The sequence below is a fragment of the Acipenser ruthenus genome, chromosome 6, assembly GCF_902713425.1.
Source record: "Acipenser ruthenus chromosome 6, fAciRut3.2 maternal haplotype, whole genome shotgun sequence".
NCBI classification, from domain to species: domain Eukaryota; kingdom Metazoa; phylum Chordata; class Actinopteri; order Acipenseriformes; family Acipenseridae; genus Acipenser; species Acipenser ruthenus.
The window spans coordinates 13,193,836-13,319,752 of record NC_081194.1 but is presented as its reverse complement, the minus strand read 5'-3'; the positions used below and the strand labels follow the sequence as shown (position 1 = coordinate 13,319,752).

Below are 125,917 nucleotides of genomic sequence, written 5' to 3'. Positions count from 1 at the left end.
ATGTCTGCCTTTGCTGCTGCTGCTTCATTTTTCAAACTTGTATGGTAAGACTTTTTCTTGGTCAACAAACACATTTCATGGACGAATGCAGTCACATTTTTAGAATATTAAATAGTTAAACCTGTAATTTTGGTTTTGTTACATGCCATGTTCGTTGTTATGTGACAGGAGGGACACTATTGTGTATCTAAGGAGGAATACCTATGAGTGAACCACTGCACGTAAACATGGTAATTGGTGGGATTACAAATGTGATCTACCAGCAAAGCTGCCAGCACCCTTTATGAAAATGGTTTGGATTTTTTTCTCGGTTATACTGTTACAAAAAAAATGGATGTACTGGTAACTTGAAAATGAATAGTACACTTAATAGAGATAGTATAAGCCAAAGAAAAAAGGACCATTAAACATTTGTTTATAAAATTATTTTTGCTTGGCAGGAGCTTGGGAAAGCTTTCCATCCTGCTTTATTGAATGGACCATAATGCAAATCCCGGCTCAGCTACTGACTCACTGTGTGTGACTCTGGTCACTTAACCTCGTAGTGCTCCGTCCTTTGGCTGAAACATAAAGCCGAGGTTCTATTGTAGGTGACTGTAGCAGCAGCAGTTGTTGATGCATAGTTCACCCCCCAGTCTCTGTAAGTTGCTTTGTATAAAAGTGTCTGCTAAATGACTAAATAATAATAGTTATATAGTCAGACCAGTATGTTTTGCCTCCTGTGTTGTAATCTTGCTAGGGGGATAACAGCATTGCTCTTGAAAGAGTGACATGCATTTTTTGTATCTTATGTTACTATCTGTTTATGAATGAATTGTAGGACAACTTTAACTTGGTAGTTTATCAGTGATATCCTACCAGGGACCACATCATCAGAAGCTGGAAGTAATATACATCGAAAGGATAATCATGGGGGGAAACCCAAAGGTAGAATTCAAAACTGAAAAAGCAAAATTAAAAATAAAGTACAAATCAAATGCACATTCCATTTCTTCATAGACTTATCCTGCACTTGACCCAGATTAGAGGTTTGGCCTACTACTGGTACTTGTCTGATATCATGTATTATAACCAGCATACCTCACAGTTGACTCCAAACAGTATTTTATAGCGAGGATTCACCATAGTTGTATGTGGAAAATGTAAAAATAATTCATGAGTGAGGGAAGACACAAAGAACAAATTCTCAATAAGTGAACCATTTGTGCAACATAGTTTTTAACTTTTCTTTTTCTTTTCTATTTTACTTAAGGTCTATAAATCATTAAATCTGATATGACTTACCCCTTGGAATGTGCTCTAGCGATGCTTTCTAGTTACGTGGTTAACAAAATAATGTAATAAATCTTTTGTGTTATGTAAATCTTCAATATGCAGTTTTGAAAGAAACACCTGTTGTCATGTACTTTTATTTTAAAACATTACATATGGTACTACACTTGGTTTGAAAGCCATGCTTTCAGTTAGTGTTGCATTTGCTTGGTCAATTCACCTCGATGGTGAAATTATCCCCACTCCTCATAGCTATTTTCCTGTTATTAACCAAGCAGCTGCATCTCTTATTGACTGACATGCTTTTAGTCAGCAACATATTTTAAATCAGAAGACTGTTGAGGTAAAATGACCAGGAAGTGCAAGTGTAACAGATGACCTTCGAATGAGGTATTGCTATAACAATGTATTTCAAAACTGCACATTTGAGACTAATTCAAATAATGGAAATGCAAAACCGGTACATTTGATGGAATTATTTTGTTAGCTACAGTTACTTTAAGTAATTGTATTTTGTTTCACAGATTAAACTGACGTTGCCGTGGGGAGCTCTGAATTTTAAGCTGCTATTGTGACATCACTGCTTCAAGCTGGCCATTGTTATATGAAAAATCAAGGCTCTTTGGAAAACACACACTATAATATAAAACATTTTACTTTTTTTCTTGTTGCAGTGCTTGTTTTTGTAAGCCAAATTCTGGCCTACCTTCCCGTGTGCAGTTTAATACCTACCAGTACTATCAAACTGCACAAAAAAAGAAAAAGGATAGCTTCCCCATGTCTTAAGTTTACCTACTACTTCAATTCAACAGTAAAGAGAAACCAAACTGTCCAAAGTACTGAAGATATGATACGTAGGTGGATTTACGTGAAATGTTTCTATAACGTTTAGAACTTGACAAGTCTTGACATATTTAGTATTGGCAATGGATAGGGAGTATTTCACTTCTACTGTACTGTAGGTCTGATTTACAGTAAATCCAGCCAATGTGGGTAGTGATGTAAAGCTTTTTTTCTGGTGACTGTTGGGTGAAGGGAAGATGTTAGGCCTGGTTTAATCAGATTTGTATGACCACAGTATACCTTGCCATGTAAAAGAAAAGAATATAAAGCTTGCAAGGTTCTCAGCCAGGAAATCTAATATCATTAATACAAGTGCCTAGAACATTCATTGATCAATCTAGAAGCCAATTACCAGTAAGTTCCCATCAACCTATAAGGTATATAAACCTACTTCGCAAACTCAGTTCTGCCATGCTTTCGAATGACTTCCTCCTCCCCAACCACCACCACCTCACTCCCAGCCTCGTCCAGAGATCACCGGGATGAGCACGTCGCAACCTCCTCCCCAACCACCACCACCTCACTCCCAGCCTCGTCCAGAGATCACCGGGATGAACACGTCGCATAGATTTATTATTTTATTGTATGTTTTTTAGCATGCGGCACTGGGATTCTCCGAAGGATGAAGCTGTGCTCCAACTGTTTTTACACTACTTATTTTCTTCAACCATTGTTTGAGTTTAATGTTTTTGGAAATCTGTAAGATTTTGTATTACAATAAAGGTGGTCATTTAATGCAAGATTGTCCTGACTAAAACTAAAGTTTCATGGTTATGGCTTGTTGAAAAAAAAACATGTTGAATTTTTGGAGTTTAAAATATAACATTTTGTCCTTCCTGTCCTTTCTTATTAAAATATGTTGTAATGGCAGGAATTATGAAATGCATCTTGATTATTATTTGTTTTCTTCTTTCATGTTTTTGAAACATCTGTGTTGAAATGGAGAAACCCAATTTCATTACGCCACTTTCGATCCTGAATAAGATTAGCTGGCAATGCCATTCAAGCATGCGATGTTACCAGAAGTCACTGAAAACTCTGGAGCCATATCTTGTTGTAGTTATGACTAGATTTGTCCAAAGAAAACAAAAAGAGAGATGAGCAAAGAGTCACTGGGTAACAAACTGATTCCTTTTAATGATAACGGTTTACTGTAATGTAAACAGCATGCACTCTTTTAACTGCTTGACATATTGATAAGAACAGTGATTGATGTGTTAAAAAAATGTTTGATTATTTGGTAACAACATATTTCTGCTTTTTTAGCACTGAGTGAAAGGTCAGCTTTGTATGCGCCTTCGCAGTTTCAGTTGAAACATCATAGAATCTCACAGAACCAGTATTAAAGTTTGAAAATGATTTGTCGCATCATTTCAATTATGTATTGCCATCAAATGTTATTATTTCCTGTCCATAATCTGTAACTGTTAGTAGCTAATTAACAGATTCTGTATGACCACTTATAATGCATCCCTAAACTAAAGTTTTGCCGAGATCTTTTTTACCATCTCATTTATATTTCTGTATGTATTCTGAATCAATTTAAATCCTTGAATCTGCTGAAAAGTTCAACACTATAAATACCCTGGACAACTAATACAAATAAGTAAGAATGCTGTTGCCTGTAACTCCGAAATGTTTTTTCTAAAATGGTGATACCATTTCAGAAATGTGAAACCAGTCTGCATTCACTATGCAGAAACACATTTTGTGAGGTAAAATGAAAACCACCCTGTTCACATTTGCAGTAAAAACAAATCTTTTTTATGAGGGGACAACTAATGCATATTTAGTGACTCAAGGGGCTTCATTGGACTTAAATAGCCAATAAATATTAGTATTTCATTTATAGAAAATGTATCATTTTTGGGGTTCCACTGCACTTTCTCTTTATAACTATTTACATATATTTGAAGACTATCTATTTGGGAATACCAAGCTGTATCTTAAGCAATAGCCTATAGCCAGATCTCATGCACATTTCAAATCCCAATGTGTTCCACCTAATAAAGTACCTGATAATTGTATCTCAAACCAAACCATGTCTGCTTTAAAGTCCAAAAAGTTATGTCAATACATTATTTTTATTGACCTTTGAATTAATTCATCAGGCAGTGTGCCAATCCAATTAAATTTGTTCACTTAATGTTAAATAATGGTTATAAAGCTTTAATGGAAAGCTGTAATACTTCAGTATCTGAATTTCAGATTTGCAGAATTACAATCTGATCAATCCCTTTCTTGACTATATATTGCACTGGATCTCATCCTAGCAGCTGAGTTAATAATATTGATATCAGCTTTAGACAAACTTACCTCTCAACTAGAGTGATTGGTCTTTATTTGAATAGTAAGATGCTTGTTTTTTGAATTGTGATTTTAGTGGTTCACATCCATATCTTGCCTCTCTATTCGATTTAGTCTGGTGACATGCCAAATCATTACAGTATCTCTTTTTATCAGGTAAAAATGAAGTGTACAGTATAATTCTTTCAGATGGTACCATACAGTATATTTTTTATAACAAAAAAAAAACCAAAAAAACTACCTAGGTTGCATTTACGACATATTTATATTTAATGGACATTTCTATTGCATTTGAACTGTAATTTGTTTATTTGTTTGACAACAGTGAAAATACAGTAGTTTACAGAACTCTGGAATTGAGTTAGAATAATAAAAAGGTACAAAAGCCTTAATGACTATGTAAATATTGGTTCCCACCTTGAATCCTAAAATTATGTTTACAATACACTTCACTACTGTACTTACTGTACTGGGAACTCACCTTGTCATTTAGCAGAAAATTAAAAGCATATGTGGCTGCTAGAGCGTTACTGGCAAGTAGGTTTTGTAATCAGAGAAGATGGCTCGATGAGAAGAAGAACACACGAGAAAACAAACTTGGCAACACATTATAATATGTGACAGTTCCTATAAATAAGTGTGGAATTTATCACAGATTAATATTTACATATGGTAATTAGAATGAAATACTTACTAATACTTAAATATGTGTACTGTAATACCACAATTTCCACTGCTCATTTTTAATGGCTGGTTTTACAGACAGCAATTAGTGCTTTGACTACCTAATATGAACTGTGAATGTGTCTTTTGGTGGCTGGGTATGAAATGAGTCTGGTGGTTTCTGCTTGGTTATCAGTAGACAGTCCACGACACCTTTTGGCAGAAATTGAAAATTGGCAACATTGCTTCTGAAGGCATGATCGTCATAAACTAAGATATCATGCTATGTCTGCTCTCTTCAGTCTCCAGCACACCACTCATCACATAATGTTATGAACTTAAAGTAAATTCCCAAAGGGCCTTTATAGCTTAATCTGTTAGATAAATTATGTAATCTACTGTATACTAATACCAGTATTTGCATATTTAGTTTCAGCAAAAACCTTGATCATTTGTCTTCATGACCAGTGGAAAAGGCTGGCTGAAATTATTCATCTCAAAACATGGATCTTCTTGACAAAGTGGATATCCGGCAGTAGTGATACAACTGTTCTTACAGTTCCAAGGTTGTTTCTTTTCACAGCTGTCTTCACCCCATTTCTGCTCAAAGTCCTGCTTAAGTCCTGGGAGAGCAGCTCTTTTTTCTGACATGGTATAACTATTCTGTAATGGAGTATCTAGGAAGTTTTGTGAAGCCGCAGCTTCATAAGGATAGTTTCCAGAACCATGTGCGTAGCCAAGGACGGGCTTGCTTGGGCATACATTCAGCGAGCTAATAATCCTACTCCAGTTGTCTCCGTATTCATAGTTAGAATCACAGGTTTTCATGCTTCCAGTTAAGTTCCCAGAACCGTAATTTCCAGCTGCATACTGCAGACATCTGCCATAGTATCTGCCAATGTCATCCATGTCAGATGAACCGTCCACCGTGGAAGGAGTTTTTCCAAAGTTGAAACCACTTGGGTAAGGAATGCAAAGACTGTCTGCAATCTCATTCTGGAAGTGGTCTCCTAAATGGGATGAAGTGGCAGGGGGAAATGCTTCTTGGCTTGGTATTATACCTGCAAAAGGCTGAATTGGAGAAGATATCGGAGGATTATTTATAAAGTATTTAGTGATATTCTGTAATTGTTTGAGGGGTACTTTAGTTGTCCCTTTTCATCAAAGCCTTCTTTTCTGGTGACATTAATAAAGTATACATTATTCTTTTTATTATTATTACAGATATTATTATTTAAATAAGAAAAGTGTGCAGAGCAGGATTAAAGGGGGCCCTCCACTGTTTAAATCACTGAGATGGACCCAAATGTCTATAGTTACAGGTCATTTCAATTCAGTTCAGTTCATACCTCTGAATCCTGGGTTCTTTTGAGACTTGGTGATTTTAATGAGATACTTGCACGTTTCCTGCAAACTGATTTTCTTGCTTCAGCTTCTAATTTTGATTCAGGCTTTGGATGATCATGCAGTCCTTTGGACTAAAACAACAAATAAGAAATATTAACCTCATTGTAAGGACGTTTTTAAAGCATGCATTTGTTTGATCAAAAAAGAGATGTTAGACAGATATAGCAACTTTGTAATTTGAGCTGAGTGTAGTCTGGCTTTTTAAAATTATCTTCACTCATCCAAAAGTGCCTATTACGCATTCTTATTAAAGGTATATTGAATTAATTATGTATGAAGTTGCCGTTTTCTACCCACTGAAAGTAACCCACGTGCATTGTACATATTCTTAAAATAACCATAACAGATAGGGCAAAATGTAATTCTGATAATGGTTGTTTTGTAGAATTGCTGTTTATATTTGTAGATAAAAGCTCTAAAATTAATAATTAACAATAAAGTTTAATTTACATAACAAATGTTTTTGAATAGTAGGTATTGGATTAGCCCTCTTGTTAACCATAAAAAAATCCTCTATCTAGAAAAAATAGGTTTCATGCATTTTTACTAGTAATACATAAGGGTGTTTTTGTTTCCAAAGACATATTGATTGGAGCTTGTTTAGTCACACAACCCACCTGAAAAAATATGTAAGATCCTTCATGTCTCCAAAAGTTGGTGACAGGATATCCCCCGTGACCTCTACAGCACAATAGAGTCAGAGGAGCGTGGCAATTTGGGCATCCTTTTTCTGAAACAATATATTCACCCTTATAAATATACACGCTCAAAGGAGAAAGCACAGGAATTTGACAATGTTCCAGCCCATTTCTGGCAAATAGAACAACATTATCAGCACAGGTTTCATTAATTTCACTGTGAGACACATATCCTAGCAATATATTTTTAAACATCCTGATTGTTTTCAGATTTTATATTATAAATTAGCCAGGGAATAAAATTGAACACTTTCACTTTGACATGAAAAAGAGTATCTGTCCTATGAACGTCATTAGTGTATCCAGATCATGCTACCTCCTGCAACAACGCTGTTTTTATTTTCTGTTCCAACAATAGCCATTCATTTCAATCAGAACATCAGTGGTGTTGCAGGAGGGAGCAAGATCTTGATACGCAAATAAAGTTCATAAGACAAATCGTCTTTGCTGAGTAATGTAAGCTAATATACTGTATATAGCAACAGACCTCTCCTGAGTCTCACAAGCATCTGTACTTACTTTGTTGCTTTTGCCTGGCCTTGTCACAGATGGCAGGCCTCAGGTGTATTTTACTCCCACCCATTGTTGTGCAGTCTTTGCTGCAGACTACCACACCAAGACAGGATTTCTTCAGAATGCGAGCATTGTGGTTGTTGGTGTTTCTCATGGCCCAGCCACTCAAATGTCTCTGTGCGTGTTTATCATTAGAGCTGTAAATGTGCTTCTCATAGGAATCTGTCCATTCCTGGAAGCTGTCTGCCTGCTTCACATCCTTTAGAGAAAAAAAGGGTATGTTGATGATATATCTGCCTTAAATGTTTTTTTTTGTTTTGTTTTTTAGCCCAAAGTGTAAAGTGATGTTATTTTTTAATAACATAAAAAACACAGAAAAAAGTGAATGTTGTCATGTTTATACAGTAGTTGCAGTAACTGATATAAAATAAAGCTGTTTGATAATTCATCTTGTTGAAAATGAAAATGAAAGAACTGTTTTGTAGCTTTTTTTTAGTTCTGTTTCGTTTAGTACTTTGTTAGCTGAATTACTGCAGTATGCAACCTTTTAAAACCAGTGACATTTCTGTCACATGAATTTATTTTTTATTTATTTCTTAGCAGACGCCCTTATCCAGGGCGACTTACAATTGTTACAAGATATCACATTATTTATTTACACACAATTACCCTTTTATACAGTTGGGTTTTTACTGGAGCAATCTAGGTAAAGTACCTTGCTCAAGGGTACAGCAGCAGTGTCCCCCACCTGGGATTGAACCCACAACCCGCGAGTCAAGAGTCCTGTGCCCTAACCACTACTCCACACTGCTGCCCTACAAATACAGAAAGGTATCTAAAATGTAACCCTCTCGTAACTTAGTGAGACTAGGTAGGTCAAATTGGCGTGACATTTATGAGCCCTTCACAGCAAGCTGAGCGTACACAATTTTCCAAAGCAAAACCTGTTGAACAGCACTTGTAAATGTTGACTTTTCATGTTCTTAGAATTACCTGTATTTGGAAACACTCCGATTACATGTCAGCAGTGTTCTCTTGCCCTTTTTACAAGTAATCATGACATTTTTTTTTTTTTTTAATACTTGGAAACTTGTCATAAAAAAGATGTAAACAGATCCTGAATCCTTTGCAGCGGTCGCTAATACTTAATGACTAGTCCTTGTTGCCTTCGACTCTGAACATGTAACTCTCTCTGTGGTCAATTATCAATCAAGAATGACTACTTTGTGGGAAACTAGTGCTTAGGTAAAAAAACAGCACTTTAAATGGGAGGCCCCAGCCAAAGCAGTTATAGTAGTGTGGATGAATTGTGTAACACTTTACATTTTAACTACACTGTAATTACTATGTTCTGACAGTGCACATTGTGGTTTAGCTACAATATATTTAACCAAATCCTTTATAGTTGCCCTGTATTTGCAGTAGAATGTAGTTACAATGCAACTGCAGTGTAATAACTGTGATAATAGCAATACTGCTGCCATTACCTAGAGATATGTAGAGACAATGATCATACAATTACGCTTCAGTTTCCAAACAATTAGTTCTTGATTTAATACTGAAAGGGCCCTGTATCTGAGTGCACTATTCACACAGCACTACCTAATGCAAATGTTTTTAATATATCTATTATTGTATATCAGTTTATTTTTCCATTTCTTCAGAGTATAACTACTTAGTAGGCAATAAAAAAGTCATAAGTGGCTAAACATATATGTGGAGGTAGAAAGCAGGAATGAGGGGCACGTGTGAAGTGGTTTTCCTCACACAGAGTAGGCCCCAGGCTATTTTCCAACCAGGATCCAAATGATGTAATTGTGGTATATACACTAGTTTGAACATTAAAGAACTGGTGTAATGCTTTGACAACCTTCTTATTAGCAAAGCATCTTCCACGTGCGCACATTATCATTTTGCTGTTACAGTTTTCAGGCTTTATTTTTGTTTGAATTTATCTAAAATCCATTCATTCTGACACAAACCTATTGCTAGATGAATATAAAAGGGATAATGAAGATAACCTGGTTATTACATCTTCATTTGTTTGTTTTATTTTGGGTTAAAATTCATTATTTAATCATTGTTATTTGCACACCATTGTTTGCTTTTGTGTTACAATAACCTCTACTTGAGACAGAAATAGGCACCACTAAAAAAATAAATCAGTATCTGTTTGAAATGTGGATTATAAAAATTCCTGAATAAAGGAGCAAATGTTTTTAGTCCTTCATTATGAAAACAGTATAAATCTTTTATTTTTTCTGACTTTTACCTTTTTTTTAAAACAAATAAGATTATAGTGTTGAAAAATGATTAATACATGAATTGATACTAGAAGAATCAACCTACCTGTGGAAGCTTGAGATCATTGATATCCCAGCTCATTCCATTCAGAGGTGTAAAATCACAACGTGGGGCAATCTCATCTACACCTTTTAACATTTTCAGATACAGTCCTGGAGCACAATACAGCACATTGGAAGATTACTGTATCTCAGTCAAGCGTATTTTACAAACTGCCCTGAGTAGGAAGTTTGAAATGTTAAAAGTGATAAAGATATTGATAACATCAGCCAGCAAAACCTGTTCCATCAGCTTACTAAACAGAACATGTTTATTATTTATTTTTCATTGCACAATACGGGTTGGGTAAAGATTAATAGTAAAAAACATGAAGTTGACTTTAGGACAATTTTCTTTTCTAGTTGTTATTGTATGTACTTATTACAAGCCAGATATGAACAAGCATCTAAGAGTTTTGTGTTGCTGTATTTATACAGTGGCTGACATTGATTACCAGGGACTAACCAGGTTTCATGAAATTTCTGGCACAGGTATTTGTTTATAATCATTTTCATTATATATTTTTTTCTAATTCATTCATGTGAGTAAAAATATGTATAACGGTATTGTTCCAGAAAAGACACATGTAACATAAAAATAAAACAGATAAAACAAATAAACGCATACACTGTATGAAAGTATTTATCAAGCAAGTGTAATTGATTAAATATAATATTTCAGGTACACAGTAGTTATCTGTATTTTGGTTTTGGATATATTTGCAGACATTTAATACACAAGGTTATGTATGTGAGCTTATGGCAATTTATCTTAACACTGACAAAATGTAGGATTTACAGTGTAGTATACGTGTGAATCATTTAACAAAGGGTACAAGTATTTAGCAGTTACTACATTTAACCTATCATGCCATCACACTTAACCTGCCATTTACATCTTGTATAAAACTAAACAAATACCTGTATCTCTGTTGCCCTTCTTGACTTTACTTCGAATATTTGAACAAAAAAAAAGACATACCTGAACAATTCTGAAATTAAATCAAATCTCATACCAGACAAAGAAACAATTACAAAATCTGCTAATAGGATAAATTACCTATAACAGTGCTGTTCAAAATGTCTTAAGCAAAAATGTATTTTCATTTGGACTTTAGGCATACTTATGCTTTCAGGAGAATGTAGAAAGACATGCCACAGACCCGTCTAAATTAAAAAAGAAATATTTTAAAAGAATCCGTCACTCCGGAAAGTTTAAAATAACATTTATTGAAGTACAGTATTGTATGTAAGTTCACAAACCTGTGGAAACATACCTCATTTATTTAGCCGTTTCTGGATATGTGTATATTTTTCCACAAATGGGACTGTATCCTTATTCTGCCCACTCTGTCTTGACTTCAGAAGACTCCACAAGTGTCTGCCACAGAAATGCTCACCTGGGCTTTTTCTTTTTTTTTTTCTTACCTTTAGAGGCAAAGCAGCCCAGTGCTCTGTCCAATCAGATTGTGAAGAGCACAGGTAATTGCACTCCAGGTGGGTAGTGACACACAAGCAATCAAGGTCATTTGCATCTTTTGTCAGAATATTGTAGAAAAAAAAAGAAGCCTGTGCCACTTACATGAATCTTTGTACCATGTTTTTCTTTAATGCAATGAGACGTTTTTAAATTCTGTTTCACTGCTGTTTTTCATGAAAGCAAAGCAATGCCGTGTCTCATAAGGGCAAGCTGTATACATTACAGCTACTGAAGATTAATCTTAATTGAACAAGTATGTTAGTAACATTCACCCCCCTTTACAACTGTCAATGTAGAATTAAAGCTATTAGTATGACAAAAAAGGTTGATGACCATGATAGATGTATATATTATAGAATTAAAAATGGCAACAAATTGTTTAATGAAAATTGGATTACGTGGTATTTAAGACCTAGATGTCATTAGGTAAGCAAATGAGGTGTAAGTATCATGATAAAGTATATTAAAATGACTGATTTACAGTATGTGGAATAACTTCTCAAGTTCCATGTAAAAATGTAATTGTGACTGATAGACATCTCCATATATACCCACAAGCTGATACATCTAAAAACATATGTTAAATAATGTTAATACAAAGGTTCATCATTTAATAAGCAGTTATCCAGATGTATGTGAAGTGTGACAAACAGGTGGATATGTTCATGCTAAAAACTGTTTCTCAAAAATGTATATATGTATACACTGTGTGGTCCAGTGGTTAAACAAAGGGCTTGTAACCAGGAGGTCCCCGGTTCAAATCCTGGCTCACTCACTGACTCACTGTGTGACTGAGCAAATCACTTAACTTCCTTGTGCTCCATCTTTTGGGTGAGACGTTGTTGTAAGTGAATCTGCAGCTGATGCATGGTTCACACACCCTAGTCTCTGTAAGTTGCCTTGGATAAAGGTGTCTGCTAAATAAACAAATAATAATGGGTGTACATTAAAAAACTATTGAACTCAGACCATAACTACATACTCAAAAAATGATCTCACACTAAAGGTTACACAGCCTAGAACTACAGATATACAAAACTAAGACAAATGAAATGCCACAAAACAAATGATTAATTTGTGTATAAGGTAACTTATTTCTAGTTTATAAAATGTGTAGTACATTTTTGTCATTCGCAAAAATAGTGAAGAGAAAACCTTTGCCTTTGTATACAGAGAGAACTTTATAAGAAACCTATGACATTGCTAGCCATCTTTTTATTATTGGATTACAATGCTACTGTATCTCTGATTGTGCTTGTGTCCCCCTAACCCCTTCCCAAAGTGTTCAACTGGGGACATCTTAGAAATAAAGATGTGCCCATGTCAGGATATGGATATTGTTCAGCTGGAAAAAGAGGTGAGTCTGTGTGTGTGGGAAGGGAGAGTGGAGTGGGGTGTTGCGAGATCAGATATTGTCCTGCTGGAACCAAAACCCCCTTATCATGCTGGGAATTGTGGACAGAACCGCTACTAGGTCCAGAGCATGTCAGTGCTCCCGTCACTGTAAAGAAGCAGACAGCATACACATGGCAGTAACCATCGAGTCACTGATTTGCTATTCATTTGACCACCTTTTATTTTTAAAGAAAAACTTCAATCCATGTCAATTTAAAGGGCTGAAAAGTTTTAACATGTTTTTTTTTTCTCATGTGTTAGGCGCTTTGACTGATATACTAAGACACTATTGTGGTTGCCCCTGCTGAATTTGATTATCTAAAAATGTGTGTCTGATCAACTCAACCGCACTGGCCATCCCCGGCAAAATATTTTACAAGAAGCAAAGCATAACAAGCTATTCATTTGAAAAACTAACTTTAGTTATAAAATAATGTGCAAATATAAAATAAACCCATATCCATATCCAACAGTGAACCTTCATGCCAGCAAGATTTCACTGCAATAAAATGTCATTCCTTAAGAGAAATGTATCATGTTTCGTACAACAACATGGAGCAAGAGCAAAGACAATAGCAATGGAAGGAAATGGATTCCTCTCAGCCTTAACTGCTGGTGGCTTTTGTAAGGCAGTTCAAAAACAATGTAGAAAAGAGCCATGCACAGATGCAGGCCACTGCACAGGGAAACTCTAGGAATCTTTTTAGTTTTTTTCTGATATGAACAAGATGAAAGTCTTGTCAGTGCTCTCATCAGTTTCCCATGCTTGCCTTCCTGATCTCACCTACAGAACTGATGACAGGTCTTAATTGGTCTCAGGTGCAGGTATTGGCCCACACTGAAAAATGAAGCATCTGTTCAAGTTCTCAAATATAATAAATTAGTAGAACCTTTGTGTGTTTCGGGGGGCTGGAGCTGGAGCTTGTGTCATCCCGCTAAAATAGCTGTCAGTCACCCTATTTAAACTATCCAGCTCCCTAATTCTTGTCTTGCTTTTCAGTTTCCTGCATCCTCCCTTCCTCCTCCACTTTGCTGCGTCATCTGTGCAACAGTCCCCTCGGGGGGCAAGTGAAGCTCACTTTCCAACCTTAGAGGCTGACGACGTCGCCCTCTGAGAGGAAGGTTCCTGCTGTTCAGAGGGGACCCCCGGCCAAAACTTTTCAACTACATTTAGTTTTCCATTCTCCTGCTAAAAGCTATTCATTTGCACCCGTGCCAGTCTCCCCTTTGGCGAGCAAAGCTTGCTCCCAACTTTTGAGCTAGTCATTGACTCAACTTATCGAAGGTGGAGGGGGGGATGACAGACCCCTGGCCCTCTTTATGTGTTTATTTATTTATTCTCTTTTCCAGCGTCAGGCCTTCCATGCAGCTTTGGAGCATCAGCCGAGTCTGACCTCTCTCAATTAGACGTCTCAGTAAGCCAGGCAGACCATAGTTCATCCTCTATCCTTCCTTAGTTTCCCCTTGGGTTGAAGATCCTTGCTTCCCAGCCTTGGAGGTCGATCGGTTCGGACTCACCTCAACTAGGGCGGTTCTCCTAGTAATAAAGGGAACCCCCTATTCTGTTACTAAAGTCACAAGCACTTAGTCTTTATTCTAGTAGTCCCTTTATGCGGGCCTGGCTCCTGCCTCATGAATTACTTTTAAATCAAAAGAACACCCATCACAAACAAGTTATTGATTTTAAACAAAATGAGCAACATGAAGCTATGTTCAAATCTTTTATTTACATCTACTTGTGCTTTACCAGGATACTGTCACCTAACAGATCCCAGTTGCAATTAATTGATCAATTCAGAAGATTATTAAGTATTTCTCATTGCTAATGCACAACCACATGTTGCTGTTTGCTATTGCAATTACATTTTAAACTATAGAACAGTGTGTTCAAGTTTTACAAATGTATTATTTCTTAATACCTAATAGAGCAATACTGGTATCGTTTGTAGTATAAATAAAGATTTCTTTGGTTCCAAGTTGGTAGGCTGGTTTGCGGAAAAATCCTTTAACACTAAGGTGTTCCACCTTGGAAAACTTTTAAACCCACTACATAAGTATGAACTGAATATATATATATATATATATATATATATATATATATATATATATATATATATATATATATATATATAGTAAAGAAAAGAATTCAGATACAAATACATTTAACAACGTAATAAAAACACAACATTTTAATACAGGTGGGCTGATCAAAGGCCCAGGCAAGTTTTTCTGAAGTCTCCATTAAATGATGCCTCTATATCTGTATATTCAGCCAGCTCTGAGAGCTTCTGGGAAATTTCAGTATTTTTTTTATTGGTAGAGAAGAGGGTCATAAGCAGATCAGAGAGGCTACCTTCATTTTAACTCATTTAACTTACTGTTGTATCCCATACTATGCCATGCCGCTGCAGTACCATTGAAGATCATTTAGTAAGAGTACAGTACTGGTGTTCTTCGCTTTGTTTCTACAAGCTGGAACAAATGGTGGTCATTTATCCATTCAACAAAATACAATTAAAACCTAGATCAATCTGGAGATGCCATTGTTTACTTTTACAAGCTATGGCTTTTGAAATGTTTGGCCTTGGTTTAAATTCAATTTTATATTGACCCCTATGTTTTAAAAAAAAATGTTTGAATGGAGACCTACAACATGGTGATGGGGAATGGGGGTTTTAAAAACCTTTTTTTTTACTTTTGTGGTTTGCTATTATGAAGATAAAAGAACATAGTATTCTGTTTAGCAAGAGAGACCAGTTCAACATATGGGTACTTCTGACACCTGGAGCTCACAAGCTTAACCACCATTTGATGCATTAATATCCACTGCCTTAACCTTTTATTGAAGGTTAAACATGTTCTTTTTGTTGTGAGTATTTTGTTTAAATTTTGATTTACTTTTATGTCAAACTTCAAGCTTACATAGTTTAGCAATAGCCAATCCAATGTGAAAAGCCTAAAGAATGTGGGGCGTTGATTGAAATAAAAAATAAAAAGCCAGAACAAAACTATGAAATTAAGCATGCATGCTTATGTGATGGCAGGGCCAGCTCTATACATAGCAAAGTGCAAAAAGGTGTTACCACTGATAAGAATCGTTATTCCCAGCTGTCATGGTTCAAATTTTAAGTGTAAACAAGGTATAAAGGTTTACCTGTTACCGGTAAGTGCTGTCTGTATAAATTAGCTGACTACATGAACATGAAGTACCTTGCATTCTAAAGCATATCTCCAATCTGTTACTGCAGGACTTGAAAATCACCATGTCTAAATAAGCAAACAGAACATCAAGTTCATACCTATAATTCATTTAATTTGAAATAAAATTAGACACCTTTTTTGTATTATTAAATTGTGAAAAAGGTATGGAAGCTGCACAAATGGTATTGAAATATCACTGTTGCATTAATGCCAATCTTCAGGTAAATGAGTGCTTAGACCAGGAGTCCAAGCAGGGGGGTTCACAGATAAGTTTCAGAGGCCACCAAACCACCAAAACACAGACTTATTAGACGTAAGTTGAATTGCAGCAGATATAGGTAATTTACAAACATGTCAGATTAAAGATGTATTTAAATAATACTGTAAACAGGTATTAGTAGTACCTAGTAATACACTGCAAATTAAAATGTGTATTATTATTAGATATTCTATAACATTTATTTTGCAATGAGAATCCTGCAATTGTGTCCGTCTTGGGGTCTGCAGTGGTGAAGTGGTGCAGTGGTCCCATGTCTTTGCCATTCCCTGCACCCCAACCCATTACTGTGCGTGTGCGTGTGGGAGACGTGTTGTGTTGGCTTGTTACAGTAAAGTACATTAAAGCTAGGTCCTGTTTATCTTAGCAGTACTTGGTACTGTAATCTCTTTTAAAGTAAAATGTACTTTAAAAAGGACAGTTATTGTATTTTAGCAAAAGCAAATCCAACCACAGCCTACAAGATCAGTCAAAATGAAAGAAAAAGTATCATAAGTAATATCAACAAAGACATGACAGAGAGGTGAGGAATACGGTCATGTTCTTAAGATTGTAGGACTGACTAGAGCCCAGGTTCATTCATGCAGGAAATGGTTCTGTTTTTGAAATAATACAAAATGTCTCCATATTAGTCATTCTTTCAAGGTAAACTTAGGATGTGATATGAAACAGGCGGTTCCACTAAAGTGTAAAGTGAAGATTGATCGATGAAAAACAAACTATTGGGTTACATGGAGGTTAGAAGCACCAATGAAAACATATGTGAACTTTTTTTGGTAATTCAAAACTTTTTATACTTTTATACTGTATATTATAAATATAACACAGGTAATATTTGGCATGGATACCAGCGTGAGGAAATAACTCTGTCAAGAGGTTTACTACTTTTCATTTTGTCTGTGGCATCTTACTGACATTTTTTTAAAACATGTTGAATCTCAAAGGTTTATAAAATGAAAACATTGAATACATTAAATATCCCTGCTAAGTTCAGTTTCAGAAACTATGAATGGGGATAGCAAACTGGTTCCAATAAGAAAGAGCTGGGTGTGCTTTTAGAAAGAAAATAACAAAACTAACAAAAGCTCTATACTTTCTATTTGTAAGTACAGTAGACTGTCGCTAATCCGATCCAGTTGAGACTGGACTGTGTTCTGATTAGCGCATCACCCAATGGACTCACCATTTTAACAAACAAGCAAAGTCCTTTGGATTCATAGTAAAAAAATATAGTAAGATTTGACACTGAATTGATATGACCACGGTCTTGCTAGTTGGTGTGGGTCTGGTTTTGATATGAAATTGCTCCACCTGCTGGCCAAACTCAACCACACGGCGCTGAGATCATTTTTCTTTCTACTGTCTCTTACTGATGTGGATCCCAGATTTCCCCCTTATCTGGTTAATTTCTTGGTTTCATGAATGTGGAAAGTGGAAATGATTGTCTATCATGAAGGTTCCCACTTCCCAATAGAAGTGGTAGAGGTATTTAAAAATGTACGTGTGTTTTAGGACCCACAACCACATTTTGCTCAAAGCAGGTCAATTATAAGACACACTTATAACAAACTATGTGTTGATTTGATCACAGGATAAGCCACAATTGTTTTCTTTTTTACATTTTACAGCACTCCTTAAAATAAGTATTGTATGTCTGTAACATACACCCCAAAACGTACGCTAAATATTGTAACTGCAATGCCACGTTTCATCACAGTTTAACTAGGGTTTTTCCAGATTTATGCACAAATGTGAAGTCTGGCATACATATATCCAGAATCTGATATTTTCAATAATTTAGGCTAAATAATGTTAAAAGTAAGTTTGATGACAACTGGATAAGGGTTCCCCAGATATATGGAGAAAATACGATGTGATATTGATTAAAGTGTTCTATCCATAAATAAGACAAATGGTGTACATATATGTTTGTGTGTGTGTGTGTGTTGCTGTGATTAATATTCTTGACACGAAAGTATAACAAACCGCGGTGTTCTGGCAATAAAAGCATGTAAGTTGTTTACACAATTCATTTATTGTTGGTAGCTGATACAATGCTTTTTCTGTTCATATAGTTTAAAAAAAAAAGTTGCCAAGTGTCACTTGTTCTTTGGAATCCCATACTTAAGAAAGACTATTGTTGTAATTAAATAAATGGTTTCTTTTATACAGAAACAACCACTTTTCCAGAAGTGCTACTACAGTGCTATAGTTCACACACATTATTCTTTATTGCCCATTTTATACAGTTGAAGTTATTTTATTCCCCTGAAAATGAGTCTTTACATTTTCTCCTGCTTCCTTTATGCTGTAATAGGAACTGTGATTTGAGTCACATACAGAACAAGTATGCCCCATATTTACACATAAAGTAGTTTTAGAGCTGTACTACCGAGTGGCGTCACTAGTGAATTTTACTGAGGGGTGCGGGAGATGTCATTTCTAATTATGTTTAAAATATGCAGCGATTAAAAGGACTCCCCCCCCGGTACATTTTACACATTACCCCCACACATTTCAGTTTGTCCTGCTGACAGCACTCTAAACTGACATTAGCCGTGCAGTATGATGTACTTCCAGTTATCTGTGAAAATTATACCTACAAAGTGTGTTTTAACAGCCTTGTCATTTTCTGCTAATGCTCTTTTCCTGTGTCTTCCAGGTCACAGTAAATGGAACATTTAATTCATGATGGGAACATGGCTGCAGGTCCTTCAACTATGTAATCATTTCCACATATTTTCATCCCCTTTTGTGATGTACTCACTGTACCGTGGTGTACTCTGGAAAGTGAAAAAGATGAGAGGCTTCATGTTATACAATGCACTGCTAGTAGTTTGGAATTGTGTGAGCAAAGTACAGAAAATCTGCTGATGCTAAATGATAAAGGAAAGTTTTTTTTTTTTTGTTGCTGGAACTGAAAATGGCTATATTATTTGAATTAGCAATTTTATGTTTTAAACTTAGATCCTTTCCTTTCCTGCAAACCTAATAGCACTTTCCATTAGAAATTATTTAAAGTAATTACTAAGTATCCAGTAACTACAGTGCAATGTAACTATTTTGCTAATTATTTTAGCATTATACAGTATACTCAAGCAAATAGGCAGATGTGCCTATATAATGGAAATTTGTTTATACACAATATTATCCCCAGTGATTTCTAGGTAGTTATCAAATATTGCTATTATAAGTAATAGTACTGTATAATTACCATATAATAATTCTTTCAAAACAGCTATATAGTGCAGCAGCAGCAGCTGGGGGCCAGGACTAGAGTAGTGTTGTCCTATACTGTCCATGAAATTTTGGATCTTGCCCAGACCTCCTTACATCTTGCTTGCTAAGCTATTGCTGCAGCGAAGTCACGTGGAGAAAGGATGCAATATACCCCCTAGATATCAAGCTCAGCATGACTGAACTGTCTGAACGATCTAACACTGTAAGAAAACAAAGTGTGTTAAAACTGCAGTTTATTTAAAGCTACAGGGGGGGTGGGGTTGCGTGGATGGGTGGTTGGGCTTAAACCCCTGCCTTCCTGCCCTTGTGCCGCAGTCCTAAAAAGTCCTAAGACCAATTGAATAGGAAAAAAGAGGATCTGTTTGCTTTTTATAGATTTTTTACCCTATGTGTACCAGAGGCAACCTACAGTCCCCATAGTCTCCCCTACCACCCCCCAAAAAAGGGTTGCCTTGCAATGCTTAAAAAGTGCCCTTTCTTCTCAATGAGCCCTTGTCCTTTCAACGTCCTCTCGCACGCTAGTGCTCTGCATGTTGTGGGGCCCCGGTAGTGTTGCTGAACTGACTGGGGATTTTGCGATTGTCCCAGAGCAGGCAGTGGCTACATGAACCCGCCCAGGTGAGCTTTTGGGATCTGTATGCACTTGCATGTTTTGATGACCCTATTACATCTGTGCAATCCCTGAGCTGCCTGAACATAATATTAATATTAATTCAACTGCAGTTCTATTTTAAATAACAGTCTGCAGGAGGAAGAAATAGTAATTAATTAGTTTATCATTTGAAAGTATTGCATTGTATCATGTTTTAAAGTGGCCTAACCAAGAGATATTAATTCAAAGCACATTTTAAAGGCGCTGTGTTCAGTGGCTTCATGCACATGTTCAGACTTGGACAAAAAAAAGCTGAAGACTATATTCCAGGGACATATAGTAACCCTACTAAACCAAAAGACAGATACTTGTAGGTGATTTTCAGGGTGCAGCTGCCAGAAAGTCTTATATTGCCCTGTGTGCTGTACAGCTGCATACTGCAGATATGTCAAATTAGGCTGCGCAACACCAGGTGGAACAAAGTCTATGTTTTATTATAAACTTTTATACCTTAGATATTAGTTTTCCATCCTTGTTTTTAGATTTCAGTTAGTTGCTATGGTGCAGAAATCAACACATGGGCAGCAGTGTGGAGTAGCGGTTAGGGCTCTGGAATCTTGACCGGAGGGTCGTGGGTTCAATCCCAGGTGGGGGGGACACTGCAGCTGTACCCTTGAGCAAGGTACTTTACCTGGGTTGCTCCAGTAAAGTGTATAAACTGTATAAATGGGTAATTGTATGTAAAAATAATGTGATATCTTGTAACAATTGTAAGTCGCCCTGGATAAGGGTGTCTGCTAAGAAATAAATAATTATAAATTAATTAATTACATAGTGATTAAATCAGTTAGGAGAAACCTAAGATGGGCTATTATCACATGAAATTTCATTGACTAAAAAATCTGCATGTAGGAACAAAAATTAAGCTATGGATGACAGTGTATTTTTCCAGTGTTGTTTTTATATCAAAGATGATTTGGAGCAGTTCTGTATTTACCTGTGGTATCACTTGTCCTCTACATTCACCACCTCCTGACCTGATCCCTTTTATACTGGAATACACAAACTACGGGCTCTATTTAAAGACTGTTTAAAGACTAACATTCTTAAACAAATGATAAGAAACTAATAAACCCTCTCTAAACTGCAAGCTTGATTTCATTTACCAAAATGTTTCCTAAAGTATGTTCTGTAGAATACTATAGGAAACTTAGAATGTTTGGACAGTACTATACTATATATATATATATATAAATCTGTTTTATATAAATCTGAATAGAACATTGTTTGATGTCTACTTGGTAAACATTGCTCTTTTGCATTGTATTGTTTAGGTTTATTGAGCAACATGAACACAAAAGTGAAAAGTACATCAACTGAATATCCCCTATTGTTTTAAAATATCTGTAATTGGTGCATATTTACATTAAGTGTGACATAAATTTATAACAGACATGCTAGACATTTCTTTATTTAGACCTGTTTTACTGTGACCATAGTAACAACTGAATGGAAATGGCTTAATATAACCTTCAGCCATACACAATGTAATAGTTATGCATTGAAACGATTCAAATACAATATTTTTTATTCTTTAAGAAAAATAATGAACTGTTTCATTTCTATGAATAACATATAGTTTATTCAAGTGCTCTTTCATGACATGATATGAATGCAGTGCACAACGCCATGTCCGAACATATGAATATATCTGTTTAAAATGATCCCACTGCTTGCTTGTTAAGACTGTTAATAAGTTTATCCACTGAAAAGGCAACACTGCGGATCACAATTCTATAGCAAATATTAGATTGCACAGGGCTGATATGTTATGGTTTTATGACATAAACAATTGAACAAATAGTCTATCAAAACTGTTTAACAATGGCTTTTAGACTTCTATATAGGCTTGGTAAGCACATTTTCATACATTAACATTCCACATACTGCTTTGGCCCCTGCAGTTCCATATTAAGGCATATGTGTACTATACACTGAAGTAATACACTTACAATTGAGTGTTACAATCACATGCAAGCTTCTATAGTACAAAGGATTTCTGTATTACAGTGCTCTACAAAAACACGTGGGCCACACAGGAATCAGCACCTAAATCTAAGTTGCAAGTAAGGCATTATATTTGCATTGAAATGTTTAGACTCTCGATCAGGATAAGTGTTTTTAATCAAGTTATTTGGATCAGTTATTTCAGTCTAGTGATTCTTTTTTTACCCTACCTCCAGCAAGATAATAAAGAAAAAGGGATTTGCAATTTGTACTGACAATGCTTCAAAATAATTTGTGAATTTTTTTTGTATAAAGATGGCTTGCTTTTTTTTGGTTGGAGGCTTACTTCAAATGGTGTAGATCTAACAATTTAGCCTGGTTTGGCATTGGGGAGTGGATAAAATTACTGCATTTTTATGGCTGACACTAGATATATGACTTTGGTATTTCTGTATAAGCATTAACTATTTTGTCTTATGTTCCTTCAATTACTGAACTGGTACTGAACATACGACAAAACCACAAGACAAATACAAAAATGCAACAATTAATTACGAAATGGCTCAAATAAAAGGGACTAACTGAAATTGGATTTTTATATAAATGATATTATATATATATCTATATATATATATATATATATATATATATATATATATATATATATATATATAACAAGTAGCTTTCGAGTTAAGGTGAGTGAAAGCAATAAATTCAAAAACATTACAAGAGCCAATCAAATCGTGTGTAAGTTGCCTAATGGCTTCTACATTCACAACTTTTTAAAAGTCAAAATACAGTAGCTGCATACATGTTTTGCCCTTTTTGGGGCTCATCAGTACAGCACAACTGTATTTTGACTTCAGAAAAGCTCAGGAGAGTAAGTAAAAACAAGTATATATATATATATACATACATACATATGCTTGTCTTTACTGACACTATAACTAGGATATAAACCTATAATTATATTTACATTACCCTGAATCATTTTTGTATTTGCCTTATTGCCAACCCTTTTTTAAATAATAATGTACATATAAATATTAGTCCTTTTACATGAAAATTCAACAGTTCTTTTTGTCGTAGTCATAAAAGTCAGTGTGTTCTTTGATACATTTGAGCTACATTCTTTGTAGTCTAAAAAAAAATTCTATATATTTTTAATGAACTTGTTTAGCAATCTATAAAAAAAACATTTATCACATTTCTAAAACCCACTAACTTATGAGCATTTGCTTTTCGATACTACAGATTTTAAATTTATAAAATTACCCTTCACCACATTAAGTCTGAAATGCAAAATGTTAGTACGTCAGGCCTTTTATAACTTTAATAACTGATTTGAGAGATGTCCTCTAAGAAATATGAACATGTGCCAATGTATAATTATTCAGATCATCCTATTCATATGTGGAATAACCCACAGTAATTTTATTTTCACAAAACAGGTTTTTAATAATATTTGTTCGAAATTTTTTGGTACATTTTATATAAAGGTAAAAACTAGACCAGGTAATTCACCATTCTTAAATAAAAGTTTGAAAACGTATCCATTATAAAACCAAGGATTTTGACCAAAACCTCAATGGCAACTGATGACAATTAATTTTAAACTAATATTGCAGATTGGTCCAGATACAGTAGCCGTGGTTCTGCAATTGAGAAGCAGTGGATGTCAAAATGCTAAATTATTACTGTGACACACCACTCACCATTCATACAACTGTGGCTGTCCTTGTGCTACAGAAACATCACATTGCCACTGGAGTTTGTTTGGCTATGGCAGAGACACATGTGTGTTGCAGACTGAGCGAGGAGCAGGGGGCAATAGTTTGACAACTACTACCGGTTTTAAAGTTATTCTATATTCAAAATGCACATTTGTTGTTAGGTTTCCCTCATTTACATACTGAAATGTACTGTAAGACTGAACACGTTGAATGAGTTTGAGATAAGAGATTATAAAATGCCCATGCTAGGAAAAAATACATCAACACACTAAAAACAGGCTACATAAAAAGGAGTTGGGGGGGGGGGGGGGGGGGGGGGGGTGTGCTAAGGCAAATGTACAAGTCTAGTTCATCCCGTTATAAAAATAAATAGGTACCTTTATTTTACCTTTAATCTGGCTCCCTTAACGTTAATCAGCATTAATTCAATATGAATAATAGAGCAGGGTTCTTTATGGTTAAGATTACTTTGTTCATTTGATAATATATTATGTATATTTCGGGATCATTTAGAATCTACTTTTTTATATAAACCCAAAATCCATAAGGGATTTCTTAATGTGCTAACATTTCAGATTTTGAGATTAGTCATGGACATGAGTCAATCCTTTCTTAGTTTTCTTTGTGTCACATTATCCACTGAAGAAACACCGTTAGCATGCCCGTTTAGAGAAGCTGCAGATCCATTCTGACACTCTTTTCTTCGTGAAACACCACGTTTCTTGTATGTCTGAAGAGTTAGAAAAATAACAAAGAAATACAGATGGATTACACTAGTGAGAGTGGTAATAACTTGGCATCAATTAATCAAGGTTTACATTATTAAATAGGCTTTTTTTGTTCACAGTACAATACGTTCAAAAGACAAAATACACCAATACTCACATGCACTGTTAGAGGTGTTTGTATATGCTTTGCACAAAAGACCTCAATTTGAATTCTAAAACCATTTAGTAAATTCATTAACGTCAATCCATTTACCGATAAAATTCTGGCGATTAAAAGGAGTTGAATAAATCGCTGACTGAGAGACAAAACATCATAACCAACAGCAATTACAAAATCATGAATCAGACATCGAAATGATTTCCTTTTAAAAAAATATCCTTACCTGAATATAGAAGTTAGAGAAGAGAACAATCAGAACTATCAGGTAACAGATCTGGAAATACAGCCAACCCATTGGGAATCCACATGGCCTAAAGACAGCACAGGTAGTCTGGAACATTGTTAATACAAACTGGATCTGAAAAAGACAAAGAATACAACTAAATATGCATCAGATTTGAAACCAGTATCTCAAACTATCTGGAAATTAAGAAGTCAGATAATCTCTGCCAAGCCATATATTTTTTATTGGATAATAGTTCAACATATAAAATTTAAATTCACATGCGAATTAAATACTTTTTTGTATTCATATTTATAATTTAAATAATAAAAATAAAGTTTGACTAACTTACCAGCTGCCCTTGGGTTATGTATTTCTTCCACCACAGGTAAGGTCGTACTGCAGGAATGGCTGAGAGTCCATAGTAGGAGTACATCAAGACATGAATAAAGCTATTAAAACTGGCCCCGAAATAGGCTGCAGAAATATAAAAACACCATTCAAATCAACCAATGTCTCAAACAAGCTTGCTACATTAACGTTAGCTTTTCCTACTGTGAAATTGTGGTATGTAGTATTAATAAAAGAAAGTTTATTCCAGTATTATCTAAAAAGTAAACACCATTTACTGCAAAGAAAGAAAGGACACAATTTAAACAACTATGATGTTTCCTACACTAAATTTGACAATATATAAAAAATGGTAATTGTGTAACAATCACATATTTTAGATGTGACTGACAGTAGCGTTTAACTAGTTGTGGCAAGCTGGCTGTAGGGGTGACGTCAGACCCGTAAGAAACACAGCACTGCGTGGTGATATGCTGAATGAATGGGAATCCACAGCAGACTGGGGTATGAATGAAAGCACTGATGCACTGATTTATTAAATGAACAAAATAAAAGGTTTGAACACAAAAACAGACAAACAAAACGAAGAAACGCCAAACAGGGCACGAACACTAAACACACAACAAGTATATCTTGCTGGTTGAAAGACAGCACGTATAGCAATTGTTATTTTTAACTTTAATTATTTCTCTCCCTCTCTCTCTCTCTCTCTCCCGTTCCTTCTCCCTGAACACCAAACCCCGAGTGAGTGAAACGTGCCTCTTATGCAGCTGTACGGAGATTCGATTGCTAATCAATCATTCAATTGGAATCTCGGTACACCTGTACGTGAACTAATCTGTGCACTCCCCGTGCTCACATATTAATACACATTTAATCTGCATGTGAAGTGATTGTGCAATCCGTGTGCTCCACAGCCCCATTATATCCCATGCACCAATATATATACACCAACATTAATGCACCACACGCAACATACAACACAAAATATGCACACCAGCAGGGCACACTGCCACACTAGTATATTACATATTTTACAAATATATGACCCTGAAAGCAAACCTCAACACATAGTGAAACATATAGAGGCAGTTTAGTTGAGTTTTTTAAATTCACTTACAGTGTCCACATGGCACCCAGTTCATGACAAACCACCAGATGTTAGGCATGGTTGCATGATGATAGACGTGCAAAAATGTAATCTGGTGATTATTCTTTCTTAAAATGAAGAAAAAGGTATCCATGAACTCAATGAGCTTTGAGAAGTAATACCACCAGAGGACACGTACAATCTAAAAAACAAAACAAAAACAAAACTCAAAATGAATACTACGAAATGCCAGTGAACACTTTGAATTATCAGTCCACAACCTGCAAGGATAAAACACATTGGATTACACAATACTAGCTTTTGTTTAACTATATGTTCAATATTCAATAGTTAGGTTTGTGCTTTTAAGGATATGAAAGAGCTGCCATCTACTTATTTAGGGAATTCATTTTTACTCAGAAGAGTCATATAAATTAGATAGGTGTGCAGCCTCAGCAAACAGAATGACCTTCACTCTATATTACACTCCTTCAGAAAATCTGTACTGCAACTACAATCAGATGCCAATGTAATGCAGGCCGACTTGTAAAACAATCCTAAACCAAATACAATGCATGCATCTGGATGCATTTCCCTTATAAAAATTTGCCACAGTAAACTTGCATGATAATTTTGCATGCACTATGTAAGGGATAAACAACGATTAGTGCTGATTCAGTAAAAATAATTAACTTACTTCACTTATTTTGTTACTGTGGATTTGTTAATCAACAATATATCTGCCCTGCACTCCCCTTTGTTTAACATCAACAGGCAAGTAAAAATGTGATAAATATGCATATAAACCTTTTTTTTCTCATTATACACTTTAGCAATAGAAATGGACATTGTTCACAGGTCTGTGCAGCAAATGAGCATCCAGAGACTCTTCTTTATGCTGGTTGTTTTTGGTAGAGAGACCTGAGGCTGGAGATTGTCGTTGTTGGTCAATGTAGTTGATTTGTAGCTTTTCAGATGCCTTGGCGTCTTCAAAGGCTGGCCATAAAAGGCAGAGGGGTTGTCTATAAAGTCTAAAATGTTTCTGTAAATAGATTTATTTTCTGTTAATTTCTCTTACCTTCATGTCTGCTTCCCCGCCACTGTGGGTGTCCTGGCAGAAGAAATTGTACCCTCCCTGCCATGCTCCTGTAACTAACTGCAAACAAAAACATAACAACAGGTCACAAACACAACGTGTTTTTTTTGTTTTTTTCTAGTGCCCAGTCATTTTACCCCGATTTGCATGTATGACTCACCATGCATACCACACCTTTACCAGGTGAGCCACACTAAAAACTATATCCAATTAAAATTCTCAATAATTACTCAACAACTGTACATATTTAGTCACTTTCCTAATTTTTCATTCTCAAGGAAAGGTGATCTTAAATGATTTAAACTATCTTATTAAACTGGTGTAATATGAGTAATCTGATGTTTCTTAAGGTTGGGTGTCCAACAACCATTCCAAGCTGTAGGACAGGGCCCTTCAACTAGTTCTTTAAGGGGGCCAGATTGGAAAAAAGTTAGGAGTAGGCGGGCCAGAAGTATTTTACTCGCACCATATGAATAGTACTTTAACAATAGAACAGCGTGAACATTTAACTGACTATCATTACAAACATTTTAAAATGTATGTGACACATTAATAGTGTTATACTATAATATATACAATTATTTACTATAATATACAATCTGAGAGCGAGAACTGCAACAATGTGGTTATAAGTAAGGTAACGATGTGCCCGCAAAAAACTTTCACCACACAATATGTGAGTGAGCCACTTAAACAAATAAACTTGAGTCTTTGTTTCTATTCCATCTCTGACACAAAAACTGAAACTTGAATAAGTTAAAAACAAACAGATTAGTCCCATGGAAAGGGATGTAATCGTGTTTCTACCTTTTAGTTAATTTCCCAAATAATGTCATTTGATGTTTCTGACCAAACTGTTAATCTCCTTTGTATGATATACTTTTTAATGAATCTCGAAAAACAATCGATGAGTGCAAGATTGCACAAGAGTTGCACAAGCACGAGATCAGCGCCTCTACTTTTCAGCTTCTAACTGCTAACTGTATTTCCAAAAGCACCGTGTTTGGTTTCAAAATGCCTTTTCATATTGTATTCCTTAACTACTGACACACATTCATTGCACAATAAACACATTGCCTTTGCGTTTGGTACAGTTGGTAAAATAAATAAATATTTATTGGTCCACTCATTGTTGAATCTACAATTTTAACTATCATTTTCTATTTTTAATAGCTAGAGTAGAGAGCCATGTTTATATCACTTAAAAAAAAAAAGACAGAAAATTTTTTTTTCAATAGCAACACGAGAAAAAAACTAAAATCGGCCCCAGAGTACGCAAAGCGGAGCTGAATGGAACTGGCCTGCGTGAGTGGTGCTGAGTGGCTTAGTGACTGGAGAGGCAGGGAGTGTGATGCGCGCACTGCTTTGCCGGATACAAAAATAAAACGCGCCTTAATCACAAATTGATTTACGATGTTAATGTTTTAGTTTTTTTCTTTTCCATATTTATTTTAGTTATATTTTATTATTTTTGCTGACTGTCGGCGTGCCTCTTGGTTGTCCCTTGCGAGCCGCTCGTGGCCCGCAGCCCTGCTGTAGGAAGCTGTTTGTCTTTCCATTTCCACAGACTTTGTGCCTCACGCTAATATATATTATTATTATTTATTTACATTATTACATTATTATTTAATACAGTATTACCACTAAATCATTTTTCACTTCATTCATAACCTGAATGTCAGTTCAAGAAAAATAAACCAATTTAAACCTACCATGCAAAACATTTAAGGTCCTTATTAAAATTGGTACTGTGTTTATTTGGCCAATCAATCATTTTAAAGAGATCCTTCAAGCAAAATAAGTTGTGCTATGCAGTTTAATCGCATCAAATTATTAAAGACTACATTTTCACAAAAAATACTGAATTTTTGATAAAAGCAGGCTTAGCAGCATTAATATGTCAGAATGTTATAAATGTTCTGCTTGTCTTGTTTCTCTAACAGTAAAACCCAGGTGACATTCATAGTGCCTGAAAGTTTTGCGTGTGTGGCATGTTCCAGTGAGGCATTATTAATCCATGATGAAAGGTCCAAGTTCTCTTAACACACTGCCGACTTGCAAAAAGCTCTCAAAGCATTACTGTTAGGGTCAGCTTTTTAAACCAAAGTGATAATAAATATAGTTCTAACTCTAATTCAATTCTTGTAGAAATTCCAGATAGAGACCATTTTTGTGTGTTGATGTGGTAACGTTTTAGTTTAGGGTATTTAAAGCACCATTATATTAAGATTTTTTTTATTTTTCCCTCTGGCCCCAATAGGGTATAATTATTTTTGGTATTCGTCCATTGTATGCAACACCCAGCCAGTGATTATCCATTATTTTCATTGTGATATTTTTCAGTCTATAAACTGGCTAAACACTGCTGATAAATGCATTTACAAACATATTCTAATTAAGAGGTAGTTATACAGTATATTGATATTTCTAAAACTGTGCTAGGCGTTGCTAATACATGAACAGATCCTTAGTGTTCATTGGGAAATATAATTTAGTTTTTCTTTATTGCTTTGGTTCTTGCACAATCCCAGGTGAGCTTGACAAATGGCCCCCTGGATTACTTTTTGTTTTGTTTTGAAAACCTACATATACTGAGCATCAAAAGAAACATATCGCTTATATTTGAGCATCAAAAGAAACTTTTCACTTATATTTGAATAAAATTCACTAGATGTGATGACAAACTCTGTTTTAGAGCAGGTGCAGTGACTTTTTATTGTGCTGATAAATAATTGACGAAGATCATGAAGATACTGCAAAATGATCTGTCGATCTTGGGCAGGTGTTGTGACTCTTGGTTTCCCAGTTCGTGGCCTGCCATTGAAAGAGTGTGTCTGGTTATACCGTCTTGCCAGGTTTGAAATTGCTGGCTGTGAGCACCCAAGATGGCGAGCCACAGTACGCTGCCCTAGTCCAGCCTCCAACATGCCGATTGGACGAAGGCGCTGCTCTCTTGACAGACGTGGCATATTGGTTATTTTCTGTGATTTTCTTTACTGCTTTTATTCAAGCTTTCAATTCAACAGCTAAAATCACCCCATATCCAGTGTCCAATCAACTGTCTCACTAATTAGGTGATTAAGTGCCTATGCTTCAGTCATAGTCACTCAAGCATGTCATGGTCAAGGATGAGTGATCGAGTGATTAAAAAGAAACCAAAAACATTTTGTCAATGTCCATCATTTATATACCTTTTTTTTTTTTTTTTTTAAATAAATGTGTTATAATAGTGATAAGTTTATTTTGATGCTCGGTAGATTTATATAATATTTGCATACAAGAAGGAAGATAATTGCAAATGTAATACTGAACAAAGAGGGAGACGGGAATTACAGACAAATCAATGTAATAGAAAAATACGGATCTATAAGTGTGCCAGTGCAGCCAATCTGAAAATGAATCCAATTGATTCCAAGGCATTTTAAATGAAGCTTGGTTTTGGGGCATTATACATTATAATTATACAGTACAGTGCATGTATTTCTATAGCTTTAAGAGTGTGGGCAGATCCTGACTGTCTATATATAATATTTATTGAGTTTACGTCTATTTATATGCTTTTAAAAAAACATGTAGGGTGTGTATTTATAATTTAAAAGGAATGCAATGACTCAAGTTGGACAGAATCAAGTTGTTTCTTGGCTTCACTTGTATATTTAAAGGAATCCGCCATTTTTACAAGCTTATTTTTAGAGCTGCAGTAGTTTGGTGGCTATATCAAAACATGTTGGAATGAATAAGTAAATTCTCTCTGAAATTTTTGTAAAATGTTATTTTAAAATATACCAAAGTACGCTCTGTAAAAAAATACTTTATGCATATACTGTATGCTTGTGTCAATTTATATAATATGTCTTCTTCATGTAGAGCTTTCTATTTTAAACACTTACAAAACACCAACCCACAAATCAGTAGATCTTGCATGTGTGAATTTCAACAAAATGTAGTAACAAACTTAAAATAAGAAATTGACATAAAAGCTTTCAGGTTTCTGTGAGTGTAAAAGGAAATGCAACAGACAAGGAAAACATTAAAGACCACATAACCAAACCCTACTACTGTACTTGCTGGGGAGAGTAAGGCAGTAGATACATTGCGTTGGTTTGTTTTTGTATGTTGGACAGTATAATGTTCTCTTTTTCACATTCCAAAGCTTAACAGCTGCACTGTACTGTACTGTCATATTATTAATAAGGGGCTACATTTACTCACCCACACCTGCTTTTAGTCAGCACTGGATACAGTAACACCATACAGTAGTCTAGTCTTGTGTCTGAATGAGATTCCGATGTACAAAAGGTTAGTCAGCACCTAACTATGCCATTTTCAATGCTGGTACTCTTGTGTGGATGCTGTCCTATCACAATGATCTAAATACAGCAATGGGGGCCCTATTCACAAACCTTTAAAGAATGTGTTTCCAAAATCTGTTTTTATTCATAAAATACATCTTCATATTTATTAAACTGTTTTACACTGAGGTTGGAGTCTTTATTTAATAAAAAAAAAATAGAGAGAGAGACTTTAAAACATTCTTTGAATGTCATTTGCATTATTTAAATCCAAGTTTGCAGTTAATGAAAACTGTCTTAGGGTTTATTAATTTATTAAGATTTTTCAGTGCACTATTCAACCAAAAAGAAACTGTGAATCTTGTGAATTGATGCCTTAAAGTTTTGTTAATAGAGATGATAGTATATTTTTCCATCTATTTACTTTTCTTCTTGTATTTCGAGCTAAGCGATTGCTTTGGTTTGGTTTGAAGTATTTAAATATATTCTAGCCTATCGCTGCTGGTGCCATTGCTTAGGATGATTCAGTAATGCTGTAATGTGTGACTGTATTAGGGAAAGAGTCTATTAGAGTTTCTGAAGCAACTGTCATTTGTCATTGTATGAAGCACCAAAGGCCTAATTTTCCATGGCCCCCTTTTAATCTGTGTTGAAAATGCTCCATATTTTACGGTACTTGTTTTAAGAACGTCATATGAAAATGAAATGTCATTTAAGAGGATAATGAAACTATATAACGTTCATTTTTGACCTTACTAAATCAAACAAACCATGTCTTATCAGTACAGCATAACACCCTTGTTTTAGCTGATTGCAGGATAGGCACTATATATAAGTCTATTGTTCCACACAAACACATTTGCTGAAAGGCTCAGGAAGAATATTAACCGGGAAGTGGGAGCAGAATGAACTAGTGCTGTAATGGAAAGCATGATTCCAATGGATATTGTTTCAAGATCCAACACCTCAAGTTCCAACTCATTGCATCTTTTTAAACATTAAAAAAAAAAAAATCTACAAGGCATAAAAAAAAAACTATTTCTTACCACTTATGAGCATAACAGCTTTATTTAATGTCATTCTTCTACAGATTGTTTAGTTCTCCAGACTTTATTTTCACCTTGAATCAGGTAAACCCTGTTTATCCTGCCTAAATACTGTAGATCACTCCCTGTGCAACGGCAATAACGACCTCACCAGAAACAGGAAACTCTCTTTGCTGCGCATGGAGACTTTAAGTGGAGCCAGGTGGGATGCTAATACCTGCTGTGCCAGGAGTGGGTCTACAGTGTTGTGACAAAATAATGGGTTTCACCCACTTCAAAATGAAAGTCTGGAAAACAAAGTTGACAGAAAAACACTCTGCTATTTGCAAGAAAGTTGCAATACCAATGATATTGTGAGAAGGGAAGTTGGTTATTACACTTTAATGTATGTGTGTAACCAGGGGTGAAATTCTCATCAAAAAAGGTGCAGGTACTCATATGCGCAGCGGGTGTAAACCTTAAAAAAAAATGGAGCCAATTTGAGTGCCAAGGAATCAATACTTCTACAATGTATAGATATCAGTATTTTTTTAATAGGAAATAAGCCTTAAAAAAATAACTGATATAATATAACCAATTCACCATAAGCAAAGAAGCTGAAAATACTGAAAGCTTTGTACCCTCTGCTTGTATCACTCAGTCATGTACTGCAATATAACACTTAAGTTAAACCTTAAATGACAAGCATTAAGAAATATTACAACATGCAGTAATTACTGTAGAAAGGGAGTTTTAAAAAAGAGGTGCTATTATAAAAATAAAAAAAAATCTGTGCTATGAAACTTGTTTTACAAAAAGGTCTTAGTCAAACAATGCACAAAAGGGGCTGAATTTTGTAATGTAACAGGCACCACTATTTAAAAAAAATGACATCCTTGACTTGGCCATTTTAATCTCCATAGTATTCTCTGAAATCATCCCCATACTTTCCAGCACGTTCAATGAAAAGCAGATCAAATAAGTCCCGGTACCCAGTAAAGGCATCAAAATAAGTCCGGTACTCAGTACCAGTGAGTACCGGCAGAATTGCAACCCTGTGTGTAACGTTTATTTTCACTGTACTGTACGGTTACTCATTTGTACTTGATTCTGAATCAGACTACTGGCATTACGTCCAGCCACGTGATCATTGTTGGGAAATTGCTAAACCAACCATTTCTGTTTAATGAATCACAGTATTTCACTTGATTATGTAAAAAAAAAGGCACAGCCAGTGTTTAAACAAAACATAATCAAATGAACCTTTAAACTATGAAGCACTTTAGAAGCTAAGTATGAACTGTTACTATAAATCCATAAAGAACATTGTTCTGTAAGACACATATCATGACTTCCTTATATGATCTGTTTTACCACAGTCGTTTTGTATTAACAAAATCAGGTCTGGAAGATAGATCCTGAATAGAAATATTATGTCACTGAGATAGAATGTTGTACACCTCCAAGGGTATACACAAATACAATGCTAACTTCTGAACTATCCCTAGTTCCTGCCAATATACTTAGAAAGTAGAGCAGTCAATTTTTCCATGACAACCACATAAATTATGTCCCAAAACAATGGCAGCTGAAAGGGGGTGGCAGTGAGATATTCTGCCCTACAGCAGGGTACTGAATAAATCATTGGCTTGGAAGCATGAAGAAAACCTCCTTGGTATTCAAATAAAATAACCTTCTGGTGTAAAATGGGACACGCTCTCCAGGGAACATCTGCAGCTCCTTTCTGCAGTAAGATTAATTCTCAAATACCCTTAAGGTGACTTTGGACTTTGTCCTCATGCTTACATTTACTGAATTATTCTTTTGCCCCCAAAAAACCCCAGCACGAAGTCATTATGGTGGAGCGAAGATTCCTGAATATTATTGCAATGAAACCTTTATTGATATAACTGCCCCTGCCTCCATGTACATCACCCTTCGCGAACGACTGAAAAAACAAAGACACAAAAGTCATAACATTTGCCCATTCTTCACTGACAACTGGCTCAAGTCGTGGGTTTACATCTGAGGTGAAGTCTCCAGTAGAACCACGTTCCAGTCTTGCATAAACACCTGACAATCAAGCACCTACTATCAGCCCCTAGAAACTGCATCAAATCTGCTGTATTCAACATTGAGACTGAAACGGTCCTTTAACAAGAAGTCACAGTCTTTATATCACAGAGTATATGTAAGAGATTTGCATGAGAGAGGTCTCTGTCACATAAGTAGCTGCCCATTCACACAACAAGTTATATGAGAGAACAACTAGTAGGTATTTTCAATTGTTTTATGCTACACCTGACAAGCCATTGACAAAAAGAATCAAAATATTCCAGCATGTTTTGCACTATTACCAGAGTTTAAAGGTATCAAGGTACAGCAAGATAAACTGAACCCAGAACACAGCCAGGTAAGACACTGCTGTAAAAAAATTAAAATATATATATTTTATAAGGTATATTTTAATAATGTAGGATTTCAGTACATTATTACTAAGCAAGAAGTTATTTCGAGTTAAAGAAAAAAACAACTGTACATATATACACATCCACTACAATTTAAAGCTACATTACAGGGCTCTAGTCACAAAACTGTTTATTGGAATGCTTTTTAAGTTTATATATGTAATTGTTGATTTAAATAAAAGACATTTCATAAACTGCAAGCTTTATTTAACTAATAAAAATGGGATTCATTTTTAACAGTTTAACAGTTTTACATTTAAAATAAGTTATTGTATAAGTTAGTCTTTCTGTATCCTGTGTTATCAGAAAACACAATAGTAGTAGTCTAGGCCAGTGGTGGGCAAACTTTTTATATGCCGCCCCTCTTTTTTAGCATACAATTTGTCGCTCCACCGTACTGAATTTATTTTTTTTTTTTTACACAACTGCCCCTTCAGTCATAGTCGTGTCCCCTTACTGACTCTCCGCACCCCCCACTTTGCGCACCACTGGTCTAGCCTGTCCACATTATCTAAAGGTAGTGTTTGATGTAGGGCCTGGAGTAAACAGATTCTTGCTCTGACTAGTCCCAGCATTTCATTTGAATTATAAAACTGCTATCCTTCTAAAAGGATTACACCAGTGAACAATTACTAAATGCCAACACTGTATAAATCATCATTATGCATCTCAACTGTTGGTTTTTTATTCCTTTTAAAACCTACTAGATAAATAGCGGCACAGTAATTCAATTTTAATCCAAGGGTAGGCACAGCAAGTGCTGCATATGATACACTGACACATTAAACTTCAGTTCTGTGCTTACCGTGTAAGCCACTTACATTGAAAGACTTCCTGTTGGCTTCAATTGCCTAACTGAGTTTCAACTGCCTTAACATTGTTCCAGTGCTTCTCTGGTGAACTATTAGATCTTTCCATTGTTCTTGATTACTCGTCCCAAGGGCGTATAAAATAGCATTAAATGTCTGCGAAAGTTAGTCAGTGTGTAATTATATGCCCTGGAGCTTTGTAAAGCCGCACAGTGATCCCATAAAAAGAAAGGCTCTGTTGAATTAGCGTTACAGGCTGTTGTGAAGGGGCACTGGAAACACTGTATTTGGTCTTGAAATTGCTGCTTCCTTGCTATGCTGCCCTGTGTCATCTGTCTAACTCTGTAGATAGCGGCAGGAACAAGAGATGAATTCAGAGAGGGTCTGTCTTATATTTGCCTACCAACCTGTCAAGAAATTTTTACAACTAACCTACTGATTTATACCCAGTTTTTAGTCTACTATTCAGTATTTTCCCAGTACTATTTTCTGGGAAATACACAATATTTTAATTAAAATGCTTTTATTTTGACTCCGACATTGTACTAAGCAGCCCTACACTGTATCCTAGGATACAGCAGGTACGTTTAGATGTCAGAGGATCAAATAACATTCAAATGTTGCATGTGATTGGTCACATGCAACTGTACCTTTACATTTAAAGGACAGCTGCATCCCTGTACTAACCACTATTTTCTTTAATCTGAGGTTGCAACCTGTGTCACCTGATCTGGGAGCTTTAAGGAACAAATGTCTGTGAGTGACCTAGTCTCCCTGTGAAATAAAAGCCACGTTGATTTAAATGTGAGTAACATATATCAAATAAGCTACAAAATAGTTTACAAATGATTTTAATAAAACACTGCAGTTCCCAAATGGTTCAACTTGTATTGGCATTATAATAACGTAAAATATAATTTACTAAAGCACATTGTTCAACAACTTTAACATCTGAAAGTTGTAACGTTACAAAAAAAAAAACAACCAAAAAAACCAAAAACAATTGTGCACCAATTTTTTTTTTTTAAACTCAGTATTTCCACAACTCAGTAAAGTGATCTCAGTAAATGATCTCAAGAATAAGTTTTACAGACATAGCAACAGAGCACCAAATCTATATATTAAAGGCGTGGGCTCCCAAGTGGCGCATCCAGTAAAGATGCTCCTGGCCTTGCAACACGTGCGTGCGTCTGGGCGGATATAGGATTCGGATTCGGGTCTCTGAATCCTAAATATTCAGCCGAATCTGAACCCTGCTCAAAAAGTAGGTATTCGGACCGAATTAGAAATCGAATCCTGGATTCAGTGCATCCCTAAAAGTTACAGCCTTCCCCTTAGGCAAAAAAAATAGCATGGTTTTCTTATAGACTGACAAGTTTTGACACCCTCTCAAGAATGCATGTGGTGTTATGCATATCAGTACTGTGTAGAATACATAGGCTTGAATATGGAGATTAGTCAGCCTCGTGAGACTTTTGCACCTCATCTGTCACTCAGCTGTTGTTTATTAATATTGTTACATGACAGTATTTCACATCCCTTCCAGTCATATATTCAGCTCAATGCATTTTTCTGCCGTACTACCTTACTTACTGTAATTTAAAGAGTATCAGATTTACAGTGAATCAATATAGGAATCTGTATACAGCAAAAGGCAAAAAAAAACTTCACCAAAATACCATACCTTAACACAAACCAACTGTTCCACCTGCTTTTACTGATCAATGTAAAAAAAATGTAACACAGCAATATTATAAAGAGCTTGCTTGTGACTTATCTAACCTTGAACAGCTGAGAGTAACACAGCTGCTATCACTTGTCTCTCAAAACAGCTGAATCCTAAAACATCTTTTCACGCAGCCTTCATTTAAAAAAAAAGAATGATTTTGAACCACAGAATGCCAGGTAGGCCCTGAAAGGGTTAATACAGGTTTGACTGTAGTGTGCAGTTCTGAAATGCCAATAAGTCACAATCTCCAAATACACACAAAAGGTACAGTGAGGAGCCTGCCTACCTCATAGAACATGTAAAAGGATAGCAGGGTTAATCCGATGTTATAGACCACAAGCACACCCCTGCAAGAAAATGGCTCCTTATTTTTCATGTATTTTGGTCCTATCCAGACAACGAAGAGGTACAGAAGTGTAAGGACAACGGTAGGGGAAAAGTTGTCAAGAAGAAACCACCCTCTAACCCTGGTATCTGAAAGACAGAGAAATAAATTCAATCAAAGTATATTATACAGAGGAGAACATTTCACAAAAACAGTTCAAGACTACACTGTGTTAGAAAATGGTATGTCATGTTAGAAAGGCAAGCAAAAGTGTGTAAGAAAGCAATTTTTAAAAATATATAAAGAACAGTCCATTATTGAATAATCTGAAGTGCTTTTAACATGAACCAAATTTAACATGGTTACACATTTCCATCTATTCAGAAATCATAGTGATCTTGTATTCGTGTTCAACCATGCACTCTAAATATTGTAGCTAAGCAACAAGTCAATCGTGTGCACAACATGTGTTACTGGCACTCCTAGAGCTGTTATTAAACAGAATGGACAAAGACAAATGTCTCAATTAACATATCTGCATATGAAAAATACTAACTAAACACAATGATACAGGCCACTGTTAAAAGGCCTGTACGTTAAATCATTATTGATGCAATTATACCCTTGTAATTCGCTGCAACCCATCTATTATTCTATACATTTATAAACAATGAAAACAACTGTTTGATGAAAGCAAGTTTTTAAAACTTGCTGGGTAAATATAGATCATAGTTAGGTATAACAAATACAACAATAATGTATGTATTTGAAAATTACACAATTAATTCAGAATTAATACATTACATAATAGAAAAACAAAACAATAAGTATCAGAATTTAAAAAAAAATTGACAACAGCAATAAATACTTAGATGTACGAACAAGAATATATCCCAAACATGAAACATGGGTTTGTGCTACACTATTACTAGGTTACTCATTATTGTCTACAGAAGTGTAGGCTAATTGATGAACTCCATGTTAGTTTAAGACTGCAGTACTAGCAGTGTTTGCGCTACACTGCGCCATTGCGCCAATGCCCCCCCTGAAATAAAAAATGTCCCGCTGAATTTCTCTTAACGCGCCCGTGTGTCCCCCTCCCCAGACGCAATACCAATAACAAGTATTATAAATCACATATGAGAAATCAGCCAATCACAGAGCAGCATTTCCAAACATTCCTATACCTCTTATCTTCTGTATGTCATCCCGTGAATAGAATTTTCGGTATTTCAAAAATAAAACGCTCTAAATAAAAACATAGCAAAATGGAAAATCCTGTTATTAACTTAGACCTTTGATTTAAAGTGGACAGTAGCTTTTCCGAAGAAAATATGACAGAAATTGCAGAAATAGAAAATCAACTATTCAAATGAACCATATATGGAGCAAAATAATAGTCGTTTTCCCAACACTAAAACCTGAGGAGATTAGATTACTAGATAGAGTGGCAACCAAAAAAAACCACAAAATATCAACAAATATGGGCTGTTAAAATTTTAAAACATTTCTGTTTTGAGAAAGGCAAATCTGTAGACTTCGAAGTTCTGCTCAATGAAGAACTAGCAAAACTACTACTATTCAAATGTATTATATTTATGCTTAAAAATACTGTGAAATTCATCTGTTGTAAATGTATCTGTTTGCTATACCATATGTTTGGAGATATGGAGTGACAGATCAAGTGATTGGGACAAATGTGTGCTGCGTGCAGTTTAAATGTTACTATTATTATTATTATTATTATTATTATTATTATTATTATTATTATTATTATTATTATTATTATTATTTATTTCTTAGCAGACACCCTTATCCAGGGTGACTTACAATCGTAAGCAAATACATTTCAAGTGTTACAATACAAGTAATACAATATACTATAATAATACTATAATTACTACAAAGTGCAGTAAATTTGTGAAATGAAAAACACATCATTGATTAAAAAAAAAAAGTAGCCTGCGGTTTTTCAACACTTTTACTTTGATATGTTCTACAAAAACGTGCAAGATTGTAAATAAGACGAGTAATGTACATCAATATAATGCAATGTAAATGTATTTTTTTAGGTTATAGTGTTTTTTTTTTAATATTTTCAATTAGCATTTTTTTTTCTTTCTAATGTTACTTCACATATTAACCATGGAGAAATTGCTGAATTTGACTGCGTGGTAAGTTGTATTGTTTAAAACAAACAAACAAACAAACAAAAAAACCTTAATATTTTTTTATTTTATTTATTGTATTTCATTTTTTTATTGTTTTTTTTTTTTGTAATGTTATTTGGCTAAAGTTTTATAGTATTGAGATGATTAAGAACTTACCAGTCAAGACAATGGCATTTAAATACTACTGCATTAAACTGTATCAGGGGTTGTTGGTAATGTGGTTTCTTTACTGTTAATCATTAAGTGATGACAGGAGCAAAAAATGGAGTGGCCACAAAAATTGAGTAAGATTAACCCTACCTGGAAAACACACATTGCATCCCTCATTGACTGGAACCAGTCACAAGTCAGGCAGCAAACAATGTCACCTACATGCAAAAGTTCCAGGAAATGATCACATCCTTGTATTACTACATGAAGCATTCTGCTGTTCATGTGGCCAAACTGCAGGAAATGCAGGAAGTCTTAGATGCCACTCTTTTGAAAATCAAGACAGTACATGATGTTCGCTGGTTTTCATTCTATGCAGCTTTAGAAGCAGTGTATAGATGCTGGGAACCTCCTGCTGTGATGTTAGAGCAGTAGAAAGACCCAAAAGGCAATGGCATAAATATCGCATCATTTGAGTTTTTACCTGTGCTGTCCACGGCTCATGAATGTTATTCCCATTCTGACACAATTAAATATGATTTTCCAGAAGACGGATTTAGATTTGACAGTTGTGAATCCAGCTTTAGAAGCAGCCAGAAGTCAGTTAGACTGCTTACTGAGGGAAGATGGGCCCCACTAGCCCAAGTTTCTCAGAGAAGCAGGAAAATCCATGCAACAGTACAAAAGGGGTAAACATCTCTGACACTCCAATACAGAGAAAAAATGCAAGCACAGGCAAAACAAATTTTATTCAGAACATCCTGGAGCAGCTAGACAGATTCCCTAAATCTGCAACAGATCTACTTGCTGCCTTTGCAGTACTTGGTTTAGGGGCGGAGATGACAAGGTTGAGCTGCTAATACAGAAGTATGGGGAAGGTACAGTCACATGACATAATCAATGCACAGCACTATGTGCATGGCGAATAGTATACGTAGGCACACAGCAGAGCTGTACAGTTTTGTTAACGTGATTTTTTTTGTATGAAATACAAATAATAATTATTAAATAATTTATTTTTATTTCTAAAGAATATTGTAAAAATCGCTGTACTGGGCTAATTTCACGATTTCCGCGAAAGCAGACCATGAAATCGCAATTTATTAGTGGGGCTAATGGTGTCTACCAATCAAGAGGTACAGCTGTTTTAGTAATTTCATCAACTTCTTTCAGTAGGCTACTTCCCACTGTTGAATTAACTGTCATAGAACTTTGCGAAATTTCAAATTCTAGCACATTCTAAGCATGAGACAATTAGTAAACAATGTGACTTTTGACACAAATAAGCTACTTTGACCACTTTCCCAATAAAGCAAGCCCCACAACTTTACTTGTAAAGTTACCATCTAGTTTTATTTTAATGTTTTTACCAATAAAATTTCAAAAGACATTCTAACTGACTACATATACTAAAACATGACTTTGGTTTTATAGTTTTATGTTTTGTTCTTCAGAAACAAAAGGTCAATAAACTCTGTTGGCATGTTTAAAACAAACAAAAATAAGAAACGGTGGCTGGTTCTGAATCATCAAATATTGACCCCCTCACTGAAGAAAATGTCCCCCTAAAATTTTGGGAGGGGGCCACATTGACCCTCAATCTGTAAGTCCTGAAGCAAACACTGTACTAGTATTACCGTATTTAACAGTAACATCCTAGGACCATATATGGATTTAGATGAGAAACAGGGAATTTCATCACTAAGCCCTGAATTATATGTGAAGCATGGGCAGCAGTTGATAAAAACATTCCTAACTTAAGATCTCAATGGTGCTCTGTTAACAGCAGCAAGGCAGCCAAGTGAAGAATAGCATCTACCTCCATCTGTAGTTAGCCGGACAAGACCCTTTCTGTATTTTCCCCCCAATTATATTCTCACACTTGTGACAAGATGATAAGATTGCGAAATGAAAATAACTATCCCTAAGAGAAAGTGTTTTTTCAGTGCTATACAACATTCTGTGATTAAACGTGCCATGAATTTAAAGCATGTACTGACAACTTCTACTTTTACTACTATATAGATATGTGTCTGGGAGTTTTATATTATTATTTATATTAATTACATAATTTAAAACAAATGATTTTGATCATTAAACCACCAATCAGTCCACTAAAGTAATGAAATACCTGTGTGAGCACCTGACAACATTTAACACAATACAAGAACAGGTGCAACTACCACCTGTCATGAGAGCTTTAAAATCAGTTTCTGAACTCACCTCTTGGACCCATCCAAGAATCTATATAAGCATTGGTTGCTTGGTTTAATGCCTCCATTTTATACCTATAAAAACAAAAAACACAAAAAATAAACATTAGTTACAGCAAGCACTCATGTTACAGTTTTTATCATGCAGCATTGTCTTGGTTGGGATGGGCATCATTGTCTATTTACACAAAGTATAATGACAATTACAATTTCTTCAAGGCTGTCTGTGACGGGGTACACCCTGCCCCTGTGTGTATTGTATTATTTGTTGTATTATTATTTAAAATGTATGGTTTAATGTGTTAACTGTTTTATTGTTATTATTGTTTGGCAGCCTGGATGGGTTTAAAATGCCCAATCCAGATAAATTTGTGAGAATGCGTGGTCAACAGTGAGTGCTTACTGACAAACTGACAGTTGACCACGTGTATGATAAAACATGTGCCGAATGTGGTCGAGGGATAAACTAGGTAATTGATAGAAAGGTTAACCCCTCGGCCACAATATAAAAACCTGCAGCTTTGGCTGAAATTGGTTGAGCATGTTCAGAGGCGGAACGACAGACAGAAACTTAGTCGCGAGATAAAGAAACAAATAGAAAACAATTGCTACCCGTGCTGGTTTTATACCAGCATGATACATGCTTGTTTCGTGTGTTAGTCTGTCTGTTTTGGCCACTGTTTATTTTGTTCCTGTGTCTCTTCCTGATTAGAAACAGCTTGCCAGTGACATCATCCTTTCACACAGTCATTCCCCTAAATTCAAGTGACTCTGGGGTCTAGATCACATTGCATCCACCCCCAGTTGTGCACCGACAAGTAAGTTTGGCTCTGTGATGCGCTGACGGCTGTTTGGCAGGTTGTAGTTATATTGCCTAACAGTAATGCAAGTGGAATGTAGCAGACACCTTTTGCCAGCACTATTGGTAAATTGATGGTGTGATATTCTTATAATATTTCTGCACTGTGATGAAAACACTCTGCAAGTGTGTACTACAGTATCTGTAAGTGCTGTGTACTTTTTTTCTTTAAGCATTATTAACAGTATCTGTTTATAAGTACATTTTATATACTTTTTTCAGTCAGTTTCTCAGTAGGTGGTCTGTGATTAATGTTGCATGTGAAAAAGGGTCTGTCAACAAAAAAAGTTTGAGAACCCCTGCCTTAGTGTACACTCTGGAATTCATATAGGACTCTTGAACTAATGTGCATCGGTGTAATGGAATTGCCTCATTTGACACTGACGGCATCTCTCATCTTCCCACCATGCTACAATCCTAGCAGGACACAGTACTTGTTACAGTTGTTCTATTACCAAGTGCGTAGCTTTAAAATTATTTGCTCTTTTTGAGCTTACTTTGCTATATTTTTTGTTCAGTCAAGTCAGAAGCAGAACTTCAAAGGATGCACGCCTCGGTCTCTCATGCTCTTCTTTATAATTGAACTCAGATTTGAGTTCTGAATTATTATAAATCAGAAAACATGTCGAGATACTGTGAGGAACTATTAGGAATAATATAATTTTATCGAACTCATGAGTTTCCTTGGAAACAGATTTTTTTTTTTTTTTTACCCTTAGTTGGTGGCTTTAAGCACCAACCTATTACAGTATACGATACGTTTAAACACTCAGCAATATTAGGAAACATGGTTATAAAATTAGACAAAGTTTATATTAGAAATATATTGTAATGTTTTCTATGCTATGATATTGGACACATTTTATAAAGTAACATGGACTCCTGTGTAGTAGCTGTTTTTCAAGTAAAATGCATACATAATGTATTTGTACAATTTTAGACACCAGTATATTTCACAGACACTGTACAGATAGACTACTGTTTGTACATTTGAATGAGGCAGGCACATAAAGCAATTGAAATAATACACTATTATACTGTAGCAATTCTTATCATCTGGATAATAGGGTTGGAACAATAATCACGATAATTTCTTTGCAGCAATAATTTTACCCAATGAAGCAGCACTGAACTGTCTGTCTGCTGCATCAAACATGATCTGTGTGAGCTCTGTGTACATTGGGAAGTTATGTATTGATTTTAAACAATATGCTTTTAACTACGTCATGGTTTCATTGTGAGAATAAGTTGTACACTAACAAAGCATGACTGGTGTTCTAACATAAAAACACAAATATTGTTTGTAAAATAATAAATAGTAAATTCCACTAATTGAACTCAAATTCAATTCCCTCTCCACATCCATTTTTTTTTAAAAATCAAATCTAGTCAATTCTAATTCCAGCCATGTATACATTCAATTCCCTTACAGTTTTGTCATTCCAAATCCAATTCTACCTGTAGTCCATGAAATTTTATAATTTTGCATTAAAAGATAAGGGACGCTCACAATATACATTTTTTTATTGCCACTTGACAGCAATAATGATAATTTACATTTATTACAGTACAATGTGCATGTACACATCCAAGAAATACAAAAGAAAATAAACCAGACAAACGTTGTACTGTAGTATGTATTGCCTGAGTTACACATACAGCAATAAATATTACCATCACTTATCAATTCTGTTACACCTGATCATCATAAGCGCTTCAAATTTTGCATCACTTAGGTTGCACCGCTCAGGCCTGAAAACTCTGCCTGCCACACTAGAGAGTCTTTCTTCAGGTGCAGATGAAGCAGGTATGGCTAGATGCTTGCAGGCTAGTTGGGCTAAATGAGGGAACTCCATCTATTTTCCTTTCCAATAAGCCAGAAGATCAGAATCTTCTGGCAGACAGAGTTGGCTCTGGTAGTTTGGAGATTTCAGAAGAGGCATCTGTGGTGGAGATATTGCTGCAGATTTCAGTGGAGTGGTTGGTCATATATGAAGAGTTTGATGCGTGTCTTTGGTGGATGGGATGCATCCATATCAGCAACTCTTGGTAGCAGGGAGGTGACCTTGTTAGTCAGCAGTTCCTTCATGCTGTGCACTTCTTCATCCTTGCACCAGTCCAATTTGAAACAAATATCCAGACTTGCAGCCACCGTGAAACCCTGCCTCTCCTCAAACTTTGCAAGGCATGTCTCCAAGGATAACTGCATGGTCACCACCATCTTGTTGTTATAGGTTTCAGTGATGTGTGCTATTGAATGACTTAAAAATCGGACACGTGCGATGATATAGCTGGCAGCGATTACCTGGTGTCCCTGGACCTTCTCAGTGACCTCCAGTATTTCAGAGTTCCCCAATGACTTTCACTTAGTACGGTGTGAGCTTGCATGGAGCAGGAATCTCTGATAGGACCTCTGCATCTTCAGCTGGCTATTCCACCTTGTGGCATTTGAAATTTGCATTTTGTAGTGTCCCTCCAGTAACTGTTGCTTTGGTGGATTTATGGAAATTAAATACTATTCTGGACACCTTTGCCATCACCTGTCTTAGTGCCAGCCTCCTCCAGTGCATCACGAACAACCAGCTGTAGAGTGTGAGCAAATATGGTGAATGCCTTTACCATGTTGGCAGCATTGTCAGTCACTATGCCTGAAACTTTGTCAGCCATGTTGTAGACTTAATAGTCTCCTCATATGTGATGCCATAAAAGGACCTCATCTCTACTTAAACCACACATCTATGGTGAGGTAGATGTTCTGGACTTGCTGCATTTGACGCCTCAGTTGATCTTGAACACCGGAGATGCGTTGAGGAAGTAGCTTCTGGCTGAGGTGTTTCCTGCTGGGCACGGTGAAGCATGGTTCAGCTGTGCCAAGGATGTCGCGAAAGGCTGTGCTCTCAACAGATGAGATCATTAGCAATGAAGCTAACAAATGTTGTTGGTAAGTTTCACTTTGCGAGGATCTGTGGCCTCCCACTTCTTAGAGCCTGAAGTCTGGCCAGATTGATCAATAAACTCTCCAAGGATGTCAGGCTGCTTTCTCTGAAAATGCACAGAACAAAAAAAAAAAAAAAAAAACCACCACATTATGTATTGTTGTTCGATGTAACACATTGAACAACAAATCTAGCAAAATAAGCAGTATTCAATTACCAGGTGAAGCTCAGCATTTAATCATCACCTTACAATAATGAACCCTAGATTCAAGATGGAATATCTAATTCTCTGTATTTAATCCGACAAGATAGGGTAGGATATAAATGACAATACTAAATCATTCAGCAAGACCTGCTTAGTATACAGGCACCATAATGTATGATGCTTGCATCCTATGCAAAAAAATGTAATCAGGTAAGAGCTACCCATTGAAATACAGTAGTTTTAGTGAACCTCTATTAGTTCATCAATTATATAACCACAAATCTTTTACACAAATGTGCACTAAATATCTTCTACCTGCATCATAAAATTCACTAAGCATTACCTAAAAATTTAGACATGCAAGATATGGATTGTCACATAATATACTTACGTTGAGGTGCCTTATGAAGTTGGAAGTAGCTTTTTTTTCCAATCCAGGTCCAAAACCCAAGCAAGCCTTCAAGAACTCTCCAACACAGCCAACTACTCGCCAAAGCCTAGCACTCCCAGTCGCCCTCCTTGCCTTTCCAAACATGTACTCAACAAAGAGTGAGTGTAAGGCTGGGTCTTAAATAGAGCTGTAGGGCAGCTTAGCGCGGTCCAATTAATTGAGAACAGGAGTTAACATTCACATCACAATTGTCATACTAATAGACTCACTTGTAAATATGACAACAAGCAATTTATCAATAGAAGTGGCTTCTAGTGATCTCAGGCTCCTCTTCCTTCTGGAAACTTAAGCTGTAATCAGCTGATCAGTCATGACACCTGTTGTTGTGATTGTGTGAATTACATACAGGTGTGTTGACTACTGAACCAGGCTACACCGGGAATACTATTCCTCAGTTTTTTTTTAAAGCAATTCATTGCAATAGTTTTGTGCAAAAATGGGTGTTGTTCAGTGGAATTTAAATGGAATTGATAATTCCCATTCAATTCCAATTCCAAAGCTTTGAGATTTTTCTCAGTTCCAATTCATTACCAGTTCCACACTTGATCATACTTGAATTGGAATTGACCTCTGAATTTCAATTCAATTCGGAATTGACCCCAACCCTGATATGCACCGCATGGGGAGAAATAAGTGGGTGCTCTGAACCCTCGTATATATATCTGTTCCCATGGCACTGCTATTGTAAAAAAAAGGGTAGTTGCATAAATAGAAGAGGCCTATTTCTTTTGTTGCACAAATGTAACCTGATGTTTCACATCTATTCCACAGGACTGCCAACATTTTCTGAATGAGGATACAGTTGAGTTTGACTTCTGTCTTTTAATTAGATACCTCCCAAGAGCTGTTTGGTTAACATTACAAAACTCACTGGAACAATGTAAACTTTATCTGAAGATCATGTTGTTTTTTGTGTTTGTTATTTTACATAGCTCTAGGTGAGAAGTAGTAGCATTAGGGTATTGAATAATAACAGGAGTTAGCAACAACAACAAAAAAAGCCATGTAGAACAATTATATTATTGTTCTAACACCCATTAAAACAAGACTTTTGTATGAGTAGATCTTTTGTATTTGAAATAATACCCAACAGAGAAAAAAACTAGAAATGGGAGTTTTTTGGGACAAAAACAAAGGACCCCAGAGGCATCAGTGAAGGGAATGTCATATCTAGTCAAATGGTTTTAAAGATAAAGTAAAATGGAAGAAAAATATGTATCATTAATACTGTACATCTATAGTTCATTGCAGTGTGTCAGTGAAAAGCCAGAGGTTCAAACAATGTAGCAGTGAAGAGGTTAATTGTACTAGACAACACTGGCAGTCGAACATAACATAAAGAAGCAACAGAAGCAACACAGTTGTTTAGGCTATATTAAATGTGTGACATGGTTCTGTTTTTTTTTTTTTCTTTTTGCAATTACATTCAATTTACGTTTTTTTTTTAAAATCCTGCGTCAAAATGTTTATGTCAATGTTTTACAGTGAGCTAGCGTTTTTTGTTTTTTTTAATATTTGTGTTTTTATATTAGAAAACCATTCATGCTTTGCCAGTGTACACATTATTATCACAATGAAACCATGATGTAAAGTTAAAAGCATATTGTTTAAAATCAATACTTAACTTCCCAATGTTCGCAGTGCTCACACAGATCATGTTTTAAGCCTCACACAGGTCATGTTCAGTGTTGCTTACTGCTTAATGCATAGCCACTTCCTGCTTCATTGGGTCACGGGCAATAATTATGATTATCGATAATAATATTTTCAACACAATAAAATTATCGCTGCAAAATAAAAATATCGGGATTATCGATATTATCAATTATTCCAACCCTACATGTTAGGTTAGAGGTCAATGTCATTGTCTCTGTGTATTTATCATGGAGGGTTTATAGAACCTTGCAAATATAAAGTCACTAACTCAAACTGTTTCTAAAATAAGTGTCATGAAAGGGTTATTTTTTGTATGATACCCAAAGTCAAACTTGACCGACAGATTCACAGCATATAGCTGTGTACACTGTACAAAGCCAATTTCTCAAAGCGTTTGGTCTTTACCATTTGCAAAGCAAAAAAATCTAATTTGTCAACTTTAGGTCACAGGTCAAAGTGAAGGATTAACTCTCACTGTCAAGTTCAGCAGTGTGGTCACCAAAGCATTTTTGGGTTAGGGGTGGGATGGGGGTTTGTCTTTAAATAACTTATATGAAAAAAGATACATAGAGTAGTCTGACTATACTGAATGCATAATGTTTCATCTCAAGAGTTGCTACCTTGCATTAGTAACAATGAAGACAGTTTAACAATCCTAGGGTGATGTAGTTAAGTCGACCAGTTGTTATTTTTGGCTCATAGATATAAAACTTATTGGATTACACAGTAGTCTACAAACTGCACTGCCTGTTATTTAAAACATACTTTCTAATTTATTTAAATAAGGAATAGTCACGTGACACAATACTGGCCAGAATATATCTGTTTTTATGTGTTGTAAAAGAAAGATCATATTTATTAATCAGAAAAAAAAGAAAAAAAAATCTAGTACAGTGCAATAGTACCAGTAAGCGCAAAAACCTATTTAACTTGGTTTTATATAACTTATTCAAGTTATTAATTTACAATGTCAAAATATACAGCCTAATTTTACTGTTCTGTTGTAAAACAATGTATCTCACATAATTGAGTGCATTGGTTATGATGTGTGAAAAAAGCTGTCAGTGACAACCAGTTATCAGATTTGTCAGAACTTTAGATTTGAAATATGTATACCGTGATTAGCTGGAACATAAACTCATGTGCAGGACCAAATGTCAACGATAACACTACTCTAAATGCAACTTACATTTGCAATGTTCACAAATATCTCGAAAAGATAATGCTGAAAAGATAATGGTGTTTTCTGGTGTTTATGGCTATATACCAATTTATTTCTTTTTTCTTTGCAGGATATTTTATCGTTTTTTATCAGTTAAAACCAAAATTCAGAAGCCCTAATTATAATGTACTATTTAAAAATAGCTATATTGCACATGTAGGCTACACTTTTCAACTGGTATATAATGATATTAGGTTATTAATAAATTCCAGATACTGAACATTATGAATCCCAGGACATGAGCATTACTGTGTGATTTACAGCATGTCGAATATTAAAACTACCAAAACTCTACACAAACGTCCTGTACTTTTCCTAGCATGCAGCATCTGCTGTATTATTAACCCATTAGGTACGTAATTAATTTATTTGAAAAAATCAGAACATAAGCTGCATTTATGTCATTTCATACATTACATTTAGACTTAACGTTTGCGGTTAACAAAATTTGAGTAAGTTATCATAACAATATAGTTAAAGAGAAAATGTATGTCAGTAAATGCCAGTAAAATGCTTCAAAAAATTATAAAGTAGCCTGTCTTCAAATGAGGACAATGACACTTAATGCCTGGGTTAATATACAGTGCCTTGCAAAAGTATTCAGACCCCTGACAAATTCTCTCATATTACTGAATTACAAATGGTACATTGAAATTGTGTTCTGTTTGATATTTTATTTTAAAACTCTGGTGACATTGGTTTTATGTTGGGAAATATTTTTAAGAAAAATAAAAAACAGAAATATCTTGCTTGCATAAGTATTCAACCCCTGTGCTGTGGAAGCTCCCAGTTTACACAGATGAAAAAAATTGCCCTAACGAGGACACAATTAACTTACCATTGGCCTCCACCTGTGAACCATTAAAGTTGCTGTCACATTTTCTGGATAAAAACCACACTGTTGAAGGATCATTGGTCAGGCTGTGAATCTGAAGAAACTTTTGCAAGGTACTGTGTATATATGTATATATATATACAGTACTGTGCAAAAGTTTTAGACAGGTGTGAAAAAATGCTGTAAAGTAAGAATGCTTTCAAAAATAGACATGTTAATAGATTACATTTATCAATTAACTAAATGCAAAGTGAGTGAACAGAAGAAAAATCTAAATCAAATCCATATTTGGTGTGACCACCCTTTCCCTTCAAAACAGCATCAATTTTTCTAGGTACACTTGCACAAAGTCAGGGATTTTGTAGGCATATAGTCAGGTGTATGATTAAACAATTATACCAAACAGGTGCTAATGATCATCAATTCAATATGTAGGTTGAAACACAATCATTAACTGAAACAGAAACAGCTGTGTAGGAGGAATAAAACTGGGTGAGGAACAGCCAAACTCAGCTAACAAGGTGAGGTTGCTGAAGACAGTTTACTGTCAAAAGTCATACACCATGGCAAGACTGAGCACAGCAACAAGACACAAGGTAGTTATACTGCATCAGCAAGGTCTCTCCCAGGCAGACATTTCAAGGCAGACAGGGGTTTCCAGATGTGCTATCCAAGCTCTTTTGAAGAAGCACAAAGAAACGGGCAACGTTGAGGACCGTAGACGCAGTGGTCGGCCAAGGAAACTTACTGCAGCAGATGAAAGACACATCATGCTTACTTCCCTTCGCAATCGGAAGATGTCCAGCAGTGCCATCAGCTCAGAATTGGCAGAAAACAGTGGGACCCTGGTACACCCATCTACTGTCCGGAGAAGTCTGGTCAGAAGTGGCCTTCATGGAAGACTTGCAGCCAAAAAGCCATACCTCCGACGTGGGAACAAGGCCAAGCGACTCAACTATGCACGAAAACACAGGAACTGGGGTGCAGAAAAATGGCAGCAGGGGTTCTGGACTGATGAGTCAAAATTTTAAATATCTGGCTATCGCAGAAGGCAGTTTGTTCGCCAAAGGGCTGGAGAGCGGTACACGAATGAGTGTCTGCAGGCAAGTTTGGGGCTGCATTTCTGCAAATGGAGTTGGGGATTTGGTCAGAATGAATGGTCTCCTCAATGCTGAGAAGTACAGGCAGATACTTATCCATCATGCAATACCATCAGGGAGGCATCTGATTGGCCCCAAATTTATTCTGCAGCATGACAATGACCCCAAACATACAGCGAAAGTCATTAAGAACTATCTTCAGCGTAAAGAAGAACAAGGAGTCCTGGAAGTGATGGTATGGCCCCCACAGAGCCCTGATCTCAACATCATCGAGTCTGTCTGGGATTACATGAAGAGAGAGTAGCAACTGAGGCTGCCTAAATCCACAGAAGAACTGTGGTTAGTTCGCCAAGATGTTTGGGCCAACCTACCTGCCGAGTTCCTTCAAAAACTGTGTGCAAGTGTACCTAGAAGAATTGATGCTGTTTTGAAGGGAAAGGGTGGTCGCATCAAATATTGATTTGATGTAGATTTTTCTTCTGTTCACTCACTTTGCATTTTGTTAATTGATAAATATAAACTATTAACATGTCTATTTTTGAAAGCATTCTTACTTTACAGCATTTTTTCACACCTGCCTAAAACTTTTGCAGAGTACTGTATATACACACACACACACACACACTAATAACTGTTTGTGGTGAGCTGTGTTGAAAGGGCTGGCCACTCTCTACTGCATCCTTGCATAATTCATATCTATCAATTACGAGGCGCAGTTTCAGACAAGTCTGTCAAATACGGCGAGAGAAGCGTCATGTTTCGGAGCACAAGGAATCAGTTTGCGCCGCAAATGGTCATGGTTGGCAGGGAGGGGTCAGGTTATTCGGCACGAAGGCTCCTGTTTTGGTGAGGGAGGGGTCAGGTTATGCTGCGCGAAGGGCCATGATTGCGGCGCAAAGGACTGTGGGATATATAGAGCTGATGTTTCTATTGAGTCAATGGAGTCGTGTCATATTTAACTATGTGAAAAAAAAAAACAAATGCATCACACTTTTTAAGTACATTTCACTTGTGCCCAAGGTCTCTTGTAGAAAACAGCAACATTACCAACTATTATGAAAAATGCTATTTTCTGAGCAGTCTCATACTGTGGCACAGCATTCGGAAGAGTAAAGCTGAGGAGACTTTTGAAGCAATAACACTGATTATGTTAATATTGGTTATGTTCTTTATTAATTTGTAAAATCAACATTTTTAAAAAGTTTTTCATGAATACAGTGAGTAACCACACACCATGTGGGGATGCATGATTCAATGACTTGCTTTGTCACAGCAGATATACTGTTATGTGTATTGTTAATATTTTGTTATGTATTCCCAAAGTTACTAATGCTACCAAAATGTTACATATTTGTATTTGTAAGCATACGTCACAATACGGGACTGTGCTCAGAAAATACCATTTTCATAATAATTACGTACCGTCATAATTTGTCAACGTGTCGTTTTCTTCAAGATGCACTTTTTTAACATAGCGAAATATGACACGGCTCCATTATCTCAATAGAAACAGCAAAATATGAGACAGCTCCATTGTCTCAATACAAACATTTCTTTTGAGCTGTATATATCCCATACTCCTTTGCGCCGCAACCTGATTCCTTGCGCGCCGAAACATGACCAATCACTTGCCGACGTATTTGACAGACTTTTGTCTGAAACGGCACCTCCTAGGGAATCCCCTGACGAGAGAGGTTAAAAACTCAACAATTGCCTGATATATTTCATGTGGTAATCAGTTCAGGCAGTTATCAGGCTGTCACAAAATCAGTAAATACAGACATTAAAATCAAATGATTGTTTTCAGATTTGACCACCCTAAGACATTTTTTTTTATAACTGGAAAAACAACATAAAAGCAAACTTTATTGAAATGTCTACACTTAGTACATATGCATAAAAATCTGCACGTCTGTGCCTTGCATACAGAATAGTCTGTCTGCAACTGCAATTGCGAGTACTGTCTGTAAACAAGTGCATGCTTGTCAAGCCTCAAGGTGTTTTGCAGCGAGAATGAAATTAGCCTGATCACTCCCTTTTACATTTCCGTCAAGAAACAATGGCAGCAAGAAAATATTAAACTATTTCAACACCTTTTGTGCATTTAAAAAACTATCAGATGAACGAATGACAAGCCTCACAAGACAAACAGAACAGTAACTTTGCATGCTATTCTTCTTCATCAACGTTTATTACACTGTAAATTGACAGATAGTTACCGGTTACTTACATTGCGCAAAACATTATTTTACTGATATGGTTAACTCTTTTGGAGTAATCGACTTTTAAAACGAATGTAGCCTACAGACTATAATAAAACAAATACCCAAGCTTCCCTATTCTAAAACGTATTTCTTCCTCCAGGCGCTGTGGAAGAAGGCGTTGACTGTATTCACTGCCATTAATTACACTGGCTGAACAGTTACAGTATATTATGCCTTAACATAAACGTATTAAAAGTAGGCTTACAAAAACGTAGCTATTATTTAAAAACGTAAATGAGAATAATTTCCACCGTAACAAATATCTTACCTTTGTTCCCTCTGTTAAACCGTGGATTCCCAGTTTCTACAGAAAATAAGAAAAGAGCTGCTGACTTGTTGCCTGTGGAAACAGAAACACATAACTCCCTGGCTCAGAGCCTAGAGCGTCAGTGCTTCTGACCGTGCCCAGATAGAGCTGTGCATAATGTGGACATGTGATTCTCTCTACAGTATTCCGACAACTACGTCACCTGTAGTACAATCAATATTAGAGCAAAACGAAACATAAAGGCATTGCTTGATTGAAAGCAAAGTGCATGACGTAATTTTTGCAAGGCTGCGACTAGCTTATCCACAGAGAAAAATAAATAAATTATAATTATCCCTCCAATATGAAATTAAAAATAAACATCATCCTGCTGCTAAAGGCTAGAGTCACCAGAACGTTGTGTGTTACTTCAACTTAATATTATTTGCCTTTTTTTTTAAAAAAAAAAAAAAACCGGCTCACTGTAAGCTAGTCGCTCAACTTTGAATGAAACGCCAACTAAACAAGTAATGTCTGTTTGTAATTGCCTTTTTTTTTGTTAAGGAGCATAGCATATGGACAGTGAAGCAGTGTTTGTTGTACATTATGCACTCATTCAGTTTTTGGTATAGCAAATTTGACAGATTAACCTCACCCCTAGATGAAAAGGGATCGTAACGGTTTAATAGGCTGATAATTGAACAGTTCCGCTATGTCGCCCCATTCATCTGGTGTCAGCGACGGCCAATCAGGACTTAGCGTGACAGTGAGAAAGGAGGCAGAGATCCCTCGCGTAGTGTTACAGGCAGATACTGTAATCAACATGCAGAAGTTTAAAAAAAGAAAAAAAAGAGGAAGGGGTTTCTTAAAGTGAGGTAGGGAGGCACTACATTAAAATGTAAAAAAAAACATAATTTAAAACTGCAACTAGTTTTATATAGTTTGTATATAATAATTGTTATGGTATGGGACAAGATTAGAGAGGTATGTATTTCCTGTAAAATCAACATGAAGAATCAGTATACCACATCAAAGTATGACTATATTTGGATGTTCCCCCAATCTGGGGAACAGATACCATTGAGAAACGTCACACCAGTAATAAAAACAGATATTTTTTAGGAATAAATTAGCATTGTGAATGACCTTGTCAGCATTCTATGGCATGCATTGATTTTTTTTTTTGACCAGCAGACAACGTAACAGGTTTTACAGTCATGTTTCTGTAGAGGTTGTGCACTGCTGACTGTATTGGTGTCGACTGTCCAACTACAAATATTGTATTGTATGATAATTCACATATAATTCAACAAAAAAAAATCATATTTAAGAATAATCCACAGTAAAATTAGCTGAGATTCGCTTCTTAGGAATATAATGTATTTTCAAATATTGTGGCAATGGCTGCAACTTTCCAAATTAAGTACTGTACTCTACATTAGCATTACATGAGGATACCTGGGATTAGTCAGAGGACTGAAAATGAAGGATGGTGAAGCAGTGACCTATATATCCACAGAAAAAGCCTGAACCATTTGAGATACTGCCACTCTCGTCTGTTGGGATCTGAACAGACAGCTGTAATCTCCTGCCCATTCAATAAGATGCTGAATAGTTAAATAATGAATGAGAACATTTTCCTCTTCTCATCTTCTTTTGTCCGTCGTTCCAGTCAGACCCCAATTACAGGTATTCAATCTAAATAAATGTATTTATTTGACCAGATCACAAATGTGATGTTTAAGCATGTCTTGGCAAGATGACAGCAGTTAATATAAATGTTACAGTTTTTAACATCCATGCAAAAAGACATGCAGTAATCCTACACACCTTTGTTTTAAGGAGCAATCACCATTAAAATGATCAAACCGCAGGGTTTAAGATACTGTTAATGTACTGCTTAAAGGATACTCCACAAGAGTTCACAGGTGTGAAAGACATTTCTAATAGAGCTTAGATATTTCCTGCACTCTGACTCTGACTTTCCAATCCTATATTAAAAGAGTAGAAACAATGGTGTGGGTCTCATTTAATTCTAATCAGGAACATCACAATTCCAAATCCATGCACTACAAATCACTAGAAGTGCAATAATACACTTGAAGAGAACCTGAGGTGAGGGCTGTATCAGTACGAAGCACACATTATTGCTTAAATATTGCCCCAGTAGGTCAGCAGGAATCTACATAGCAAAGTTTACATAACAGCATACACAGTATTTCTGGGTGCTTTCTTGTAGGGGGAGGGAGGTTTGGCACATCTTAGAGTATGTGTTTAACATGTTTAACCAGTTCAATTCATCATAAAGACCAGTCATGAATGCATCTAGCAGCACTGTCATAAATAGAAACAGATCAAAATGATGTCTGCTTTCTTCTGCTGATGTAACATCAAAAGGGCTAAACCTTTGTTCAGTCCCAAAGGTGGTGCTGATAGTTTTTAAATCGTTTTGAATAGTAGTTTTGCAGGAGTTAATAAAAGTAACAGTAATACTGTAGTTGGGTGTACAGTATGTGAAGTCTTTGCACATTAACTGAAGATTAAAAAGATACAAATAAAAAAAAACTTGAAGAAAATGTACAATATATAACTGAATACTGTGCACCAATGTAGTAAAATGAATAAGAAAGAAACAACTCGTAATAAATTCAATTTGTAGTGGCAAATGGTTCTATGGAAAGAGCTGTAAAGTGCTGTTGTGAAACAATAGTTCTGAAAAGGAACTTTGGGAGGATGATGAAGAAAAGTTGGTGGAGGCAATCAAAAATTGCAGTATTTTTGCTGTTAACATGTCTTAGGATGCATTTACTATCATTGATCATGAGTTTATCAAGTTGACTGTGGATGCACTACAGCATGTTTGCTTTACTGCACTTTGCAAACCTTTCTCTTGTTAATATATATGAAAGACATGTTAGATAGTTACGCTTAGCCTTTGCTATTTAAAGACTGTGCTTTTGAATAGACGTTACGCCCCATATTTTAAACCTGTCTCTTTAAGATCCTCTGCTGGTTTGGTATTCACAAGCAAGTGACAGAACTTTTGATGGCTAGAACTTCAGCATGGCTGAGCTTCCATGGCTACAACCAGAAGACCTGCCTCTTATCTCTTAACTAAACAATACAGAGATTTTTGCGGGTGAATTGAGCAAAAGTGTATATACTTTACAGAAAAAATAATCATAGTCTTTCTATGTGTTTACATTTTGGCTTTCTCCATCCCCTTATTATTCCCAGCATTTATATCTTGAGAACTAATCGTGCAATTGTGATGAGTTCTTAAGGGTGTCAGAATCGAGTGGACCTCTGAGACACTTCTAAACTAGCTTTGAAGCGTTACAAATACAAATACTACCTTAACTATGGTAACATTAGGTAGTACAAGATTAGTGCTAATTGGTGTCTGTGTAACCAGCCATGCATTGAAAAAAGGAGCATAAAATCACCTAGAAACATCCAATAGGTGGCATAGAGACAATTAAAATGCGATGTCAGCACTATTTACTCTTTCATGTAATACTTTGCATCCCTGTTCAGCACCTGGTTCATTGTACGAACTCCCTCATGTACTTTACTCTGTCACACCCATCTGTAAAGCTAGATGAAACCAGATGGTTTTATGCACAGAGTGCTGCATGTATATAGGGGTGGGGGGGAAGCACTCATGATCCACATTGTATAACTAATTACCATTTCAAGTTGTTCAAGTTGAGCCATTTAAAAGTGAAGCCTTTTTTTCTATTCGAAATTAAGAAGTTGGAAACAATTATTTGTGAACTGTTCAGAATTAGAGCCGGTGGGACAATTACGTGTGCCTCATGTTACACACATTTCCTGTGTTTCAAAATGAGCAGTTTATCACATTACTGAAATACAAATACAAGTACCTCCTATATATTTGCTAGTGTGCTAACATATAGCAATTGCTTGATAAAGTTATTATTATTATTATTATTATTATTATTATTATTATTATTATTATTATTATTATTATTTTAGAAAAGCTCCAACTTAAAATAAACATTGTGAAATACACCAGACACCTGGTCAGTTACCAGTACTGCTGAACAGAGAACTTCCTCTTGTTCCAGTTACTGTAGCCACTTACTTTCATGTGGTTAAAGAGAAAATGCTACTTCCTTTTTTTCTAATATAATCATTTACTTGGTTCCACAGACTCCTCCACAGATATGCATTCTTGATAATGCAGAGTGGCTTTAGCTATGCCATTTGAAGTGTGTTTGTCAAAGCTTACATCTTAATGCTAAAATGTTAAATACCTCTGTACTAAAATAACTTACTTCAGCTAATAGCCCCATCCAGTGGAGTAAAAAAAAAAAACCCAGCTACATCAATGATAAGAAAGGTGTCCTGTAAATGCTAATGCCTATTAGTTATGTTATAAAACAACTTAATCATTTAACATATGCATAGGTAGCCTATTATTGTTCACCTAAATCCTGTGCCTGCTGTAGAAGTGGCTGTCCTTACAAAGGTAACACGAAATTTGCCTGTCAGGACTCTCATTGGCTATCATATTATTGTTAATAAAACAATGAATAATCCTCTCCCGACACCGAAACCCTAACCTTAAGGTCAGTATCCTATACTGCAATCATTACACATCTAAAGTAGTTAATGTTTGGCAGTGAATAAGCATTTTTGATACTTTAAAAAAAAGGGACTGGAGGTGCTGACTTCCTCAGTTGTTCTGACAGGAACATTTCGTGGTACCTTTGTAATCACTGCATAGAAGTGTGTACCAGGAAGTGTGCAAAAGGTGAGGAATGCCCCCTGGTGGAACTGTGTGGTAAGTTAAAATCCAAAAAGAACTCTCTCCACTAATAGTGATTATTTTCAAAAACGCAGTACATTAATTTTGAGTACATTGTTGTACTTGAATTTACATTTATGTTCTTTTTAGCTCATCTGAGCAAAATGTGATTCGATTTGTCAGTTTTAGTGCTATATTGCCAGATCGTCACAGGAAATGACATCTCTCAATAAATGGCTTGTAAACATGAAGTTAAAAGCATGGGAAAATGTAATTTCTTCAGAATTGCCCCAAAAATGATATAAATTCAAATCAAATTTGAAATAGACACCTTTGGCTGATTCACAAAGGGACAGAATACAGATGGAACTAATGGAAGCCATAATCTGACATTGTAATGGATGGGTATTAAGAGCTCAGTTTCAACGTGTGTTTGGAAGCATAAGGTCATGTTCACAAAATGTAATACGTTATTTAAACAATTTCCTTTTTTAATCATTCTTTGTGTGCAGTGCTCAGATACAGTTTTCCTCTGATGTGTAGCTCTGAGTTCAGCACCTTGCTTGCTCCATAAACTTTCCACATTGTCTGGGTTAATTAACAAATTAACAAATTATAACATCTTTAACATATCTATTAGCACAATAATGGTTTATGAATAAAACTGTTTTTCTTTCAAATAACTCTTCAGATACAATGCTATTCTGCAGAAGTGATTTCCACAATACAAGTACAATTGGTGATCTTATGTATTACACACAGAACAGGGTGCTGTTAATCAAACATTTATCCTGAAAGGTACAGCATTGTTAAAGTTAGCAAATCACCAACACAGTATTCCCAGTAGACATTAATAACACTATTCTTACGTACATCTTTGCATTGTATTACATTTGTTTTGCTACCCACAAACAATAAGCATAAAAATAAAATATACATACATATATTATGCAATATTAACTTTTTATGCTATTAAAGTTCAATTAAAATCCTTTTTAATCATTATAATGCACTTGTCTGCATTTCATAAAAAAAAAATATTAAAAAGTTCCATCTGAACAGTTCAGTTTGCATTTGGCTATATTCTGATCAACTCTTGAAGTACTGTGCGATCATCACACGATTATGAAGACACTGTATGTGCGTTCACTGGTTTCTGCTGCATCACACATTTGGACTTTATGCAAAAGTTGTATAACTACAGTTACTGATAAAACATTATATTGTAGTAGTTTTAAAACCCATACAGAAATACCATTCTGGTGGCCCCCTCCCCATGCATATATTATTTCCCATAGTTAAATCACCTTTATATAAAAGAAGCACAATTATACAGTCCCTTGTTTTTAGCAGGTTTGACTGTACCGCAATGCAGAGTGCACTGCAATAATCAAACAGTCCAATTTGAAACTCTTATTTTGCCCTGTTTACGGGATCTCCCAGAAGCTCTGGGCACCGAGCTGCTCCGTTTGCAATCTGGTCACATTTCACAATGAGATCATAGTTGATTTTATCCGTTATCACGCTGTCCTGCTTGTATTCAGGGTGGTTTGCAACAAACTCTCGCATCCATTGAGCCATAGTCATCAGCTCCCCTACAGCATAAACACAAACACATCTATGTTAGCATGGTAATGCACATTAGAAAATGCCTTGTATAAAGATCACTGAAACTAACAAATGCCCCTTTTTAGCATCATCACTGGTCCTCCAATTTATTGTGATGTCACATTTTAGAAATTGTATTCTGGGGGTATGATAGAGGTATCTATCTGTCTGTATGGCAATCTTATCTGTCCTTATGGTGGTTATACAGTAGGCTATGGTGATTTACTGTTTCAAGACACCCTTGAAATCTGGTCCTGGGTCATGTAAGAAGTAACCCGAGACATACCTGAAGCTCTCTTCTTTATCAGTTTAAAATAATTCAATATGGTGCATCGCGTTTCTACATCTACTTCCATGTTTTCCAGGTAGCAGTTCAGGATTGGTATTAAACCGTGAAAGACACCTTCCTAAAAAAACATAAAAAACAAATATAAATTAAAATGTGCAGAAACTCCACTTATAAAAGTCTGCATAGTTTACTATCGTCTGCCACTTTTTTTTATATTCTTTACCATAAATCTCTTACATATGCTTTACCATGGTTTTACTATGCTTTATTAAACTTTGCTTTGCTTTTACGATGGGAAACTTCAAAACCGGACACTAGAGTTGGGACAATAATCAATCATGACATTAGTAAAACATCAATAATTGTATTGTCTGATGATTCAATAGTTTCATGGAGTACCCTCTTCTATTCTGTTACTTAAACATCATATTTAAGTAAAGTGTAGAAAGGGGATAGACATGTCGTACTGAAATTATTTTTCAGAAGTCACGTTTGATCATACAAATGTTTATTAATTGTTACAAATAACTTATTAATTGGAAGTTCTGACCACAAGACCATAATTCATTGCTGTTGTACCTTCCCAACAGTCACAAGTTGATGATACAGACTGAATGTTATTATTTTACAGTATAAAAACAAAAATGAAGTCGATACACTGCATCACCACTATGAAGCTTAAAAATAAATATTTCACAATATTGTTACTGTCATCTCAAAGCCTGTGCAGTGAACAAGTTAAACTTACTCCCTACTTCATTAAATATAATGTATATGTTGTTTTTTTTTTAATAGAAAATGAAGCACACCCACCTTCCCATTAATGAGTGTGTCAATGCTCATCAGAGCATACTCTTCATTATCATTGTCTAGGCCGTTTTGAGCTGAAGCACATGTATGTACAGCTGCATTACAACCTAAATTTCACAATGAAACAAAATCAACATTTCTCCTAGAATAGATATACAATTTAATATCTTGTAACACTGAATGTTTAGGTCCAAACAACTATAAGGGCAGTGAATTGTACAATATACTGTTGTATAGCACCATAGATTGATTGGAGAAAAAGGTCATTATTATTTATTATTTGAGACCGGCGAAAAGCCAGTCTTATAATGTGTAGGTGGCGTGGATGGGGTTACATCCCCATCCCTATAAACCTTGTGGGAATGTGGCTGGTGCCTTAATAAGATAATTGTTTGATTAATGAGTAATTTAGGCTCTAGCCACAGAATATAAAAGGACCCACTCCTGGCTCATAAAACAGAGAGAGCTTAAGAGAATGACAGTAGACTGAGACTGAGACTGAGACAGACTAAGAGTGAGAGTCAGATTGAGAGTGAGAGTGAGACTGAGACAGACTGAGAGTGAGAGTGAGACTGAGACAGAGACTGAGAGCGAGAGTGAATGCTACAAGATTGTGAGATTCAAAGGTACTCAGTTATTGTTTGTGTTTGTGTTTGTTTTGGCCAAAGTGCCCCTTTCTTTTTGAGTTTTGTAAAAGTGTTTGTTTTATTGTTTAAAAATACAAGCGCAGTTTTGCCCCGTACACTTTTGTTTGTGTACTGCTTCATGGACGCTAACGTCACCACCCACGCCACTCAAAGCCATCCTTGCCACACAAGCCCAATATTTTTATAGGGATGGGTCTATTTTAATACAGTTCACAGAAGTTTGATCATCCAAATTATTGGGCTTTGTTTGGTTTGAAAGAAGCAAATACTCAGATTAATACTTGGAGGTGTGCATACAATAATATTTTACTTTGCCTTAAATATCCTTGCAATAAATTCAAAGAAAGACTACAACGGTTGGCCACTGCAGCAGTGCACAAATCACACAATCACAACTGTTAAATCCCAATAGTATTACAGTTAATACAAACAAACAAAAACATTTTAGAGGAGAAATGGTGCTTAAAAATACTAATTATTTATTGTTTAATCCTGTGAAATGTATTGATTTGACCAGCAAATGAACTAGTAAACTTGAATGGTATCAAATTGGCTACACAGAGACAATGGGCAGTTGCAAGAAGTCATTATAAAGAGTTTTGATTAGCTAAAGACAAACAAACAGCTCAGAAACTCATTTCGCCATCTGTACTGCAAGGGAAAAAAGTTTTTAAACATTGACTTACATTACACATGGTTAGGTAAGTAGTTGTGTATTATTTCTTATATTTTCCTTTACAATAAACAACATCCATTTGTTTTGGCCTTTGGTTATATATATATATTTTTTTTTTACAAAATACCAAAATAAATTAATAGTTGAAAAAAATGGAATCCTGTTAAAGGCATGGGTGGGTTCACTTTTGCACTTTGTTTATTTTTTTTAAAGGGGAGGGTATATTATGCAAGTAATGTAGGAATGCAATCATACAGAGAGAGCATAATTATTATTAGCATATTTTGCTAATAATAATGTGCAAAATGGGAAAAGGGGGAACAAGTAAACTTGCCTTTAAAAATGTCCTTCCTGAAGTAAAACATTCCTTGAAGGACAGCATTCCGTCTCTGAGCAACCTTTATATTTTCATCCACCTAATAAAATCAAAATAAATACCTTTCATGTTGCAAGACATTGATAAACAAAAAAGAAAAAAAAGAACCTCAACAATGACTTCATAAGTCCCGTCTAATTTGTCCTATGTGTTTATCAGGCATCAATTTAAAGTATACAAAAGAAAATACTATTCTCTCACGTTTTGGAGCTGATGCTGTAAATACATACTGTAAATAAAGCAAAGTCTATTCAATTGATCAAAATACTGCCAAATGACATCTGTAGTTTGTTTTTTCAAGAATAAAAGGTTTTCTTTTTACAGTAAAAGAAATACAATGTGCAATTACTGTAAACAGAACAGTATTTCTGAAACATTCATATTTTTTAAATGGGACGCATCAATATGAATATATCTTACCTTCGACAATGGAATCAGGAAGTCTAGTTTGTATGAAAGAATCACTCTTGTGAGCAATACAACAAATACAACGTATGCTGAGTTTTCAAAGTCTGTCAACTGGACCTGCAAGAGAAAATCTAATGTCAGTGGAGCTGAACACTTCATACATATTTTATACTTCATTCAGCTGAACTCATTATCATTTTACCAGATACACAACGGATTCCAAAACAGTTGATTATATTCACTACCCCCCAATACATTTTAACTGCATTTGGGACTGTGCTCAATGACAGCAACAACTACTGAATGGTTATTTATGTCCCCCATTAAAGTTAGCTTTTTTAGGGCACCTACCTGTGTTCTACCTTTGAGGGTTATAATTCTACAGTACTACAAAATTCTACAGTACGTACGTCCATTGGGCGAAACTCTACTCTCCATCCAATGTCGGAGTTGGGAGGAGGAGGTTTAAATCTCATCGTCTGCCAGTTGGATGACTGAATGCTCTGTAATGGAAGTTACAAAGAGATTATTATTGTAAAAGATTTTAAAAGATCCTAGCAGTTTTTGGAACTTCCTGTCACTCAAATTGAAATTATGGATGAACTAATCAAAACTTTATTGACAAGTGTCTTGGTAGTGAGTTGTATTTAACAGTTAGCACTTAGCCACTAAACGCAAGTAGAGGGTGGGGGTTGGAGGGTATATCTATTGTGGTATACTTGTGGAAGAGAGAGCAGACATCGCCAGCTGTCCGGATTCTAGCAGATAAGTATTTAGATTATCTGTTAATCTGTATTAGGGCTAGTTCATATACTCTAGTAGTAGTGAATTTCTCTACATAATTGTACCTGTATGTTAATAATAAAACCTATTGTTTGTCATGCCTGATGCTTCTACTCTCAGGGTCTCAATAGATATTAAGGAAACAGTAGGCCTTGTTTTCTTACACAATGTTCTACCACTATTCTACCACTAGAATAGTTAAAAAATGGTACAATACAATACTTCAAAATGTTCAGACTCATTCTCATCATCCTGGTGAATTGTCTCTTCAAGAACCAGCAAAGGATCACGGATAAAAAGATGGGCTACATGTTGCGCCACGAGTCTGTCAACCCCTGAAAGAAAAAAGGTTTTATTTATATAAGATTCAAAGCTCATTTATAATGCAGTGGATTTTTGCACTGCCATGTAAAGAACAGGCACCAGTATCTGAATTAGTCTGGATGTTATCAATTTAAACAATGGCTTCTGAAAGTGATTAAAAGGGAATGCTGATTTTCAAATGTTTTATTTTATAAGACTCAATGCCAATGAATGCAGATATACATTTGCAATATATCAATGCAAATGATTCTTCCAGTGGTGTGTACAGATCATGCATCAGTATTTGAATGAGTTTTAATGTATTCAGTTTAAACAATAGCTGCTAAAAGCGATTAGCAAGGGCTACAGTATTTGTTTTAATTATCACATGGCTATATCTTAAAAAACTTCTTGTCCAGGTTTTATGAAACAATCGTTCATTTCTTATCATTTCCTATTCTACACATGTTGGTAATGTAGGTCATGTTTATTGACTTTCTGATGACAATGGCAGATCTAATATACTTGTTTTAAAATATATTCCCGAAAATAGAAATATACATAGGTTTATTATTAAGTAAACGGTACACTCAGACAAGAATACACCTAGAGCTGAGCTGTTACCTGTACATAGACATACCCTGAATAATAATAAAAACAGCTGAGCTGTTACCTGCTTCTAACAGCTGCTTGTTGATCTCTTCATCTATTGTTAATTCAATGTCGTTGTATTTTTCACCACAACTGGAGAGGTAGCTGTCTATGGAATCATATCTTGATTTACTGATCCGATATTTATTGTGTTTTAGGGGCTGTAAAAAAGCAAAACTGCAGGTGAACATACAATAAATATAAATCGCGTTACAGCACAACCGTGTGTGTTTATTGGAAATAAACCTGTATTATTATAAAGGAAAAAAAAAGAACAATATCTAGAAATAAAAGGTACAGTGGGCTAATAAGTATGATATTTTCTTTATACAGTGAAAACCTCTTAATGTGATCATGGCTGTCATTTAATCCGATAAATGTTTTGTATCGGTTGAGCAGCATAGGGAATACAGTTTTTGATTCCAGTATGCGATTGACAATTAACCAGTGATTCTTTTAAGCCGTTTTCAACTATACATACATCTTGGATTTTTAAAAAAACAGTTCAATGACATTTCACGAGAAAACTCGGTATAGCATGGGTATGTGCATATACTATTGACAAGTTCAGTTGCTTTCTTCACAAGCAAAAAATCGCTGCCAGCACATTAGTAATGTTATGAATCAACAGTATATTTTCCAGTCCATTCAAGCCCACATAGAAACCAGCATATTGTTTATTATTTTGTATTTTCTTTTAAATCTAGTTTAAAAAGTGAAATAATATGATTTTTATATTGAATTTATACATTTTTAGTTTACCAAACAATAATTATATACAGTACCTAATAGTATTTTCCCCAAAAGCACTACTGTTTCTAAAGAAACAAAAGTTAAAGGATAGACAGTGATAGACAGACAACTACTTGTAACTTTCTAAGAAATGAATAATAAAACATTTACCCTACCTCTAAACCCCGCTCTTCACGCGTTCGGTCATCGACAGAAGCAGAGATCACTCCCCAACGACAGTCATTATCAGACACGTAGCCTCTATAGAATGGAGAAGCTGCACTCAAAGCCATCTAGAAAAATACACAAAGAAAGCCACATCCATTCCAAATTGCAAAACAGGACATTCATTTATTCTGAGTTCAAGGTCATTCTGCTAGAAACAGACACAGATATAATCGCTTTTAAAAGCATATGTTGCCTCTTTTCTCAGATCATATCATCAAAATTCAGAAAAAAAGCATTTGTGTCTAATATATATATATATATATATATATATATATATATATATATATATATATATATATATATATATATTATTCTTCATGTTTAGTTTTTTATAATATACCCAGTTCCCATAAGTACAGGCATACTGTTTTGTACAACAATCACTTACCATAATGGGGCATATTGTGGCAAGCTGGTCATATAAATATCTAGCCTCGGTCATGTTACAAGCTTGGAATGTGACCTGTCAAAGAAAAAGAAAATGTGTGTATATATATATATATATATATATATATATATATATATATATATATATATATATATATATATATATATATATATAATAGATGGGCTTGAGTGAGTTACAGGAAAATAATTATATCTAGGGTTTATGTGATGTCATGAACTACAAGACCACTAGGTTGAGTAATTTATAAACTGTCACAGAAACCCAAGATGGAATTATTTTTCTTTAACTCACTGAAGCCCATGTATTATCTGTAATAAAAAAAGACAATAAACAGGTGTTGAGGTTCAAATTGCAAGTGAATTTAATGAATAATAATATTGTACATTAAATTAATATTAAAGAATCTTAAATATAATTATATTTTTGATAATTCAGGAACAGTGAATTAAACTGGGTAGATAATGAACTTCAAAAAATAATGTACTTTTAGGGAAAATGTGTTTCAATGGGGTATGCTTTTTTTTTTTTTTTTTAAAGATTTTATTAGTCAAAGTTTTGTGCAGGATAATTGTAAATCTTCACAGAGACAGATTTGTTAAAAGTGCCTAAAAAACAGGAATTGCGGGTGTTGTCGAGTGATTGAATTTTTTAAAGTCACTGACAGGAATGTCATTAATTTCCCGTTCCTCTCCAGTTTCTCCGAGATATGAATGTACCAGCTTTACATCAATTTTCTTTTTTTTTAATGTATTCTCATTTTGTTGTTCATTAACGAACATTTCTCTACTGAGGGTGTTGTCGAGTGTTTGAAAATTTTGTTTAAATTGAAGGTGGTCTCGAGGAGTCAAATGGGTCAAAGTTTAAATATATTTTCCTTTAGAGGAATTATGACATTTTGACATCAGTACTGCGCATTATGCCTTTTTTTTCAAATGGCTCAGGATGCAAATATAGGCTTCATCCATATATATATATATATATATATATATATATATATATATATATATATATATATATATATATATATATATATACACACACACACACACACACACACATATATACACACACATACACAGTTGTAGTCAAACGTTTCCATACCCCAATGGAAATGTATAATTTCTACAAATTTCTTGAAAACAAAGAATTTTAGGAAAAATATTTTGTAGCAAAAGTTTTGCTTTTGTGGATGAGGAAAAAAAGTTGCAAGAAATTTTGCAAAACTCAAAAAAATGCTAATTCAAAAGCATTCATAACCTTTGATGCCATGATAGTGTTGTCTACCAGGTGCTAGAAATTTTCATTTCACCAAGAACAAGCAGAATTGTGAGGAAGGTTAATAACAATCTGAGACTGACTGCCAAAGATATTCAAAGTGAATTGGCTGCAAGTGGGACTGGGGTTTCCATTTTAACCATAAGCCGAGTATTGCATGGTGAAGGTCTCAATGGTCGCAGGCCAAGGAAAATACCACTCTTAGCAAAATGTCACAAGGACAATCACTTAAAGTTTGCAAAATGGCATTTGAATGATGGATATGAGTTCTGGTCAAAGGTTTTGAGGAGTGATGAAACAAAACTTGAGCTATTTGGTCATGTTGACAGTCATTACGTTTGGAGAAAGTCTGTTGAGGTGTACGAAGAAAAGAACACCATACCTAATGTCAAGCATGGAGGCGGTAATATCCTTCTATGGGGCTGTTTTTCCTCTAATGGAACAGTAAATTTAGTTTCAATACATGGTAAAATGGATTTCATAGCATACCAAAAGATATTGACCAATCATCTGAAACCCTCTACAACAAAACTTGGTTTAAAGCGCAACTGGATGTTCCAAAACAACAATGATCCAAAGCACACATCAAAATCTACTTCAGAATGGTTAAATAGAAGTCTTCAGAATGTGAATGAACTGGAACAATTTTGCGTTTAAGAATGGTCAAAAATCACTAAAGAATCATGCCAAAAGCTTATTGCTAAAGGGGCCTCAACTAGCTATTAATTTTGTTTTCTTCAGGGTATGAACATTTTTTAATTAGCATTTTTGGAGTTTTGCTAAAAAAAAATTGCTGAAATACATAACTGTAGACATCTATTTCTTGTTAATGTTTTTCCTCATCCACAAAAGCAAAATTTCTGCTACAAAAGATTTTTCCTATACTTCTAGAAATTCTAAATACACAGACAAGGCTATAAAATGACTTAATCCCACCAGGCAAATTGTTGTTTTTATATTATCGTCTATGCAAAACAACTTTTACCTGAAGGCAACAGTTTCCTGTTCCGAATCCCACAGAATCCATGTATATGTGGTCTGGTAAAGCTGCCCTTTCTGCCTCTCCATCATCTGTTGGGAATGTCTCAATAAAAGGACATGGGGTGTTTCTGTCTTTAAAGACTGCAGAAAGAAAGATAAAGTACAGTAATGACTTGCAAGCATGATAGAAATTACTTGAATGTATTACTTTTTTTGCATCTCATTTGTACAACATAAAAGCTGGTTTTATAAAGAACTTATGTATAAAAAATATGTATTGTGTAATAAATACATTACTAAATATTACATTTGTATATTTACAGATTCACATTCACCTCATGTAAGTTCACAATGGCACATTCACATTTCTCAGTATATTACTCACAACAATTAAAAACTATGTATCCTGAAACAAAGTGTCTTTCTTACGCACAAGTTGGTCATGAACATTTACTTTAGACTGTTAATGAGGTTTAAAAAAATCAAACGAAATAAGTAACATGATGGAGAATTTGAATAAAATACCCACTAAAAAGTAACCACTGCCACCAAGATAGTAAGTAATGGAATTTAGGGGAAAATACAGTGTTATTTCAATGTAAAACCACTTACTGGGTACATTGATGACTACTTTCTCTCCTCTTCTGTGATTTATATGTGTGTCAAAGGCTCTGCAGTATAAACCAGAAACAAATTGAACTTCTTGCTTTGTTTTATTTTGAATTCATATTTCTGCTTCAAATTATATATATATATATATATATATATATATATATATATATATATATATATATATATATATATATATATTAAACAAACACACATAAAACACTGAAATTGTATTACACTCTATTAAGCTATCTTAACTTTATTATGCATGTAGCTTCCAGTCAATCATTTTGTGTGGTTCCAGTATTGTTTTTAATTTTTTTTTGCTGTAATTTTTCATTAATAGAATCCTAGTTGATGGATCCATTTACACCTCACTACACTATTAGTATAAGGACAGGAGAGTTGAAAGGTCACATCACATCTGATTTCTTTGAAATCAAGAAATACTCAAAATGAACAAGCGCAGAGCATGGCTCTGTCCTCTTTATTGAAGTCAAACTTCATTAGTTTCAATGAGACAGTATTTTTGGAAAAGATAATCCACAATATATGCAGTTTGTTTATATGAGAGAATTCTATTCTGTACTTACCTAAACCTGGGATGCTCAAGAATTGCTTCATCTGGAAAAAACAAAGATGTGGATACTCCTTCTTCAACTGGTTTGGGATCAAACTCTGGGAAAGTAAAACCAGGGCAGCCCAATCTGCAGAAAAACAATACTATATGTACAGTATAAGGTCTAAAGGTAACAATATTAACCTTTATTGTGACTGCTTTAAATAACAGTTTGTTGCAGTGTCTGAGCATCACTTCCTCTGGGTCATCCAAACTTTAATAAAAAATACCCCTGATGTTGCATAAACACAACTAGTGATGAACCTAATGATCCTTGTGAACCCAGTCAGATGAACCAGTGTAAGAGAGAAAAGAACCTCAACGGGCAAAAACCTGGAGTCAAATTGCCAAGAGCTTCTGAGAAAACAGCATGGGGCACAGTAAACACGGATCCCTGTTTTGCATTGGAAAGGTTAGGTGGAACAGTAAAAAAAAAAAAAGCTGGATACATTTGGGGATACCATCTACACATATGGAAGCGAGAGATATGGAGTTGAAAAAAGAATGGAGAAAGTACAAACTATTCCTGTAAAGTCTAGACAGCAGCAGGAGATTGAGCTCTTAGTTAGAGAAAGGAGGCAGCTGAGGAAGCAATGGAGGTGAGCAGAACAAAGTCAGAAGGAGGCACTCAATCTATTACAAAGGGTCGTAAAAGATACACTACAAAAAGGAGTGTGCGAGAACTAACTTTTATAAAGACCCATTCTAATTTGCAAAGAAGTTATTCACCAGGGAGAAAAATGGCACACTAAAAGCAACTAAGTCTGAGCTGGAGAGCTATCTTGAGGAAATGCACACAGATTCAAAAAAGGCAGGAGCCAATGTCGATTCCTTCAGACATCCCACCTATCAATCCACCAGAATACCAAATGGAGGACTGTGCACCTAAGTGGATAGAAATAGAGCAAGCTGTTAAAAATAGGGCGTCATCATCTCCTGGTCCTAATGGAGTTCCGTACAGAGTGTACAAGAGTACCCCTGGTGTTCTACGAATCTTGTGGAAATTAATGAAAAACAGGTTGTACCAAGAGCATGGCGCCAAGCAGGTGGGGTCTTTATACCCAAAGAATATATTCTTCAGCATTGTTGCTCAGAGATTGTCAAATTACCTATTGAAGAACTGCTTCATTGACACTTCAGTACAGAAAGCTGGTATTCCAGGTTTCCCATGATGTTTAGAGCACATCAGATCAGTGTGATCTGACAGCAAATTCAAACAGTTAAAAAGGAGAGGAAGGAGCTCCATGTGATATTCCTGGATTTAGCTAATGCATACGGTTCATTACCACATGAGCTTCTTTGGGCAGCATTTGATTTTTTCAGTGTACCGAGGACAATAACAAACAGTGAAAGCCTACTTTGGAGATTTGCAATTTTGTTTTTCAAATTCGGAATTCACCACTACATGGCAATGTCTAGAAATTGGAATAATGGCAGGATGCACCAGTTCTCCACTGGCTTTTATCATGGCAATGGAAGTAATTATTAGGGCATCAAAACGTCAAAATGGGTAGTGGGAGGAGAATGCTTGGCTTCTGGAATACGACTGCCACCAATTACAGCATACATGCATTAGCCTGCACTAATCGGTTATTGGGCAAACTAATCAATAATAATAATAATATTAATAATAATAATAATAAACAACTTTATTTTGTATAGCGCCCTTAAAAGCAATCATCTCAGAGCGCTTCACAGTACAGCAATAAATAAAAAGATTATACATAAAAAAGCACAAGGAAATAAAACAATCATAAAAATCATAAAAACGCCTTTCTAAAAAAATAAGTCTTTAAATTAGCTTTAAAAACACTCAAAGAAGCTGAGTCCCTGATCTCTAGTGGAATAGAGTTCCAGAATTTGGGGGCATAGCAACAGAAGGCCCTGTCGCCCATAGAGCGCAGGCGAACAGACGGGACACACAGCAGTCTGAGATCAGCAGAGCGGCGGTTGTGAGTAGGAGTGTAAAAAGATAAAAGATCTGACAGATAAGTCAGAGCTAGCCCATGAAGAGCCTTATATGTCAGCATTACAATTTTAAAATCAATTCTGAACCTGATAGGCAGCCAGTGCAAGGCCTCCAAGACAGGAGTAATGTGATCTCTTGAGCGGGACCGAGACAAAATTCTGGCTGCAGAGTTTTGGACAAATTGAATTTTAGTGAGGATGCTATTAGACACCCCAGCGAGCAGGGTGTTACAGTAATCGATCCTGGAGAAAACAAAAGCATGAACCAGTTTTTCAGCTGCAGGTAGAGAAAGCATGGATATTCATATAACATTGAATGGGCACGAATGCAATCCAAGGTTCGATTGGAAATGACATGGGTAGAGTCACATGACGAATGTGTGAGGGAGGCAGCACCTGTGTTAAAAACTGGAAGAAAGCTGTGGAAGATGCAAAGGCTACCCTTTGTATTAGTGATATTATGTTTGTTTGTCTTGTCTATAATTGTTACTTGTGTGTTTATAGATGGCTAACACGTTCTGGAGCTGTCGCTAAGGGCCAGCACTGAACCCGGAACAGCACTGCACTATTTGTCACTCTTTAAACTGTATCACCCACCACCAGCACTACAGCACACACCCAGGACTGGTGACCGTGGTTGTATATTGTGGGAGATATACTGTGTTTATTGTTTAGGGCTGCAATCCCTGTTACTGTTCTCTGTGTTTTACGCATCGCTGTGTATAACCGGAGTTTATTATTTGGTCACCAGACCTGGATTATAACGAAAATAAAACGTATATTTTTCCATACCGGATTACAAATCTCTGTCTGTTTATTCCTGCACTGCATCACCTCTGCACCTGTACATAATCAGCAACCACTTTGCCACAGCGTGCCATCAAAGTCATGCAGCCATATGTTGGGCAGTTTAAAGAGAACCCTGAAAATATGAATGACTAAATCTGAGATATAACAGGGCCTTGTAAAATTACAGCCTCTGTCCTAGAGATTCCATGAATACAGAAAGTGAGCCATTATTAGGTCACATTGCACAATGAAGGGTATAGTTAGAAAACATTTTTCAGTGTTCGGTGTCTCGTTCAATATGAGGATGCAAATGACCTGGTTTGAATAGTAATATGAATACATATGATCTTTATACCAAGCGTTATGTGGCCACATGCATATGCTTATACCTTGGAAATGCTGTAATGGTGCACAGTGACTGGTTTTCTTTCAGTAAAGAAGAGGCTTCCCTCCGTCGTTTACCCATGTTGTCTTCCACAGTGTTGAACTCAGACATTGTTCCTCCGTAAGGCTGGCCAGGAGTGCCTTCAATCATGTAGCTGCCATACTCAGGCCTCCAGAGGGTCGGGTGGCTACAAGAAAAAAAATACACAAATATACACCAACTGCTTCCTGTGACACTGGGGGATTCTGGACATGAAAAGACACATTACTTTTATCGATCCAGGGGTTTGTTTGCTAAAATGTGAATTAGCGAGTCCAAAGCATAAACAGAATATAATGTTCAATGTGAATGTTAATTTTACTTACTTGGGGTTGGTATTTTCACCTTTTTCTTGAAGACTGTGCAAGACATCACCTGCACTGAGCACCAGACGAACTTTGTGATTGTTGTGATCCATCGCTATCAACATGTATTCAACCTACAGTACAGCAAAAGCAGGAATATTCTAAATTAAAACATTTCTGTGACATCACCCTTTGATCATTTGATTGATGAATTCTGTGAATTGTCTAACTAAAAGTGGCTGTGTGGCTTTGAAGAGAAGGGGAGTGCAGGGCAGATATAGTGTTGATTAACAAATCCACAGTTTGTGCTACAAATCCACAAAAAAACTGTTGATTCATCCACGAAACCACAGTCAGAACAATTAAACAGAAAAGTGAATACCATTTTATTATGCAACAATCATTTCAACAATTAGTTAATGTATTACACATTTCAAATGTAACATTTAGAAAAGTGCTTGCAATTTTAGTTTAGCATTTTATATAGTTTTCTAAACATAATAATACATTAAAATAATGTAACAAAAAATGCTTTTATAATTACAAATTAATTTCCACATACACCTCCCTGCATAATATTTATTTCACATATCTCTAGTGAGGTTCTGGAACAACAGCAATTTCATCCATCAACATGGATGTTAGATTTAAACTCAGCTTTTGCAGTTCTTTCATTTAACCATTGTTCAAACATGCTTACAGCCCACTTACATTTTGCCTGAGTACTTCTCCAAAACAATACTTCTCTGGCAATGATATTTAGGTTTTCTTCTGTTTTAGGTTTTGTATTTTTATTTTTGTAATGCCACTTTCATGTTTTACATCTAAAACATAGTCCCCGCTACTATCTTCACTTACAACAGACACTTTGTTTGTGTAAGAGGGATTTCAAACTCAGAGGAACTCATGGCAACATTTTCACAATATGAGAGACAAACATTTTAAGTTTTTGAACTGAGTGTAACAAAAGAGCAAAAACCAATCCCAATTACCAAATTAACAATCAATTGAATCTCCTCAAACAAGTATCAATTGTTTTACGTGGAATCAACACTTATCGTTGTTTACCCTTACCAAATTATCATTTAAAGATAACTGAAATTAATTTAGAGTTATCTCAATATTTTAAGATATCTCTAAATCATTTCCAGATATCTTTAAATATTTGAAGATATCTTCAAATAATTAAGGTATCTATAAATCATTTTAAGATATCTAAAATACATTTAGAGATATTTCAAAATAATTCAAAATAATGGAGCTTTAAATGAGATCTAAATGCATCTTTAAATAATTTTCAGATATTTCAAAATGTTTTTGAGATATCTTTAAATAATTTTCAGATATCTCTAAATCATTTAGCAGTATCTCAAAATAACTTCCTGTTCATTTAGCCTAGTTGCCAACATTTTGGGGGGGGGGGGGGGGGGAGTTAAATGCATCATACACATGGGGGGGTCATACACAAAAAACACTATCATATAATAATAGACGTATCCCCTCAACTCAACACCACACGACCAGCATGGCAGTAAACACAGACACAATGAAGCGTTCTTACCTTTGTATACCGGTAAGTTCGTGATCAGCAGATGTGTCAGCTGCACAAATATCTGGACTTTCTTCCTGTGCATTGGGACGCGGGACATTTGCAAGGAAATCAGGACTGTCCTGACCATATAGGGACTGTTGGCATGTATGCATTTAGAGATATCTCTAAATAACTTCCTGTTTATTTAGAGATATCTCAAAATCATTTTAAAATATCTTGAAATAACTTCCTGTTCACATAGAGATATCTCTAAATTACTTCCTGTTCATTTAAAGATAACTCTAAATGGACCTGAAGTCCATTTAAAACATAGAGCACTTTCACAGGAAGTCATTTTGTGATATATTGAAATGATTTACTGTTCATTGAGAAATCTCTAAATGATTTTGAGTTATCTCTACATGAACAGTAAGTTATTTCGAGATATCTTAAAATGATTTACAGATATCTCTAAATGAACAGGAAGTTTTACTTAAAGATATCTGTAAATCAATTTGAGATATATTTATTTCATTTTTAGATATCTCAAAATGAAATTAAGATATCTTCATAAGGCTTTATTTACAAAAATCTCATATTCATTTAAAAGATATCTGCAAATGATTTACAGATATCTCTAAATATGTTAAGATATCTCTAAATGGTCATTTGGCTTGTGAAAAGGGTCATCATTTAAATGCTTAGTTAAACAATCTGGCAGTGAAACAGTTAATATTTACTTGAAAACACCAGTAATGGAAATTGCTTACTTGAAAGAAACATAGAAAACATTAGGTTACTTACCGTATCCCTGGTTCCCTGAAAGAGAAGACAACCACCAATGACATTATGTATGGGATATGCCTGCCCATTGGGTAGGTATCGCTGAGCTCTCTATACCAGAGCTGCCGATAGGCCCCTTCCTGGGGTGATGCACTCGGTCTCGCCCACCGAGGGGATAAAACTGTCATCCAAAGGAAGCCATTTCTATTTTTCCATCGAACCCTTGAGGGTGACTGATGGGACCTTGCGGTTGGTGTTCGTCTTCTCTTTCAGGGAACCAGGATTACGGTAAGTAACCTAACGTTCCCTTTCAATTCGAAGACGACCACCAATGACATTACGTATGGGATAATGTATACCAGAGCCATCGCGAGGGAGAAGGAACAGCAGCATATGAGGGACGCACAAGCACTGTCTAACCCAGAGGTTAGCAGTGTGAACTTACACCCTCAAGGACCTTCATGCCTAAAGAAGGCAGGGCAGGTTCTACCACATTAAGGCGGTAGAACCTGGAGAAAGTATGCGGCGTAGCCCAGCTAGCCACAGTACAAATATAAGACATCAAGGCACCTCGGAAGAGGGCCCAAGATGTAGCCAACCCTCTAGTGGATTGTGCGGCTACCCTACCAGGTGGGGGCAAGCCAGCACCATTATACGCAGTCGAGACTGTGTCCACAATCCAATGTGACAGACGCTGCTTAGAGAGGGGCTGTCCTAGGGTCCATGTCCCGTGACAGACGAACAGCTGGTCAGATTGACGCAGAGCTCTTGTCCTATGCACGTAGCCTCTTAATGTCCACACTGGGCAGAGGAAATTCAATCTCTCATCCTCTGTTGATGCAAACGGAGGTGGATGGAAGGACTCCAGTTCCACAGACTGATTAATGTGGAAGGCAAGATATGGGGTCATGGCTTCTAGCCAGAAACCAAGCTTATACTTATACTTGAAATACTTCCACTTATAGGTGTACAAGGACCTAGTGGAGTCTGCCCTAGCACTCTGCAATATAGCCACAAACACATTTAATAGCCCTAGGGCTAACCAGCGGTCCCTTTCAGGGGCCAGACCTATAGCCGGAACCTGCTCGGTTCCGGGTGTCAAAAAGAGCCTTTCATCTGACTGAGAAGATCCATGCGCAGTGGGATCTCCCAGGGCTGGCCGTGCAACAGCTGGTACAGGGTCGAAAACCAGATTCTCCTGGGCCACTTGGGGGCCACTAGGAGAACTGACGCTTTCTCTAACCTGACCTTTTTGAGAAAGGCCGGGAGCAGTGGTATAGGCAGGAAAGCGTACAAAAACGATTTGGGCCACTCGTGCGCTAGGACGTCTACGCCAAGTGGACCGCCTAAGCGGTGGAGGGAGTACCATAGGGGGCAATGCGTCATCTCTGCCGAGGCAAAGAGATTGACCTGCTCCTTCCCGAACCATTCCCAAATGCACTTCACTATCCGAGGGTGGAGTTGGCACTCTGACGGATGCAGACCGTTCCTGGAGAGGAGGTCTGCTGCCCAGTTCACCGCGTCTGAGGAGCTCACCAGCGGTTCGACCTGCCCCACGCGGAAGCATGGGGAGGTAGCAACGCAGCCACCTGCCGGGACACCTTGTGTTCTTGGCGGGATCTCTGTAAGATCTCCTCTACGGCTGACCCAAAGGTATGTCCTGAGGATGCAGGCACGTCAAGCAGCGCGGCCTTATCCGCATCAGGAACTCTGGCTTGTGACAGCTACAGCTGTCTACGAGCCACGATCAAGTTAGCCAGGCTACGGCCTTGAGTTTGCCCTTGGAGACCGGAGATCTGCAGCAGTGTGCTGGACAGAGGCATAACTCTGTGGCCACCGGTTCAGGGACTGGGGCCTCTCGCAGTACACCGTCCATATAAACAGTGAGCACACTGTTAGACGTGTTAGACAGGCGAGTTGTCTGTGCCTCTGCTGCATACGCCCGGTTGAGATGCGTTTCCGTCACCTTGCAGTGAGGGTTCGGGCATGCCGGGTCTCTAGCCAATCCATCCATCCGACGCTGTGACGCTGGGCACCATGTGCTGTATGCACTGAGCACTTGTGCACCGAGATACCTAAGTATCAAGGGCTATGTGTGCGCCGCGGTACCAAAGCACCGGGGGGGGGGGGGGGGGTCGCTACGCAAATGTGCCTACCCTAACCGCGCGGTCACACACACCTGGTCAATGTGTAGTGTGTACCGGGGGGACACAAGGCTGAAGTCAACAGCAAAAACACGGTATAGGGGAGAGCAATGTTTGTTTACAATGTTTGTTTACAAGGCCCGACTCACTGAGTTGGGCGGGCATACGCAGCCTGCAGGGTCTACTCGACAGGTGGGGATGTGGCAAGGCCTAGCCCCATAGAGGAACTGTGCACTCTCAAAAAATAGACAACCACTCGCGGGTGACTGCACAGGCAGTTGCTTACACATGACAGACAGATAACAAAGAGCGGCCTACCGTGCAAGCAAGGAGGCCACTGAAAGACAGAAAGGCAAAAGGCTCAAAGTCGTTGATTCTGGGAAAGCGGCGAGCCGGCTTTCAGCACAAATGCAAGGGAAATGCAATTGATTCGATTCGACTCAAGAAGCTCTTTTCTATCAACACACTCAGCTCAACACAGAGGTCTTACCGTACCGTCTTGAGAAGGAAAAAGAGAAATGGCTTCCTTTGGATGTCAGTTTTATCCCCTCGGTGGGTGGGACCGAGTGCAACTGTAAAGCCAATATCTGAAAATATGTGTTCTGTAGCATTCAAAATGGTTAGATGTGATCGTCGTCGCAAGGAACAATCACAAAAACAGAAAATGATTACCGGTTCGGAAGCATACAGTTCAATTCCATCAAAATAACAGAACGTTTGTAGAACTATAAGCACACTTTATACATTCACCAATCTGTTCGTAAGTTTTAAGTTGTATATGCCTTTATCAAGTGCTGATCACCAAAATAGAAAAACAACAAGAATGATTTATAAAATGCTTTCTTTACGGATTTTAATTGAAGTCTACAGGCAGGAAAATTGCAAAAAAATAAAAAAATAAACAACAAATAAGAAATTGCCTTGCTATTCAAAACTGATTTGTACTTAAGGGAGCATGCCATTAAAAGAATACCTGGAAAGATGGCAAAACAACCATGTTACTGTATACAATACATGTTTTTAGTGGGGAAAATGGCTTTTAATGAAGTTTACATGAGGGAAGAGAAGTGTTTCTATCCATCTTCCAACAATTAGAATTAATTTGCAATCTTCTCCCCACTTAAAATCATTTGCAATCTTCTCCCCACTTAAAAAAAAACGCTATTCCAAATATTAAGCAGTGTTTTCTGCCATCATGTAAAAAACAGTGTTCTTCCCAATTTAACCTGTAAATAAAACATTCCGGTTGGTTTTATTTCTATATTTTCTGGCCAATTTTTATTTTTGTAAAACTGTGTATTTTACAGTGCCATCTAGTGCATGGTGTATTTATCAAGTGAGATAATAACTAGCATCAAATACATTTTAATATTCAGTGGTCCTGATAGTTTATTGTATTATTTATTTGTAGCAGGTCGATACTTTGTGTTTCTTTACTGTTTTCATTACTTCATTTTCATTTTCTTTCCTTTCCCCGCGCCAGTCAAAGGATGATTCCCCTTACCTGGATCATTTAAAAGGCTATTTTTTTTACAGACAAGGGAGAACTGGATGGGAAGCAGGAGCGGCGGTGGCGGTATGGCTGGTCGGCAGTCTGTGGTGTGCGAGTAGCGGCAGTAACATGAAGTATGAGACGTGAATAAGCCAATTTGATTATCTTCTAGTCAGCTACAACCTTCGTTGGTTGTCGTGAAATCCTTAAAGGGACTGACTAGTTTAGAGCCTATTGTTTCAAAGCAGCAAGTTTGTTTACATTACGTGGCCGGCTACTCTTCCGTTCTTTTAGATTTCCCCCTGGTTGTTTTATTTTATTTTTATGTACTATATTGTTTTTTATGATGACTGTTTTTGTTAATTTTTTGTAATAGGACTAGACTGCAGCTCGCAATATGATTACTTGATAAATCTGCACTGTCAACGATAACCCACTTCGTGTGTATAAAAAAATGGAATAGATCATTATAATAGCAATTTGTTGCATTTTACAAGTTTGTTTTATTGGTTTGTATATGTGTGTTTTAAAGATGTGTCTGGTGAATTTGATTTATTTATTTTATTATGATTAGCGTTTTTGCTCAGTTGATTTGTTGCTGTATAAGTGTTTTTAACACTTCCGTCACGTCTGCACGGTTATATACTATTGATGTTGGTAGTAATTGTTTGTTAATGTGCATATCTATGATCCGAGTCTGTGTCTTCTCCAAATAAAACCTGGAATTATTTAAATCGTTCTAGTTTGTGTGGTCCTTCTGATTTCTATCCCAGTTCCACGCCCTATGAAATAATTAACCTACTTAAAGAGACGTGTTTAAACTACTGTTTGTTTTAAATTAAATTTAATTCTGAGGGTGAAATTCCCTAGGTGGAGCGTGCCCCGCGCTGTCTCGGCGGGCAGGTGTTATTTATTTATTTATTTATTTATTTAATTTTTTTAATACCGTATCTCATTGTGGAATCTATCTTGCGTGTCTGTTTTATAGAAACTCAGAAGTGACCAGAGGAGATGGAGTCCGGAAAGGTGCCAGGTTCAAGCTGTACCCGGAGAGCAGGTATAATGAAGTAAGAATTATCGAGGAATGATGTAACCAGAGTAGTTTTAATGAGAAGAGAATTGTTTGAAGACTGACCAAGTTAAGAATGAATATAGGCTTAATTAGCGCTGCTAGATAAGAGGAAGAAAAGAATGCCACAGCCTGCATCTTCGGAATTGGTAAAATATGCCACTTCTGTATTGTATGCTGTGTAAAACTTGTTGTAGTGAGCGGATTCATTGGATTACATTCACAAAATAACTCATGTTAAGTCAGGTACAGTTAACATTCTCTTTGTGTAGCTTGCTAAATAATTGTTGAGCTTCCATATTCCATTGAAGCCAATGCTTTGTCTTACCTCGTCACCCCATTTGAGGTCGTCATTCTGTCGGTCTTTAGCTTTGTTATAAATATTTAGGAATTGGATGATGCCGTGTTTTCTGACATGATCTGCATAATTTTTGGTCTCTTCCCAGTTCAATGGCGATCCTTGTGTCAGCAAACCCATGGCACCGAGATGCAGTGACAGCAGCTGTCCCTTTTCAAAGATAGCAAGGTCAGTATTTTCACTTCCAACCCAATGAAGAGGTACGTTCAATGTTTCTCCTGTATAAACAGTGCTACAGTGTAGTCTTGCACTCCACTGCAAAAAGCAGTCATACAGGATGGGCAGGCTCAGTTGGCCAGGTAATTTGTAATTAGAATCCATGCATATTTGCAAACAGTATGCACATTAGTGTCTTTTGTTTAATGTAAGTTATACCAGAAAAAGGTTAACAATGTTCCCCATATTGTTATTTTCACTAAGAAAATGTGAATTATGAATAATTGAGGTCCAGGTTATTAAATGGGGCTAGATGGTTGTTTAAGGAACCAATTAGACACCTGAATGTAGTGGTGTGCCTTTATCAATGAAGAGTTAAAGCTACAATTTATAGAGTGATTTTATCAGTGTCTTAAAGCAGTATCTGTGTATGCTTGGCAAATCCACCACACTACCATAATGGTTTCTACCAAAAATGTACGATTTTAAAAACTGATGTGGCTGTTATGACAATTAGTTCTTACTCTCTGCAATAATTCAATTTTGACTTATATGTGTATTCAAATTCATATGTAAGACATAGTACAACTAAAAGTATGGTAAACAGTTCAGCATTCATCAAATTATATTCTACCACGACATATCAGATTACATTATTATGAGATAATAAAGATTTAAAAAAAAAAAAAAAAAAAAAAAGACGATAGATCAGTATCCCAAAAATAAATAGACTATCACTCAGTCAGGTTCATGTCTTTTTATACCAACAAATATTTGTTAGGGTTATAAGAAAATGCTCTGAACTAATCTCTAACTTTGGTTTATATAGGCTATATCTGAGCTTGCTGTAATGCTGCTGGATCTGGATGCTGCTGGGTGTGGTTACCTTCAGGGAATTACATTCCTGTACTATTCCACAGCTTGTCTGCCTCCCCCCAACACATTCTCAGCACACAGGATCCCACACAAACTGGTTATACAAAACCAGTTTTAAAAAAGCTTATTGCAACAGTTGTAGAGCCATCTTTGCCGATTGTTCAAAACAAAGTAATTTTATTAAGTGTCACTGATTTTTCAATTTGTGCCAGAATTTCTATAAGAGGATACCAGTATGTCATTTAAAAAAAAAAAAAAACAGAAAAAAAAAAAAACACATGACACAAGGTATTTCTCATCGATGGAGCGCGGCGATAACAAACTGTACAATGAAAATGTATTGGTGTTCATATGAAAGTAAATGTGTCGGTAATGTTAAACCAGTTTGCTGAAAGTGACCATGGCATAAGTAGCGCTGTTAATGCAATAGTCCACATGGTTAAGGCTTAGAATGATGAGTGGTGAAACATGGGGAAGGAGAAATATGGCAAACAATTAAACACAGTAACCTTCTGCAACAGAGTAGTTTGGGTTGGTTGCCCTTAAATAGAGTAACGGCTGATTAACACATTTCTATTATAATTGGTAAGATAACACAAACAAACAAGTCACATATGTTCTGAGCCCACTAGAGTATAAATACCAGACAGAGAGGCATACACAGAGAAGCCCCTCCACCCCCCCTCCAGATCATCGGGACCATTGGTGTCTTGTCAGTGGCTCTCCAGGGGTTGAGGTAATATCAGCTGCCTCTGTTAATACTAGTGGCATGCATTATATCTAAATAATAACATTCAATGTAGAATGTAATGTGGGTATTTGAAACATGGTCTTGTCTTATCCTTCTAGCGTAACAAAGTCATTAATAAACCATTTCCCCACTTAAAATCACAGCTGTATAGCTCTTTTGTACAGCGGTATCGGTGCTATGCTTCAGAGCGGTAGGTCCTGGGTTCGCGTCTCACCTCCGCCTGTGAGGAAACCCCTGCCTGCGGGAACAGAGGGCCGCAATATATAGGCCCAATATTTTAAATAAACTTTTTAATCGCGTACCTTTTCATACTGTTTTCAGTTTAACCCAATACAATTTCAGTTAATATGCTTTAACTATAAACAACTAATGGTCCATCATCACACAATTAAATCTTTCTGTGTCTGCGCCTGTGCAGCATCGGCAACTTAAATTAAAGTACAGTATGATCCGCCAGGTTGAAATGTGCACGAAAAATACATTTATTTTTACTTAAATATGTTTGATGTAATAAAAATGCATCTTTCTTTTTGTACAGAGATCCCTTTGTATGTTTATCTGACACTGAATTCCATATATCGGTTTAGTAAAGAAGGGTTTATACAACTAACATTTTAGGATTTAGAGAATAAAAAAACTATATGAACATAATTTAGATATTTTATTCTACATCATGTAGTCAAAAAAAAATAATACAAAATGGTATCACAGAAGGCTACTGGAAGCCTATAACAGTACAGTGTTTCATGTTAGATTTCAAAATGTCACATTTTTCAATTTGTCAGTTTTTGTTAACTATATGGACAACTAGAAAGTGGTATGTAATTGAATATATTAATGTAACATTATTGAACAGGTTTCATTCAACTTTATGAAGCAAAATGTGTTAATTTTACAGGGTGATCCAAAACTTTTGGCCATAACTGTAGGTTAGTCCACATTATCGGTCTAACTTGTTCCACTTGTTCCGATCAGTTAAACCAATTACCGGGACCATCTGTCTGGTACACTGCAATCAGGATTACGTAAGTACAGATATTCAAGATTTTCTAGTCTGCATCTTAGTCTTCTTGATGTAGACTAAATCACTGGTACGCTGCAACTGACCCAGTATGCGTAGCTATATCATTTTTTTTTTTTTGCAGTGAAACATGCCACATTGAAAAAGACAAACATCCTATGGTAACTAAAAATAATTTAGTAACCATATTTCTCATTAGCGACAGTAACAGTATGTGAAGTCCCACACTATTTTTTAATTAACTGCCTATTTACAATAAATACTGCCCATGCCCTATATAAAAATACAATAACATATAAATACTTTTATTACTACACAATGGAAGGCAAATCAGCATGAAGGATATTAAATCAACAAATGCAAAAATATGGGTTATTTCAGAATGTTGTACAATTCAGCATTAACTCAAAAAGCAAAGAATTTTACCCATGTATTCATAAGGAGCTTCAATCTAGCACAAATATTAAAACTATGAATTAAAACACAAGCACAACAGAACTCCATGTTTTCTTTTTTCATGGTTTGTCATCTGTCACTTAATCACAGTGAATACTATGGGGGGGGGGGGGGGGGGGGGGGTAGGTAATGTTCAGTCAACGGAAACCGCAGGGTACATGAGACAGAAAATCACTGTATTGGGTATAAGCCAAGTGGTTAAAGAAAAGGGCTTGTAACCATGAGGTCCCCGGTTCAAATCCCACCTCAGCCACTGACTCATTGTGTGACCCTGAGCAAGTCCCTTAACCTACTTGTGCTCCGTCTTTCGGGTGAGATGTAATTGTAAGTGACTCTGCAGCTGATGCACAGTTCACACACCCTAGTCTCTGTAAGTCGCCTTGGATAAAGGCATCTGCTAAATAAACAAATAATTTTGGGGGCCTCTTCCCGGGACAAGGGCAATAAATGTGGTCTCAATATGTTGTGTAGAGTGTGTACTTTCGTGTGGCAGTAGTGGTTAAGTGACACAGCAGCTCGTTTTCCTAAGAAAGGAATTGGAATATCATTATTCAATTAAAAAATGCCTTTTTAGTGAAGGGAGCAACAGCAATAAACATGGGGGGGTTGCTTTTGATTTATTACATCATATATACATGTTGCTTCAGAAAGCGCTCTTATTCCAAATAATCAGTTAAACAATAAATACTAAGTAATGAATACGTCTAACTTCAGGTTTCAGTCACTTCCAAATATCGAGAAAGTGTCTAACTTCAGCTGGGTTTGGATAAGCTGGCATTCACGAGCCCAAACAGCATGTCAATAATATCTACAGAGCTGTCAAAAATATTCTGAACTGCATAAACAAAATCCTTTATTTCCAATTCCTGCAGCAGTGGCACATTCACAATACATTCTTACAACATATTTTTATCCACTGATGCCTGAGTGGCTAGCTCCAGAGGATTAAACTGTTGGCCAAGAGAAGACAGGAGAAATTCTTTGCAGCATTGTTTAATTGTTTAAAAAGCACTTTAGCTTTGCACGTAGCCTGAACAGCTGTTGCTGCTGTATTCTGTACAAATTTTTTTATCTGTTTGTTCCTGTATGAAGCCGTTTTGATTAAATCTTACCTGAAGACGACTGTTCGATTATGTATTTGAACCAGAGTTATTATAATTTTACGCTAAAGGGGAAATAACACTAGGAAGATGAAATAACATTCTGTGTCTAGTTTATTTCAAGACCTACTACAAATCTCTTAATATATTAAACAATGATTTATATTCAAGATTCTGACACAATGCTATTTTTGCACAATAGATTTACACAATACAAATACAATGGGTAATCTATAGAAGTTATTATCCATTACAGATAAAAGAATAGAGTGCAATCAAACATTTATCCTGAAAAGTACTTCGAGGAACACTGTATACACGTTTTGAACTCTGCAAATAACCCAAAGCAGGCATCAGTAAAGCATTGTTAAAGTTTGCCAACCAGCAACACAGTAGACATTTTAAAGAAAAAGCTTTCTAATGTACAACTTAGCATTTCGTTACACTGACATTGCCACCCACAACAATACACACTTTGATATGCATTAGAAAAAAAAAAATGTACAAAGAAATTATGCACTATTGACTTTTTTGCTATTAAAATAATTTGTTAATCATAAAAATCTGATATTATATACAAGTGCAATACAAATGTTCTTTGATAATTATAATGCACTGGTTTGCATTTCTTTAAAAATTGTTTAAAAAGAACAAAGTTAATCTGTTTGGCCCATTTTTTTTATGCTGCATCACATATTTGGTCTTTACACCATGCAAAAGGGGTATAACCACAGTTATTTACAAAACATTAACATTTAAGTAGTTCATTCACACCTTAGTAGTTCATTAAATACCACCATTCTACAGTGACCACTCAAATGCACACCATGCAAACATTACTTCCCATATTACTACCTCTACTTAATAGACCACATCTCAAAAGAGTACATTTATACAGTCCATTGAGTGGTTGTTTTTAGCAGGTTTGGCTGACTTGCCATTCAGTGCACTGCAATAATCAAACAGTCCAATTTTAAACTCTTATTTTGCCCTGTTTACGGGATCTCCCAGAAGCTCTGGGCACCGAGCTGCTCCGTTTGCAATCTGGTCACATTTCACAATGAGATCATAGTTGATTTTATCCGTTATCACACTGTCCTGCTTGTATTCAGGATGGTTTGCAACAAACTCTCGCATCCATCGAGCCATAGTCATCAGCTCCCCTACAGCATAAACACAAACGCATCTATGTTAGCATGGTAATGCACATTAGAAAATGTCCTGTATAAAGATCACTGAAACGTGAGTGCTAACGAATGCCCCTTTTTAGCATCATCACTGGTCCTCGCATTTATTGTGATGTCACATTTTAGAAATTGTATTCTGGGGGTATGATAGAGGTATCTATCTATCTGTATGGCAATCTTATCTGTCCTTATGGTGGTTATACAGTAGGCTATTGTGATTTACTGTTTCATGACACCCTTGAAATCTGGTCCTGGGTCATGTAAGAAGTAACCTGAGACATACCTGAAGCTCTCTTCTTTATCAGTTTAAAATAATTCAATATGGTGCATCGCGTTTCTACGTCTACTTCCATGTTTTCCAGGTAGCAGTTCAGGATTGGTATTAAACCGTGAAATACACCTTCCTAAAAAAACATAAAAAACAAATATAAATTAAAATGTGCAAAAACATAGTAGGGTTGGGAGAATAATCAATCAATAAATGAATTAAAAGATTCATTAGTTTATTGTACTCAGTTAAAGTATAGAAAGGGTTTAGGCATGTTCTAACAAAATTATCTTCAGAACTCAAGTTTGCCAATTGTTATAAATAACTGTTATAAATAACTGTTATTCACTGAAAATGCCATAATGAATTTATGTTGTACTTTCCCCAACAAAAAGTTCATACTACAGACTGCATTGTATTGCTTAATAATAACCCAAAAATAAAAATACTCTCTATACTTCTTCACTACTGCTATGAAGCAAAGTTAACTTAAAGCTTAAGGATTGATTTGAACATCTTCTCAAAGAATGTGTGGTATGCAAGTTAAACACACTTCCCACCTTGTGTATATTTTTTTTAATAGCAAATGAAGCACACTCACCTTCCCATTAATGATTGTGTCAATGCTCATCAAAGCATATTCTTCGTTGTCTAGGCCGTTTTGAGCTGATGCACCTCCATCAACAACTGGATTACAACCTAAATTTGACAATGAAAGAAAATAAATATTTTTTTTCCGTATAATTGACATGCAATACTGTATCTTGTAAAACTGAATAAGGAGAAAAGTTAGAAAGTGGGGCATTCCAGGACATTGGTATGTTTGATACACAGACACATAAAATCAGTATCAGACTAATGATAAGCCCAATATTTATGTGGTAATGGGTGTATCTATACATTACCACATAAATGAGATTCACATTCCAAGGTCTTCTAGTCTTTAGCATTGTGTTTAAGTTAACTATGTAATTTCATCTGTAACGTATACCAGAATACAGGGGTGTATTTTAAAGTGTTTAATATATCAATATATCAGTGTTTGAGAAGGGTGGGTTAACAGAATGTGATTGTGTTCATCCCCTATGGGAAGGACTGTATGTGCTGCAGCAGTTTTGAAATCGATGTAAAATTATCTCAGTAATCATCAAATTGAAAAACATATACATATATTAATAGAACTTCTCTGCTACATGTGTTTCCTAGTATATTTAAGTATGTTTGTGTGGTTTTATGTTTAACAGAGCTCTAAAGTTGCTACATTTACAAAAATGCCTCATATTAATTTCAGTGGCAAATGCATTATTCCAATGTTGTGTAACATTCTTTACAAATTATTAATATGTACAACATTATTATAACTTTTGATCCCTAAGAAATACTACAAAAAATAATCATATCATTATAATTTTGTTACAGACAAATAAATGCTCTTAAAACATGCTATAACACGTTATGTTTCTGTATATTTGTGACAGGCTAGCTGCATGGAGGACTTCAGGCCAGAAAGAAACACACAGACAGACGGTACTGGGCTTGAAACTGAGATGCAATGGCTGCGCTCAGTGCGTTTAATAAACAAACAAAAGGTTTTAAACAGAAAACAGGACACGGCACTTGAGACCAAAATAAACAGACAAACAAAACGGATTAACACTAAACAAAACAGTGGACGGACAGACAAACGAAACACGGTGAGTCAAACAACTATCAATTATTATTTTAGTTTATTTTCGTTAATTTTACCTCCTTCTCCACACCCGTACTCCACTCACCGAACACACAACCACGAGTGAGTAAAACGTGCATCTATATGTACTGTTGTGCCGGGATTCAATTACTAATTAATTATTCACTTGAATCCCAGCACGTGAATTAATTATGTGCAACCTCGTGCTCGCATATTAATTACTTTAAATGCACGTGAAGTGATGTGCAATCCTTGTGCTTAAATACAATTATACATTTTAAATCATACGTGAAACACGGTGGAATTATTTTCTCTGATTTCTGACTACAATAGCATGTTAAACAATCACTTGTCAATAGTCACAGTATTCTCAAGTACCTATAACAAGATTCAGAATGACTTAATCTCTTCAGTGTCTCGGGTTCTACTAGATGCAATAAAAGCAGAACTTGAAGTACAGGAAGCCAAGTACATAGCTGTAATGTTAGATGAAACAACCGATGTTGGAAACGCTGCTCAGCTGTCTTGTGTTTGCAGGTATGTGACAAAGTGGCCCGAAAGAACGGCTGTTCTGTGAAAATGTGTTACAATTACTAAAATAAAAATAATAATAAAAATGCTTTAAAAAAAAAAAAAAAAAAAACAGGGCAGCCGCTATAAGACTATTACCTTTATTCAAAATGTGCACGGATTAATCTACCGATTACTCAACTAATGCCCATAAATTACTCGATCAAAATTTATAAAATTGAGTGACAGCCCTAGTTTGTGTATATATATATATATATATGTGTGTGTGTGTGTATATATATTGTAATAGTTAGGTGTTCCTGATCTTAATTTGGAGGCTTTAGGAAACATGTACTCCATATTGGTGAGGGTATCTGCAAATGGCAGCCACGTTAATTAAAATGGTGTAATTGGTTAATTGTAATTGTATGATTTGTTAATTGTTTTGGCAGTTGGCATGACCATTGTAAATTAGAGCCTGCTGCCCTCACTTGTTACTGTGGGGCATATAAGCCTCACAGTTTGTTAATTCAGGGCTGTCGAGTTGGAGGAAGCAGAAAGTTGTGCGCTCTGCTTCCAACCAGTCACGTAAAGTAAGTACTGTGTTTCTCTGTAACAACTGTGTGTTGTAGTTTTGTATCGGTAAGCAGCTTAGCTGCCCGATGGTCAGTCAGGGACTGTACTCTGTTTAGTTAGTACTCCTTTGAGGAGTTAGGCTTTTGTTTGTTTTGTTTGGGGTTTTATGAATAAATATACAGGCCCTGTCCTGTTTAAATAACATCTGTGGTCCAGTAAATGTTTCTTTTACATACAAGAAGGTCCTGAATTGTAGCAAGGCACCCCCACTGTCACTAATATATTATATATATATATATATATATATATATATATATATATATATATATATATATATATATATATATATATATATATATATATATATATACACACACAGTGCCTTGCAAAAGTATTCAGACCCCTGACCAGTTCTCATATTACTGAATTACAAATGGTACATTGAAATTTCGTTCTGTTTGATATTTTATTTTAAAACACTGAAACTCAAAATCAATTATTTTAAGGTGACATTGGTTTTATGTTGGGAAATATTTTTAAGAAAAATAAAAAGCTGAAATATCTTGCTTGCATAAGTATTCAACCCCCACACATTAATATTTGGTAGAGCCACCTTTCGCTGCAATAACAGCTTTAAGTCTTTTGGGGTAAGTATGTACCAGCTTTGCACACAGTGTCCGAGTGATTTTGGCCCATTCTTCTTGGCAGATTTGCTCTAGGTTGTTCAGATTGGTTGGACAACTCTTGTGGACCGCAATTTTCAAATAGTGCCACAGATTCTCAATGGGATTGAGATCAGGACTTTGACTGGGCCACTGTAGGACATTCACCTTTTTGTTCTTGAGCCACTCCAATGTTGCTTTGGCCTTGTGCTTGGGATCATTGTCCTGCTGAAAGGTGAATTTCCTCCCAAGCTTCAGTTTTTTAGCGGACTGAAGCAGGTTCTCTTGCAGTATTGCCCTATATTTTGCTCCATCCATTCTTCCTTCGATTTTAACAAGATGCCCAGTGCCTGCTGATGAGAAGCATCCCCACAGCATGATGCTGCCATCACCATACTTCACTGTAGGGATGGTGTGTTTGGAGGCATGGGCAGTGTTAGGTTTGTGTTAGCCACACATAGCGCTTTGAGTTTTGGCCAAAAAGCTCTGTCTTGGTCTCATCTGACCACAAAACCTTTTCCCACATCGCAGCTGGGTCACTCTCATGTTTTCAGGCAAACTCCAGACGTGCTTTCAGATGGTACTTTTTGAGTAATGGCTTCTTTCTTGCCACCCTCCCATACAGGCCAGTGTTATGCAGAGCTCTTGATATGGTTGACTGGTGTACCATTACTCCACTCCCAGCCACTGAACTCTGTAGCTCCTTCAAAGTGATTGTTGGCCTCTCTGTGGCTTCTCTCACAAGTCTCCTTGTTTGAGCGCTGAGTTTTGAGGGATGGCCTTTTCTTGGCAGTGCCTGGGTGCTGTGATGCAGCTTCCACTTCCTGATTATTGATCCAACTGTGCTCACTGGGATATCCAAACACTTGGATATTATTTTGTACCCTTTCCCTAATCTATGCATTTGTATTACTTTATCTCTAACTTCTGTAGACTGCTCTTTGGTCTTCATTTTCCTTCAGATTCACAGCCTGACCAATGATCCTTCAACAGTGGGGTTTTTATCCAGAAAATGTGACAGCAACTTTAATGGTTCACAGGTGGAGGCCAATGGTAAGGTAATTGTGTCCTCGTTAGGGCAATTTCTTTCATCGGTGTAAACTGGGAGCTTCCACAGCACAGGGGTTGAATACTTATGCAAGCAAGATATTTCAGTTTTTTATTTTTTTTCTTAAAAATATTTCCCAACATAAAACCAATGTCACCTTACAATAATTGATTTTGAGTTTCAGTGTTTTAAAATAAAATATCAAACAGAACGAAATTTCAATGTACCATTTGCAATTCAGTAATATGAGAGAACTGGTCAGGGGTCTGAATAATTTTGCAAGGCACTGTATATATATATAAAATATAGTGCCATGAAAAAGTATTTGTCCCCTGTCTGATTTTCTGAATTTTTGCATATTTTTGACACTGAATGTTATCAGATCTTCAACAAAAACCTAATATTAGATAAAAGGGACCCTGAGTGAACAAATAACACAAACATTTGATACATATTTACAAACACTTTTTCACGGCACTGTGTATGTGTAATATTATATATATATATATATATATATATATATATATATATATATATATATATATATATATATATATATATATATAAAATATAAAATATATATAATATAAAAAATACATATATATAAAACTGCAGTGTACAATATTGAAGGCATATGAAAGAAAAGGTTTTTTTAAAAAAATCTTATTTTCAGGATGTTTCGGGCAAAAGCCCTTCAGCTGTTTAAAAAGAAAAGTAAACACAGTGCAGTAAACTTGTTAAATCAAAGAAAAATATGATAGAGGAAAACTTTAATAAACTTGCCTTTAAAAATGTCCTTCCTGAAGTAAAACATTCCTTGAAGGACAGCATTCCGTCTCTGAGCAACCTTCATATTTTCATCCACCTAATAAAACAATAAATGCCTTTCACGTTACAAGAAGAGCTAAGTAACCATCCAAAATAATCATTATTGCAAGCACACACACTCGTATTCCCAACAAAATCTACCGTAAAAACCGTTGTATAAGTCGATTTTTTAGGGAATGTTTTAGGGGCCCTAAAAGAGGGGTGAGCAACTAATACACTGGTGCGACATATTTGCCGGTGTGTCTATTAAACTGCTGTATCAGTGCCACAAACAATAACATACCAATGGGAATACTACAGCCACGCTTATGGCTCATACTAACCTACCTGTCAACAACCTGATTATTTTTTTCAGGATCTATGGCATTCAGGTCATGTTGCTAGGTAGAAAGACAAAACCAGTGTTCTAATAAAGTTTTAATTAGTTATCTCAATTGCATTAATCATTTTGAATGTTAAACACAAGCTTTCAGACTCTTGACTGACTTCCTCTCGACCCAGATGCGTGTACGTGGTGAAAAAATATAGTGGAGAAAAATAAATAGTAGTTAAAGTTCTCAATCTTCGGAATATGAACCCGCCCCTGGGATCCGCAGCAAGCAGCTATTGGTCAGAAAGCCGAGTAAAGTTATGAAGTCTGGCGTTCGTTGTAACTGCACTGCAATGAAATATTATAATGCAGGTGTCTTTGAGACAGGATAAAAGTAGGACAGTCATACAAACGAAAAAGCAACAGAACAGGTTTGAAATTGTGTGTTGTTGGCATTGCTGAAAAGTATGGCAATCACAGTTCTTAAGCCGGGTCCACACCTGAGCAATCAGTTGCGCAACCCAATTTCTCCCGAAATCGCGCAACTCAGTTGCGAGCAATTGCAGTGTCCACATCTGAGCAATTACTTGTTCCCGCGTCTACAAGATTCATTTTTTTATGATAACTGAGGTGACAGGTTTTTTTTTTTACATTTTTATTCTATCTACAAGGTGAAGTCGTTTTTTTTGGTTTTGACAACCGAGTTGACACGTTTTTTTTTTTTTCTCCTGTGTCTACAAGTTTAGAATCGTATTTATTTTATTTATTTTTTGACAACCGAGGTGACACAGGTCGTAATGTATCCAGTAATTAACGAGGAAGAGTTGGCTGTTATTTTTTCAACTGTTATTTTAAATGCCATATTCCCTAAAGAGAAAAACAAAGCTGCGTAAAAGCTGGAGGAAACCGTTTCAATTTTTTTTTTTTTTTTTTACCGCCGACATTTTTAAAATGAGAGCTTCTTAATACGCAAGCCATGCAGTCAGCATTATAAGAACCAATCAGAGTTGGCGAATTGCCACGTGATCGCCTGTGTCTACAGAAGTCGCTCAGCTGGTTGCTTGGAAAGTAGAGCACTGCTCTACTTCAAGCAACTGGTTGCGCAACTGCTCGCAACTGGTTGCAGGGACGTCCACATATAAGCGACTCGGTTGCATCTAGCTAAGTTGCGCAACTGATCGCTCAGGTGTGGACCTGGCTTTAGAGAGTTTGGAATGAAAAAACAGTATGTGACTAGAGACAAAACAAAGACATTTAATTATGACGAAAGAAAAACAAGCTGATAGGAGGAGGAAAGTGTTTATGGTCCAATGTAGAAACCATTTTGTTTGAATGGAGTACTTTTAATGACTAATACATACTGCAACTTGTTCTTCATGTCTGTGCAACACAGTGGTAAACTTGCAAAGTATGTGTATCGTTATGGTTCCGATTAAGAAAACAAAATGAATGTATTGTACAGCTGGAAGTTTAATGCAATTGTACTGCACTGTATGCAACACTAAGATGCTTTGTCAACTGGTTATTAGATGGTGCACTGTTTAGTTTATTATTTAGTTTTTTGGCTTTAATTGATGCAAGCAGCACTGTTTAATACTTTACATTTTTAATTAATACAACTGATTTGTAAAATCAAAGTTCAGTAATGCAAAGACATGTTCTTAAAAGTGTTTTGGTACTTGATAAACTAAAATAAAATAGGTTAGTACAGATGTAATGTGGGATGTATAACTTGATTTTACTTACTGGTGCACTGTTAATTATTACTTTTTAAATTCATTCAAGTACCACTTGTTAGTGGTTTACACTGTTACTACTTAAATTTACAATAGTAATGTTATAGCTACATTTTGATGCACAGCATTTTGTCTTGAACTTGACTTGAACCAATTATTTAGAAATTTTGAAAAACGGAATAGAGTTTCTATTAGCAGTTTAAAAACACTGTAAAATTATTAATGGAATAAAATGTTGCAAACATGGGTTATTTCAAAACTAAACCTGTGTATTTTTCTTTCAGTATTTAACATGTAGGAAGAATTAAAAAACCTATACAACGGTTTTATGATAGCCAATAACCAACAAGAAATGTGAGTTTGTGACCATAAGCAAAGCAACCCCGATAGCATGATCTAAGGCAGGGTTAGTCAATAGACTGCCAGTAGATTTTGAACGGACCGGGATTAGTTTATGTAATCTTCAATACATTGTGTAGTGAATTCATTATTGAGAAAAAATAAATAAATAAATCCATTATTGAGAGAGAATTTTGACCGTGTTCTTTACAACCCCCTATAAAAGTCACCATCAGTTTCAGCCAATGAAAAGTCTCGAGTTGGTTTCTTCTGAAAAATGACGTTTCTCACTGTACACTCATAAGCTCTGTCATTCTGTCGGAAACAGTTCCGTTTTCCACCAATTGCTGCATATGAATGAAGTTGTGCAAACGATAGTGTGTAAAGAAAAGTTGATAGTGAAAACCATTCTTTTAAAAAAGAATGGACTGATACTTAATGCTTTATTTTGCTAAATCGTCCAAATGTTCGTCCGGTTTGTGTAATTTGTACAGAAACTGTGACTGTTGTGTGCAAACATGAAGCGGCACTACAAAACAAAGCATTTGGATTTTGACCACTAGTATCCTCGGTGCTCCAATGCAAAGTCAAAGCCTCCTTCCCAGATGCTGATAAAGCTCAACTGCAGTTGGAACTCATTGATTGATGAAGGATGAAGTGCTGAAGGTACGACAAAGCGACACTTCAGCTGAAGCTTTTTGGACAACCCTTGTGCTGGACTCGAAGTATCCCCATTTAAGAAACTTGTGTGCGTGAGTCTGCTTTCTCAACCATGAACATTAAGTCAAGTCAGTGGTCTGTTTTCACTGACAATCATCTCTATTATTATTATTATTATTATTATTATTATTATTATTATTATTATTTATTTCTTAGCAGACGCCCTTATCCAGGGCGATTAGTCATAAACAAAAATAAATTTCAAGAATCACAGTACAAGTATGAATACAATTAAGAGCAAGATGCCTTCGTATTGCCCTGACTGAGTTCACCCCAAACTTCAAGGCCCTTGTCCAGCAGAAGACCTGCCACTTTTTCCACGGACTGCGAGTATTACGAATGTACGTTATTTATATTATAAATCTGTTTCCTTATAAAGTTGCACTTTCTACAGTAATATTAGTTATTTAGTACAATTTTTTTTTTTTTACTATTATTGCAGTGTGGTTTATTAATGTTTACTATGCCTTGGCAATGTCAGAACAAAGTAAGATTTTAGGTTGTCACTAAAATAAAAGTCCTATAGAACAATACAGTTATCGCCCTTTGGCAGGGAGAGAAAGACTGAAAGACCACTGAAACAGAAAAGCTAAAACAAAGAGTAGTCCTGTGTACAAAATATTGATCAATAAATGTCCTTTTGCTGACACTAATGTTAATTTGTAAGACTATAAAATAGTCTTGAAAGTTCTTTATATTTTTGTATACGCCAAGGGCAGGTGTGGTGTGGAAACTTTCTCTGGACCTTGACAAACAATAATTGACTGCCCCTGATCTAAAGGGCATGTCATATTAGACTGAATGGTTTATAAACATGAAATAAAATGGAAATGTGAAAAAATAAATAAATAAATAAATAAATAATTCAGCACAAATGTTCACTGGACACCACTTGTAATGGAACTTAATTGAGAGAATCGGAGAATACAGCTCTACAAGTCAAAAGGGTTCATTTTTCTTGTACAACATTCACAATTTAACTTGACCTACAAAATCACAAAATACATGACAGTCTCTTAGGTCTTTATCATCCACAAAGCAAAAAGTCCCCAAACCCCCAATATGGCGGCCATGTTAGGTCACAGGTCAAAGTGAAGGATGGCATTACATTTTGCCCACAGAGTTTAAACAGTGAATATATCTTACCTTCGACAATGGAATCAGGAAGTCTAGTTTGTATGAAAGAATCACTCTTGTGAGCAATACAACAAATACAACGTATGCTGAGTTTTCAAAGTCTGTCAACTGGACCTGCAAGAGAAAATCTAATGTCAGTGGAGCTGAACAGTACTGACCATGGTGAACAGCTCACATATATTTAAAACTTAATTCCACTGTTTTTATGAAGTTGACTAAAATGGTATATTTATTTTATAAGAACAAATTCAGAAATTTGTGAATATGCCTTTTAGTAAGAAACAAATTAATATTGACTTGTTTATGGTATAAAAACAACCTCCTCTCCACTTTAACTGTGTTTGGTATTGCGCTCAATGACACGAAGAACTAGATTTAGCAATACTGAGAAAGTTTACTAAAACCACTGAAAGTACACAATTACATATTGACTTAATACAAATGCATATTTATTGTCTGAGACAAATGCAAAAATGTTGCTAAATGTTGTCAACAGTTTGTCCATATTCCTACACCTTTTATGGACCATGTTAAAAATGACACTTGCTAAAACATTGCAAACGCATTTTTTTTAGCATATTCAATACAGTAAAAATGTTAGTGTATAAAGACTTTTTAAATATTTTTTTGTACGTGTTCAGTGGTGAGTTTATGTTAGAGATCTTTTGGCTGCTTGAAATTTATATAGCTGTTCAATCGAGTTTCCAGATTCTAAAGTTCTTTAGGAGGACATCTCAGGAAGCTGATCCTTGATTTATAATACTACAGTAAAACAGAGGACTTACTTCCATTGGGCGAAACTCTACTCTCCATCCAATGTCAGAGTTGGGAGGAGGAGGTTTAAATCTCATAGTCTGCCAGTTGGTTGACTGAATGTTCTGTAATGGAGGTTACAAAGAGATTAAGAAAAAAATAAGGTGAACATTGGTAGTCTTTTATTTAAATATTTTTAAACATCCAAGCAGCCTTTTCACTTAAATACTCAATTTGAAATTATGAATGAAATATTCCAACATGTATAGATTTGTGTCTCGGTATTTAGCTACTAAAAGTGCTACTCTACTGTTATGCAATCACTTTTTTTTTTTTTTTTTTTTTTAATTACAATACCTCAAAATGGTCAGACTCATTCTCATCATCCAGATGAATTTTTTCTTCAAAGAGAGTCAAAGGATCACGGATAAAAAGATGGGCTATATGTTGCGCCAAGAGCTTGTCAATCCCTGAAAGAAAAAAAAAAGGGTTTATTTAAGATTTAAGGCTAATTTATAATGCAGAGGATTTTTGCACTGCCGTGTAAAGAACAGGCACCAGTATCTGAATGCTATAAATTTAAACAATGGCTTCTGAAAGTGATTAAAAGGGAATGCGGATTTTCAGAAATATAGTATGTGTATTTATCTCCTCAATATTATAATTACTGTTTATTTAGCAGACGCCTTTATCCAAGGCGACTTAGAGAGACTAGGGTGGGTGAACTGTGCATCAGCTGCAGAGTCACCTACAACAACGTCTCACCCAAAAGACAGAGCACAAGGAGGATAAGTGACTTGCTCAGGGTCACACAGTGAGTCAGCGAGTGAGCCGGGATTTGAACCGGGGCGCTCCGGTTACAAGCCCTTTCCTTAACCACTGGACCACATTGATGTTCATTTCTTATGGTATCCTATTCTACACACGTATATTTACTTTCTGATGACAATGGCAAAGCTAATTTAGTATTTAAAACAGTGTGTGGAATATGTACATAGACATACCCTGAATAATAATAAAAACAGCTGAGCTGTTACCTGCTTCTAACAGCTGCTTGTTGATCTCTTCATCTATTGTTAATTCAATGTCGTTGTATTTTTCACCACAACTGGAGAGGTAGCTGTCTATGGAATCATATCTTGATTTACTGATCCGATATTTATTGTGTTTTAGGGGCTGTAAAAAGCAAAAATGCAGGTGAACACACAATAAATATTAATAGAGTTATAAATACCAGAGTTAAAAAAACAACAAGGTTGCAATTCCGTGACAGACATCTTAAGAAAGCAGAACCAGGGAGGCAGAGTTAAGAAAGAAGCCATCAGTTGCAGGTTACTGTACATTTACTGTTTGTTTTGTATTTATTTTTTTTAAAAGCTTTGTGTGGAGATGGCTTATAGTAAACCGCATAGCAACACTGTGTATTGTAGCCTAATTAATCTTGTTTACGTTTGCTTACTTTTAGAGCAAAGAATTTCCCTGTGTTTAAAGCAGTTTGAGTGTTGTTTTTCTTCACCAACCTATTTATGCATGTGTAAATATCATTTTCTATAGATGTTCACATATCCAATAATACCCCAGTCCGACATCCACCTATACCCCAGTCCGACATTGTACTGTAGTTGATAAAGACCTGTCTCTTAATATATCTGCATGCATGAAAAGCAAATGGTGAAAAATCTATACAGGACCACCCTTCCCGTTTAATTTTACGTTTGTAGTTCAAACAGTAATTGTATTTTTTCTCCCCAATTATTATTTTTTTTTACCCATTTCTAAAACAGAACAAAAAGTTAAAGGATAGACAGTGATAGACAGACAACTACTTGTAACTTTCTAAGAAATGAATAATAAAACATTTACCCTACCTCTAAACCCCGCTCTTCACGCGTTCGGTCATCGACAGAAGCAGAGATCACTCCCCAACGACAGTCATTATCAGACACGTAGCCTCGATAAAATGGAGAAGCTGCACTCAAAGCCATCTAGAAGACAGTTTAAAAATACTTAATGAGCATATTTTAATGAGCAATCCACATCCGAATTGCAATGATACAAAATCTTAGTCATTTACTACAATGGAGAAAGGAATATTTAAAGAAAATTAAACACTTGCCTTTATCATAGTTGTTGTTTGTTTTGTTATTTGGTCCTTTTAAAAAGCTGCTATAGGTGGTGCCATAATTCATTTACAGTACATGCAATGCTAGGGTGGGACATCGGTTTTGCATTTTACATACAATGGTTTTCAGCAGCGGTGACTACTAAGACTACAAACTGTTTTCAAGTTCGATTTCAAATGTTACTATTTATAGCACGCGTGTCAAGTCTCAAGGTTTACCTGTGAAACTCACCGTTTTTCACAATTTTGAGTCTCACGGCCGTGCAATGAATTCTCATTCTATATTCCTGTAGCTGCTACGCAAACTCCCCCCTTACTCCAAAGATAGAATTGCCTTGTTGTCTCAAACTGACGGTTTGTCTGCACGAGCCTTTTTTGTTTCTGTACACAACACGTCATTAATCGGAGAGAGTCGAAGGAGAGGCTGTCAGACTGTCACTGTCTCGTTCACGCAAAAATGACCACAGAAATAAAAGAGAAGTGGACATCAATGAGGATGTATTATTAAAATCGAAAAAATATAATGTTCTTTATGATGCTAATGTCACTGGTTATAAAGACAATAACAAAAGACGCCGTATGGTAGGAAATAGCAGAACAATTGGAAATTGATGGTATGTATGTCTTTATTTCACCTTAATTTTGGTCAAAGTGACAGGGAGCGCCACACACTGGTTTCGTATTTCTGTAAAATGACACTTCTCTGTTTAATAATGTTGACCAATACTAATAATCACATTCACACACTAACTGAAGATTGTATTAAAACTGAAAATCAATTAAAAAAAAAAGTATATTAAAACTAATTCTCAGTATTTACAAAGAAATGTATAGATATTTTTTTTTAATGATTTACATGTTAAACCAGATCACATAAACATTCACTGTTAAATGTCATTTTTTTTGTGTGTGGTGTACAAAGACTATTTCCTAGTTTTATTTATTTTATTTCGTCTCCACAAAAGGAGCAAAAGTTCTTTTCATGACTAGGTACAATTGTGTTTGTGTTGAAGTACTTGTGCCGTATTTGTGTCGTTTGCTGATCCACCCCCACCCCCTGCGCCTCCAAAACAAAATCTAGCGGTCTGGTTACGGTTTTTCAGCAGGGGTCTCACTGGTATGAACACTTAGGGGTTGACATGTATGTTATAGACATCATTTCTGACAGTACATTATAATAATAGTTTTTTGCATTCACTAAGTAATATTTTTTGTAATGTACTTACAATACTTTTCTTTTTCTAACATACCTACATTTCCATAAGCACAGACATAAAACTAAAATATTATTGTACAACAATCACTTACCACAATGGGGCATATTGTAGCAAGCTGGTCATATAAATATCTAGCTTCACTTATGCTACAGGCTTGAAATGTGACCTGTCAAAGAAAAAAAAAAGGTACATTTTTGTGTTTTCAATAATAAAAGACTGGGGTACACTGAATTAGCATCACACATTTTCAAAATCACAATTATAATAAGTAAACTACAAACACCTACAATCACTAATATCATTTTTTTTTTTTTTTTTTTTTAAAACGCTGACTACAATATAAAAGACTACAACAGGCATTTTTTTTGTTTTAGGTTCTACGGTAAACCACTATAAAACATTTTTAGGTTTAAACAACAACAACAAAAACAAGCTGTCCTTTAATTAGATAACTATTTCAAAGTAAAAAAAAATCCTCTACCTGAAGACAAGAGTTTCCCATTCCAAACCCCATACAGTCCATGTATATGTGGTCTGGTAAAGCTGCCCTTTCTGCCTCTCCATCATCTGTTGGGAATGTCTCAACAAAAGGAGACGGGGTGTTTTTGTCTTTAAAGACTGCATTAAAAAAAAAAAAAAACAGAAAATGTATTACAGTAAATGACTGAGCTCCAGCACATTCAGACAGTTTCTGATGAGCCCCCCCCAAAAAATACAGTATTATATATATATATATATATATATATATATATACACAGAGTATATATACACACACACACATATATATCTCATAGTGGACCACCATCACAAAGAACTTTACAGAGGTAGGCTGTGCAGAGTCATTTACAATAGGACATTAATTTAACATCTCATCCGCAGGACGGAGCACAAGGAGCTTAAGTGACTTGCACACAGGTCGGCCAGGATGTCCTCAGCTCACCACGCACCAGTGACCCCTGTAGTCTGGCCGGGCACCTGCGGGATTGCCTGTAAGCTGCCCAGAGCTGCGTTGTCCTCCGACGCTGTAGCTCTGAGGCGGCTGCACGGTGAGTCTGCAGAGTGTAAAGAAGCGGGCGGCTGACGGCACACGCTTCGGAGGACAGCATGTGTACATCTTCGCCCCTCCCGAGTCAGCGCAGGGGTGGTAGCAGTGAGCTGAGCCTAAAAATAATTGGGCATTTCAAATTGGGGAGAAAATAATAAAAACTAATTGGCAACGACTAAATTTAAAAAAAAAAAAAAAAAAAAAAAAAAGTGACGACGTTTTAATCACCATTTTAGTGTTTGGAGTATCGTTCTTTTGTAGTATGTTTTGTAATTAATTTTCTGTTAAGTCACAGAATCGCTGTTCAGCAACTTTTTCACATTTTCTCATCTTTGGAGGCATGGAGATGAAAAGCGTTCCTTTGTAAAGGGGCAGGACTGACAGTGATGTGAACCAATCACGTCAGAGGGAGACGACTATTGCCCAGTGGTGCAAGGATGTTAGGGTAATAGTTCAATCTATTTTTGCTCCTATGTTGAGGTTTTAACCAATCAGAGGCCAGAATTTCCAAGCACTAATTATATATTATATATAGGGCTTCTGTTTTTCGGGTTTTATTAATTGTATTTTTCGGTGCTTATTTTTAGCTATTTACGAGTTTTATGTAAATAGTTTTTTTCGGGGCTTTCGTTTTTGATATACTATATGTAATTTGTGTTTTCAGTTACTTTTCAAAATGCGTGAGCATTTTTTTTTTTCTGTCAAAATATGTATAGTAGTAACTCGACAGTACTTGCACACTTAAGTTGTACCTTCTTTCCATTGCTGTCTTCCACAACAAAATCCCATACGGGCACATTCTTCTGGGGTTTTTGTGTGTAGGCATTTTTATACATTTTGCCACAATTCTGTTTTAAATCCTCCGTATCTTAACTGTAATACAGTTTAAAATCCCGCAAACAAGCCTCCATCCTGATTGTTATCTTGTTTTAAATCTCGCAAGTGGAGTCTCCAGTAGAAGTGTAGGAATGTGCTGTCATTCAGTAGTTGGGGCGTGTTTAAAGTATTCGGGCAGCAGTGTGGAGTAGTGGTTAGGGCTCTGGACTTTTGACCGGAGGGTTGTGGGTTCAGTCCCAGGTGGGGGACACTGCTGCTGTACCCTTGAGCAAGATACTTTACCTAGATTGCTCCAGTAAAAACCTAACTGTATAAATGAGTAATTGTATGTAAAAATGATGTAATTGTATGTAAAAATGATGTGATATCTTGTAACAATTGTAAGTCGCCCTGGATAAGGGCATCTGCTAAGAAATAAATAATAATAATAATAATTGAGAAAGAATCAATGATAATTGCAAGTCAGGAAGAGACATTGCCCAGCAGCACTGGGAAATGTATTTATTATTTTTGTAGTAGGTTTTATTTTTTAATGGGAATAGGGTAAAGTCAATGTGAATTGATTAACCATTTCCACAGTTTTTCCAGTGCTTTCCGGTGTTTATTGGCTATCCACCGATTTCATTTTTTTTGCATCGGGGGTGTTTTATCGGTTAAAACCGAAAATCAGAAGCCCTAATTATATATAACCAGAAACAACAAGTCAGTAAGTAATGCATTTCAGGAGAAAAAACTAAGTATGTAAAACTACTTACTGGGTACATTTATCACAACTTTCTCTCCTCTTCTGTGACGGATATTTCTGGTCAAAGTACTGCAATACAAACCAAAAACACATTCAGTTTTAATTCCTCAAGAGCCCACATGTAGTTGCATTACAATCCAAATAAACAGCACCATCTCCGCTATCTTACATTTAACAACATTTATTTATTAGAATCCTAGTTACCAGCTCATTTGGAGTACTTCCTAGTCCAAAGAAATGATACAGTGATCCCTGCATCTCACCACACAATCTATGTGTGGCCAAATGACTTGAAAGGTTACATTAACTGAGATCTTTGAAATCAGGAAATACTCAAAAGAAGCCAGGAACAAGGATTCTACAAGTGCAGATAATGACTGGTGGATTCTGACACAGAGAAATGATTTTAAAAAAATGAAGTTTCAATGAGAGTGTATTTTAGAACATATAGTATACTCCAGCAATATATGCAAGTTTATAAAATTATATTCTGTACTTGCCTAAACCTGGGATGCTGATTAATTGCTTCATCTGGGAAAAAAAGAGATTTAGATGCTCCTTTTTCAACTGGTTTGGGATCAAACTCTGGGAAAGTAAAACCAGGGCAGCCCAATCTGCAGAAAAACATGCAATACATTTATGAGACATTTATGAGATTCAGATTTCTACTCCTTGGCACAATTACATTTCAGCAACCACTGAAACGAACATTAGTCACACTATACAGGAATAGACCTTGCATCTTTTAAAATCTGTGGAACAAAGTATCCTAGATTTCAACAACAATAAGCTTTTTTTTCTTGATTTTCATAGTCAACTGCAGTGTGATGCCACCATCATCACTGTATATCAAAATGCAATACACCAATGTGAAGCAAGAGAAGACCTTAGAAAATATTATTCTACATAAGTTCAATATAGAAAACATGCATTTTGTGTAATTATATATATATATATATATATATATATATATATATATATATATATATATATATATATATATATATATATATATATATAAACATTTTGTTAAAGTAACGTTAAGGTTTGTTTGCAAATGTTCAAAAGTTTAGGAAATTGCAAGTTAAGGTAGCCAGGTAGGTCACTTCTGATGTCAGACAGAAGTGAAGTCAGACCGTTATCTTTTTTGGTTCAATTTCAGTAAAACCAGGACCCCCCCCCCCCCCCCCCCTGAAAATATAAATACCCCGTTGCACATCTACCCTCCCGGGACTATGTGTATGCCAAGTGTGGTTCCTTAATTAGCAGGTGTATACAAAGGCGTCTTAATGTTTCTTTTTTTTCTTTTATTTTTTAAAACAGCTGTTTTTATCGGCACTCTGTATCTCAAAAAGTATTTCACGAAATGATACCCCGTTCGCAGGGTTTGTTGAACCTGTCAATCCGAGAACACACACCAATTTTCATGCATATCAATGGGGATTTACCCCCCTTTTGAGCTGGTTGTAAAATTGACTTTTGGCTACCGTGCAGACATAATATATAAACAGATTATGTATTTTTTTTATATGCCTATACTATATGTACCTCATCATTTTCATGTTTGAGTATCTCACTATCCCTGTACTATGTCTCTACCTAGCCTGCGGTAGAAATTTGGCAATGACGTAGCAGAGGGTTCACTCTCAGGTGACTGCACATGATAAGATAAACTGAGGAGCTTTCTCTGTGAAAGAATTTGAATAAACAGTAAGTAGTATTAAACAACTAGACAATGCTGCTTTTGTAAACAAATATAAAGCATCCCTTGAAAGAACGATGTAAAATGAATGTGGAAAAAAGCAAGGGGAAGAAGTATTTTGATTAGACAGAAACCATTATTAAGCTTTATCAAGATAGTCACAGAATACAGTTATGTATCAAAGTGTGTGGTCTCCACACCTGATACGCTAAAACTGATCATTTTGCAATGAAATGGTACTTTTTTCAAGACAGCATTATAATGAAACTCGACTAAAATAACCATAAAACAAGGTGTACCAAACGTGAATGCAACTTAAGGTCAATGTGTTTTCAATAACCCAGCAAAAATGAATTGCTATATCTGAGATATAACCAGGCCTTGTAAAATTACAACCTCTGTCCTAGAGACTCCATGAATACAGATGGCGTGCCATTATTAGGTCACATTGCACAATGAAGGGTATAGTTAGAAAACATTTTTCAGTGTTCAGTGTCTCGTTCAATATGAGGATGCAAATGACCTGGTTTGAATAGTAATATGAATACATATGATCTTTATACCAAGCGTTATGTGGCCACATGCATATGCTTATACCTTGGGAATGCTGTAATGGTGCACAGTGTCTGGTTTTCTTTCAGTAAAGAAGAGGCTTCCCTCCGTCGTTTACCCATGTTGTCTTCCACAGTGTTGAACTCAGACATTGTTCCTCCGTAAGGCTGGCCAGGAGTGCCTTCAATCATGTAGCTGCCATACTCAGGCCTCCAGAGGGTTGGGTGGCTACAAGAAAAAAAATACACAAATATACACCAACTGCTTCCTGTGACACTGGGGGATTCTGGACATGAAAAGACACATTACTTTTATCGATCCAGGGGTTTGTTTGCTAAAATGTGAATTAGCGAGTCCAAAGCATGAACAGAACATAATGTTCAATGTGAATGTTATTTTTACTTACTTGGGGTTGGTATTTTCACCTTTTTCTTGAAGACTGTGCAAGACATCACCTCCACTGAGCACCAGACGAACTTTGTGATTGTTGTGATCCATCGCTACCAACATGTATTCAACCTACAGTACAGCAAAAGCAGGAATATTCTAAATGAATGCTCAAGTACTGAATGAGTGGATCTGAATAAAATAGAAATTGACATAACGTTAGGACAAAGCATTTCTAATGAAACAGTTTATAATCATGAAATAAAATGTATATGTGAAAAAGATCTGCATAAGTGATATGGTTAGCGTTTCAAACAATGTGAACAGTTAATGTTTACTGGACAACAGGGACAATGGAAAAAACAAAACAAAACAAAAAAACAGCTTTGTACCAACTGCAAAGCCAGTATCTAAAGTATGTTGTCTGTATAATTATTTTGGCCAGGTTAAAACAATGTAGCAGGGAAACAGTTTATTTTTTACAATTTTATTGCAACAATATTTTTTAACATTGGGAGTGTAAGTTGATTGAGTAAACTGCAATTCACACTCCAGCCAAGGTTCATAATGGGTGGAGGAAAACTACCATGAATACCTAACCCTAGCCCTAACCCTACAGGAAAAAAAACTTTATGGGAAATGTAGGGTTTTGCCACCACAGCTATTCCAGCTGTTTCAGCATCATTAAAATTATTATTTTTCTGAACAGCTCTAAACACTAAAACATTACAGAGAAAACTAAAAACAGCCAACTAAAGGAACCAGCCACATAATGATGTGAGGTCTACAAAGTGGGTCAAGATAAACAGACAAAATGACAGCTCTGTAAAGATGTAATGCAAGAGTTAAATAAGACACCCTGCAACACCCAAGTGGATGTTAGAAATACCATTTCCCCTTTATGTAGTATTTCAGGGTAATGGGTTCACTGTATCATGTGAATTCTTTATACGGGTTTACCTGATTTACTGAGCATTTAGACATGATTGTGAGCTCTAGTGACACCACAGGGGTGCTTTAAACTTTGAAAAAGTTTTAAAAAGTCACAGGATGTGATGGCTGGAATAAAAATGATACAAACCGAATCTAAACTAGAACTTCAAGAATACATTAAAGTTAGGATAGTTGTATTTCATACCCATACCAAGTTTCCCTTTAATTATAACCCTACGGAAGGTTGTGGATTTTTTCCAAAATGAAATAATTATTGATCTTTCGGACTCAAATTTCCCGAACTTCGATTATGGTGTATCGATGCATCAAATTAAAGTGCAATTTGAAGTCTCCCATTGCCAGTTTGCATGAAGACTTTGATTATGTAGTTATGCACTTCTAGATTATGTAGGTAGCCAACATCAGCACTTTGCTAGGATACAAACCTTTCGGCCCCTGGATTCGTGTTGGACAAATCGCATCACTTAATATTTTATTTACATTTTCCAGATTTAGAAAATTAAAGCTACATAATTATTTTAAAAAAACGGGAGACTCTCTAAATTTTTGGGGTAAAGGAAAGCGATGTTTGGCAATTTATTGAATTTCGTGTAGATGGTAAATGCTTTTGACAATGTTAAAATGTAATGTTTCAAATCAAAATGACTTGTGTTAAAAAAAAAAAGTTAACATTTTTATTCTTCTTAGTCTAAAAGGGACATATGGTGCAGTCGCACGCATATTTTTTCAGTTAATTAAACTCAAGTGCTTCGTTCTCATTTGAATGCAAGTTTTACCTTGCTGTTTAACTATTATGCACAGCAGCATTCTTAGTTATTGGATCTTCTGATAAAAATCCTAATGTTTTGTTGATGCATCCATTATTGTTGATAAATCCATATAGGACAGTCGATTAAGAAATTAGGTTGGCGATAACACCACAATTTTTTTTTTCTTCATATTTTCTGTTGGTAACTGTAATTTCTCATTTGACTACTTTTCTGTCAAAAACAAACAAAAAAAAACTAACGTTCGCTCATTGCACATTATTGTTTTTCGTACTGTATTTATCTTTTTAAATTCAAGACAATATTTTCTTTGTTTAAATGAGACAGACACAGCTAAAAAGTACAATCCATTTCTGTTTTGGAATAAAATGGGTTCCACCACATCCTTTCCAATTCATCAAACTCTCTTTCTTTACATTGATTTTCACACCATGTAATAATCCTCTGTCGGAATTTGGGATTAATCTAAAAACAACAAAAGGCAGGAATGTGCACCAAGTAACAGCACTCTGGAGGCCCTATATCAAGAACAACAGCAACAAGATAACAGCATTGTAAAATTCCCACCCACACCAAGCATGTTGCAGTTTGTTTTTTTAAAGAACTATTCCAATGGCTTTGTTGGACTTGAGTCTAAAAACTACATCCATTTACATTAGACATATGGATTTTATAGCTCAATCATCTATACTACCGCACCACTATGTACACTATTTACTGCAATTGTAGTTATGTATCAACTGCTTGCACTTGCACTGAACTGCTCCATACCTTGTCGTTTTCTACAACTGATCTTACAACTTCCTGTATCTTGTATTTGACTTTACTCTTATAGGTATCCGTATTCACGTTTTTTGTAATTGCTCTTATTGAAATCATTCTCATCCATTCATCCATTCACCTCCTACATGCCCATACTAGACTTTACTCATACAAGCAAATATTTTTAGTAATAATAGTTAACTGCTCTTAGCTGAACCTGTTCTTACATGCACGATAATTATTTACTGTATTCTCTTTTTTGCTCTTATTTGAATTTGACTTTTGCTACTCATTTTATTGTACTTTACTGTAATGTGATATTCTGAAATGTGATACTTTACAATGTGATATTTTGTAATGTGATACTTTGTAACAATTGTAAGTCACTCTGGATAAGGGCATCTGCTAAGAAATAAATAACAACAACAACAACAACAACAACAACAACAACAACTAGAAATGTTAAATAAATGTGAATTAGCTATTGAAATGACAAACGTAAACTGAATGGTAATGTTTAAAAATAAGGACTGAAAAAGGCTTCAGCTACGTTGAGACAATGTGTAATGTTTTGAAGATGAAGACTTGTTTTTTTTCTGGACAACAATGCAAAGTCAATACATAATATAATATTCGGACTTGCACTTTTCGGTTTTAACAGATAACCTATAAGCCCCCCCCACCCCCCGAAGACATGTTTAGAACAATCTATGTGCCAGTAAAACACAGACATTTATAATTCATGTATTTAAAAAAAAAAAAGAAAGAAAAAAACACCATTCATGTACTCATACTACTGGGGTTACTGCATTAACATTATTACCTTTATACACTATTTGCAGAGGGCATTGTAACAGTCCAAACATCATTTTTGCACTGTGCAGTTGGTACAGTAAGTCTGTGCGTGATTGGAACACAGGCATGCTGAACGTCTTAAATGTGTGTTTTGTGATGCTACAATGGGGCATAAAACAAGATCAGTTAGCCAGTATGTAAAGGGAAATGAATACTTGGTTTAAGAAACTATTAAAGGAAAGACAGAAATGGTATGCAAGTACTGGAAAGTTCTAATTCTTGTGTATAGTTTACATGTGGGACCTGTTTACAGTAGTTCAGTTTGCAGAGGGACCTGGGTTTTCTTTCCTCAATCCTACCATGCAATTTAGTTGTACACCAAATGTCATTAATTTCCACTACCACTGCAGAGAATCTTAACCATCCAAATTGAAAAGAAAATGGAAAAAAAATGTTAAATGATATTACTTCACTACTGTGCATCACCAACACCTGCAGCAATAACATAAATACTGCTGCTCTGCACAATATGTACCCTAGGAACATTTGTCTTGAATTTTATGGCTGCATTGTTCTTTTATCATTCCACATAGAGAACATACCAATTACCAACCAACAATATGTCCAATCTGCTACTGAAGTAATGGTATTTCTAATAACTTTTTTTTTTCTTAATGGAAACAATGCATCCCTGGGAAAGTGAATCACAGAATACAGTTGTGGATCATATAGTAAGACGATAACTCAATGTACTGTGTCTATATAGCTGAAACCTAAAAATGCACATCATCTCAATATGGTAGCCATATTAGCAGAAGAGGTCACTATTATCAACACATTTAGCATGCAGTTTGGGCAGATACTACTACTGTTCTATGACAGAGTGTAAAACTTGTGGGGTAGTGAGGGAGCGTTATGTTGTGTAAGCATTCATAGTACACTTGGCCACAGTATGGCAGCTACATTAGGTTACAAGTAAAACAGAAGATTGTGCCTGAAAATTTGCCATTATACAAAAGTATGAAATGGCTTATGAGGAGGAACAGAAGCATGGTAACTGAGGAATTACTCTAACACTCATCTGGGTTCCTAATACACTGAATCACTAAATAAAGTCTACCAGCTTACCTAAAGATTTTTGTTAATAATAAAGTGTGCCATAGGGTTGGCAATTGTTTTGATCGGATTTGATTTAAAACCAGATTTGTTTTATTTTTTTTTCTTTTATTAAATTATGGATTTTTTTGTGGTATCATCGTTGTAGCTCTAAAGTACCTCCAAACTGTAAATTTAAAGGATGTTGGAAATGGTGGTTTGTGAATAATTACATAAACTAAATTACTCAATCTTAAATGAATACATAAATAAAGCAAATTATTGTGGCATCCTCTAAATGTGAACTACAATATATGAACTAAAAGAATTTAGCAATGGAGTACACCAGAGAAAAATACCCCTCACTCATCCCAGTCTTCTTTGATTTCCTCTTTCTGTGTCAGTCCAAACACATGCAGTTGTTACTTAGGACTACTTTGCTTTTTATAGTGTGTTCAATTGTTAAAGTTCCTGACTTCACCACTTAAACCTGGTTTCAGTGGGTCTTAACACAGTGCTGTTGTATATTTGGGACCTCATTCATCAGAATCGTGGTGCTCTTTAACAGGACAAGACATGTCTTCAGAATACCATTTCAGTGCAGTATTTATTTATTTTTTTACGTCTTTGCTCCATTTATGCGCCACAGAATTGGGGGCAAGCGCCGTTCGTGCTTGCACTTGCATTTGCACTGTGATCAGAATATAGCCCTAAGAGTTTGAGTTTATAGACAGTAAGAGTTTAAGATGTCTCTTCCTTGAGAAACTATATAAAATAGGTAGTAAATGAAAATAAATGATTTAAAATCAATTATTATTTTTTTGTGATTTAAATGGACTTGATTTAAAATCAGCCAACCCTGGTGTGCCATAAATTGTTAGGAGGAATAGATAAGCAACAATGCTGGATGCATCACTTGGTTACATTTTAATGTGGAACTACTTTGACAAACCAACTTAACAAGCAAGAACAACGTTCACTTAACTGTAATCTTCTAAAGCTGTATTGTTTACATAATTTCTCAGCATGACCATGGAGTATCGCATTCCACAGTAGCATGAATTAATAACAAATATTTAGGACAAATGTACAATAGGACCCCACACTGAATATGATTGTAACTTTTGTACACTACCATTATGTACTTTGATCTGTAATAACAAGTTTGATTTTGGTTTGTTTGGATCTGCACATTAAGATGTGGTTGAGTCATTCCTGTATTGGTTTTCAAACAGTCTGATGTAAAAACCCTGTAAAAACGATTTCTCAAAACCACTCGCCATGCACCATAGGTTCTTTGAGAAATGACCTCTCTTAATATCATCTCACAAACCTGCTTATTGTCACGTTTTGTGCAGCCTGTCAAATACTGCGTGGCTGGGCTTTACTAAGTAACCACAGGATAGAATTAATTTCCAACGCAAATAACAACCAATAATCATCTCGGCTACTGACATTTTGTGCAGCTGGTCAAATGCTGCTGCGTCTTAACAGGATACAGTTCAGTTACAAAACACCAATTTCACCAAGTTTTTCTTTTTTAACATAAGTCTTCTTCACAAAAAGAAAACCCCACCAAGTGCAACACCCAATAGCTCTCATCAGTCGACAATTAATGCCTTTTTTAGATGTCACACACGGTTTTGTTCCAGTTAATGCAAAACGCACAAATTGTATTTGTCCTGTAGTAAACTATATGCATGTGTTTAAATGTAAAGAACGACTAAATGTACAGTATTAAAACACTGCTCTTTAATTAAACATTAGTTTTCTTTTTTTTCGCACTCATATGTCACAGGCAAACGTGAAACTCGGTTTATATCATAACCCGCTTTGTACGGCAATTATGATATAAAGTGGGTTCATCTGTGTGTGTGCATCTAATTATAAACTGTTCACGGCTCAAAGTCTGTTTCATGGTGGTCTGTACAGTACGATACCAAAGTACTGAATCAATAGTACATGAATCCAGGCGATACAGGGGTGTGCAATTTTTGAAGGGAGAAAATGCCTTCTTAAAAACGTACTTGCCCCCTCCCCGTCGCATGAAACACACACAAAAAAGTAGACTATACCTTGCAGGATTTTCATTTTATTTAACAGTGAACACAATCAATCAATTAGTGATTAACAGGGGCGAATCTAGCCTTGTAACTTGATGGGTTCACTAAATTCATGATATACAAAAGGTTCCCCGTGACACAACCTCACCTCAACAAATGTATAACATACTTTAAGGAAATATTTCTTTCAGTGCAGTTTGGAACACATTTGCAGTAAATTTAAGTAACATACTTAGAGTACAACTATAATAAGTAATACTTGGGAGTTATTGAAATGTAAAAATAGCTTCTGCCTGTTATGTTCCACGCTTTCTATATGCTGAATCCAACTCCTGGTGTACAGGTGTTTTAGTTTGTTGCATCACAGTTACAAAATCATTGCCAACTATTACTGCTGCTTTGTGGAATTCTGATTTTTCTTGACCTTCTTTCAGTTTTGTAACTGCTGAACCACAGATTTTTAAAAGGACATGTGTATAACCTGTCAAGGTTCTCTGCATTTTCTACTTTGTTTTGTTTATTTTTATTATATACTTATATTTTTCTAAAGAGTGTATAACATTTTACAGCTCTTGTTCCTCATCTAACATCTTGTCCCATGATGTCTAACTGGAACACTGCTGCAGCCGGGTGATCCTGGTTTCATACCCTGATGGCTTTTTTTTGGGGGGGGGGGGGGGGGACAACATTCTTTCCCTACACTACTCTCACTGAAAAATAAACACATGAATGAATTAATACTACATAAACACATTGCCATGAGATTAACAGTCTGTATTTTATTTTAAACTAAAATATTGTAATCTCATATATAAGCATTTCATTTCTATCATTATAAACATATGACAATCTTCATGTTTTAATAGTTTCAGAAAATCTATGGATTGTGCATGTCCAGTAAATAACTAATATAGCTTCTGTTCAAATCTAGTAAAATAATTTTTAATTAGTGTTTAAATCAAAAAAAAAAAAAAAAAAAGGTTAGCAACACTAAAATCGAATGAAAAAAAATTACATTTCTTGCCAGGGGAAGTTTGTCTTGAAATGCATCTAAACAGTAAACGTCAATTTTCACCCACCCCTCATTATATCGCCCTTCGCTATATTGCGGATTCGGATATATCGTGATACTGGAGTTGGCTCGCCATTTTTATTTACAGTCTAACTGTGCATGCCTTAGCTACAATATACAGTACATAGACAAATTCACTTAGAATAACTGTTCATTTTACTTCATACTGCACATCACAAACAAAAATATTCAAAACAATTAAAAACAAAGCATTCATATCGTACTGTTATCATATGCACACACATTGCACAATAACACAAAGCAAATTAAATATCTACTTGCTGACGTGGTTTTTATTTTAGCCAACGAGGTGTTCACTTGTGGCAGCAATGCACTAGCAAAAGTCACAAGGCAGTGACATCAGCTCCAGGGCAACAAGCCTCCTATGTTGGAAATTGATTCTTTCAATGCAGCGGGTTTGTGCATTTGAGAAAGAAGAGGAAGACTCATAAAATTAATTGGAGACTTAAGTTGATGAGAAGCAATTACCCTCTGCAGTACAAATTAAATCGGTGTGCTGCTTTTTATATGAAAAATGAGAAAAAAGCAGGTTGTGTAGAGGATTTACATTGGACCCTGACGCCCCTGATAAAACAAGGGAGTGGTTGTATAGTATTTGTTAGCTTATTAATATTTTCTATGGGTCTCTCGCTATATCGCGGCCCTCGATATATAGAGGATTTATATTGGACCCCGACACCCGCGATATTGAGTCGGTGGTCTGATACCTTAAATTGTAATACCTTAAATGCGTGCCTGAGAATGTCGGGCGATATGAATTGCATACCCGTGATACATTCAACCACAGCTATCTAAAAATAAAAATCAGATCAGTCCCCAAGTACCCTGCTTGACCCGTTGTTAAGAATCACTTGTTTGATTTAGCACTTGTTCTAAGACAATATTCTATGTAGGGCTGTAACAAAGGGTGTATTTTGACCTTCAAAGGTTAAGAATACATTATCAAAGTTTATATTTGATTGAAAATCATATTATCTTACAGGTAATCCATATAAATGGAATAAAACATTCACATGTAGATTAAAAATATGTTATATAGAACAGTTTTCATAATTTAAATAAAAACACACGTTTGTGTGCACATGGTGTTGCTTGCGATATATACAGTAAGCTTGTAAGCACTTTATTGTGGGCAATTAAAAGAATTGCAGCTGACTAAGACAAAACAAAGCTTGATTTAACAGTCACTGTTCCAAGCTGGTTATCAGTGACATTTTACTACTACTACTACGCTTACGCTTGCCAAGTGACCCCCGAGATTGTTTGTGCAGCCATGATACAGAGCATCTTGCAGTTTGCATTCATTTTCTTTTTGGTTGTATGGAAATTTAACAAAAAAAATCCCAAACAGCAGAGTGTTTGAGACATTTCTTTCAATACATCTTACACTATACACAGCTTTGCTGTCGAGATGGTGAACGAAGAAATTAAAGTTCTGCCTCTGGATAACATGAGCTGGAGGGGGGACGGACAGGGATGGTGCTCATGCAAGATAGAGGACCTTTTATTCTCATCCTGCCACTTCAAAGCAATCAATATCGGAGTGGTAGGCTTCAGGAATCAATTTTGATAAGATTTGTTAAAGTTTAAGTTAAGTTTAACAATTAAAATATGCATTTATGTAAATATTTAACTTGTATATTAATTTCAAAAACAATAAAAACAAATACATAATCTAATGCATTTAATCTTTATATAAACATGGATTATAAATATTGTATTATACAACAGCAACAATCATCAAAAAGGTAGGGCTTGACGGTTACCTTTCTTAGAGCTGGTTTCACTGACCCTGACTAGCACTAATCATGGACTACCTTGCCCAATTTAACATTAGGTGGTCCAAGATTAGTGCTAATCAGGGTCCCAATTACCAAGGGATTAAGTAGTCACTCCGCAGAGATCACTTTCTCTTTTGTATCGAACCCGCCAATGCGAGTTTTGTTGGTCGTCTTCTCTTTCAGGGAAACGGAGTTACATCTGTAACCTGTCGTTCCCTTTATATTCGAAGACAACTAACAACCAATATCTTTGGGAAAGTATATCAAAGCCGTTGTGAGGGAGCGTGAGCAGAGACAGCAGACGAGGGATGTCTCGCTAAAGCCAAACTACTGTTTGTGGTGCAAGCGTGCAACCTCAAGGACCCCTGTACCTAATGAAGGCATAGAGGGATCTACCACATTAAGTCGGTAGAACCTGGGGCCGGTTGTACTAATAAGATAAAAAAAACAGGATCAGATCGGGGCTCACTGGAGTCAGATCATGAAAAGGCATTGTACTAAGCGGATCAGGATCAAGCTCCACTGATCCGAAATCTTGATCCGATCCTGGAGCTGCGCAATGAGAAGCTGACCAATGAGAAGCGAATATGCGTGGCGCACGCGAATATGCGTGGCGCAGAGATTGAAGAATCTGAATGTCAGAAAATGAAGTGCATTGAATTTAAACGACATAAATCAGAAGCAACTACTGTACATGTATGAATTAAAACTCCAGTGATTCTATAAAAACAGATCGAATATATTAATATCGGTATCTGGTTTTGTTTTGTTTTTTAACTTCTAAAACCGTAATCACGTCCGTGTGTATTTTCTGACGGACACACAGATATTTTACAGAGGTATAGCCACCATACACACAAACATCTAGCTGCAGCGTCGGTTAAGGGCAAATTATCAACACATTTTGAGCAAATGTAATCAAGTGCTGACAGACATCTGCAACTGGAAAATGTCACGGACAGGGGGAGATTGAGGCTGTGAAAAGGTAAGCTTAAGTTATTGAGAAAAAAGGAATTGGGGGGGTGATGATATCCATTAAAAAAAACTACAACATTAAATCTAATTAAATCAATGATTTCGTTGTAATCGATAACATGAGTGAGAACGCCAGTATGACTTTGTCAACACACAAAACGTAGAAATAATATTTTTGAAACGCAGTCAGGTCTGTTTTTTTCTGTAGCTATATGGCGAAAACAGAAATGTCAGATATAGCTAAACACAACTAAACTAATATTGTAAAAAGTTTTTTTTTGTTGTTTTCTAATTGATAGTATCTTAATACAGTACTGTTACACATACTTTTAAATGCATTGTTACTTAATGTTTTCTAAAACGTTAAATTATCTCTGTTTCAATTTGAAGGAAATATTTTTGGATATCCCTGCAAGCAGGTTTTAAAGTTTATTAAGTTATCGTTACAATTATCTAAATTCATTATAGTGCTTATTTAAATATTATTTTAGCAATTTTAAAAAGGTATCAGTTATATATTTTGATGAGCCCGGATCCAGGATCAGATCTCTTTAGTACAACCGGCCCCTGGTGAATGTATGCAGAATAGCCCAGCTAGCCGCAGTACAAATATCAGTCAATGAAGGACAGTTAATGAAGGGCCCAGGATGTAGCCACTCCCCTGGTAGAGTGCACGGCAGCCCTCTCGGGTCGAGGTAGGCCGGCATTGGTATATGCAGTAGAGACTGTGTTCATAATCCAGTGGGACAGTTGCTGCTTCGAGAGGGCTTGACCCAGGGTCCTTTCACCATGGCAGATGAAGAGCTGGTCAGACTGACGTAGCACTCTCGTCCTATCCACATAACCTGTCAATGCCCGAACTGAAAAAGGAGGGGGGTGGAAAGCCTCTAATTCCACTGATGGTGTAAGTGGAACGCTGTAACCACCTTAGGGAGGAAAGCTGGGTTCATGCATAACGATACCCGGTTTCCATCATCCCAAATACACATACAGGCACTGTGCACGGACAGAGCCTGTAGCTCACTAACTCACTTAGCGGAGGTGACGGCTAGCAAAAAGGCTGTCTTCATAGAGAGATGTTTCAACTCAATGGAAAGTATAGGCTCAAACGGGGCCTTAGTGAGAGCCTCCAATACCACGTCTAGACTCCACTTGGGGAGGATGTCCTTTCTAGGAGGACGTAACCGCCAAGCGCCCTTCAGAAAACGTGTCACCATGAAATGAGCACCTGGGGACACTGAATCAATGGGGACATGGCATGCAGATATGGCTGCTAGGTACACTTTCAGCATAGAGGAGGATCTACCCACCTCTAGCAGGTCTTGCAGAAACTGTAAAATGATTGCTATAGGGCAATAGATGGGGTCATAGCCTCTGGTTATTCACCAGTTTTGAAAATACCACCACTTATAGGCGTAAACGACTTTGCAGAGTATTGACAACTGCATCTGAGACCCCGAAAGCGGACAGACGGTCTCATTCAGGGGTCAGACCCGCATTTGGAGACTACCCGGTACTGCGTGCCTGAGAGTGCCTCTCGTCTGACTGAGGAGATCCCTGCGTAGCGGGATCTCCCAGGGCTGGCCTTCTAGCAGCTGGCAAAGGTTTGAAAACCAGATTCTCCTGGGCCATCTGGGGGCCAAAAGGAGAAGTGTTGCCTTCTCTCCGGACCTTCTCTAGGAAGGCCGGGTGCAATGGTATTGGTGGGAATGCATACAAGAGCGTCTTGGGGCACTCGTGGGCTAGGAAGTAGACACCTAGTGGACCGCCGCAGCAGTGGAGGGAGAACCATAGTGGGCAGTGAGTCGTCTCTGCTGTGGCAAAGAGATCGACTCTGGCCTTCCTGAAATGTTGCCAAATGCACTACCACCTGAGGGCACAGTCGCCATTCTGACGGGTGAGGACCCATCCTCAAGAGGAGGTCTGCCGCCCAATTCACCACTCCAGGGAGAGGAACAGCCCGGAGGGATAGCAGGTTCATTTTTGCCCAGGTCAATAGCTGAAAGGCTATGCGGTGCAACCTCGGGGACGGAAGTCATCCCTGGTGGTTGACATACGCTACTACAGACATGCTGTTCGTAAGGACAAGGACATGTCTCCTCTGGAGTACTGGAAGGAAATGCTGGGGAGCGAGGTGAACCACTTGCAGTTCCAGCACATTTATGTGCAGGGATGTCCAGCAACCCGACCAGGACCCGCAAACTCCTCTGTCTGCCCAGACCACACCCCAACCCGAGTTGAACCACCTGACGGCTGTGGATCACTCCCATCCTTACACCTTCACGCAGGCGAGAGGCTTGCCTCCACCAGCGGAGGGCTTCCCAGCATACACAAGACACGGTCAGCCGACGGTATCTGTCGCGTTTGGGATGTAGCCGGAAGGCATTGAGCCATGCTTGAATCAGGCCAATATGGAGTAACCCCAGCTGGAGTTGCGGCCATCAGGCAGAGTAATTTCTGACAAAACAGCAATTGTACTGTCAGTCCCTGTTGAAAAAGGGTTAGACAGTTGTGAATGGCGGCTGTCAGGTAGGCTCACATTGTAAGGGAATCCAGCTGGAGACCCAAGTAAACCTTACTTTGCACTGGTATTAATTGGCTTTTGGCATCGTTGAGGGCGAGACCCAGTCTCGCCAGATACTCTGTCACGATCGCCGTGTGGGCCGCTGCTCGTTCCTGCGACTGGTAGTTCAACACCCTGATCAAGGATGGCATCCACACACTTTGAGAACGTGCAGGGGGCTAAAGAGAGGCTAAATGGTAGCACGGAAAACTTGAAGACGCATCCCTGAAAGGCAAAGAGGTGATATTTCTTGAGAGTGGGATGAATAGGGACGTGAAAATACACGTCCTTTAAGTCCACGGTGGTAAACCAGTCGCCCGGCCGGACAGACTAGAGGATGTGACGGTGTGTGACCATTTGGAACCTCCTCTCCCTCAAGAACCCATTGAGGTGTCTCAGGTCTAGGATGGGGTGAAGGCCATCGTCCTTTTTTGGCAACAGAAAATACCTCGAGTAGAACCCCTCCTCTTGAGAGGTGGGGTCTATGATGCAAATGGCTTGTTTGAGAAATAATGTATTTACTTCTTGCCTGAGGGCCAAGATCTGGAGAGGGTCGCTCACGGATGTAACCATGATCCCTCAAAAGAGGGCCCACACATAACCAGTGTGTACAGTGGTGAGCACCCAAGAGTCTGAGGTGCAGGTGCACCAGTATTGTAGCTGGTGTGAGAAGGGGTGGGTCTGAGGCCGCAAGCCTTCAGGGGCCTTGCTGGGTTGGAGCTTGCTTCAGAGGCTGCCTAGGGCAGTGTTGGAACTGCCTCCCAGAGCACTGTTGCGCTGGGGCCCCACGTCTAGTGTTTCCCCATCCTTGCGGGCAGTCCCGGTTATTAGCTACCGCAGAAGCCTGAAGGTGATGCCTCAGGTCGCCATGCAATGCAGTGAGGATCAGAACTGTCCTGGTCACAGTTTTTGTCACAGGCGGACGCCAGCGTCTCGTCCTCTCCCACCGGAGCATGGGAAGGGAGCATTGAGGCCCCCGTCAGGACGCCTCCTGTTCTCTGTAGGAGCGTTGCAGGATCTCCTCCACTGATGGCCCGAATGTATGGCCAGGGGAGATAGGTGTGTCCAGCAAGGCAGACTTGTCTGTATCCGGGACCCTTGCCTGGGACAGCCAAAGCTGTCTGTGTGCCACTATAAGGCCTGCCAGGCTTTGGCCCAAGGCTTGCCCTTGGAAGCCTGATACCTGCAGCAGCGTGACAAACCAAGCACAGCTCCAAAGCTACTGGTTCAGGGTGGGGCGCCGATTGCAAAATATAGGCCGTGAATAGGCCTGCCGTGTTGGCCAGGTGCATAACCTGCGCTTTAGCTGCATATGCTTTCTTAAGGTGGGCCTCTGTTATCCTGCATTGGGCAGGGAGGGTCCTTAGACAGATCTCCTACCGGAGGGCTCGCACCAGGGCCGCGATAGTAGAATCCACCGGCAGGAATTCTGCTAAACCGAGCGCCCCCTCGCCTTCCAATGAAGCCAGCGGGGCTGCTTCGGTGCCAAGAAGACTGTACCTCCTCCAAAAAATCCAGAAACACCGGGAAGGATTCGGGGGGTTGAAGCCTGCGCCGGTCTGAAAACATAGTGGTGCTGTTCAGGCGCTGCCTTCCAGGGAACCTGGAAAATCTTGGGAGGCTCGCTCCATAAGCGCTCAAACTGAGTTGAGGGAGGGGTGGTACCAGGTAACCTTAGAGCTGGGGCCAATCTCCTGGGTTAGTTCTTGGACCTGTCTCTTCCTGTGGGAAGGAATCACCATCCCAGGAAGCAGCGATTTGAGATTGCATCCTGTTCCTCCTCGCTCATCGCTACATCTTGCTCTGAGACATCTGGGGCGACCACCGGTGAGAGCGGTGTCGGTCCCAGGGCAGGTGTCAGAGGCGGAGCTGAGGCCGAAGCAGGGGGAAGAGCCTGCTGCCTGACCAGGTACTCCAAAACCAGAGCCATCTGGCTCTTCAGTTCAAAAATATCCTTTGCCTGCCTCGAGTGTCTTGCCCACTTACTGCTACTTGAAGGAGACTTTGAGTGGCTGCGAGCTCGATGGGAGCCTGGAGCCTGCGCGCAGGGTATGCTCTGGTCGATGTATCCATGGAGTCTACTCGACAGTGGGGCTAGTAGAACCAGACCCAGTGGAGGAAGCATACATTTTTTTTTATTTATTTATTTTAACTGTGAGGCAGTGGAAAAGACACACACTATCTCTCTCACACACACACAGCAGAAGCTGAAGGGGTAGGGTTATTTATTTATTTATTTTTTGGGCCGCGCACACTGAGTGGGCGGGCAGAGTCAATCCAGTGCCGTCGACTCAGCAGAGCCGGGTCCCGGTGGAGGAATCACTCGTCTCTTTTCTCTCTTTTTTTTTTTTTTTAAGCTGCAAATAGCAGAAGAAAAGACAACACAAAACAACAACACTGTAGGGTTAAAAAAGCAGACTACAGTCACCAGGCAATGTAGGCTGTTGAAAAGAAAAAATTAAATGGAGTGCAGTTGCACAGCGTTTATAGCTCAGTCTTCAGAAGCTGAGTTTCTGATTCCAGGGAAGTGGCAAGCCGACTTCCACCAATAAAATTGCAGAGGATCTTTCAGAAAACTACTGAGAGCTCTTTCATACATAATCAATCACAGCAACTGGACTTCCGCAGAGTGACTACTTAATCCCTCGGTAGGCGGGACTGAGGACGTCACTCCCCAGAAAGGCCTATCTGCAGCTCTGACATAAAATGCTCAGTAAATACCTAACCTGTGGCAGGCATATCCCAAAAGTATTGGTTGTTAGTCTTCTTCGAATTGAAAAGGAACTCGATGCATCCAATTTCCACTTCATAAGACCAGCATCAAAGAAGTTACGGAGGTCACAGTTTTAGGTTTTAACCAGATCGACTGCCATTCACATTGCTATTGAACTAGCAGCTTGTAAATATTTTAGTCAGAATTTCACATTTTGGCTAAAACCCCTGAAAACTAAGCAAATAATATCTCTGAAAACTACACCAGTCATCAAGTGTCTGGCTAAAACGGTTTCAGTGATAATGCAATCTGTACATTACTAGGTCTGGTCAAATCCTAAATGTCTTAACTGCTGGTCAAATGACAAAATGATACATATGACTTGTTCTGTATTCTCATTTCCTGGTTACCTATTATTTTTAATTGCTTTTATTTACAACAAAACACAGTAATAAAAATAATTTATTTTGCCACTGTATTCTAATTAGCTTATTGGAGACCTAAACATATATTTTAAAACAAAATAATAAAAAACGTAGAGTAGCTATACAAATAAAATACATGAAGAGTTGTAAAATTTTACTTGAGTACAAGTAGCAATGTGGAGACACGTCAGAATGAAATCCGTTTATCGGCATATACACGGATGGTATCTAGTAGTATTGTTTACTAAGAAACAAATTATGAAATAACAGATTCATACTGTAACTTGAACAGTTGTATAACGATGATGCAATAATAGATAACTACACTATAAATATATTATTTCCCTAACGTCATTCTGTATTCTTTAAATGCATAAAGGAAGTGCAAACAAAAGCATGACAGATATCGTGCATGTTGTTCTACAAAGCAGCAGGTCCGATAACCACTGCACCTGTGTAGCCCCTACGTATGCTGTAACCTTCAGGGCCTGTGGCTGTCAGTGTTGTTTATAGTACTGTACTGGTGCGATAAAGTACCTATGCATTCCTGTCAAAATAGCACCACTGTCAAAAGAGTTTGTAAACAGAGGATTCAAATGAACGATGCGTTTTAGTTTTTTAAAATAAATATGCTACAGTACTGTGCAGGCTTACCTCATCACCCCATTTCAGGACGTCCTTTTGTCGGTCTTTCAATTTGTTGTAAATATTTAGGAATTGGATGATGCCGTGTTTTCTGACATGATCCGCATACTTTTTGGTCTCTTCCCAGTTCAATGGCGACCCTTGTGTCAGCAAACCCATGGCACCAAGATACAGTGAGTGAAAACACTGACCCTTTTTCAACGATACTAAGTTCTGTGTTTTCACTTTGAACCCCGAATATTAAGCGATAAATTCAATGATCCTTTTCATTCACAACAAATAACTGACCCTCAACCTAGTAGTTTGTTTAATGATATGCGAATAAAACGAGGCCTTATTAAAACAAAAAAAATAAATAAACGTTTTAAATATATCGATAAAGAATGCAAAAAAATGCAATGCTGCAGTCGTACTGCGTCCGTAAAAAATGAAGCCTGTACTGGAGCTAGCCAAATACAGTTTGTTCAATTTGTTTCACTTTGGAATGTAGGTAATTTAAATAGTCAACCGCTGCTTACTGCACGCGTCTCAGCTTTCTCTGTACCTTACTGAGTACTCTACAGATTAGCAAAATCGAAAACCTTTATCATCAAGTCACTTGGCAATGACTGAATCCACGTGACCCAGTCAGGCGGAAACGTCACGTCGTGACTCAGCATTTTTCACAAACGCTTCAAGGGAGCGGAGGCTTACAATTTGAACTGATTTTAAGGTGCAAAATAAGCAATGACATAGCATATTTATATGTGACATGCATATCTGCTACATAAATACACATTTCAGACCTCAGTTTATGAGTATGACATGCATTTTGTCAGCTGTTCAGTCAGTACTATGAAGGTCTTAAGGGGATAATGTAGTTCCAGCCAGGGATGACTTAACAAATTGTCAATTTTTAAAAATGAAACTCTCTTCAAGAATGGAATGTGAACTCTACCCATGGTAAGTTTCTGCATGTTGAATGAATACGGCGGGTGCTGCAGCAGTTACTGTACTAGTAACTCCTGTAAGTGGCATGTGTGCCTGTTTCACAGCCCCAGGCAAAAGTATTAAGTTGCAGTGAAGTTATCTTATGAGAGTAATCTGCAACTGAATGAAATGAGAAGCTGTTTGCAAAATATCACTCCGTGGCAAGTTTATTCACTTTTGTATTGATTTTATTTACCCACTATAATATTGTAGTAATCTTTAAAAGGTCACCATCTTTTAAAAAATGAAGCCAAGGGACAATTGCTCTTCCAAAAAAGTAGCACTTTTATTAAGCAACACTGCCCCCGCTTTACATTCAGAAGGCTCTGCTTCTTAAATACACTGTCACTGTCACAAACAGGAACAGGAGTTGCATACAGTGAGTGGAGGGCTCACCCAACTACACAGACCAGAGACCATAGAAGCATGCACAAACAGCCACCAATGCTCACATAACACACATACAGACACCGGGAACACACATAGCAACAAGGGAAAGGAAATACAATTAAACTATTTACAGTAAACAAAACAAACTGCAAGCTTTCATAAATAAATGCCTCAGAACCATCTTAGGAATTTATTGGCCAAACACCATCAGGAACATAGATCTCTGGGAAAGAACACAACGAGAAATCATAGAAAGACAAATCAAGAGAAGAAAGTGGTGCTTTCATAACCAGACAGTCACTGACTTGGAACCCACAAGGGAAAAGAAAACCCGGAAGACCAAGAAACAGCTGGAGGAGGTCCACAGAGGCAGAACTGAAGGAGATTGGATACTCCTGGAAAGAACTGGAGAAACTAGCCCAAAACAGAGCCAGATGGAGGATCAAAGTGGATGACCTATGCTCCCTAGGGAGCAAAAAAGGTTTAACCTAACAATTTACAGTAAACAACAGCAATAATTGCCCAACACTTCCACTGTCCTTTGCTGCCACTATTTCCATACATGTGGGGCTTTCTGGCTGCTGGGTCAGCCACAGCATGCTACGCTGTCTCCTGGTTTGCTAGACAGCGCTGCAGCAAGTGCACCACCTGACCTGCTATGTCACTCCCACTTAAGGGCCAAATGTCCCGTCAGCCCCCTTAGACCCGAACACAGTCCTGAAACTTGGGGGGCGCCTAGTGGTTGCACAGTGGGCCGACAGATGCCCGGGCTTCCCACAGCAGCCAGCAGCGTTCCTTCAGGGCGGTAGAAAGAGGGCACTGGCTCCTCTCTGAAGTCCTGCTCCTCTTCACTACAGTTGGCAGCACGCAGAGGTCTAGTCAGGGGGTGAAGACATTCTCCTTCCCGGAGCATGGCCTCGATCTGCTCAACAATGACCAAGACCTGCTTGAGAGTGGTGGGTCCCTTTAGCCACACCTGGTGCAGGTGCTGGTACCTGTTCTGAGATCATCCTCTATAGCTGCAGGCTTTTGAGATGGCAGAAGGCATTATTTTATCTCAGCACTGTTTGCAGAGCTGCTGTATTTAGGATAGTACAGCATGACATTTGTAATTATTTAAAACACCGATACAGCTATTCAGTAACAAAAATAAAACTTTCAAGAGTATCAGTTATGGAAGTCACAGGTTATAGAAGTTGCATGGTTTGAAGTTTAGATGAAGTTGACATCATTTAAATGTCCATTCTTTTTTTAGATGAACATTAGGATACTGCACAATATTATTTCAGATAATCATTTTTTTGTCTTTAAGGACTTATGCCTAGTTCATGAGTTCATGTGATCCAACTGCATTCCAAAGCTGCTATTCTCTGACACATACACTCCCTGCAAAGGAGATATAGTAGAGCTGGCGGTCCAGTTGTCATGACACTTGGTATTAACATTATTAAGCTACAATACATTATTGAGAATATCAGGTTGTTGGGATTGTGGCAAAGTGGTGAGTGAATACAGGCGAGTGCAGTGCAGAGCTAATGTAAAACAGACAGACAACGAGTACCTGTAAATAATAATGTTGG

At 36.6% G+C, this 125,917-nt stretch overlaps 4 protein-coding genes and 1 long non-coding RNA gene across 10 annotated transcripts; 1 reads left to right on the top strand and 4 right to left on the bottom strand.

Annotated features, from left to right (window-relative positions):
- Positions 1 to 4,673: 4,673 nt before the first annotated feature.
- On the bottom strand, positions 4,674 to 11,457 carry LOC117410923 (chorion-specific transcription factor GCMa-like). Of its 2 annotated transcripts, none has more exons than XM_034017878.3 (6): positions 11,323 to 11,457; positions 10,053 to 10,159; positions 7,710 to 7,962; positions 7,110 to 7,222; positions 6,435 to 6,563; positions 4,674 to 6,156 (listed from the first exon to the last, which is right to left on the bottom strand). In XM_034017878.3, exons 2-6 carry the CDS (start codon positions 10,143 to 10,145, stop codon positions 5,518 to 5,520), a joined length of 1,227 nt encoding a protein of 408 aa, XP_033873769.1. In that variant the 5' UTR covers positions 10,146 to 10,159; positions 11,323 to 11,457; the 3' UTR covers positions 4,674 to 5,517. The 2 variants fall into 2 exon arrangements, with proteins under 2 accessions (XP_033873769.1, XP_033873770.1); XM_034017879.3 differs by having other exon boundaries at positions 10,053 to 10,224; positions 11,323 to 11,434.
- A 10,228-nt stretch (positions 11,458 to 21,685) lies between these two features.
- LOC117411440 (elongation of very long chain fatty acids protein 5) lies at positions 21,686 to 54,754 on the bottom strand. Of its 2 annotated transcripts, none has more exons than XM_034018989.3 (8): positions 54,597 to 54,754; positions 42,811 to 42,875; positions 38,228 to 38,415; positions 27,601 to 27,678; positions 26,553 to 26,724; positions 25,434 to 25,558; positions 25,082 to 25,216; positions 21,686 to 24,700 (listed from the first exon to the last, which is right to left on the bottom strand). In XM_034018989.3, exons 2-8 carry the CDS (start codon positions 42,866 to 42,868, stop codon positions 24,572 to 24,574), a joined length of 885 nt encoding a protein of 294 aa, XP_033874880.1. In that variant the 5' UTR covers positions 42,869 to 42,875; positions 54,597 to 54,754; the 3' UTR covers positions 21,686 to 24,571. The 2 variants fall into 2 exon arrangements, with proteins under 2 accessions (XP_033874880.1, XP_058881019.1); XM_059025036.1 differs by lacking the exon at positions 54,597 to 54,754 and adding an exon at positions 47,192 to 47,467.
- Positions 54,755 to 59,781: 5,027 nt separating this feature from the next.
- On the bottom strand, positions 59,782 to 81,736 carry LOC117411294 (glutamate--cysteine ligase catalytic subunit-like). 2 transcript variants are annotated; one of them, XM_034018576.3, is made up of 16 exons: positions 81,587 to 81,736; positions 74,261 to 74,373; positions 73,900 to 74,082; positions 70,728 to 70,841; positions 70,138 to 70,196; positions 69,530 to 69,666; positions 67,249 to 67,323; positions 66,809 to 66,925; positions 65,923 to 66,061; positions 65,169 to 65,281; positions 64,574 to 64,666; positions 64,176 to 64,280; positions 63,714 to 63,795; positions 62,060 to 62,163; positions 61,244 to 61,364; positions 59,782 to 60,944 (listed from the first exon to the last, which is right to left on the bottom strand). In XM_034018576.3, exons 1-16 carry the CDS (start codon positions 81,734 to 81,736, stop codon positions 60,763 to 60,765), a joined length of 1,887 nt encoding a protein of 628 aa, XP_033874467.3. In that variant the 3' UTR covers positions 59,782 to 60,762. The 2 variants fall into 2 exon arrangements, with proteins under 2 accessions (XP_033874467.3, XP_058881018.1); XM_059025035.1 differs by lacking the exon at positions 81,587 to 81,736 and adding an exon at positions 76,575 to 76,661.
- Positions 80,267 to 83,832, top strand: LOC131737258 (uncharacterized). Of its 3 annotated transcripts, none has more exons than XR_009328843.1 (4): positions 80,267 to 80,323; positions 81,178 to 81,246; positions 81,705 to 81,784; positions 82,602 to 83,832. It is a non-coding gene; the product is annotated as an uncharacterized LOC131737258 (long non-coding RNA). The 3 variants fall into 3 exon arrangements; XR_009328845.1 differs by having other exon boundaries at positions 81,178 to 81,256; XR_009328844.1 differs by lacking the exon at positions 80,267 to 80,323 and adding an exon at positions 81,033 to 81,092.
- A 1,880-nt stretch (positions 83,833 to 85,712) lies between these two features.
- Positions 85,713 to 123,586, bottom strand: LOC117411295 (glutamate--cysteine ligase catalytic subunit-like). The gene is made up of 16 exons (XM_034018577.3): positions 122,988 to 123,586; positions 106,367 to 106,479; positions 106,006 to 106,188; positions 104,207 to 104,320; positions 103,717 to 103,775; positions 101,561 to 101,697; positions 101,171 to 101,245; positions 99,609 to 99,725; positions 98,778 to 98,916; positions 98,098 to 98,210; positions 97,773 to 97,865; positions 96,997 to 97,101; positions 92,701 to 92,782; positions 88,033 to 88,130; positions 87,447 to 87,567; positions 85,713 to 87,139 (listed from the first exon to the last, which is right to left on the bottom strand). Exons 1-16 carry the CDS (start codon positions 123,135 to 123,137, stop codon positions 86,958 to 86,960), a joined length of 1,881 nt encoding a protein of 626 aa, XP_033874468.2. The 5' UTR covers positions 123,138 to 123,586; the 3' UTR covers positions 85,713 to 86,957.
- Positions 123,587 to 125,917: the final 2,331 nt, after the last annotated feature.

What these genes read in the sequence shown, in the direction of transcription:
- LOC117410923 (XM_034017878.3), bottom strand. Translation starts at nt 10,145, where the DNA reads ATGTTAAAAGGTGTAGATGAGATTGCCCCACGTTGTGATTTTACACCT. An exon ending in GATCTTACATATTTTTTCAG is followed by an intron (nt 6,564 to 7,109) that starts GTGGGTTGTGTG and finishes TTGTTGTTTTAG; the next exon opens with TCCAAAGGACTGCATGATCA. An exon ending in AAAGAACCCAGGATTCAGAG is followed by an intron (nt 6,157 to 6,434) that starts GTATGAACTGAA and finishes TCTCCAATTCAG; the next exon opens with CCTTTTGCAGGTATAATACC.
- LOC117411440 (XM_034018989.3), bottom strand. Translation starts at nt 42,868, where the DNA reads ATGGAGGCATTAAACCAAGCAACCAATGCTTATATAGATTCTTGGATG. An exon ending in TTCTTGGATGGGTCCAAGAG is followed by an intron (nt 38,416 to 42,810) that starts GTGAGTTCAGAA and finishes TCTGTCTTTCAG; the next exon opens with ATACCAGGGTTAGAGGGTGG. An exon ending in TCTCTAACTTCTATATTCAG is followed by an intron (nt 24,701 to 25,081) that starts GTAAGGATATTT and finishes CTAACTCTTCAG; the next exon opens with ACATACAAGAAACGTGGTGT.
- LOC117411294 (XM_034018576.3), bottom strand. Translation starts at nt 81,736, where the DNA reads ATGGGTTTGCTGACACAAGGATCGCCATTGAACTGGGAAGAGACCAAA. An exon ending in CAGGAAACTGTTGCCTTCAG is followed by an intron (nt 67,324 to 69,529) that starts GTAAAAGTTGTT and finishes TTTCTTTGACAG; the next exon opens with GTCACATTCCAAGCTTGTAA. An exon ending in TCCTGATTCCATTGTCGAAG is followed by an intron (nt 63,796 to 64,175) that starts GTAAGATATATT and finishes TGATTTTATTAG; the next exon opens with GTGGATGAAAATATAAAGGT.
- LOC117411295 (XM_034018577.3), bottom strand. Translation starts at nt 123,137, where the DNA reads ATGGGTTTGCTGACACAAGGGTCGCCATTGAACTGGGAAGAGACCAAA. An exon ending in CTACAATATGCCCCATTGTG is followed by an intron (nt 99,726 to 101,170) that starts GTAAGTGATTGT and finishes ACTGTCTTCTAG; the next exon opens with ATGGCTTTGAGTGCAGCTTC. An exon ending in GTGAAGAGCGGGGTTTAGAG is followed by an intron (nt 98,917 to 99,608) that starts GTAGGGTAAATG and finishes TGCTTTTTACAG; the next exon opens with CCCCTAAAACACAATAAATA.